The 122,462-nt window shown below is 38.3% G+C and overlaps 2 protein-coding genes across 12 annotated transcripts; one reads left to right on the plus strand and one right to left on the minus strand.

Annotated features, from left to right (window-relative positions):
- The first annotated feature begins 16,893 nt into the window (after nt 1–16,893).
- Nucleotides 16,894–26,348, plus strand: MOCS2 (molybdenum cofactor synthesis 2). Of its 11 annotated transcripts, none has more exons than XR_012495148.1 (8): nt 16,894–17,042; nt 18,061–18,182; nt 19,181–19,325; nt 21,173–21,263; nt 21,999–22,126; nt 22,719–22,869; nt 23,742–23,865; nt 25,766–26,348. XR_012495148.1 is itself a non-coding variant. In XM_019736236.2 (8 exons), the coding sequence occupies exons 5-8, from the start codon at nt 22,006–22,008 to the stop codon at nt 25,832–25,834; spliced, it is 465 nt and encodes a 154-aa protein (XP_019591795.1). In that variant the 5' UTR covers nt 17,364–17,386; nt 18,061–18,182; nt 19,181–19,202; nt 21,173–21,263; nt 21,999–22,005; the 3' UTR covers nt 25,835–26,348. The 11 variants fall into 11 exon arrangements, 10 of the variants coding, with proteins under 10 accessions (XP_074185048.1, XP_074185052.1, XP_074185051.1 ...); XM_019736236.2 differs by lacking the exon at nt 16,894–17,042 and adding an exon at nt 17,364–17,386 and having other exon boundaries at nt 19,181–19,202; XM_074328947.1 differs by lacking the exon at nt 21,173–21,263 and having other exon boundaries at nt 19,119–19,202.
- A 2,399-nt stretch (nt 26,349–28,747) lies between these two features.
- ITGA2 (integrin subunit alpha 2) lies at nt 28,748–120,138 on the minus strand. The gene is made up of 30 exons (XM_019736238.2): nt 119,932–120,138; nt 95,634–95,754; nt 81,788–81,897; nt 79,310–79,401; nt 76,011–76,125; nt 75,711–75,838; nt 73,205–73,353; nt 69,782–69,932; nt 69,340–69,505; nt 66,766–66,842; nt 64,861–64,999; nt 63,826–63,971; nt 62,003–62,146; nt 60,137–60,340; nt 59,286–59,422; nt 56,840–56,979; nt 53,452–53,603; nt 51,127–51,237; nt 50,485–50,567; nt 49,927–50,068; nt 48,731–48,820; nt 48,064–48,140; nt 47,894–47,977; nt 44,121–44,223; nt 42,575–42,685; nt 41,536–41,646; nt 39,602–39,715; nt 36,395–36,484; nt 33,832–33,948; nt 28,748–33,344 (listed from the first exon to the last, which is right to left on the minus strand). The coding sequence occupies exons 1-30, from the start codon at nt 119,987–119,989 to the stop codon at nt 33,264–33,266; spliced, it is 3,543 nt and encodes a 1,180-aa protein (XP_019591797.2). The 5' UTR covers nt 119,990–120,138; the 3' UTR covers nt 28,748–33,263.
- Between the last annotated feature and the right edge of the window lie 2,324 nt (nt 120,139–122,462).

The raw sequence follows: 122,462 nt of genomic DNA on the forward strand, positions 1-122,462 counted from the left end.
ATTTGGTTCATATGTCATTATTTTTCCTTGGGCAGGGGTTGAACGTAGGTGTTCAATCATTTCTTTTTTTTTCACATGAGTAGAAGAAATAGATTCTAAGTGTCTGAAATATGACGTACGTTGGCAGCAACAGAATTGTGAAGTGGTGAGATACATAGATAGTCAAAGAGCAGGGAATTATCTCACTGTAAAGAGACCATGAAAAGTTTAATCAGTTACAGGACAACCTAAATCAGATTTTGGTCAATTGCAAGAAATGAAGAAACTTTTTAGTCTCAAGTCCCATTTTGACTTTTGAGTTTTTGTGCTTTTATGCATTGTTTTTGTTACATTTAATGAGAATTGGGCACATAATTCTATATATTCTACAAGAAAAACTGGGCCCATAAAATATTCTAATTAAAAATTGTATTCTTTGTGGCCTTTTTCACATGTTTTCTTTGTATTATAACCTAATATGCTTGCTTAGAAAAACACATTTCATTGTTTTTGAGTCATTTCCCCATCTTGAATTTATTAAGCTTGAATTAAAATAAATTATTCTAAAAACAAAGCTCTGTTTTCTACACTGGAACTTGAAAAACTTTTGAAACTAAATAGAGTTAAAATTCAAAACATTAAGCAAATACAAGTCTTAAAAATTGTAAGGCTTTGCCCATCTCAGATATACACATTTATTACTGTAACATGGGAATCATTTTTGTCCCTCGGTCTTTTCCAGTTGAGGCTGTTTGATTAATGTGATGTTAAATGCCTAATATTAGGTAATGAATTAAGTTACTCATCCTGTGCCTAGCTCCTTCTTATCCACTTCTTGTAGCAAAGGGTGGCTGAGGATAACTCTGTGAAGGGAAATAAATATACTTACACATATTTACAGACAGACATATCCATGGCTTAAAGAGAGAAAATAAAAAACTGTGGGAGAAAATGTTTTAGTCATTTGCCTCTTATCTCCCCACATTTATAAATATGCCTTAACAGAAGACAATAAAATGCTTTGCAAATAAGGAAAGCCTACTAATACTCCCTAAAGACAGCTGTCACTACTAGATTTTGGTGACAGCCAGCTTTCTGAAGAGGTATATCTAAATCATGGACTTTTTTTAAAAAAAAGTTAAGAAATCCAGAAAAATCATAGGTCCTGATTACAGGTTCTGGCACAATCTCAGTAACAGTTTTTAGACATAATGTCCTCTCAGTTGTAAACTCACATATGGGTCCTTTACTGGCCAAGTTCAGAGCAAATTTCTTCATCCAATCCCAAAACCCTATCTACTCCTTTCTGATCTTTCAACAGTTTTCGAGGAGTCAGCCTTCCTTCTTTCCAGAAAGCAACCACCCATTCTTTCAACTTCATGTCACTAACATTACTCATCGCAGTGGAGGAATAGACAAGGGTAAAATTTTGGAAATAGCCCAAAGGTTCCAAATTTCTTTCAAACTTGTCTAAATAGTTCCCTAATCTATGACTGTCAATTTTCTCATGTTTTGGAAGTTTCCTTGCTTTGTTCATTCATTCATTCATTCATTCATTCATTCATTCATTCATTCATTCACTTCTTCATTCAACAAATATCTATCAAGCACCTACTATGGGCCAGGCACTGTTCTGGACTTTAGGGATAGACACATCAGGGGACCAAGCTATAATGGAGTTGAGATTCTAGTGAGAAGAGATGATTATAAACAAATAAACAAATATAATGGCATTCTAGTGAGAAGAGATGATTATAAACAAATAAATAAAAGCAATATACTAGTTAGTGATAAGTGACATGAGAAAAATAAGCAGTTGTGGAGAAGGAGAAAGCTGGTTGGGAGGGCTGCTCGTTGCATGGGGTGGTTAGTGAAGCCTGCTCTGATAATGTACACTGAGCAGGAAGTGAGGGGGTACACTATGCAGATATCTGGGAGAAGCGCCCTTTGGGCAGAGGAAACAGGAAGTATAAAGGTCCTGAGTGTGTTCAGGGAATGGCTGGGAGTTGGCGTAGCTGGAGCAGAATGGGCAAGGTGTGTGGGGTTGGAGGAAATGAATTAGATAAGACCGGTCTAGGGCAAGATCAGGGCCTTGTCGTCCATTTTAAGGGTTCTGGCATTTACTCCAAATAAGATGGGAAACCATGGAATAATTTTCAGCAGAGGAGTGATACGATCAGATTTAAGTCTTACAAGGATCACCTTGGCTGCTATGTTGAGAACAGACTGTAGAGGTCAAGGTCATAATCAGAGAGACCAGTTAGGAGACTATGACAATAATTCAAATGCTAGATGAGTTCTTGTCTTACAAATTTATATATTCAGCCCTGTCTGGGTTAGATGTTTAAGCAGGATGTTCACCTCATGGCCAGCATTTTCTCGGACTTATTCATAACCAACTGAGATCTCATTTCTGTACATGGACAAACATGTCCCCATCCACCCACACCCAAGTCAGCTTCTGGGACACTATTCAAAGGGAGGAAGACATTTGGCCTTTTGGCTTTCAAAGATTCTTCCTTTGGGCTTCAAATGTGTTTTTCGTTTTTGTTTTTTGTTTTTTTAAGGAGGGCACAGCTCACAGTGGCCCATGCGAGGATCGAACCGGCAGCATTGGTGTTATTAGCACTGCTCTCTAACCTACTGAGCAAAACAGCCATCCCAAGGGCTTCAAATGTTTTTGCAGGAACCCTGCATTTGTATCTTTCTTTTCTTCCAAGGTGTCTCTGACACCTCTAGGTTTGAAAAATTCTCTTCTATCCCTTTGTCCTTTTTATTTTATTTTTTTAAACTTTTTTTAAAACTATTCTTGGTCTTACCTGTGAGTTATATGTTACCAAAGCAGGTCTGGCTTTCCTTGGCAGTCAGCCTCCTCACCTGCGCTCAGTGGGGCCTGAAGTGAGTCTTTCTGTAGCTCATGTGTGCCATGAGGCAGGTGATGTCATCGCAGGGCACCAGTGCCTCATTCTTCAGCATTGGCAGAATTTGTTCTGCGTACTCTATCCCGCAGACCTCCTACTAAGTTTCTATTTCCAGTCTGAGAGATGCCTCTGGTCTAAGAACTCATTGTAGGAGCAATAATGATTGACAGGCCCTGAGCCTTCATTGCATTTTTCAATTCCGACCACCTTCTCCCATTACCTATGCCAGAGGTTGCTGGCAACTCACCAGTCATATCAGCTCACAGATGTTTCATTTGGCCCATACAGTACTATTGAACATTTTTGAATAATTTCCAACACTTAAAATGATGAGATTTATATAAAACCCTGAATTTTTCACTTCCCTTGAAAAATTGAAGAGTTGGCTAAACTGGGTATGCACGTTCCCATGGCAACGGTAAACTGGAGTTAAGCAGCAGCTGCTTCATCTGAGAGGCCTGGGCTCTGTGGGTCTCCACAGCTCCACCCAGTCTATTTCCCTAGTCATGTTCCCTGCTTGCTGGGTCCCTCTAGATATTTGAGTGCAAAACCCAGGGTTTCTACTCTCATTCTTTTGTATCCCAGGAGCCTTTCCAAAATTATTTAGAGGTCCTCAAAGCCCTTGAAGAATTTCTAAGGATGAGAGTAATCTTTTAAAATTACACCTTAAAATAAAAACAATACCACCTCCCAACATATAGAAAAAAATGAGACGTAACTTTCAAAAAAAAATAAAAAATTATTCCTTTCTTATAGCTTCTCAAGATAAGAATCTAAATTGATTTTGGCTAGTTGTCCAGCTTAATGCAACCGGGTAACCACTGGGTGTATACCTTGACCTTCCCGTTGGCCTAGCCCTTCCCATTGGCCTAGCCCTTCCCATCCACAATCTCTTCTAGCAAAGCCTCCTGAAATAGGATTTGTAGAAAGACCAACAATGCAGTACTACTGTGGACAGAGATACTGGTGCTGGATTTGCCATTGCCACTTCTGACCTAATGCCAAAGTCTCTCATGCCTCTTAGTCCATTTTCAGATACTATCTGCATGGTGAGAAAGGAATTCTTCAGTATCCCATTAGGGTTACCGAGCAGTGTCAAATCTGTGAGGTACAACTGTGTAAAGGTTTTATTTTTTTCCAGTCATTGCCTTCAACCATGCTTCAGTCATTCTCCATTTCTTGTCATTTCATACCATCTGGGATGGATCCCATAAATTTCCAGTCACTTTGAGCCATTAAAACTCAGTTATTTTAAAGTATCAATCTCAAATTTGGTTTAAATCCCTTCCCTCCTTTGTGATCTTTCTTGTGTGGCCCATGTAGGACTCTTTCTGAGAGCCATGTAGCACCCATCTGTTCCACCCTTCCCTGACCAGGAATTCCGGCTCTAACTCCACCTCTTTCACCTTCCATTTGTTTGTGCCACCACCCCACAGCTTCTTGTTACTGGACTCCTCTTGCCTGGAGTTCAGCACTGTGGGCAAGGCAGGTTGCCTACACCTGGTGCCTTTCTGCGGTACCCACTTGCCCACAGTCATCTTGCTCATCTTTGCCACCAATCCGTGGTAGAGGACACTGCACCTTCTCTCCCTCCTGGTGTCTTTCTTTGGGTGCTTTCTCTCCCACCCTGGTAGGTACAGGGACAACTCAGCCAGCTTACTGCTCAAACAGATATCTCCCAGGGTTCCGTCCATTCCACTAGGAATGTGAGTCTTGGAGGCCCCGGCCTCTGAGCTGTCCCCTTGGAGCCTCCCTATCACATGCCTCAGTGACAGGAGTATCCTCTGCTTCTCTCGGGAAGGGGAGTGAATCATCTCTTATCTAAACCGTACAGTTTCCCCGAGGACAACGAATCCATTGGCTCTCACCCTGTCCTCTCCTCAGTTTTCTGCCCATCAGACTGGGGGCGGAGGGACAGCCACATGTGGGAGGGTCCGTTCTGTAGTCTCTTTATAAGCCCTGAGGGAGGTGTCCAGTCCATCATTGGCTCTTCTTGTCAGAGTACAGGGACTTTGCGATTTCACATGTGTTGTTCTCTGTTCTGAGCCATGGTGCCAAGTCTGGGAAAGCCCTGCTCAATATCCTGCTACACTGTTGTAATTGATCTGGCTGAATCAGCTAGGGCATCGCCAGTTATGAGTGACAGAGAACTTGACCCAAAATGGCTCTGCCAGTGAGAAATTATATTGTCTCACTTAACTAAAATAGTCCAAGAGGGAAGATCTGGCTTCAGGCTGCATTGATTTCCTGGCTCAAATAGCGTCCCCTCGTTTCTAGCTTCACTCTGTTTTCTCTGGATGAGAAATTGGAGGTGGAAGAGTCTCAGGGTAGAGACCCACCCAGGGCTCACATCATCACATGTCAGCAAAAGTGAGTCTGCTTTCCCAGTTGCTCAAAGAAAAGTCCTGGAATGTGACTTGGTGTGCCCATCCTCGGCCCAGTGTTTGCAGATGGCTGATGCCACTCCAAAAGCCAGTTGAAGTTTGGAAATAACTTTTCTCCATCTCTTCTTCTTCCTATCATACCATCAAAGGAGGCCAAAGACGCCCCAGATCCACCCTTGTTCCAACATAATCTGAGGGCTCTAGATACATTCTAGGACCCATATCTAAGGTGTGAGCTGGCAATATGATGGAGCTATTTCTGGGTTCCAGAGGGACATAAAGAAAAGTGGTTAAAAGTTTGGACCCGGAAGGAGGACAGAACTGGATCCAGATCCAGGTCCCGCCAGAGCAAGGAAACTTGGGCAAGTACTTATCTTCTCTGACACTCAGTTTTCTCAGCTATAGAATGGAAGTGTTAATAATGCTGTCATTGGGATGTTAAGAGGATAAAGGGAAATGTGCCTGGTACAGTTATTACATAGCACCTGGCAGTCAGGTAATCAATAAATACTATTTTTATTGCTAAACACTTACTCCTTTGTGTACAGAGACCAATACTATGAAAAAATGTGCTAAATGTTGAAGGTCCACCTGAACTTCTTAGAAAGGACCAATTTGATGCTGTATCCCCAGGAGGTAAACAGATTTTCCTGCCGATTCTGAAGCTCATGCTAGAGTTAAACTAGCAGAGATTCACTCATGATTTCCTAAGAGGAACAATTGGAGGATGTCTCCAATTTGAGCCACCTATAAATTTAGCAACATCCCAGGATATTGCTGAGGCATAGATTTGTCTCCACAAAAAGGGGAAGTTGAAGCATTTTTGTTTTGTTATTTAAAGCAAAGCAGTCTTGCCCAATTTTCATATTTTGTAAGCAAATTGTAAAAACATTGATAACATGAAATATTGACTCCATGAATAAAATGCATTTTTAACATTTATTTTTTAAAACTTAAACAATACTGAACTTCAACATCAAAGGCTTCTTTTTCACATTAGCTAGGAACTGCTCTTTTGTGAAACCTAAGATGTTATTTTCTTGAGAGACAGTAACAATGAAGGTATACTATGTGAATTATTTGAAATGTTTGGTGTAACCACATACATATAAAATGTTTATATATTTAACAGCCCATTATTTCCAAAGTTTCCATTTATTCTGAAAATAAGGTATCAATTGGCGCCCTCTGGTGGAAGTGATTATTTTAGATTTTTGAAATGAAAATTACACAATATTGGGCCTATCTGTCCTAGATGTGTTTTTTCCAGACACTTTCGATGACTTCAAATAAGTCATGTAGTTTTTTTATGCATGACGTGCACGAGAAGACTTTAATATGTAGCATAATGATGGCCTTCCCAGATTTACATTTTAAGACTGTTTTCTCTTAAGTGGATCTTGATTTGTTATCTGATTCAACTGTTCTAACAACTTTAATCAGAGCTCATTATGTACGTTTATATTTCACCTCAAAGAGTTGAACCAAATAAGTGCACTGAAATACAAGTCAAAATACTTTCCAGAATCTTTAAACTTATGGTGTCTTCCCCAGTACTTTTGTCCTCCAGCATCTGCCCTGCCCACACTTACCCTGATGGCCCTTCTCCAGGGACAGGTCTTGGCTCAGCTCCTAAACCGGTTTTGACCAAGTGGGAAATCCTCTGCCAGCTTTATCCGCCATGGCCACCTCCATCTCCATGGCTGCTGGCCATCCTTGCTGTATGGAAGAATACGAGGTCAGACAATTAAGTTCACGAACTTGTTATAATGATGTTGCTAACCTTTTTTTTTTATATCAGAGGGATTATTCATTATGAATTTGTACCAAGTAGACAAATGGTTTACCAAGTTTACTATTTGGAAGTGCTGGAAAGGTTGCGTGAAAAAGTTAGATGACCTAAACTTTTCGCTAACAATTCATGGCTCTTGCATCACGACAATGCACCAGCTCACTCGGCACTGTCTGTGAGGGAGTTTTTAGCCAGTCAACAAATCACTATATTGGAACCCTCCCTGCTCACCTGATCTGCCCCCCAATGACTTCTTTCTCTACCTGAAGATAAAGGAAATATTGAAAGGAAGACAGTTTGATAACATTTCGGGCATCAAGGGTAGTACGACAACAGCTCTGATGGCCATTCCAGTAAAAGAGTTCCAAAATTGTTTTGAAGGGTGGACTAGGCACTGGTGTCGGTGCACAGCTTCCCAAGGGAGTACTTCGAAGGTGACCTCAGTGATATTCAGCAATGAGGTAGGTAGCACTTTTTCTAGGATGAGTTTGCGAATTTCATTGTCAGATCTCATATAAAGAAGAAAAGTCACACTGGTCCAAGGCTGACAGTGATTGTTGGGCTATAGAATTCTCTGGTATTCAAGGTATTCAAGGAGCAGGTGGCCACCTGCTTAGTGGGCACATGGCAGAGTGCATTCAAGTTCACTTACTTGGACTTGGTGATCTTTGTGGTCCCTCCCCACCCCGAGATTCTAAAGCTCTTCTCTTTACTCAGTGGCCAGCCCACTGAGTGAACTCATCCCTTCAGGTGCTCCTCTTCAGTCCCAAAATGACAATATGGATTTGACCCGACTCCTTGGAGCCCCGGGCTGTACATTCTTGTGGAATTACTCTATCCCATAAACCCTCAGAACCTTCAAGGGTGACTCAAAGTGCACGTTAGTCAGGACACTGGACCATAACAGAGACAGGAAGCCCTTTCACCATTATTTTGAAACAGTTATAAAGAATAAAGGAATATAAAAATTATCTCTAGTAGAAAACTGGGAGGCATAATGATGGGTGAGATGCCGATTCCGATGGGGAGACGGGCAATGTAGAGGGTGTAGGTGCACATTTTCGAGGGAGACCTGAAGCATCCTGGGTGAAGGACAACATGTGGCCTTGTGGCACCAAGGACCCAGATTCAAACCCTGACTCTGTTACTTAGCAGACGAATGATCCCAGGTAAATGTCTGGACTTCCTTCATCTGTAACACGATGATTATACTCAGCTTGCAGGGTTGTGGTAAGAATTAAATGACATTAAAAAATGCAAAGCACAGAGTGTGGTTTGCACAGAAGACACTCAAAAATGCTAGCTATTCTCCCTCAGGGGAAGGAACAATATAAAAGGTAGAGTCATGGTCAGAAAGGGACCTGAATGTTTAAGGCCCTACAGGCACGGAGAAAAAAATACTAAATAACTGTTTCTTGGGTATAATTAAGTTATGTTCATTGGTTATTCCTGATAGCCTTACGTTATAAATGAGGGGATTATGTCTGCATTGATTGGGCCACATTTTGACCTCTCAGCATTTGGAGTCACACGGGTAAGTGCTCTGAGCTAACTCAGAATTAAATATCTGTATGAGCAGAACACTAATTTGTACCTCCCTTGGCTTTTCATTAGGGACATCTCTGAACCCTGTTGGCAAAATCTTTTAGGAAACAACAGCTCCATGTCCCCCGTTCTTTACAGTGAGGGAGCATTGAGAATCTAGTACAGACCGTAGTTCAAAGTCAAACTATCAGATTGGTCAGGTCTGCAAACTGGGTGATCACAATTTATACGAGGGATAATTTCTGAAGACTCAGTAGCATTCAAAGGTTGAATAATTTAATACAAAGTATATTGGAGGATGGGATTTGTAATTATTAGCTGAAGTGGTGCCATCATGTGGCAAGAGCAAAAATAGCATGCACTCAGAGCCAGTTCTGAAAGTAGAAATTTTTGATTTTGATAATTGAACTAATTCATTTTAATTAATGTATTTAGATTTAAATTACTGTTATTTCAAATACTACACAAAATGAAACTTTGTTACTGTTTTTCAGTTGGATGAACTTCAAATACATGTAATTCAAATGTGCATAAAATGCAAAAGGCCTATAATTTAATTTTTGTGATCAGAACCTGACATAGACAACAAATAATAAAATAGACTCCTGGAGCTAAGTGAAATGTGAGGAAGTCGGGCCCTGGATAATCTTAAATAAGCATTAGATTGCTTTTCTCTGCCTAGAACTCTAGTAAATAGTTTGATTCCCTGAATAAAAACAGAGTGCTAAGAGAATTGGCCAGCATTAAAAATAGAAAGGCAAGGTTTCGTGATCAATATCAAAGGTTGACTGGATGCAAATTTAAATAAAAGGGAAGTAATTTCAACAGGATACATCCACAACGAGAGAGAGAGAGAGAGAGAGAGAGAGAGAGAGAGAATCTCTCAGTGGAGAAGTATCAGTGCATACCTGGAAGTAGAAGAACAGCCTGTGTGGACTGGTATCTAATGAGGCAGGGTAGAGGGAGTTGGAACATAGTTTAATGTTTAAGGAGGATACAGATAAGGAGATCTAGATTAGGCCTCATAAACCTGAAGCTGGAGAAGAAGCACAGTGGTGTGTGTGGAAATGAGAACACAGACCAAAAACAAGAGTTTTAAATTAAAATCTATACTGAGAAATGTTGACCATGAATTCCCAGCCACCACTCTCTCTGTATGCACCGAACTTCAGGCAACCAGACTCTTACGACCAAAATACAAACCAGAATGTCTCTCTCTGGCTTCTATTCCAAAATTATATGGAAAAAGCCTCTCCTTCTGGCTAAGGTAGAGTAATATGTTCCAGATTTACCTTTCCAATTGAAATAGCTAAAAATTGGACAAAATACTGTGTTTCCCCAAAAATAAGACCTAGTTCAACAATCAGCTCTAATACGTCTTTTGGAGCAAAATTAGTGTAAGACCCGGTTTTATTTTACTATAATATAAGACCTGGTCTTATATAATGTAATGTAATATAATATAATATAATACCGGATTTTATATTAATTTTTGCTCCAAAAGACACATTAGAGCTGATTGTCCAACTAGGTCTTGTTTTGGGGGAAACATGGTATGTCAAACACCATTCTTAGAACACTGAGAAAACCTTAAAAAAGACATCATGTACACAGGAACAAAGGTAATTTAACAGAAGAGACAATGAATACTAGAATGCCATGGAGAAACATCTTCAAAGTACCTAAAGAAAAAAATTGTCAATCTAGAACTATGCAGTTGGATGTAGTGCTTTATGTGTCAATTAGATCAAGTCAATTGTTGTAACCAATCTTCTATTTGCCTCCTGATTTTGTCTGCTTGTTTGTCTATCAGTTATTGATAGACATGTGTTGAGATCCCCTATTATGATTGTGGATTTGTCTACCTTTGCTTTTAGTTTGGTCAATATTTGCTTTACGTATTTTGAAATCATGTTATTTGGTATATACTAATTTAGGACTGTTATACCTTTCTCCTGAATTGACCTTTTCATTGTGATGTAATGTCCTTCTTTACATCTTATGATACTTCTTGTCTTAAAATCTATTTTCTTATTTCTTTTGGTTAGTGTTTTCACAGTGTATCTTTTTCCATTCTTTTCTTTTTGATCTGCCTGCTCTCTTCTTGAGCTCTCTTTCTCTGTGCCAGGCTTTGGAACATGCCCTCAAAGAAAAAGCTGGAATAAAGCTTTTTCAGCTTTATTATAGGCTCACCACATATGCTTTCCTTCTCTCAAGCACCTTAGCCCTGCTATCCAGTGCTTGCAGACAGTCGTTTGCTATGTCTTGCCAGCTATTTTATTCTTTGTGAGAAGGTAAGCCTGCATCCAGCTACTCCATCATGACCAGAACTGAAATTGTCTCATCTACTATAGCTTCCAACATTTTTCTATTGTTGTCTCTTCTATTTGTCTCAGTGGATTTAGGCCTTTTTGCTCCTTTAATCATAAAGTTTCAGAGATAGAAGAGGTAAACTTACGTGCTCAACCTGCCATGTTCAATCAGAATTCTTATCTATGATCTGCTGGAGTTTTTCCTGAACTTACATCGTTGCACAGTTGCTTGCCTTCCTTCCCATCCCTATTCATTCTCTCCCCCCCCCCCCCATTTCTAAACCAATGTTATCTGGAAACATTTTCTTAATAAATCACTTTTATATTACTTCTCATTTCAGGTTGTGCTTCTGGGGAACCAGGTCTAAGATCATTTATTATACTGTAATATTTACCTCTTAAGTTAAAATGCATGAATATTCCATAACTATAGTTTCCATGATTATTTAAACTTGGTTATATATTTAAATGGATTCAGTCCTTTTTACAATGGTTTACATTTCATTGTCTTTTTTTTTTTAATTTATTGGGGTGACAATTGTTAGTGAAATTACATAGATTTCAGGTGTACAATTCTGTATTACATCACTTATAAATCCCATTGTGTGTTCACCACCCAGAGTCAGTTCTCCTTCCATCACCATATATTTGATCCCCCTTACCCTCATCTCCCACCCTACATTTCATTTTCTGTTTGATTAAATTTTATTATGAGAAAGGTTTTGTAACATGGTATGTGTGTGTACTATATTTCTCACAATCTTTCATATTTGCCCGTTGTCTTTATAGTTGAGTAACAGTATGTCAGAATGTAAAGCATTTTAGGCTCAGTTTCTTTCCCTCAGCATTTTTGTAGACATTGACAAAATGTATGGATGCTGGATGGTTTTGTGAAGAAATCAAACAGTAGCTTGATTTTCTTCTACTTCTAATTAACTTTTTTTTCTTTCTGGATACCTGAAGAAATTTTATCCTTAAAATTCCATAAAGACCAAAAAATATTTTATTGTCCATTATGAGGTTTCAGGATTTTATTGGAATACACTGTGTGCTTTCACTCTGTAGTATAAATTCCTCTTTATTTGGGAAAATTATCGATTATGATTTAAAACTCATGTCATATTCACTTTGTTCAGATTTCTCATTCAGAGACACAGATTATGTTCTATGATCTTTGTACCCACTCTATATTTACTATGTTCTCTATAATTGTTTATCCTCTTCTCTTTCTGGGTTCATTGTAATTGTCTCTAGCATTTCCTCTAGACCTATAGTTCAATAAATAGCTACTAGCCAAACGTGGCTATTTAAATATTAATTCATTTAAAAACTTTTAATGTCAAATTCAGGCCCTTGATTGTACTGACCACATTTTAAGTGCTCAGTAGGCACTGTGGCTACTCTGTTGGATAGCACAGTTATAGAACATCCCAATCATTGTGACAGGTTCTCCTGGACAGTGCTGTTCTATGCCAATAATTGAGTTTCTGCTGCTTGTTGTATTTTTCCTCTTTCTTATATATTTATTGCTTTGTTCTATAGTGTTCATATGTTCATCCTCAATATTTCCTTATAACCTTTATTTCTATCTTGTAGTTTTATCATATCCTTGAAGTCTTATACAAATTTGTGTCCTTATAAATTCTCTCATAGTGCTAATCACTCTGGAGGAACGTTCCCTTTGTTAGGGGATTTGCTTTCTACAGCGGTGGTTTATTTTTTTTTTCATCTATCGTTTGCATACTACATTTTTTCATATTAGTTTTAATTTTTGCTGAAATGTATTTTCCCTTATTTGTTTATATATTTTTTCTGTTTGTTTCTCATTTTACTGATACTTAACATGGAAATATTTGTCTAGACCTATTTATGCTGATTTTAATGTGGTTGAATTCCTCTTTGAAAAAAATGCCCGTCTTTTTTTCCTTACTTTATGAGCACCACTGTAAAGATCAGCAAATATGGCTGACAATTTGGGACAATTTGGCCCATCTTCTATTTTTATAAATAATTTTATTGAAGTGGAGCCACACTTATTCATTTACATATTGTCACTAGCTGCTTTCATGGTGCAATAGCAGACTTGAGTAGCTGTGACAGATATCACGTGGCTTGGGATGTCTAAATATTTATTATCAGATCCTTTATGGAAAAGGTTCGCCCACAGCGCAGGTATGGAGATGGAAAAATTATCTGTAGCCTGAGGGCATGGGGTGGGTGCCAATATGGTTGAAAGGGATTTTTCTCAGCTAGGTTTATATGCATCCTCCATTGGTCGAACTTGTCTCTGTTCTCTCTTTCACTATTGTTTTAAATAACTGGGTTTACTTCATAATGCCCAGGATCTCTTCTTTATGTCCAGGGATAAACTTGAGCTTCAGATCATCCTCAACATCTAGTTAGATTTGGGCATCAGAAACTTTTGCCACTTTTAAGGAGAAGCAGCCCTGCATCAGCCATTTCTATTCCCAAATTGCTGACTGGTGTGTGAAAGGTGGGGTTGAGCACCTCTAAGACAAGGAGGATTTTTCCTGGGCTATCCAGCAAGGGCTTTGGGCTCAGCCTCTGCCTGCACCTGCAACTGCCTCAGATCAATTTTTTTTTAAATTTTTATTTCTGAAGTGGTGGGTTTTCTATTCCTATAAAGATTTGTGCTTCACCAACTCCCCTTTAGTAAGATTTTTCAGGCTTTTGTTTTCCTCAGGTCTCCCTCTTAGGAAATTGAGTATTAGGAAAGTGAATATTTGGAGCTTTCTAAATCCCACACCATTGCTCCTTAAAAGAGCTTTGTTTTTCATTGGATAACGACCCTTGTATGGTGCGTTTTTCTTTTGGTTTTAACCTATTTGTTGTCCCTATCATAGATTTTGCAAAAATAAAATTTTGAGATCTAGCTTTCCTCTGCCATGTAAAACTGGAAGACAGTATATTGGTTTCAGAATACGGCAATGAAGGGCATATTTGCAAAAAGTTACTTTCCACTTGTAAAGTGAAGAATTTGCAGTTGGAATAACTAACCACAAGGGGGCCTGCTTCTTTGAACTTCTTAGAATAAAGTAACAAGTATATGTAGTTTATGCTGGGTTTTTTTGTTTTTATTCAAGACGACCAATGAAAAAATTACACAAGAAGAATGTTATATTTTGTTAATAATTTCATTCAATCACAAAACCAACTCAATAATATTTTGTACACCTACAAGTTGCAAGGTACTACTAGGCTGTTTATTAGTAAACTCTCATGTCTTTACAAGCCACTTAGTATAGAAAGGTGTTTGAAATTCTGAGTGATCTCTTAAAGTGAGTAATTCCAGAAGGGTTTATGTTGAACTAGTCTTTCAAAAAATAACTACTGCATCTATTTTTTAATGAGAAATGCAAATACCACCAAAACATTTTAAAGATGTTAGTCAAATATCTATAGATCTCACACCACACTGTTCTAACATCCCCAGACAAAGATGTTTTCATTTTTCACAAATTCTGCTACAGTTAATAATAAAGGGGTACATGTGGACTGAGATTTGAAAATCGATGTCCTCTATATTTTTAACATAGCATGTGAGTATAGGCTTCAACTTGCTTAGGAAAGCTTACTTACTTAAAGTAAGTGCAGAAAGTATGCCAAGTAGAATTTCATGAAGAGTTCCTGATAATGGGCCAAAACATATGACCAGATATCTAGGACTAGATACTATTTAATAGCTGAAAATGATGGCAGAAAATACTTGGGCAAAATAAGGAATTTATTATCTCCCATAACTGAAAAGTCCATGGGGTAAGATCACGTTGGCTTCCTTTTCAGCCCTGTTTGTGTTTGGGATACTCAAAATGGCTCAGAGTAGATGCAGAATCCTGTCTTTGAAAGTGTGTTTGAGCGTGTGTGTGTGTGTGTGTGTGTGTGTGTGTGTCTTCCCACAGCAAGTATAATAGAATAAAATCCAAACTGGCTTTCAGGACTTCCCAGGATCTGGGTTCAGATTCCCTTTAATCTCTTCAAAATCATGTCACCAGCCTCTCTTCCTTTTTCTTATATTTCAGTCATACTGGCCTCCCTTTTATTCTTCAAAGATGCAGAGTCCTTTTCTACCCCAAAGCCAGGTTGCCTCTATCCAGAATGCTCCACCCCCAGCACTGCACAAGGCCGCCTCCTCTCATCCTTTAGGTCACAGCTCAGATCAAGCCAGTGTTCATTCCCTCCTGACCCTAAGGAATGTGCACCTGCTCCACCCTTACTCACAATAAGCACCTAATAAATATTTATAAAATACACAAGTTACTTTTAAAGGTCAAGCAACACAGAAATTTAAAAAGAGGAAAGCAAAAGTACTTTCTAAATCATCCACAATTCCACTAACCAGATACAGTAAATATTATCATTGTTATGAATGTCATTCCATCCCTCTTCTCTGGGCATTAAAGTTACATAATTTTTTAAAACTGTAATGACATTATTTTTATTTTTTAATTTATTGTTACTTGAATGTAACAACAAGATAACTGAAACTGAATTAGAAATCATCACATTTTTATTCACAAGACATAGTTGCCCCTAACAGCTCCTTCTAAATTAAGAAACCTTATGAAAAACATTGAGGCTTGAATCTATGTTTTGTAACTATATGTCCGATTTGGGGCAGTTTAAAAAAAAATATTCTGATACCGTTTACATTTTATTCGTATTCCATAGCCATAATCACACAATTGATGTTTTTGTTTTATATTTAAATGGATTATAATCTCACTTTTTTTTCCCCATTAACTTCTGTATTACTAAGTTTTTTAGTTTGATTACTCTCTTGACTGACTGGATTTTTGCCCAAGGAGATTTTTTAAGGATTCTTGGGTAATTGTATTTTTTGAGTTTTTGCAGGTTGAGGAGTGTCAGGCTTTGGCCTTTATGAGCACCAGCTTGGCTGTATGTAACATTTTGGGTCATGTTTTTGTTCTCAGCCTTTTAAATATTGCACACCGCCATTGCCTGGCATTGGATGTCATGGACAAGTCTAAGGCCATTGTCATCATTCCCATTTTTCTGTCTGAATATGAATATAATTCTTTATCCTTGATGTTTAGGAACTTTACCAGAATACATGTTGGAGTTAAGTCAGTTCCTGTTAATTTTTCTTGCCATGGGTTACTACCTGGTATCCTCAGCCTCATCTTCCACTACTTCCTTGCAGGCGGCACACTCGCCTTGCCAACTAGTTGCCCTTCTGTGACCTCATTACGTTGCTTTGTAGCCCTCTGGCTTGACACAGGCTAGTGAAATTCTCTCATCCCTACCCTCACTCCATCATTTGCTGCTACTCATTCTAGTAGATTTAGCTCAAGCGTCTGTCTCCTCAGTGAAGACTTCCCAGAACACACTTCTCAGGTGACCAGCCATTTTCCCTTCCGCCCCATGAAATGTTAACGTGTATCCTTTGTATGACATTTGGTACACGGAGTTACCATTAATAGGTTATGACTGTCTCGCAACTACTACTATGGGCTCCAAGGGAAGGGACGCTTAGTTTATATCCACAGAACGATGCAAGCAATTTAAAATAGAGTTCTTGTTGGTAAAAAGTTGGGAAGGTCGGGTGGATAGTATGCAAATTACAGGAAAAATGTAAATTTGATAAAATTTGAATGCTCTGATAAGTTGAATGCCCTAAGTCTTTAAAGAACAGTAATCATATACCGGATGGCAGGGTAGATTAAAAAAAAAAAAAGTGTTAAAGGGCAGCCTAAAGGAGTGGAAAAGCCTAACTTCCATAACGCAGGTAGCGAGTGTCTAGCAGAGCCTGGCGTCTGCTCTCCCACGCCTCTGCTTCTCGTCCGAGGTGACTGGCGTGCATGTCCCTCCCATTTCCCATTTAGTGACAACTTTAGCTCAGGGTTGCCACCGCAACCCACTCGCGAGTGAAATACTAAGCTTTCCGTGGAGCCGCCGCAGCTGGAGCCCAGCGGAGAAAACACCCGGGCGGAGCTAGTTCTGCGCATGCCCCTGCGGGCGGAAAGGCGGGGTCAGGTTGCGCCTGCGCGCTCGCTCGACCTAGGGTCCCCGCCCCCGCGGCCGGGGTACTGGTGCAGCGAGCTCCGGAGGGATGGTTCCGCGGTGCCAGGTAAAGGTGGGGAACCCTCCTGGACGTTTCTGTCCCACTGCCCACTCCTTCCCCGCCCAGCCTCAGGCCTGCTCAGCTGGACCCCGCGTCCCCCTACAGCCTCTTTAGCCCGTGCCTAACGTCCCGGGCCACTGTGGCCCCTCCTGGCTTTGGAGGCTTTGCTCTGGGAGCCCCAGCAGAGGTCAAGTCCACTTCCCGAATTCTTAGTGTTCGGGTGACGGCGTTAAATACTGGCTGGTTTCTGAAGGCACCCTCTCGACCTTTGTTTGCCCTTGGTTCTCAGATTATTCTTTTTGACGAAGACAAGTTTCAACTTAAAAAGATATGCACTTAACTGAAAATCGGTGCGTTTGTTTGTAAACCCTTGATTATTTGCAACTTCTGGTTATTTCGTAGAGAATAATTTCCACTGAGTGGCAAGTGGGTTACTTTTCTGGTCAGATCCCTTAGATACCAGGCTGACTGCATAGGTTTGTTTTAAGAAATACCAGTTTATCCTGTATTTCAAACCCACCTGCTTTAAGTGTCAGGGTTTGTTATGTAACTTAATCCTGGGCAGCTGGGTTCAGTGTAATGCAGACTAGATTCAAAGGTCATGTGACAACCGTGAAAGACGTGTTTTTAAGTTTCTTGTCATTTATTTTAATTTATTTTATTTGTGTCATTCACCTCTTGACTCAGACATTTGTTCACTGTTTCAGTGTTTATAAAAGGTGCTAGAGTTTTATGTCAACTAAAGACCGACTTCATGGTTTCTAAGAATATATTGTTAGGATTTTAGTTGTGGCACACTTACATTTGTAAAACTAAAAAGCATCCAGAAGCTTAGTCAGAATTGTGCTTAAAACATAAATATTTTCCAAAATTTGAACTTGTAGATATACTGAAATTTCGGTGGGTGATTTGTCTTTAACTTATAAATTTTGTTTTTGATTAAAGTGATACATTTAGAAAACTCAGCGTGGACTGTCAGAAAAGGACTATGGGTTGTTATTAAGGGCATTTTCTTTCCTTTCAGGTTGAAGTGTTGTATTTTGCAAAAAGCGCTGAAATAACAGGAATTCGTTCCGAGACCATTTCTGTGCCACAGGAAATAAAAGCATTGCAGCTGTGGAATGAGATAGAAACACGACATCCCAGGTAGTTAAAAGTTAGTAGAATGCATATAATTAACACTTTTTAATATTTCAAAAAAGTGTCAATTAAATGATAAAAGTGAAAAAACGTTCACATTGATTTCCTTAATGTTAGAAAGGGTCCATAGTTCTATTTGTCTGGAACTACAACTGAAACATAAATTCTAGTATTTAAAAATGCACAATTCCTTAAGGAAGGTTAAACATATTTTACTGAAAAACAATAAGCTGGGATACTCACAAAGGGACATGTTTATATTTGTTTTTGTGATTTACACAATACTGAAAATGTAGATTCTGCATTTCTATAACATTAAGTAAAATTGTTAAATTCTGTTAAAAATGTGTGCTTTAAACTTTTATGTTCCACCACTTCTTTAGAGAACACAAAATAGAAATTTCTGAGATTAAAAAAAGAAAGAGAGAAAACAAACCCTAGCTGCTACTGAATTTGAATTTGTGTAATACTTTTTTTCTGGTATTGAAAATCAGTCATTTTACTGCTGTTGTTCCTATCTCAAGTTCTTTTTGGAGCAAAGTATAAAAGTGGCTTATTTGAAGGTGTTTCAGGAATAGTAATAGTGTCACTTAAATCCCCATAGATGTTTAACTTGGAAATCCTAGTGCTGTATAAAAGATATTCCACAGTGTATTTTCGAAAGGAATACTAGTCCTTGATTTGATATCTTTTAAGTTGCTCTCATAGTGCCCTGATAATCAATGACACATGGTGGGGCCTCTGTCCCACTTTGTTGTCTTTAACCTTTTACCTCTAGGAGACACCTGGTGTTGTGAGCACTTGCGTACCTATTATATACTTAGTGTACCTATATACTTAGACAGAAGGCTCCTGGGATTAGGAAAATTTTTTGTTTTCTCTTTAAGTGACTTTGCAGGTGATGCTTTGTAAAGTAATATTTATGTATGTTTTTAATTGCAGCAGAAGAAATTTGAGGTCTAACACAGCATTGATAACTACTCATCATACTTTTTTCCCTTCAGATTGGCTGACGTCAGAAATCAGGTGATATTTGCGGTTCGTCAAGAATATGTCGAGCTTGGAGATCAGCTCCTCCTGCTTCAATCAGGAGACGAAATTGCCATTATCCCCCCCATTAGTGGAGGGTAGTGCTTTTGAGCCACTTGAGTATGTGAGAAATGTTTTTCTTAACCAATCATATGGAGAAGGAGCATACAGATGATAACTTGTGTATGGTTTACTTTAACTGTATACTCTTCATAAGTCTGTCTGCACCAGCTCTTTATTAAAGCAGCCATTGTTTATTGGTGCAGACAGACTTATAAATACCTGCCTATCATTTCTGCGTGGATTCTGTTATAAGCAGTTTAATGTCAATTTGATATGTTCATCCAATTCACTTAACATGATTTTTTTGAAATTTTATTCTGTGTCAGGCACAGTGCTGGATGCTGGAGCATTAATACCTGTATTTTGTAGGAGGGAAAATCCGAAACTCAGAGAAGTTACAAAACTTATCTATGATCACGTAGCTAATAAGTGACAGAGCTAGCATTTGAACTCAAATTATTGGATTCCCTGTGTACTTTTTCACAAATATGCTTACTAATACTGGATGATAGCTCATCTGGGCACAGAGAAATGTTGAAAAACTGCATAGTTGAAAAATAAAAAGATGACTGCGCCTAAAAAGAAAGCTTGCCGTTTTCCAGGTGTATAAATAAACAGCATCACTATTGCAGCTGTGTTGCAGGTGGCTGTAGAACCCATATCATCTCTCCATCTTTCCAAGCAACATAGTCCATATCTGAGTAGGATCACGTGTAGGAACGTTTCTCAGTATATTCTGGAGAGGCAGAATGAGGCTTAATTTTTTTGTCAACTGAAGAATAAGTAATATAGAAATTAGCAATCATGCATAATTAAAAACGCTTGATAAGTTAGGAATAAAAGAAAACTTTCTTAATTTGATAGGGTTTTGCTCTGCAATCAAGAGTAAATATCATACTTAATGGTAAAACTTTGGTTTCATTATAGAAAGGAGCAAGCCAAGGATTTTTTCCTGTACTCTTCTAGAGGGCAGTGCCGCAAAAAGTGAAGAGTAAATATTGCAAAGCAAATTACCCAGCCTGTTCACAGAGATTGGATCTTTCTTAGTCCTACTATTTGGAAATAATAGAATTCCTTGTTAGATATGTATCTCAATTTTATTTGGAAACTGGTGATTTTAGAAAAATGCTATTTTTCAGAGTTCAGAATTTATTCAGTAAACAATGGGCTGCCATTAAAGGGAAGGGTGTGTGTGTGTGTGTGTGTGTGCGCGCGCGCGAGCGAGTGAGAGAAAGAGAGAAGGAGGGAGGGAGGTGTGAGGAGAGAGACTGAGATTAGAGCTATTCTTTGGAAAGATTAGGAAGTTTATTCAATAGTATTGAGATTACTTGAGTGTGTTTGACAGGGTTTATAACATGTAGTTTTAGAATCTATACCCTTACAGAATCTAGTTGTGGGAACTTGGTGTGGTTTGAAGTTAATAGACTGTGTTTGGGCTGTGTATATCTTATTGCAAAAAAGAGAGGTAGAAGAAGGTCAGGTGGCATGTCCAGGAGATTGAAACATCCTGCAATCCAGTGGTATGTGAATAAATGTTCTTTTCTTTTCAGTAGGTGGAAAGCGATAGGGAAAAGAACATTGGATGTAGTAAGATTCCATGGTTGGAATCACCTTGAGTGAGTCCTTACCTCCTCTTAGCCTTCTTTCTCTTGTCTTCCAATGTGGATGAAGCCCCACAGGATTTATGATTATATCCAGACTCCTCATGGTCTGCAAGGTCCGACATATCTGCCCAGCCTCAGCTAATCTGTTCTCTCCTTTGCTCCCTGGGACCCTGGCCTCTGTAGTATCTGGAACATGATATGGTTTTTTCTTGTCCCGAGCCTTTGCATTTGCCATTCCCTCTGTCTCTGGCTGTGGGTCTGTCCCCTGTTTCTTTATAGGGCTGCCTTCTTATCTTTCAGGTCTCACCTCTAAATGTTACTTCTTGAGAGAGGCTTTGCAGGATCCTCTTATCCCCCACCCTCATGCTGTCTGAGAGCCCTACTTATTTCCGTAAGTTACCCCTACTTGTGATTCCTATTTATTGCTTTGTTTTTCACATTCCACTTTAAGCATCCTGAGTGCAGAAGCCAGGTCTTTTGTTCCCTTGTCTATGTGTAGTGTGTGGGTTTAGTCTCTGGCCCTTAGTGAGTGTACTAGTAAGTGCTCGATGAACAAATGGAGAAATGCATGGCAAAGGACTTCGTACAACCTCTGGTGAATAGGCCTGCGGTTCGTTTAATTTATTTCCTCAGTTACTTAACTGGGATTGTGCCCCGTTGTGAAATGAAACAAGTTCCCGTGGAGTCACCATCATATCTGCACTCCCTCACTCCTTTTTAGAATAAGGAAAAGGCAGTTCTAGGTGTGGTGCTTGGTAATATAGTGGTTAGAGGTGATGTGCGTGTAAATGGTGTCAATACCTGAATCATACTGTGATGGGATCTCCCAAGAGCAATTCCAGATTTTGAATAAATTGTCATATGAGGGAGGTAGATTACATTTTTAAGTGATCATGTTAATTCCTTTTGATCAGGTAAATTCCTTTTTGTATCATGCTTGATTCATTAGGGGTATTTAAATATATTGAGTTTTGCTGAAATTTTACTTGATTAATTTTATCATTCAGATCAAATCATACCTTCTAACACTTCTAAGGTAGAAAAAATATGAATTGAAATACAGTCTGTAAGTTGGGTATTTTGCCCTTAGTACCAATGTTAAGGTTTATTAATGTCTTATTTCTAGGAAAGATATGAATGAAGTTGAAGAGAAACCTAAAGATATCATAAAATTCACTGCTGAGAAACTTTCAGTAGATGAAGTCTCCCAGTTGGTGACTTCTCCACTCTGTGGTGCAATATCCCTGTTTGTAGGTGAGTTGTGACTTTCCCCAGCATCTATGGACGGCACAAGACAATAGAAATTGCAGGTGTTTCCCATGTTCATTGTTCACAAGGGACTACAAAATACTGTGCAGTAATCCAGAATTACCCATAGTGGTGGGTAGAAATTCTTTTTAGCTCTTGTTCTATTTTAGGAATTTTCAAATTAACATGTTAAAAGCATTTTAAAAAATAGGATGAAAGTTGTCATTAGCAGAGAGGTTTCTGTGTTTTACAAATACTGAGGGGAAAAACAGTGATGATAATAACTTAATGATAATCCTGGGAAAATAATGTTTTCCTTTTAAGTGTCAAATGCTGTTAGAAAAGGAAATATATCCTGGTTTCTTTATGAGTGTTTACCTTGCCTAATTAGTGCCATTTTGTTTTCTTATCTTTGTGATAATTATCTTTTGTTTTTTAATCAAGTTCTCATTTTAAAACATTTCAAAGTAATTTTTGGAAAAATTGATATGCGACCTGTCTATTAAAGAATAATCCTTTTTTTATTCTGTTAATGTGCAATTTCTATTGTAAGGGGAAACCTTATTTTAATTGCTTTTTGTTTGTTTGTTTGTTTTAGGGACTACAAGAAACAATTTTGAAGGGAAAAAAGTCATTAGCTTAGAATATGAAGCATATCTACCAATGGCAGAAAATGAAGTCAGAAAAATTTGTAGTGACCTTAGGCAGAAATGGCCAGTCAGACACATAGCGGTGTTCCATAGACTTGGGTATGATTTCCTTTGTCAATTTAAAGTTAAGCATAATTGTTTTCCACCTTTGAACTAATTTTGATTCTGGAGTCTTTCGTGTAGTCTGTCTTCCGGTGAGGGAGTGTGTATTATTCTGGCAGACATTGGAGACACCTCCCCACGCTTTTAAGGCTGCTTGTTAACGTTGTAACATTTGGAGAGTGCCAGATACTGTAACAGAGTCCACATGTGCCAAAGTCCTGGGCCCTGAGCCGAATAGCTTCTGCTAATGTGTGTTGAAATCCTTGAGCATTGTTTTGTAATCTTTTAAGAATTGTTTTGTAGTTTGGACTCTGTGGATATGATAGTCTATTAAGAAATTATTATTATTTGATGTAAATGCCTTTGAAGGTCATTAAATTAGTTTGCCTTTTTGTACCACTAAGGGATTGTGGTACACTAAGGGAGTTCAGGATTTCAAAAGAACCCCGCAATTGAAACAACAGTTATCACATTTTATTAATTGATGTTATCAATTCTATTTAATGTTTGTTGCTATTTACTATTTTAAATTCTATGTTATAGTCATTATTTGGTAACTTTGTTTCTCAACGCATTACCTGGCACTGTGTCTTGTTTGTTTGAATCAGATTATTTGTTGAATTAGTGAAAGGTCCTTTTCTTTTTGGTGCCCATCAAACAGGTTTGGTGGTGGATAGATGCTAACAAGTTAGCCACGGCCTTGGTACCCCTGCTGCTGAGTGCAACGGGGATGGATTCTGTTTTCTAAACTAAACTGAATGTTTAGTTATAAGTATGCTTCACTGGAATTTTTTTTTTTGAAGTGTAATAGATTCTTTAACATGTTGATTTAGAGAAGAGAATAACTTTTTTCCTTCATTTTGTTACAGCTTAGTTCCAGTGTCAGAAGCAAGCATTATCATTGCTGTGTCATCAGCCCACAGGGCTGCAGCCCTCGAAGCTGTGAGCTATGCCATCGATACTTTAAAAGCCAAGGTACCCATATGGAAAAAGGTAAGTTAAGAAAATAATCTAATTTTGCCTTTGGAGATGATTTTTCTGAGGCATTTTTGAAGGGTAGGGCATAAGAGTCCATACAGAGTTTGTATTCATGGGTCTTCCCTGACTTTTATAGAATCTTGTTTTCTTTATCTGTGAAAGAGTGTTTATATAATGTCTTTTTCCAAGGTTTGTAAGCATGAAAAAATCCATGCCCCAAAGAATACATGGCATGGAGTAGGCCTCAATAAGTGGTAACAATTAACATCCCTAGTCTGGATTGTTCCAGTATTTCATAGATGAGGCAGCTTCCCTTGGAGTAGAATTCCCTTGAATGGGAGGGTCTTTGCTTTGGAAAGTGGGAATAATGCATGGCTACTTCAGCAATGGCTGAAACAGAGATCCTTCAAGGCAAAAGAACCTTCTCCTAGAGCTCCTCCTTTTTTATGGAGAAGGGTGGGGTTTTGCCTCCTTGGAAAATATGCATAGTGAGTGAATTTAAGGACTGGAAATTCTACCTTGTTTTTTGTCAGTACATAAAGCCCATCAATACGTGCCAACAATTCTCTGGCTACATAGAGCATTCTGAGGAGAGGAAAAGACCCGACTCCCTCATTTCTCCCCTGATGTAGTAACATTGACAGTGGGATTGTTCTGTACTCTGAGGTGTGTAATGACTTAAGGGTCTAGAATTGCCCAGAGCTTTGATGCTGGTAGCAAAGCTGAGGAGCGAACGAATCTGCTCTGGATCTGAAGGCCAGAGCAGAGGACCAGAGGGTGAATGCTTCATAGGAGCTGTGGTCACTACTTCCTAGAGATGAGCTAACTGGACTCGGAACCAGGGCCTGTGAAATTTAGTGGCCATATTTTCTGACTAAAAACTGAAGCCCATTGTTATGAGGGAAAGCTGTGGGATTAGAGGACAGGATATGTGAAGCTCAGATATCTGGTTCCTTGCTGTGAACAAGGCTGCCACAATTTTGATAGACCAGGAGGAAAACCCCTAAAGAGGTAGAAGTTGGAGAGCATTCCAAAATGAGTTGTGAGCCTGGGTGGCGAGGTAGCTTTCTTACCAAGGAGGAAGAATGGATGGCCAGCCGACAGAAAGTAGATGAAAGGGTAGGCCCCCAAATTGAGGGAGCGGGCAAGAGGTGGGACATACTGTCCTTATTATCATTTGCGAACTAGTGGGACTTTCTTTGTGCTTTTCTATCTATAGAAGGTGGAAGGGGTGTACAGTGGTTCAGAGAGCAGTTGAATTTGGCTTCCTATCCCTACAGAAATAGAACTGACTAGAGAGTGAGAAGAGAAAATGTTATTTTCTTAGCACCCTCCCTTCCAAAAGTTATCTGAATTCTAGTCTGGTTCTAGTCTCAGTCTGTGCTTTGAGATTATCTGTGGTCCAACAAGGGGCGGGCAGGTAGGGAGGGCGCAGAGCAGTTGTCACCAGAGCACAGCTCAGACCTAGTTATTTAAGAACTCTGGGTGGTCACTTAGTTTCACAGCTAATGAAAATATCCCTTCTGCCTTTGGACAAGAATATTGAGAAATGTTGAAGATGTAAGTGTGTTTGGAAAGAAAAAGTTTAAAGACCTTACGTTTTCCCGGCACGACCTTGCCCAGGCTATCTCCCGTCCTTGTCCCAAATAGAATTCATTGTTTATTCTGTTCTGTGGTTGCACCTTGTCTTGTTAAGGCTTCGTTTGCTGTTTCTCCTACTGGATTGGCAGTCTTTACCTATAGAGAACATGTTTATTCATTTTTCTGCACTCAGTGCCCTTATATAAACTTTTATTGAATTGTTAAAAGAGGAACAGATTTAAATAGTTGTGATAGTGATTTGCTTCATTATTCAAATATATTTGCACTTATTAAAATGATTTATTTTGAATACCTATTATGGTTCTATTTTTAGGAAATGTATGAAGAATCATCGTCATCTTGGAAAAGAAACAAAGAATGCTTTTGGGCAACAAGTGATTAAATCACTTAGGTTTTTAGTCTGCATTTTAAGTTTGGTAACCTTATCTTTGAGTACATTTTGATTTTTTTCTCCGGAAGTTAAGATAGTTTACTGAAGCATGATTTCTTATGTTATACCGGTGAGAAAAGGAGGACGAAAAAAAGCAAAATAAGTGGGTGTCTAACACTGGAACTAGAGATAGAGGAAAGCCTTTAATGAAAAAAAAGGAAGAATAATTTAAACATGAAGAAAGATGCTTGTGGCAGACCTTTTATTGTATGCCTAAGTTCTAATTAAAACTCGACTCACTGAAGTATGGCCCCTCCTCACTGACTTTGTCTCAGCACCTGTCCCCCCGGACCCCTACCTGCATATCCTGTGATGTCACTGTTATTGGGCAAGCATTATGGGAATGTTGGCAGAACTGGAAAGTATAAAAAGTCATTATCGGACAGTCATGATATGATATATATTTTTTAGAATCGATATATTTAAAAAATAAGCCAAATAAAAACATGATTTAAAAAGTTTAAAAGCATTATTTTTGTGTTTTTTAAAATTCAGTGGTAATACCTAAAATAATGTATTTCATAATACAGAGATTTCTAGTATTTCAGAACTGTCATCTTACCATAATACTTACTGTGCTTTATTAGTTAATAGTGTTGTATCAATATACAAATCAGCATAAAATTGTTGTAAAACCAGGCAAACTGAGTAGCAACAAGGTTGGTTTGTTATACTGTTAGTTGATATTTAAAAATTTCTCCTGCACTCCCTTCCCTACTCCCATCCGGTGACCGCGTACGTAGTTACTGAGCATATTAAAAACCTCTCAGTGGGCACTCAGGCTGCTTCCATATCTTGGCTATTGTGAGTAATGCTGCTATGAATGTGGAGTTGCACATAGCTCTTCGAATTACTGTTTTCACATTATTTGGATAAATACACAGAAGTGGAATTGCTGGGTCATAAGGTAGTTTTATTTTTAATTTTTTGAGGAACTTCCATGTTGTTTTCCACAGTGATCGCACCAGTTTACATTCCCACCAACAGTGCACAAGGGAGGGTTCCCTTTTCTTCACATCCTCGCCAACACTTGTTATTTTTTTCTTTTTGGTGATAGCCATTCTGACAGGTATGAGGTAATAGCTCATTGCGGTTTTGATTTGCATTTCCCTGATGATTAGTGGTGTTGAGCATCTTTTTGTGTGTCTGTGGGCCATGTGTATGTCTTGGGTGAAGTGTCTGTTCAGGTTCTCTGCCCATTTTTTAATTGGATTGTTTGTTTTTTGTTGTTGAGTTGTATGAGTTCTTTATATGTTTTGGATATTAACCCCTTATTGGATGTATGATTTTATGCTAAGTGAAGTAAGAGAAAGACAAATACTGTATGATTTCACTAATATGTGGAATTAAAAAAACAACAACAAATGAATAAAACAAAGGAGAAACAGAGTCAGACGAAACAAACTGGTGGTTAACCAGAGAGAGGGACTGGGGGCAGGTGAAATAGGTGAAGGGGATTAAGAGGTACAAACTTCCAGGTATAAAATAAGTCACGGGGATGTAATGTACAGCATAGGGAATATATTTAATAATAAATAACTAATTTTAGTAAGTTTGTTCACAGATGGTAGTAAGTAGACTTAGATGGCAATGATTTGTGATGTAGTTACATAGCTCACCCAGCAGAGGGCGGTAGAGCCAGGGCTATAGTAGTAAGAGCAACCTGAGTCTTACTAGGTTTGTAGCCCGTTAACCTTATATTGCACAGAACCAAAAAGTTCAGTTTTTAGTTAGTAGCCGTTTTTAAGTTAGGTTGGGGTGGTCCTTAGATGAAAATTAGTCCCTGATTTTGAAAAAGATGATTTGTGTTTTTTAATTGGTATTTTAGTTTAAAATATTAAAGGGTTATGACAGAACGAGGGAGGTTTTAAAAATGCTGTTTGTAGTTTGTAAAAGGTGATGTAGAATAAGTAAAAGGAATTAATATGTTAAAAATGAGTAAATATAAAATTATGTTCCAATTTGGGACAAAATGGTAGCTTTAAATACAGGTCTTTAAGCAGAACTTCCCAACCTACCTATGACAAAACAAACGAAAACTAATGTTCTCTTTCTCCAAAGTTGTACTTTAACGTATGGTGCATGACAAACACACTAAGTGGTGGTGGTTCTTCAGTAAGCTGCCGTTATGACGTGGTTTACCAGAACTGAGATGGGCAGAATAGAGGAGCGTCTGAGAGATCACCTGATGCAGGAATGGGAGACATTTGTGCCTTGATGTTTTAAGTGGCAGCACAGACCACCCAACATTTGCAATAATGTGCCGTCTATACAGTGATGGCCAGTCTGTGAGCCCGATGCGTATTTTCTTTTATAATTTCAGCTCATTCTTTTATGCTTATTTAATCCTTATAATAAAAATATTTAAACTTCCTGCTTGCTACTAAAATTCAAAACCAAAACAAACAAAAAAAACACCACTATGCTGATGGCTATTTTTGCAGGTTGCAGCAGTTTGGCTGACTCTTTTTTTCTCTACTTTATTCCAATCAAGCACACGTTTATTTCAAGAGATAAGATGTGTGTCAGAGCAGTGCTTCTCAAACTTGAATGTAATATGAATTATTTGGGGATCTCCTTAAACGTCTATTAGAATTCAGTAGTTCTAAGTGGCATCTGAGATCTGCATTTTTAACAGGCTCCAGATGATGCAGTGCTGCCTGTCTGTGGACCAGTGTGCAGAGCAGGGCTTTACACCTAGGTCCTAAGCTATGAAGGCAGTTTCAGTTCCTACAAAACATCCTTGTGGTCACAGCTAGTCATGCAAGAGACTGGATACGTCCTCTCCTTATGGTGAGTCTTGAGTGTGTTGTGAATCACAGTGAGTTCTTAAGATAAATATAGTGAAATACATAAGCCATAATATTCTAAATCCAAAGTAAACAGCTTTATTTTCAAAACGATTTTAATGCTACTCAGTCATGTGGTATGAAAAGAGTGGTCTACAATTAAATAATACTTTTCTGTTTGATTCTCATACTTTAATATGAGAAAAGTTCTTAATTCATGTTGATTACTATTCCAATTTGATTTTTGTTTCTCAGAAATCAAATGAATTGCACAAGTCAATGTACAAACATGCACACATTCGTTTTCATATTTTTGTTGGAGAGAAAAAAGATTAAAAAAACACTAGTTAATCAAAAACAATGTACTTATTACATCTTAACAAAGATTTATACATTATGCATAAAGAAAATATCCAAGACAACTTGTCTTTAAAAAATATACAATTCTAACATTGTGCAATATATACATTTAAATTTTAACTTTATTTGCTAAAATATATCAGGTACATATGAAACCATGTCTATCTTTACATAATGGCTACATTTCCATTCTTTAAGGTTCAAAGTAGTTTAAATTTTTTTTTATTTCAAATTTTACCCCCCCGTTTACCTTTTACCTCTTAGATGTTTAGTCTTTCAAATTGATTAAAATAGGTATGTGTTACTGAACACAAAGGGCATAGTCCTAAAAGGTGAATTATTTTCTGTGTGTAAAATTGAAATAATGAAGATGGACCAGGGAGCTCAGTTTGAGGACTCCTGCTTTCTGCTGAATGATGTCTTAATCTATGGGCTTTTCCTACATTAAGTTATAGCTGTACATCAAAATAGATACACTATAAATTACAACTTTTGTAATAATCTTTAGTAATAATCACTTGTGTGATAAGTTGGTTTTAATTTTCTTTACCTTTCACAGTTAATAGATAACTTTTACTACTTTATATAACACTGCCAGCTAGAAAAAATTTCTGTCTAGTTAGAAGTTCCCATTTTGCTGCTAAAATGAGCAATGCATGATTTTAAATCTCAATGCTGTTTTTTCACAAACTATTTTACTCTGATACTACTTTATGAGGCTTGTGTGCCAGCCATGCATGAAGCAGCTCAGGTTTTATCATGTTCTGTAGATCTTGCCTACATACCATTTATGAAATGGAAACTTTAAGACAACGTCTTTAAGCCCCACACTGCATGGTTTCAAACCAAAAGTATGGCTGAATAGGAATACATAACTTTTTTTCAAACAGTGTATCAATAGTCACCTTTGCAGAAAAGTGCTTGAGAAATACTCTTATATTAAGAAATAGAGCCTCTGCTTCAAACCATTGATCTGATAGCAGAAGTTGCCTATTTCGGCCACTTGCTCTTAGTGCAGTGGTTCTCAATAGGAGTGATTTTGCCTTCCAAGAGGCCACATGCAATGTCTGGAGACATGTTTTGAGTAGGCCACCTGAGGAACATCACCCATTTCTCCTTCTGCACCTTCTTTTCTGTACTTCTGAACACAACGAGAGAGAGAGGGTGCTCCTGCCATCTGGTAGGTAGAGGCCAGGGATGCTGCTAAACAGCCAGCAATGCCCAGGACAGTCCCCACAAGAATGACCTGGCCCCACATGTCAGTGGCGCCAAGGTTGAGAAACGCTGCTCTAGTGTCATAAATAGTGCAGAGACAACTGGCTAATTTTTTAGTTTATAGTAATCCAAGTACTTCATGGAAACAGTGCCATCAAGGCAGATTTCCTAAGTCAAGTCACTGTGTGTATGTGACCTCAATGTAGTGCTTATCTAAGGGAGGTGAGGCGGAGCAGAATAAAAGCATGACATGCCATAATTCTTTGTATAGCACATTGAAGACCAGGTGTGTGTGTATATATGTATGCATATATACAGCAGTTGCGTGGCTTTACTAAATATTCTTTATCAACTTAATGACCAGTTTCTCCTCCATTTTTTAAATAAAATTTTTATTTAAAAGTGTTTGAATCCACACAGTTGTTAAAAGAATTGGGCTCAAGCACATCTTAACTAGAAAATACCCTGACAAGGCTAATTTTTTTCTTCTTTGTTTTGTCAAATACAAAATAACTCACTAGACTGTGTGCGTAGCTCTGGACAGCCGTCAAGGGCCAGGCCAGGAGGGCAGCCAGGGCCAGATGCACATGGCAAACGCCTGTTTTCCTGTGACTTCTTTTCAGTCAGATTCTTGGAGGATGGTCTATTCGTATAAGAAATCCAGATCCTATACTTTGCAAGGTAAGAGCATCGCTGTTGAGCTCCAGCCCAGTCTTCCCATTTCGTAATGATGACACTGACATTCATAGAGGCAGTGACTTGCCTTCAGCTTTAGTGTGCAGGTGTTAACACGGCATAGTGCCCGCTGCTTTCGCCTGTGCCCTTCTCCCAGTCCCAGCTCCTTGAGAAGGTTTGGGCTCAGAAGTACAGAAAAGAAGGTGCAGAAGGAGAAATGGGTGATGTCCTTCAGGTGGCCTACTCCCATAATGACAGGGTGCTTGTTAAATACAGGTTACTGGGTCTCACCCCAACCCGATCACATAAAACTCAGAATTGGGACCCAAGAATCTACCTCCTGCGCAAACTTGCCCAGGTGAAAGTCATCCTGGAAGTTTAAGTCCTCTGGAAAAAGACAAGCAGAGATGCACCTGCTAATTTGGTGGTTTCCAGAGTCTCTTTGAACCTCCCTGCAAATTCCTGAGACATTTAATTTACCTTGTTTATACTGCCTGAAATTCCAACAATTAGAAATTCACTGAGGTTTGTTTTTCTTACTTATTTAGCAGTAAACGAAAACAGCCCCCTGACTTTAGGGGGATTATACAGTAATTCATGCAAGTGTGTAAGTTAAACTGACGACTTTTCCTAGTCACCCCTAGTGAAGAGCAGCTTCCCTGAGGGAAAAGGAGAGCTGGACAAGGGCTACAGGAAGATGGACAACTCTGGACTGCTGGAGAGGAAGCGGGCTTCAGTGGGCTTCTAGAAGATGGGGCACCAGGAGGGGGAGAGTGGGTCAGTGTGGAAGGAGGGAAAATGCCAGAGGTACTCATCTTTCAAAAATTTACTAGGTTCCTGCCAGCCAGCTCGTCAAGTCAGCCAGCTGTGCATCAAGGAGAAAGGAAACTTGCTACTTCTTCCTCTGGCACAGGCTGGTAATTTCCTGCTTTGCCTTCCACTCCACCGCCACCCCTCCCTTTTTTTATTAATTTATTGGGTAACAGTGGTTAGTAAAGTTACATAGGTTTCAGGTGTACAATCCTGTAATATATCATCTATATATCACATTGTGTGTTCACTCCCAGAGTCAGTTCTCCTTCCATCACCATATATTTGACCCCGTTTACCCTCATCTACCACCCCCCTCCCCCCTTACCCTCTGGTAACCACTATTGTCTGTGTGTCTATGAGTTTTTGTTTGTCTTGTTCTTTTGTTGCTTTCGGTTTTATATACCACATATCAGTGAAATCATATAGCTCCTTACTTTTTCTGTCTGATTTATTTCACTTAGCATAATAACCTCAAGATCTATCCATGTTGTCGCAAATGGCACTACTGTATTTCCCCGAAAATAAGACCTAGCTGGACAGTCAGCTGTAGTGCGTCTTTTGGAACAAAAATTAATGTAAGACCTGGTCTTATATAAGACCTGGTCTTATAGTAAAATAAGACCGGATATTATATTTATTATATTATCATGTTGTATTATACCGAGTCTTATGTAAAATGAGACCAGGTCTTATATTAATTTTTGCTTCAAAAGATGCATTAGATCTGATTGTCTGGCTAGGTCTTATTTTCGGGGGAAACATGGTATACCACCCTGAATGCACCCGATCTCATCTGATCTCGGAAGCTAAGCAGGGTCGGGCCTGGTTAGTACTTGGATGGGAGACCACTTCTCCCTTTAACAGAGATTTCCTCTGCAGGAGGCATACTCTAGGCTCCCACCAGTTACTCAAGCAGGTTTTGATAAGTACATCATAGCAAGAAAGGGACTCTGAGGAGGCTGCTGTGGGCTGACAAGAGCAAATTTTACCTAGTTTATAAACAAAATTGTCAGATATTCTCTGTGGTAACTTTGGATGAGCAGCATAAGCTGAAGACCTGTGTTTTGTTTTTTTTTTTCACCATCAACATCAGTATACAAGCTAATGATGTATCTATACCAAGTACTTCCACTTTTGTTATTGCTGTTTAAAAACAATTATTTTACATGATTGGGTTTCCCTACTCCCAAAAATCTGAAAAGGGTTTTATTTTTCTGTAAGGCATCTCATGTTTGGAAGCATTTCACCTTTGACATAATGCACGTTACAATGTAAACTCTGGACCAGCCAACATAAAGGTCACTTTTTCCATATAAAATAAATCTTTTACCCTTTATACGCCTACCCCCTACCCCCCACAATTTCTTCTTTCCAAACTGACCTGCAGTTTTCTTAAAATAAAATATCAGGCTAGTTTACCTATTACATTATAAAACACTGGGATTTAGAAAGCAAAATCCATTCGCGCAAACAGCAAACCCGGGCTGTGATGCTGCCTGGTCCCAAGGCAGTGAGAACTGCTGGGTGGCTCAGCTGTTGAGTTCTGTGGTCTCATCAATCTCATCTGAATTTTTGGTCATTTTTTCATATTTTCTTTTGAAGAAGCCAAGCTGCAAGATGATGATGTAAAAATGTTACGATCTATGGCTTATTTCGTGTGGGGCCTTGGACCCCCTTTGCCGCCCACTTTCCCCAAAGCACCTCTGGGAATCGCTGGGGTTCTGGAGAGGGTGGTGTGCAGACTCCTGAACTCACTTGGTATAACCCTTCAGTGAGGAAATTAATGCCCACAGAGATGTACTGACTTGCATAAAGTTAAACTTTTCAGGGTCCACTTAATTGCAGCTGAATAAAACATTCAAGGGTCTGGATGAAAGGAAGGTTGGGGGCAAAAAAGCATAGAGACCAAGACCAAGGAGATAAAATCCTTACTGATTGTTTTCAAAGACATGGGTGAGATTTGCAAATAAACTTGCATCACCTTTTTTCTTATGATGGAGGAGGTGCCATATAAAACTTAAGGTTGCTGTTTAATCAGGAAATTCAAGACAGAAGTCTTTAGGAGCCCCTTATTTTTAAATAAGAAACTTTTCTTACCTTCCATAAAATTGCAACCAGAGCTAATAGCAGAATAATTCCAGCAATTACACTTCCTACTATAACTCCGGTTGGTACTTCAGCTTTCTCATGGGGTTTCATTATCGTGATGGGAATCTGCAAATGTATATACACAACAATTGAGTTAACTAATTTTAGCACCAAAAAAAAAAAAAGATGGGCTAATCAAATTCTAATTTCATAAATTATAGTCTACAGAGGTGATGTGACTTGCACACGATCATGTTCCTCAATTAAACATCGTGCAGTACAAGTTCTAGAGAAAATGTTCCTGCAAAGTACAGTCAAGGAATCAAGTTTTCTAGTTTCCTCCCTTTAACTGCATCAGTATTTAGCGTTTATGTTATCTCTGGCAGTCTCAGATGCATTCATTGTTTATGAAATAGCAGTTTCAATTTCTTACATACAATTTCATCGTCAAGTGAAAGCATTTGGAGCCCAGTCTTGGGGAGGGGAGTCAAAGGTCAAACAAATCAACAGCCCGAATCCCTTGTGATTAAACAACACCTTTGTACCGTTGCTGTGTCTTAACTCCCATTCAGGATTGCTTGATATGGATTGTCCTTGAGGCTACCTATGATTCTTTATATCCACTTTCTGGCAAGCTTTGTGACTAACAGAATGGCTGCCCTACGAGCTTTAATAGTAAAACCACATATTCTTTTTTTAATTGTAGAAAGAATCACAACCATTTCCTCCACCATGTATATTCTTAAAGACCTATATTTTGGAGCAAACCAAGGGGACAAAACATTATTTATTAGGTTGGTGCAAAAGTAATTGCGGTTTAAAAGAAAAATGCAAAAACTGCAGTTACTTTTGCACCAACCTAATGTTTGATTTAACACTGAATTACAGTGGCAGATAAATTGCTTTTTGTCACAGAACTTTTGAGTTGGGCTAAACTTGAATCTGGCCTTTTGGTGACTATATTTCTTCTCATTTGTAACTTCAAGAACTTAAAAAAGGCTTTATAAATTTAGGAATAAAGTTAAATTCATACAGTTCACTGCTTAATGGCATCTTGTCTCTACTTCTCTCCATTGCAGAACTTCCTAATCTGAGTTCATGGATCCACAGGGATCCATGAGTATAAAATTTTTAAATGGGCCTAGGAGTCAAATAAATTTAAGAATCAATTATTTACCTATAGGGATATGTCAATTTATTATTTGGATTCCAAACATTCAAAAAATTACCTAATATTTATTTAGATTCAAAAAATATTTTCATAGACACAATAAAGTAATAAATGTCCTGTTATTTATCAGTATTGTTCAGAGAAAACCAGGAAAAGAAAAATTTCCTAAAGGGTTCATTAAAATTGTTAATTTGTGTTTTTAGCTAATACATTTATTTAATGCTGCATTCTAAAAAAAACGCCAAAACTTCAGCAGAGGTCCAGGTATTGTCTGAACACTACGCTTTTCTAAAACAGACTTTTACAACATCTATAGTGCTTTTCTGCCAGGCTAAGTTCAGAGCACTTGAATTTGAAGACTACATTTCCTTTGGCTCTGTTTCTGATTTTCCACACCCCAGCCTCTGACATCTCTGAGGGTGTGGGCCTTCACAGAAGGTCCTAAGCCAGAGGCAGAAAAGCATCCTCTTTGTGTGGAATTGTTTTCCCTGGGACAAGAGTGGGACAGCAGCACTTGAGTTCTATCCTCGGCATTGAGCGAGGTCCAGAGTTCACAGGGCCACTGGCTTTTTCACCAAGTTCATAGGCTGTGAGGCCAGCTGCCAAGCGGGCCTTGGGGAAGAGTCTTACATTGCCTTCCAATTTATAACAAAAGCTTTGGGAGGAAAATGCTCAGGGCTCTGCCAACAGATTAGCCAGGCATGGAAATCCCGCTATATCTAAATACGGCATATTCTAACCAGAGTTTCAATGCAAAGGAAAGTTGTCCTGTGCCAGCCCTTGGAACACTGAGCCTTTGTTTTCTCTGCAAGTCCATTTCTTTGCAAAACTTTTTTTTTTTTTTTTTTTAATCAAGGGGAGCATTTATAGTGTTCTAGAATGTAAAATCTAATGAATGGACATTTCACACAGTGTCAGTGTCTAGCTATAAGGAATACTATGAAAAAATCCTCCAGTAAATGTCTTATTTATTAAGCATACTTCACTTCTCTTTAAAAAGTATTCCGTACTACAATACATGATTCAAATAAGCAAGACTTAGATTTTTATGGCGTAAGATCTAGACTGTTTTGTGGAAGCATGAGGAGAAAGAAAGAACTGGAGAAGGGAGCCACAGGCATGATGGAGCCCCTTTTGTTTTGCCTTTTATTGGATCATCACTCTTGATCCAGTTTTGCTAACATGGGAGGCGGGGTGGGGGGGGTGGGGGAGGAGCATGGAGGGGGGCAAGTAGATCACCGAACACCCTTGCCAAAAGCTCAATGTAATAAACATCAGATTTTTAGAGTTTCATTAAGATACCTGTGCACACGTTAGGTGAGAAGAACCACTATTCTAAGTTTTCAGAAATGGAATGCCTCCTAGACTCTACTGCCCGTGGGGGGGATGGGATGTGCTCACCGTGACCGCGTTTTCTTCGATCACATATATCTCAGGATTGTCGGTGTTGACTTCTGCAGAAGCTGTCAGCTGGACTGTCTGGAAAGTCGACTGGAACACAAGAATAAAGAATGTATTTTATCCTAGCAGAAGTCAATCTGTAAAACTTGGCATGACTATTACTTACTCGTATGAATTTCCTTACGGAAAACGACAGAGCTAATGCCAACGCTGAATACTCAAGAAGCTCCGTGTGCTGAAATCCGTGATATGTGACAGGACCACACATGAGAGGTGCCCAGGGAATTTAAAATGTGTGGATACTGGGCCCTGCCATAATAAATTAAACCAAATCTCGGGGGGGTGGGGGTCCAAACATCAGCAGGTTAAAACATCTATCTACGTGATTCGAACTTTGAAAACAGGGTTGAAAAACAAGGGTTTAGAAATGAAGTTTTTAATTAGGAAAGACCATAGTTAATTTTTAAAAACTTAATGAAGATTGCGACATGAGGGGAAATTGCAAACATGGTATTTTTATATATTTACCTGGATAAATCACATAATGCAATGGAAGATCATCTTAAAATGGAAAGAGAATATTTCTTCTGGGTACACGTGTAAAATAGTACTATTTAAAAGTACACTTGAGCTCGGCCATGCATGTCAGCAGCGTACACCCAGAACCTTTTTGTCATGCTATATAACTAGTAATAATTTCAGATTTTCTAATCTAAGCATTTCTATCAAAAAATACTGGACTTGGGACAGGCAGATGGAAAGGACATATATTTTATGCTGGTATTTCTAGTAACTGCCTAATACGAAAAAAACTTTACATGTATTCCTGGATCTATTGTAGAAAAATAATCTTTTTCAATGGAAACATTGATGTGTATATTTTTTATAATGCAAATATTGGGCCTGATGCTTACATTGAAATAGAATACAATACCCCGGTGTGAGAACTGCCTTCACACGCTCTGGCTACTAGGACGAAGCTTTTCTGGTTACTAGGGCTTATGATTCAGTGTACTCCATGAGCTAATTTGCTAAACGATATCTGGGAGCCAGAAAGAGAGAATGCATATCCAAAAAGTGAGCAATTTATTTCCATGGTTCAATCTGATTATTCTTAATTTTCTCAATATGGAAGATTACATCAGAAATTAACCCTGATCCCTGCTCTCAAACATTTATTATTGGGGGGACATTGCAAGTATTGATAATGGTTTACATTAAAAAAAATCTATTCAGTGAATGCTGGTTTCATTGTCGCTGTAGACTAAAGATGGAAGAATTTCCTTACAACAACTGGTATCTCTGCTCTCCCAAGTGACGTCGTGTGCACAGGTACACAGTATTCTGCAGGGTTAACAACCTTTGGTAGATATACTATGCACATCTGAGAGTAAAGTAACTAGCATTCAGCAGGGCTTTTCCTTACAACTGGCAGCCAACAATGCCATCAGTATGGAGGCCCAAGCAATCACCTCATGATAACATCAGTTGAAATGTTAAGTTGATTCGCACAGCAGCAGAAAGGCAGTGCATTACTGGGTCCTAATGTAGGAAATGAGATCCATATTTTAGACTGGATCTCCTCGGTGGTCTGAGACCATCCACTTTGCTGTTGAAATAGCTGAAAACAAGGTGGGGATAAACGCTTGACTTCTCACGAAGGAGAAAGATGTGCAGGACTTGATACCCTATAGTAACCCTTGGGTGTTTTTTCAGTTTCGAGCTCAGAACCATGTGGGAAACCGTAGTACTACATTCCCTTAGAATTTTGCTCCCAGAAATGAAACGGCTCCTTCTGAAAGCCTTGGGAAGGTACTTTTAAAACTCTTACAGTAAAATGATGTAGCTTTAAACAAACTAAAGAAAAACCCAATGTGTTTTGCAGAGTCGGCATGATTGCATTTTGATTTGCAACAGTCAGTTTTCCTTCCCAGCTGGCAAAGTTTGCTATGAAAACATTCGTTCCTCAAATCCAAGGAGCCAAGAACCACCAGTTGGTGAAACTGAGCACTGAACTGCAGAAGCTGGGAGGATTGTATCAGTAAGGGCGGGCATTGCATCTTACAGGATTTAGGAGTCCTGAAGGCTTGAAAGCCAATGCAGCTAATGAGAGAACAAAATAAAGCAAGAAGAAAACAACTTCTCACTCCTCCATCCCCCATTCTCTATTTCCCCCCATCTTTCACGATTCCTCTTTCTGTTCTGTCTATCCAAGAATATTGCTTATATTTTGGTTCCAGAGACAAGTTCTGAGGAAGCTTAGTTCTCTGTAACCTTATATAAAAACTGCATAGCACGGCATGGGGTTTGTTGGAGAGATCATGAAATGGTTAGGAAAGAGGTATTACCGTCCAGTTGGTAAGCACCTTGCAGACTGATTTACTAGGTAAAAACAAAAAACAAAAAAAAGAATCAGAGAGCCAAAGGCCCGAGAGGTTTTACTTATTTCTCTTCTGCTGCCTCAATCAGAGCCCGTGTTGGTGAAAGGAATAGCTAGCCACTGTGCAGTCATATGTAAGGAGCTCTGTCTATGCTTATATTTTTCATTCCAGACTAAAATTTTGGCTACCAAAAATCTCTGCTGAAAGCAGATACACTACTGTTACACCTGCCAAGTGGAAAAACGCTGACATTGTTTTGGCACTTTCTTCACTTTTCATGAGCTTGAGAGGACTTGAAAAGTTGTATGCACACTGAGCTTCCAGCAGAGAAAGGGTCCAACAGGAGAGCAGAGTGGTTACCTGGCTCTACTATAGGAAGGTGGATGCTTATGTTAGGTTCATCTGGGTGGTTTGAGAGCCAGGCAGACAATTAGCTGGGAGTTCAAGGAAGGAGACAGAGTCATGTGCATTTGGATGTGGGTGTGGTGGAGGAGTCGAAGTAAAAAATGTCAAGAGCATGGGGAGGGAGACAGAGCAGGTGGCCCCTCGTACCCCAAGGGCAGCAGAGGGGATCTTGATGGCATTCCCAGAGACTGATGTAGTGGGTTGGCGTGGAGTCTAAGCATCAGATGCTTTACAAGCACCCCAGGTGATCCTGAGGCACAGCCAAATTGGACAAGTTTTTCAAAGGGGTGGAAGCACGCTGCTTTCCAGGGTAAGATTGCTCTCAGTTATTTGGGCACTGCTGACAGCCAAAATACTAATTTTGTCGAAGGGTATGATTTCCTCGCTGTGGGTAAACCCAATAAATCAAGCTAATACTTACCGCTGCAAAAGTCCCGTTCCAAATTCTGGTGGACACATTAAAGAAGTACTCTCCTTTCACCTGAGGGTCTTTGAGCCAGCAGGTAACATTCCTGCACGAAGCAGTTTTGCAGTTCTTGGGGTAAACGGAAGAGAAGGAGGGTTAGTATGGGCTTTAAAAAATAAATGCTGAAATTTTACAAAGTTAGATAAGACCCAGTGCTGGGAAGGATCTAGGGAAATGGGCAGTCTCATGAACTCTTAGTAGTTAGAACTCTTCATCCAGAGGTTTCGGCATTGTGCCTCAAAATGTAAAAAGTGCACACCTTTGCCTCAGCCATTTCCGCTCTGTGTGGAAGGCCTCAGGAGATAGTCATAATGTGTGGAGAAAAGCTCACCAAGTCTGCTTATTGAACTACTATTGCTGACAGCGAAACACAAAACACTAAGTTACTTGTGTTTATCAACAATGTACTAGTTAAGTAAATCATTGAACACAAATATAAAAAATGCAGTACAATTTATTCATTAAACATAACTGATAAAGATGCTTTTCTTAGACTAAAAAGTAAAAAGCTGGACAGTAAAAGAATCCGTGGTTGCCAAGGTTTAGGGGGGATGATGAGTAAGTGGAGCACAGAGGATTTCAGGGCAGTGAAACTACGCTGCGTGGTACTGTCATTGTGGATCCGTGTCGTTATACATTTGCTCAAACACACAATGCACAGCATCAAGAGTCAGCCTAATGTAAACTAGACTGGGTGGTGGTGGTGTGTCCACGGAGGTTCCGCAGTTGAAACAAATGTACCACTGGTGTGTTGGGGGGTTGATAGAGGGGGAGGCTGTGCCTGTGTGGGGACAGGAGTAAATGGGAAATTTCTGGACTTTTCACTCAATTTTGCTAGGAACCTAAAACTGCTCTAAAAAATAGTCTATTTTGAAAAGTCTATGAGATGTTGGCCTAGGAAGAGCAGCATGGTCCGTTTATGTCGCAGCGTACGTTATCTATATTGATTAATGCTGAGAGGTGTGGACGTTGTTCATCAATATTGAATGTCAGTTCTAATCGAAAAAAATTAAAAAAGAGTGGTCAGCTGTTATATTTCTAGAGAACTTTAGTTTCTTTGTTGTGTCATGTTTTACGTTGTTCCCATTTAGCAATTGTCATTTTTACAAAATCAAAACATCTTCACAAAAATAAGGAAAATGCTGAGAGTTATATTTTGGCATACCCTGAGATGAGTTTCTACGGGGCATTTTCAAATATTAGATTTAAACCACACTTATACTGTAATTATACTGTAATTACTTAAAAAATATGTGTTTCATTCTCCTATTTTCCTGTTTCCCCCACCTTCATGAAATAAAACAATTTCAGAAAAAGGAAACCAACATTTCAGTGCTGTTCATTGGGGAGAACTGTGGGTTCACTGCTGGCTAAATGTTTAGTTTTTTAAATACTTAATAGGTGCCAAGCAAGCACCATGCTAGATGCTAGTTTCTTTCCCAAAGAAAGGGGCATAGCTCTGGAGCAAGGAGATAATCCATACTGAGAAACAGAAGGGTGCTTGGCGACGGAGATGTCCCAGCAGCTATACAAGACACCAGTGATTATGTGGGAGGGGCGGTAAGGAGCTTCATCTCCAAACCATATGCCCAGTTCCCTCACAGTTCTTTGCAGTGTTTCCAAAGTGCAGGCCACTAAAACAGCACCTTTACCTGGAGTGCTTTTGATTTCATGAAAACTGGGACGTGTATTTTATAATAATGGCATAAATAATAATGCCGATAGCCTAGATTTGAGCATGTATTTCGAAATCTTGATTCATACTGGCCATTAAAAACAAAATAAGGAAGTTCTGTGCTACGAGGTGGCGGGAGAAAAGGAGGTCCTTGATTTCCAGCTACAACAAACAGTCGCTGAAGGAAACTGTCACCCTGTTAACCTGCCCTCACCAGTTCTTTTATGTGCCGGAAGTTTTCACTTTTGAACGATACAGAGGAAGGCATAGATGTTTGTTCTATTTTCAGTGGATTTATTTCAGCATTACAACTGATGTCACCAGCCTGCAAAAAACGACATCAAGTCAGTCTCAGGAAGCAAAACAGTTTTATGATGTTCCTATGACCTGTTAGGAAATCCCATGGTCACATGTTGGGGTAGGGGAGAACTGCTAGGCTTCCTTCACTGTGTTGACCTGGCCACACTTCTGGTCATGACTGATATAAACTCGGAAGCATTCAGATGCTCCTGACATGACTGGAAGGGGTGGCACTCGTTCTTAGAGCCCATGTGGGATGAAGACAAATTTGCAGTAACGAGACTGTGAGTGATTCAATTCAGGGTTCTCTCCTGTGGAACGTTTTAGGATTTTGATTTCCTGTAGTCACCTATGCACATCCCAGCAACAACATGAGAACCAGCTAAGTAAGTGCTGAGCCAAAGTCAAGGGGCTTGGCAAGAACACTGCTCTTCAAATCAGGCTGCATGTTAGAACCACCTGGCGGCTTTTAAAGATAAAACACCGGGACTAGAGCCTTAGCCAGAGAGGTTTTGATTCAGCTGCCTGGGCATCACTCTTTACTTAAAAATAGCAGCCAGGGTTGAGTACTTACAGGCTGAAAGTCCAGGCTGACAGCTTGAAGACCAGCTTTTAATTGCAACGGTGTAGACCTATTTCCTGCCATGGGTTTAACCTCTCACTTCCCAGTCTGCTCTGTGAACAGGCTCTGACAAGATCAGATCTTCACCTGGGAAGGATGGGGCTTTTGGATCATTTCTGCCATTTGTAAATCCCTAGACTCAGACACTTGTTTTCTTACAACAATATCCTGCTTCTAATGGGAAACGGATGGCTAGTTAATCAGCACGTGGGATGCATAGGGGTCATCTTCTTGGTTTCCCACCTGTAGATTGACACACATGACCCCCTACCTCGTGGGGTGCCTCCATATTGAAAGTGCTCGTTTTTATAGGCAATTCGGTTGCCCTTACCTCACTGGTGTGTATCTCAGTCAGGTACATCAGTGGGTTCTTTTCTTTGGTGTACTGCGGGATGTGGATGACGACAGATGCCCTGCTTACTGGAATGCTTCCTGTTGTCACCTACATAGTACGGAAGAAAACATTCTGGTTACCACTACATCATGCACATGTTACAAAGAAAGTGACCAATAACCTCTGTCTTGATGAAGAGCAACTGTTAAGTGGTGGGCTTGAGTCAGTATTTGATAGTCACACTTGGGGTCCCTGTGTTTCCCTTCTTGGAAAAATCTCAACATTGACACTTTTAACTGGTAAGTAATTTGTGACTTAGGAGATGGTTACAAACATCCACCATCTGTGGCGTTGGGCTGCCAGGGCGTGAAGTCCGTCTCTGCCCCTGACTAGCAGTGTGGCTTGGGCAAGGTACTAGAGCAACCTGTGCTTCCGTTTTTCTCATCTGTAAAATAATCAGCTCAGTAGGTTGTACAGGTGTAGCATCTGTTCTCTTTGGCGGGGAGTCTGTTCCAAATGGCCAATCCTCATACCCTGCTGGTTGTTAAACATTTAAAATAACACCCATAGAAATAATAACCCTGCCAACATCATAAGTGATCTTGGATTAAATGAATCAACATAGGTAAAACCCTTGACACAAGGCTGACACTTACTACACTCTCTTTGACTGTTATTTGTTACTACTAGTTGACTAAATGTTTCATTAAAGAAGTAGTTGCCAAATACCATGCATATTTTATAAATTCCAGTATTTGGATCATAAATCAAGACCCTTAAAGATTTTTTTTTTTTAAATCACCAAATTGCAGGGTTGCAACCATGTAACAGACGAGTAGGAAATGTACAAACTGGGGGTGGTGGATGAATTCTTTCCCCCCCCCCCCACTTTCCAAAGTTTCTGTAATGTTATTATATTATAGATACTTTCGCAAATTAATTTCTCCTTATATAATAACAATCTTTACATTAACAATTGCTTATACTAATAGACAATAGAAAGTGATCTTAAAATATTTCTAGATACTACCTAGACTGCACAAAGTGCGTATTGGTATATAAATGGTAAACTTCTTAAATGGAAGTGGTCTCCAAGGAAAAACTGGCATACTAATGATATTCCAGAGACTTTTGTCCACAGTAATGAAATTAAATTAATGCTCTGTTGATTAATATTGAACATTTTCTTTCCAAATGTATCAATTATCCCTTACCCAGGACACATCACTATGCACATAGTCCAGATGTTTAATATCTGTGATCAATCTTAGTGATTCTCAAAGTAGGACAGTTAGACCAGCAGCATCACCTGGGAATTTACGAGATATGCACACTTCTAGGCTGACCCCAGAAACCGAATCAGAAACTGTGGGGATGGAGCCCAGTGACCTGCGTTTTAGCAAGTCCCCAGGTGATTCTACTGCACAAGTTGGGGAACCGCTTATGCATTTCAACTTCTTTTTACTTTCTTCTTCTCTTCCTGGCCCCATTTTCTTCCTTCCCCTTCCTCCTGATTTCCCATCCTTATGACAGGCTTACCAACCTTAATGGAGAAGATGAATTTGGGACCAATATCTTCAAAATTGTGTACGATAGAAGGAACATTCCCATCCGCGGAGACTTCATAAAAATTTATGTTGGTAAATCTGTTGGATGTTTATAAAGCCACACATTTTAGTTTCTGTTGTTCTTGAAACTGAATATTTCTTTTAAGTATCTTCTAGCTTATATTACAAGCAAAACAGTTTACATTTAGGTACAAAAACTCTAAATGAAAACAAATACTTATTTATGGGCTATGGTCCACTGTACAATTCTAAGGTGAAAACAAATTCCTTTAAAAGCGTTATTCCTTCATAATCTTTCTGCTGAGAATCTTTGTGTTATATCTTTATCAGTTGTGAAGTTTCTAAAGTAAGTACAAATATCTTACTTTAGAACTGATAGCGGAATTCTTCTTCCCACATTGGTGTTATATTGACTGGAGTGTTAATATACTGGACATTTAGTCCCTGCTATGGGATGAATGGATTTGTAAACCCGATGATTCTCCATGTGGTATGGCTGAAATACAATGCCAGGTCATTGGTTGGGCATTAGCTCTGGCAGAATTTATTACTGGATGCCTGTGAAACAGGACATTTCTTTACTGTTCCTTCTCCCTCTCTTTCTCTGGTTCCAAACCTACTCTAATGCTTTAGGTCTGAACTGTGTGGGTCAGTCTGTTTCCACCACTAGTGTAGAGACCCAGAGACACTGGGCTGATGTGACCTCTTGGCTTGGGATTGCCAAAGGGGTTTGCAAGTGAAGTGATGACCCCACCAGAGGAACCCCACAGAGCCATCAGGACTGGAATGGAACTGGATACCCTCCCCTCTATGGACTCATTTCTGGGGCTCTGAGATTAGATTTCAACCAGGGCAGCTTCTTTGGGGGTGAGGAGCAGAAGTCTGAGAAGCAATATTTATTTCCACCAGAAAAAAAATCTATCCTAATTATAGGATATTAACTCTTATTTGTTTAAAAAAAAATTGAACTGCACATTTTCTGAGAGTTTTCAAAATTTCTTTACTGAAAATCTTGCCTCTTTTTTATGCCTCATTAAAAAATACATATTTTCCTAATGCTCAAAAGGAAAATATGTCATAGGGAAACTTAAATAGATATATGTAGTATTTGTCAAGGTTACATATATGAGAGGAAACAAAGATCTGTTAGCTTTACATGGAAAATGGGAAAACTGACTAGGATTTGAAACAGAAAGCCTGGCTGTCTGTGCATGAATTACTCTCTTTGCCTTCTAGATCTTCATGTGAACCCCTGAGTACACCCCATTTCTAAGTTCATTAATATGTTCTACTTTTGCACTTTAAAGACATCTGACATTTCTCCATTTGTTACTTAAGTGTCCCGTAAGTTACTTAAGTGTTGGTCAATATATTTATAATAGCACTTAGCAATACTTGGGGGATCCTGTTTTAGAAATAATTATATTATCACCTATTTCCACCCATCATATTTATACTATATATATATAGTAGGAAATATATATATATAGCACATTTATATAGCAGGAAAGTGGTTGCTAACGATACACTCAATACACAATTGGGCAGGACTTTTTTTCAAAAGCTTACACAGATGTTTGTTAAAAAAATTTTTTTTAAATAGCATTCCTTGTGATGATTAAACAAAACAAAGTAAAAATGCAAAACAACAAAATATGTCCTTAATATTGAATTGGTTACATAAATTATTATCCATCCAGTAATAGGACACGTTAGATCTCTGTGTCCTGATACTAATTTTTCTAGGATTAAATAAACAGTAAGGTACAGAAAAGTTTTATCATTCCATTTGGGTAAATAAAGTGTGTGTGTGTGTGTGTGTGTGTGTGTGTGTGTGTGCATGTGTTATACATATATCCTTGCAGATAAACAGACCTGCATCTGGAGGGTATTCTGAAAACAGTTGAGTTAGTCATCTTTGTTGTGACTAAAGGAGGCGGGGAGGGATGATTTCATTTTCCATTGTGGATCTTTCTGTAATGTTTGGATTTTCTATTCATGTACATTTAATGTCTTTATTCTTTCTTTTTAAAAAACATGTAGAGGAATTATCTGGGTGGCAGGATTAAGAGCCACTTTAGCTTTATTCTTGATAATTCTCCATATTAATTTTTAAACTGTATCATACTTTTTAAAGAACATCTTATTTATTTTATTTTATTTTTTTAAAGAGGGCACAGCTCACAGTGACCCATGCAGGGATCGAACCGGCAACCTTGGTGTTACCAGCACCATGCTATAACCAACTGAGCTAAGTGGCCGCCCCAAAGAACATCTTTTTTAAAGAATGTCTTAAAGTCCAATTTACCATCACAAAAATACATAGCTAAGATGTTAGCTAGTAAAAGTGAAGTCCCACTTCAATCTTACATTTATTGCATGTTAAAATATCTGAAAAAAATTGGTCATGGTGGGAGAGTGGAGTCATAAAAAGGCTGTATTAAGAAAAAGCATTTAGGATGAGAAAGAATCAATATAGGTAGGAAGAAAAAAATTAAGGCAATGTGGTACTATCAATCTTGTCGGCTGCATTTGTCTTCACTGACTTATTTTAGCAACTGAGGGTCCTTTCAATCTGCAGTTACTGATGAATTTTTCAGGGATGGAAGACTTGGACTGTACTTGGTTTCTGCTTTTGCTATTTGCAACTCACTCGGTACAGAAGCATTCTTTTCATCCTTGCTCATGTGTCTCAGGCTCTAGCCATAATGACATTTTCCTTTTTGTTTTTGCTCATTGATCTATTGGATGAGCCCCATATTCCATGCTTTCATGGGCTGGGGTGATGTGGTGGGTGTCAGAGAAATCCGCTGTCACTGGATGCTTGGCAGCCCAGCTTCCTGGGAATACACGGCTGTGTGTTGTCCAGGGGTCATTCATCTGTGCTGGGAAGCTGCCTCCCTGCCTCACCAGCGAGAGAACTGCTTCCCAGGCATGGAGGGGCTGTCACGTGTGGCCTGGCATAGCATTGCTGTGCCCCAGTGTATCTGTGTTCATGAGACCACTTCTCAGTGGGAGTGAAGGTGGTGATGCCCACGTGTTAGCACCTGTGGCGAGTAGCACCTACTACTCACGTCTCAGGACACCTGTCTCTGAACATATCACTATAACTGGTGTCATCCAGTACCATTTTGGCCGGTGCGCTCAGGTTTACTTGCTTTGGGCAGGCAAGCAAAGGGAGTAAAGCATTTCTTCATGATCTCCTTTGGAAAATGCCTCATTTCCTCTTGGTTGCAAGAAAGTCCTAATCTGTTATGGCAGGAATTTTCTACCTAGAAACACACTTTTGGGGACTAGATTCAATATTTATGGTGGACCTACTATGTGCAGAGCACTGTGCTTGGCATTTCAATGTCCAGGAATGGGGCTATCACTTGAGATCGCATATGGACAGTAGGAAAGAGGCACAGAGAAGGAAGCAGTGCAACTCTGAGCGCTCTAAATGTTTCACTTTCACATCTTGGGAAGGTTGCAGCTCGTCTGAGGGCCTGCGGAGCAATTTCTCCTTGGCATGTGGCAGAAGGATTATTTCTCTGCCTTGCTCGTGGTGCTCTTGGTGAAAAGACCTATGGAGTTGCTCAAGTTCCCTAGGAAACCATTTGTCCCTAGACTTCTGTTTTAGTTGATAAGGGGGAAACATTTTAATTCAAATTCTCCAGGTAAGAATGAGCAAATAGAGGACTTGTTTAGTCATGAGCCAGATGTGTTACAAACCAGTGTGCTTTAGGTGTCCCACTGTTTCACCTACCTTGTTATATGAATTTCGGCATCATACAGCAGAGGAATTTTCAAGTTGACAAAATTATCTGCCTTGTTGTCTTCCTGGCTTTCACTATTGAAGCAAGCATTAGGAAATTATTTAAAGAGAAATATTATAAAAGCCACCCATCCGCCATTCATGACTCCATTATGTTTTACCTTAAGGCTTGGAAACTGACAGATGCCTGATTCTGAAGGTTTTGAAGATTAAAGTCGAAGTTAATAGTAAAAGTCACCTACACACAAAATTAAAAGTCATCACTCTATGATGTTTCATACCTAGGGGCCCACATGAAAAAAAAAATTTTCCCATAAAGCTAAACTCACTCCAGTTTGATTCTGAATTTTACATACCTTACGCTTTCAGATTTGTAGAACATCTATTTATTTGTCCACCTTGCTTTCGCATGCCACACATTTATATTTAGAAGGGCTTAACTTTCCACCAAACTATACAAGTCATCACATCACAGAATATATACTTGTCTGAATTTAAAAGCTTTGTGCTGCATGAAATTGGCTTACCAGGGGTTAACAAATGATATCTAGGGCTCTGTACCGCACTTTGACCAGTGTTGGTCAACGTATTCAGAAAAAATGAAATTTCCATATCGTATATGGTTTTTGGAATGAACTGCCTGGGGGAAATCCCATTTTTATTATTAACTTAAAACATTCAATTTTTAAAAAATTCCTCTAAACACGCAACCAGTTATTTTGTGATGCGTATCGAATGGTGATACCTCATAAAGGAGATGGTATGTTGGTGAATTAACACTAGTGCTGAGGAGGGGGTAGGGTGGGTTTGAGGAAATGCAAATTGTACCTGTTGTGTCCTTTTTAACGCAGGGTAGCCTACATCGCAGGTAACAGACTTCTGAGAAGTCACCTGGCATGTTACTTCTGTCCCATCAACCTGAACGAGACCAAGGAAACAGTGATCAATTAGTATGTAACGTGTGTGTGCCTGCTGAAGGATGTACCAACCACATGGACGTTTTAGCAGTGAGGTTGCTTCACACTGAAGTAATTTATTGTCCCTCAGGATTGGAAAATTGTGTATTGTCCTGGTGGCTAATATACTATTTTCGTTGCTAAGAAGGACACCCAACAAATCAAAGGAGTGCTCAAATACTCAAATTTCCCCCCAGAAGTAAATCACAGTTCCTATATTCCAGAAGCACAACATAACTGTAATCCAATAACCAGAAATGCTGTCCTTAATACATAACTTTCTCTTAATATTTTTGAAATTTATAGTTTCTCAAGAAGAAAACAGAATTCTACGTTGGTGCTTCTTTATATTTTAAATAATTTAAAGAATTTTTTTCAGTTTTCCGCTAGTTTTTTTTTCCTCTTTAACAAGTTATTTTGCACAGGAAAGTTAAACACTGAAGTCAGAATAGGCTGAGAACACTAAAGCTATTAAATTTACGTTGACTTTAAACTGGATGACAAACCATCTTAGAATTCTTTCATCAAGTAGGTAGCTAATTTAGAAAATCTCAGCTTTTCCCTCCTCTCCGTTTCTTTGCTGGTGCCCAAGGAGGGACCAGGGGCATTCGTGGTCAAGTGTGTTCCTGGTATAGTGATCAAGTCAATATGATGAACTGACCTCGCTGGAATGCGTCATCTTGGCAGCCGGAAGACTTGTGGCTGAGCTGCGGGACTCTAATTTCTCAGAGCAAGTGCCGCTCACAGCATCTGAGCGGCACCATGGCAGCCCCATCACACAGACGGCTAAGAGGAGTTATGCGAGTATCTGGCCACTGCTGCCAAGTCTCAGGGCAAAGGAAAAACTGACCCAAACTTTGAAGCAGAATTGGCCTAGATACAGGCAGCTAGGCTATGTTCTCAGGCGGTTTAACTAGTTGGGAGCCACAAAGTTAGGACTTATGCTGATCTTGGTTAAAGGGCTTTTTCAGACAACACAGAGGACAGGGAGGTTTGCGCATAAGGAAGAGGGTAATTGACAATGGGTAGGAAACACAACAGCAGTAGGCCCAGGGTGTCATCACATACCGGCATGGACCAGGAAGCAAAAAACAGGTTTTCTGAAAAATCAACAACAAGTCCAGTGTTGTATGCACTTTCCTTTTTGTTTTTCAGTGTTACTGAAAATGTTAACCTTTTGTTTTGGTTGCTGACAATAAAGGGTTTTCCTCTGTTCAAAAATGAGAAAAAGGGAAAAAAGTCAGTAAGGGGAAAAAAAGACCAGTATTCAAATACTTCACCCATTTTTAAAAAAATGAACTCTTCAGATTTACTTGGAATACTGAGAAAATTCCTTAATAATAAACTATCTTCATTGTAAAATGGTACAATAAATAAATACTGTTGGGTTCTCTTCTTTAATTACATTACAGGGAAAGGAACCATCCAAATACAAATGGTTTTATATTTCGTATTGTTTCACTCTTATATGGATGGTATACATTAAAATTTAGATTTTAAAGGTCTTTATTAGTTATGGGTATTTCTTTTGTAGAAAAAAAATCTCTATAAACATTCATTTGAATAACATAACCAAATGTGTCTTTTATTTCTGCATTTTACACTGAGCTTTAAAGTAAAACTTACTGAGCAGGTGGCAGCTGTTGCACATCTAGAACTAGGTCGGAGATGCAAACTCCATCATCACCACAGTCTTTATAGAAAGGAATCTACAAAAAAGGGAGAACAACCTCAGACATCTGCTCTTGAGTTAGAAAAGCAAATTGTGGAAGAATACCTATGATTCCATTTACATAAAGTTCAGAACCATGCCAAACTGAACAATGTTTTAGGGATATACACATGTTTAGCATTGATAAATGCAAAACTCCAGGTGCTGATGTCTGGGGGAACAAGAGGAATGTGGATCTCAGGGGGGCGGGGAGTGACACGGAACTTTATAGGTCTTCGTAACATTTTATTTGGGCGGTGAGCCCAAGGCATTTGCTTTATTGTTACTCATTTCTTCAACAAATACTTATTGAGCACCTATGGTGGGTCAACCAAGCACTGCTGATGGGGCTGGGAGTAGAGCAGTGAACTAGGAAGACAAAAATCTCAGCCTTAGTGGAGTTTATGTGCTGGCGAACTTGACACATAAGTAATTCTATTGCATTTAGAAAATTAACACGTTAAAGGCTAAGGTCCTAAGTATGTTTCAACCACTACTGCAGGGACGTGAAACTCTGTTAGTCGGTCTGAATTCTAGGAAGGGCAAACCGCACTTACACTGAAGACCTTGGCAGTCTCATCGTAGGCTTCGAGGGCAGGGCTGGTGCCAGGGTTTGCCAGGCTGATGTTCACACACAGGTCCAAGGCATTGACAACATCCGAGGGCTTCTAACTCATACACACATACACACAACACGCAGTTTATTAGGGCATGGCAGCTTCAAAACAAGAAAATGACCACAAAGGTGTTCACAGTTAAGAACACAGCCCATTCTCAATTATGTAGAATATCCTTGTTCTGAATTTTTAAGACCCTCGCTTCTTCCCTACTGTCCTAATTTTGCTCTTAGCCTGTCCACTACTAAGAAACTCAATGACATGGGTTCAGGAAATACTGGAAGCAGCAAATTCCCAGTTAAGCTCATTAGTAGTCTCATTATTTATACACCATTATAAATAGATGATATACCCAGTTTTAATGCTCCGAAGACCCTTATGTCAGCACCCGGCTCTTGGGTTGTTGGCTATGTCCTTTCAGTTCCTATTGCCAAGACTCCTTAGGGGTCCTGACCAAGTTTCCGGGAGGGAATACTAGGACCTTGATGGGAAGGTACTTGGGCTGGCTGCCAGGCAATGGACACGAGTCTCCCTTCTTTTGTCAGAACCTAACTTCGCTACAAAACCAGATAAAGGTGACGCCCACATGCAAAACCAGGTCCCCCAACTTCTGGCTCTAGCAGACTGAGAAGCTGCACTGCTCCTGCACAGAGAAGACGAGGCACATATCACTCAGCAGTCACTGAAGCTGACGCCACCCGGCTATAAGCACAACTCTTCCACTGTGTGTTTAGTATAGAATGGGAGGACGAGCAGCATTCCAGGAGTCATGGGCCACTTTGTTTTTGAAGCTTCCTGGCGAATGAAAAATGTAAAAATGCCAAAACGGGGTTGTACGTGTTATCTAGCAGGCCTCACAAACATCTTCCCAGGCCTTGTCAGGAAAGAACAATGCACAAATGAGGAACACTAAAAATTGAATTTGCCTTTTCCTGAGAAGTGATCTTTCGGTTATCACTTAGTTCATTCACAGGCAGGACTTACTATTGTCCTGAGCCCTTCTGGGGGGCCTGACTACTAGGATGGCTTCCCGACTCCACGGCAATGCTTCCTCAGTTGGCCAAAGGGTGGGCACATAGGATGGACTTCGGGATTGATATCAAATAGGGCGTGTTAACGGAAACATCTCTTAGCTGACCAAAATAACACACGCCGTCTAAAAACTTCACAAGTGCACATGAGAGTGAATAGGATCTACATACGAACAACGGCCTGGCTGTATTCAGGCCCCCACAATGGATTACACATTTAATTTGATTTACCACTTAGCTCAAGGATAGGAGAGAATGGAAATCAGCTTTTATTCCTTTAAATAATCTGTATAATTGGCCCTTAACGACAGAAAGAGTCCTGTCTTCACAAATAAGAAACCTTCAACTTGAACAATAAACAACTCAACTGATTTTAATTCATTTAAGCCTCCATTTAACTCTTATACTTAACATTTCTTGATATCTGGTCTCTGCACCGTCTATCTACATAAGAAATATCTGGGGGGTGCCTGCCCTTTAAACCTTCAAACCCTCAAATTTCTGGTGGTGGGGACCCAGACTATGCATTTTATAAAAGTTTCCTTGGCAATTCTTGCGCATCTTAAACTCTGAGAACCATATTCTAGAAGTTCTTAAACAGCTCTTTTAAAAATGGTTTCCTGAGTAAGTTATACTTTAAAATACCATTATGTGTTTTCTTAGGGAAATATTCATACAATTTACAAAATGAATTTCCTGTTGGAAGTTTTCTACTGAGAGCAATTTTCCTACTTGGGAGACTTTCAAAATCCATTTGAACTATAGTAATTATGGTATAAGATTAGAGCAAACAATTTTTATCTCATAACCTAACATCCTTCACTTATATTAATTTAAATCCAGTAGTGGAAAACACAATTGGAATTGTCCTTTTTAGTGGCTTAAAAATAAATAAATTTTTTCGATGATAGGAAAATGGCAAAATAAAATTTACTATCACCTAAAAGTTCTCTCTGTTAAACACTTAATAAAGCACTGTACCTTTGATTTCTTTAAGAATCTTATATATTTAGCCATTTTAGTTGTAATCCAAAATAAAAGTTAATGCTGCTAACTTATAATAAAATATGACTATATTAGCATAAAGGAAATATGCTTCCTGTTCATAGAACTAGAAAAGCATTTGATTAGAAGGACAAGCATATTCTAACTCCTAAGTTTCCATTTTAGATTTTCATCATTCATTAGCCTTTAAGAAGAAATGAGCGGAAAAGGGATGATCCTGAGGCCTCACCTGTATATGGATGATGAACTCAGAGCAACTCTGTGCTTGATTTACTATCATATTCTTCTGCAGGCACCTTTCATTATTTTCTTTAAATAACCCCCTGGAGGTTACTCTGGATGAATATAGGTCTGCATCAATTGTGATGTTATATATAATGGCTATGATAAAAATCATAAACAAATATTATTACAAAAAAAAATTTTTTAGGGCAAAAGCATCCCTGCTTTATTTTGTCTTATTGGAGAAAGTCTCTGACATCGAGAAAAGATAAAATGGTCTTTAAATTGATGGATTGTGAATCATGGGTAGCCCATGACATTTGTAATTCTAGCTCTGGTATGATGTATGTGACTGGATACAAAAAAATGTAATTTAAAGAAATGTGGCTTGAAGCAGTGGAAAGAAAAGTGAACTTGCCACTGGGAAATCTGAATGATGTTGGTCAAATTACTCCCTCAAACATCGTTTTCCAAACATCACCCATAACATGGTAATACAAAAGGAAAGGAACAGTTATTGAGTGCCTACAATTGAACACATTCTTCTATGTTACCTTTTACAAGTTCTACATTAAACCTGGAAAGTAGATATTATTACCCTAGTTTTCAGATAATAAACAAAATAAAAGAGGTAAAATAATTCACCTCAGTTCACACAGCTAGGGCATGGTCAGAAATAAAATTTGGGTAATTTTGAAATCAGACCCCATGTTTTTGCTGTTTCTATGCAGTTGGGAGGATAACTGTTATTTGAGGATTGGTTAAGCTATTCCAAGGGGACATGTGCAGTGCCTGGCATATTCTAGATGCTTACATGGAGAAAGGTGTGCAACATTGCAGTAATAAGTTCTTAATCAGACACACTTGGTTTGAATCCTAATTCTGTCATTTATGAACTGTACGACTTCATGCAATTTGTTAAACCTCTTTGGACCTCCGTTTTCTCATCTATAGAATTGAGGGAAATGGAAATGAAAAGCAAATGTGATAAAAACTGATGTCAGTACCCAATGTCCAAACGATCAGAATCTTCAACTACAGTCTGCTGACTGCATGTCCAAAACTGAGAGCGATCTGATACTATTCATAGCACCAACTGCATTATTTGGGGTTACTCTATCTTATTTTATTACCTTTCAATATTTTAAAGTTTGAATAGACTTCCGAAAACATTAATTCTACGTGTTACCTTTGAAATATCTGTTACTGGTATTGCATACTTTTTCTTGCTCATAGGAGTTTAACAATGATAGCTAAAATATAACAGAATCAAATAAACTAAAAATAAGTGGTAAAAACAATGTAGAGGAAAAATAATGATAGGGAGATGATCGTAGCTAGAACAAAGTTAGTACACATGATAATACTATGTCATTTTTTTCAAGCAGCTTGCTAAAAATGATAAATAGTCTCATAGGCAAAATACTAATTTTTATGTTGTTAATTTTTTTTTAAATTTATTTATTTTTTTAATTAGTTTCAGGTGCACAAGACAAAGCAAGACTTAGACGTTTATCATTTATATCCCTCACACTGTGTGAACTATGTTGTTAATTTTAAACTGGAATGAGCACCTAATGAAACAAATAATAAAGACCATATGCTTTATAATTTTACTTTTCAAAGTTGTGAAGATGGAATTCATGTCTTACATACTATGATTGCCAGCCAAGCAGTTAAGTAACAAACGATCATGACCGGCTGGTCTCTACGGACCTGAAGGCATCAAGGAAAAGGATTGAAAGAGAAAGGTGCCCGACAGCAGGACCCAGAGACCCTAGACAGTGGGTAGACGGGGAGGAAGTTCTCTGAAAGCAGAAATTCTCTTCCAAGTGTGTGGCAGCAGAAGGGAGTAAATACAGTCAAAAAGTGGAAGGAAGATACGTGAGACAAATCCATGCTACAGCATCAGGAGAGGTGACCAGCCAGCCATTTCAGCCAGCTAATGTATTTTCCAAATTAATCTTTCAGGCAGACTAGCCACTTAATATTTTTTCCCTTTATTGAGATATCATTGACATACAACATTGTTTATGTTTAAGGTATAAAGTATAATGATTTTATATATATATATACATATAATCTCAAAATGATTACCACAATAAGGTTAGGTAACACATCAGTCACCTCACAGTTACAACTGTTTTTGTTGTGAGAACTTCTTTTAAAATCTACTCTTGCAGCAACTTTCAAAATATGAAATAAACACAGTATTATCAACTATAGTCACCAAGCTGTACATTACATCTTGCCACTGAATGATTACACAGTTAATGGTTTTTGACTGAACGATCATGGCTCCTCAGATGGATGTGCTATAAGGCAGGTCTGTGAGATGGGCTAATCAGAATTGGGTCAGTGATTGAGCATCTGAAGGGAAAAAAGGCCAGATAGACAAGAAAAGTAGGAAAACATGGAAAGTGTGCCAAGATGTGAATCTAACTTCTGCTTTGTGTTCATAATCTATTTATTTCTTGGTATGAATTGTAACAAATAGCCTGCTTCTATATTTCTAGTCTTTAAGTTTGTATACCATTTAATGACATACATGCAGGAACTATAAGTTTCTGAAGTTTAGAATCAAAAGCTGATGCAGGGAGATTAGGACCCATGAAACAGCAGCAAATGAAAGAAGGTAGAGTTGAATCAAGTACTAAATCAACTGCTACATGTGGAGGGTGAGGACACAACTGGAGCAGGAGAAATGAAGGGGAGATGGAGTGCTTACAAAAGACTTGAGAGAGGACGCAGGACCTCACCCAAGCCCTGAAAGATGACCAAGCCCTGGACCAGGAGAGAGACGATGCCACTTCTTGTTGACATTTGCCCAGTTTTCCTCACTCTCACTTGCTGATACAACATGTCTCAGACTTTTACTCACTTCTCTGGATTATTTAGAAAATTGAAAACAGTGCACATAAATCATAAATTGTTTTATATTTTCTCATTATTTCATGCTTATTAATTCCTCAAGAATAGGAACAATATTTGGTACTTGTACTGAACACACGACTTAGATCATGGCAGAGCCAACATACAGAGCTCTCCTTTAATACAGGCTGTAGTCCAGCATAATCTATGTGCCCAAGGTTTTCAGTAAGAGACTTGTGGATAAGAGACACTTGAAGGCTAGAGTTGGGAGAGCCCTCGATTATGCCACAGAGATTACAACTTTCTGCAGAATAGCACCTTCTAGAGATGACAGAGGAAGATCTAAACAAACATTCCATACCTAATTAACCATTCTCAGGCACCTCAAATGTATGAGAATTTAAATGTCTGCAACTTAAGACCCTTGTTTGTTTTGGTCTACAAACTCCACATATAGGTTACATTCAGGACTAAAGCTCTATAAGCAAACCTGTCTCCATACAGATTATTTCAGGGCTACTCACCCACTTGATTGTTTTGCTTAGTAGGTCTAAACTTTGCACTGAAGCACAGTTTGAGGCTTATTTCAGCATTCTTGTTGAACAAAATGATTTTCTCTGGTGTGAATGAAGCATCTACAGATACATCAGCAATACTCTGTGACCTGAAAGACATAAATGGAAACAGAGTGACATACTGCTGAGTGCGCATATAACCTTTACATAGGGGACCCAGTGCCAGCATTATCCAGTTATTCTCTACTCTCCATCTAAGCACTTTAGCACTATTTCATATTTGAAAACTGTAAGATGGCAGGTAGAGATAATGTTCTTTTTGTGATTGTATTCGCATAATTCACACTTAATATTTTTTGTTTAATGAATGCACGCTTGAGCACAGGATGAGAATCAGTAACCTCTTTGCAGGTGAAGTACAAAGTCATGGTCTCTGTTGTGTTGCCATTCGAATGCAGTGATATTCACTCTTTTCATAAAGGTAGGGGAGAGAGTAGGTGGCAAGGTGGGGGTGGCAGGACTGAGGCGCGGCTGTGGGTGTTGTGAGGCGCTTGTTGCCTCAATGGCTGGCAATGAGTCACTGAAGTGTGGCTTAAGACGAGGACAGTGACAATTAGCCTGATGCCAGAATGTGGCTAAGGAATCCATCTCAGGCAGGGTGCTACAGACTTCTGACTCTAGTTTAGCCCTTTAGATATCTGAAGGGCTTTCCCATACACATGGCTCATTTGCTGCTACAATACTCCTGTGAAAGGGGGAGAACAAATATTATCTCCATTTTATTAATGAAACAGTCTGAGACACAAAGACATTTGGTAACTTGCCAGTTCGCTGAGTAATAGTTATTAGCAAGTGAGAGATTTGGAGCCCATGGTCTAATTTGTATACACCCTTAACTTCCTTACAAAAAAATCAAGTAGTAATGAATAATTAACCTGTTTTGAAAAGTACCACAAGAAGACAGAAAACATTTTCTTTTAATTTCAGGACTTGAGTCCATTGAAAAATTATTAAGATAGTTAATCATGAATCTATCAGGTCGCCTAATAAGCAGTCATAAAACATCTCATCACAAATGCAACACGTCCTCAAACTTACAGGATCTACAATGTCTAAGTGAATATTTTCTTTAAGTCAATCTCTTTGAGAAACTGAGCACCGATCCCAATAGAGGTAGAACTGATGTAAATTGTTTTGTAAACTTGTTTTTTAAAAACTAGTCTCAGGAAGTCACCAGAAAAACCAGTCTCAGCACCTTATAGGAATGTGACCACAAAATGGTCTTAACCTAGCTTGACTGAACCTTAATAAATTGATTTGATTTCATGTGTCTTAACTTTTTTGAAGAATCAAATCCACCTTTAAAGAAAAAAGTTTGGCCATTATTGACTATATTAAAGAGAGTGTTATAGCATAGTAGGGATATAGCCAACCAAGGAAAAAAGCTACCAAGATGGCTTCAGGGTGGTATTCACTGAAAGGTGGGATTTCTTATTGTTTAAAAATCAGTCATACAATTATGTTATCACACCTTGTATTTTTCTAATGGTAAGCTACTCTTAATTGATGTTAACTGATTTTATTCAATAAATATAGTTTCGTAATTTTTAAAGTCTTAAATATTATCCTTGAGTTGTATTTTTTCCACAGAGGGTTTCATTAAAATAATGCACTAAAAACAGTGCATTTCATCCTTTAAAAGCACAAGTGAGATACTTTAAATAGTATCATTAAACTTAAAAAGAAAACAGCATCGATATGTAGTGTTTTTCTATTCTTGATATATTTTACATTTAAAACACATTTTTCAACAGAAACAAATGAATGGCTGATCTATATTTTCTTGGGGACTCTTGATAAAATTCTCTCTTTCTGATTCTATTACCTCACCCATCCAATATATTTATTTTTGTCCTTGAATCATATGGTCCTTGAATCCCTTCTTGTTCCCCGCCACCCTCACCCCCTTGCTCGTCAACTCCTACTGAGGTCAATGAGAGGTCAGCTAAAGCTAAATAATGGCTTCTGGTTTATGACTAATAATTCTAAAAGATACCTTTTAACCACATGAGAAGTTGCACTTTACTTGTGTGGTCTGAGTGCTCAGTGTTTTTAGGGCATTCTCATGAGGCCTCCTTTCCGTGTGCTGAGGTAAGGCTATTTGGAGATAATATCTCAAAACTTCCTGGATACCATATAAGGACTTTGTCTTTTCAATGCACTTCTGCTCACCACGTAGAGCTGAGAAACTTAGTTCTAATGTTAGGCAAATATTTTTTTTCTCCCACCAAGGAAAACATATTCCTTCCCTTATGCAAACCATGCCATACAAGCATCCTAGAGTCTTATATAATGCGTGTGGCATTTCCACAATAACCAGCACAGCAACATGTTCTACTTAGCAGGTCAGTTTTCAGTTAGCTGATTTGTGTCTTTCTGGCTCTCACTGACTCACCAGAGCTGAATAACTTGTCCAAAGGCACCAATGGACACATCCGTGATGGAATCCCCATTTAAGTCTCCAAAGCCATCTAAGGATCTCCCGAAGTACTGGAGATGGCTCCTAAAGGCTCCATCGGATCCTAAGATTTTCTGAAAGAGCAAGTTTGACAAGAAATTATAGTGCACAATAACTGAAACAGAAAAAAGGCAGCTTCTATACGGTATTGTTAAATTCTCTACATAGCCATTTCCCAGGTAGCTTCATTCTTCATAAAATTCCACTGATATTTCAATCACATCTTATCTAATCTGTTTATCCTTCTTGCAGCCATATTTTCATCAAAGAAACAGCATTAATCTTAACATAAAATCACAAACCAGCACGAAGCAGTGAAAGATCAGTGAACCGGGAAGGAGTTGATGCAAATTCAGGTCCTGATTCCTCTCCTACCTCACTGGTCTTTACTCAAAAGTTGCCTTCTCAGCGAGGCCTTCTTGGTCACCTTTTCAAATACCTGACACCTCCCATTCCTGAAAATGTATTCCCTATTTTAGTTTTTAAAAAATTTCTTATCATGTATTACTATCTGGAACATTTTATTTTATTTATCATACTTTTCCTCTGTCTCTTACACAAGAATGTAAGATCCATGAAGAACAGAGTTCTGTCTGTCCTGTTCTTTACAGCATCCCCAATGAATATAACAGTCCTTGACACACAGTAGCAGCTCACTGAATATTTACTGATTGAGTGAACAAAGTTATAAAAGAAGAAGGATGGACTGGATGGTCCACGTGATAGTCTCTAGGTCCAACACGATGACACTCACATGTAAATACATCACCATGAAACTCATGGATTACCTGGGAATACTTTGTACGAATGATGCCCTTCTGACCATTGTAGATGTACACAGCTCCAGAGTTCTGATTTTCCAAAGGTGAACCAACTATCACATCATTAAAGCCATCCATGTTGATGTCTGAGAGAGCTGCAATTGCTGAACCAAACCGAGCATTTTCAACCCCCTTCGGGCCTTCAAGAAATTTGTGCCCATTCAAAATGCCCTTGCAAAAGGGATACAAAAATGGGGGATGATTAAAGCAAACTTTACAACTTTCATAATTAAAATTCAGAGCAAATGATGCCCAAACCAACTTGCAAATTGTTAAATATAGATAGGGTTGTAAACCTAGAATTCAAAATTTTCTAATTATGGTGAGAATTATAAATAAAAATTTTAGTAAGGCCATAGAGTGTCTGCTCATACACCAAGGTGAAATGAGGCAATTCTGTTTACTGTAGCTACACAACCTGTAGAAAAGTATCTATTCCTTTGTCTCTATTTTTCCTCAATATTAGTATTTTCACCTGTTTCTAAACCTTTTGATTTAAACATTTTTTTGGTGAAAATCTACTAATATCTTGAATAAAATTAAGGTAGAGACAAAATAAAATACAAAATCTTAATTTAGGCTTTTACTTAAAAATTACTGAACAGTGGCATAATTATAATGGTATAAGGAGTGAAAAATGAGATTGTTAATATCCCATTATAAGAAACACTAAATAGTTCTACCCAAAGAAATTTCCTTAAAAAGACACAATTGTTTTAGATTTTGAAGTTAAGAATGGAAATATTTCATGACTTCACAAGAAAGCAATGTTCCTCAACCATGAAACTGGGTGAGGTGTTGATTCTTTTTCCTCTATATAATCTTCTAGAAATCAATTTGTTACTAAGTTTGATAAAGTATTAGGAGATCTTCTTACTTTCAGCAATTAATGATAATTCAGAATAGTTGATAAGCAAGAAACATTTAAGAAATTGGGATTTGTTAAATTTTCAGACAAGTAGATATGCCCTTCCCTTATTGAATACTCAATTATACATTCTTTAAATGCTTTAGAATTGTTTTAATTGCTTCTGTTCAAGAAATTTTTACATTAATTTAAATAAATAAGGTAGGACAAAAATATCACAATAGTTAAACATAATATTTACTATATTAATATCAGCTTGTCATTTTCCATCCTTTCCCTTCTATAGTCATCTAATTTTCTATGTCACTATATTTATGTGCATGGATTTAGAGAGTTCAGTTTACAAGTTGGAAAAACTGTGTTTTCCATGTTAGAGTATGCTAAGTTTTATGTGCAAAGACTAGAAATTCCAAGAGTTGGATATATACCTAAATGTTACACAAAGCAATGGAATTTCCTGACAAACTAATGTAGAAAGCATCCAGGATTATATGGAGGTTTCCAAAGTGCCTGGTACAATTTGTCCTTTTCACTGTAAAATGTTAACAAGATAGTTTTGACCTGTTATTGTTATCCCTTGACAGCAAAGAATAATTGGATAAGAGACTTGGGAAATACACAAATGTGTGTATATGTGTGTGTGTATGTGTGTGTGTGTGTGTGTGTGTATGTGTGTTTATAAAATGATATGAATTTATAACAACTTATTTGAATAAGAGAACACATATTCAAAGACCTCTCATGGAAAATGGCACTATATATTAAGCTCTAGGTTATGCTTTTTAATGTGATTTTTAAAATTATAACTTAATGGTGAAATCCTCAAATTGATGAATATAAACCATACTATATATGAAAATTAGCATTATTAGTAAATTTTCTTTAATCTGCAAAAATGCAGGTTAGCTTTTCATTTGCCAATACTAAAGCAAATTAAACTAAGTCAGTGTAATAATTTTTTTTACCTTTGTGATAGTAAACAGGTAGACTCTTCCTTCCTCTTTCTTTAGGTCATTCATGTACATTGGGGCACCTACCAAGAGCACATCTGTAATGTTGTCTTTATCCACATCAACTGAACACAGCACACTACCAAAATAGGAGCCAATCTGGAGTAATAAAGCATATTAACTTTAGGATCCGTAGGGTTCATATGCTCCTACCGTTACACTGAACTTTTATTTATGCATTCAACAAACAAAAAGTGAGCGTTTACTACATACTTATAAAGTGCTAGGAACATAAAGACGGATAACATAGTCCCTTCTCGCAGCTTGTATCACCATCGAAGGCTCTTAAACCTTAGTGTGCATGAAAATCACCAAGAAAGTATCTTTAAAATACAGATTCCTAAGACCCATTTCCAGAGAGTCTGATGCAATGCCTAGGATGCTATCCAGAAAACAGTATTTTAAACAAACACTCCAGGTGTCTCTGATGCTGATGGGTTGAAGACAACACTTAAAAGAGAAACACTTAAAAGTTATATGGGGTGTATTATAGAGAAGGGGAAGGGGAAGAGGGAAGTGGAACAAATAATTGTGGGTCCATGGTAAAATATATTATTATAGAGGCAAGTACCAAATGCTGTGTTATTAGAGTACAAGGGAGTCAAGAAGAGTTAGAAAGATTAAGTATTATTTGAATTGCATCTTAAAAGATGACAGGGAGCTTTCTAGGTAAAGAGGAGTGGGAAAACATGAGTGATATACATGACCATGGCATGATCTGGGTCAGGACAGTAATTGCCAGATAGATAGGGACGCAAGGACTAGGTGGAGATAAAGTGAAATAAAGGAGGCTGGGAATCTGGGAATTTGAATGTTCGTCCCATTTAACTGATGTTCAACATATGCCTCTGTGAATACCTCTTAAGGATTTGACAATGAATAAGAAATGATTCCTTTTCAAAATAAAAGCACCCTTCTTTAACATATTAGAAGAAAGAAATGTATGTGACCATAGCTGGTTTTTGGTCAAGAAAGTCAAAGACTCAGGTCTTCTTACTCCTGGAAAATTCATGGAGACAATGGACTCAGACTTAATCCCAGAGAAGAGAAATCTGTAGATACTCAAGGAAGAAAAATTCCTCTTAGTTGTTGGAGATCCATGATGCTCCTTTCAAATATGTGCCAAGCCCATGTGTCAAAACTGCTTAGTAAGGAAATAGGAATCTATCAGCTGCCCTTAGCTCTAGTGGACCATGACTAGGAGTCATGATACCTTCTGACTACGAAACGGTCACACGTGAGAAAAAAATGGCAAAGAAGAGAGTTGCTTTACTTTCAGAGAGGTCAAAGCAATAGGACAGATTGACAGGCCCAGATGCAGTAGCTCAGCTATCCTGCTCCCTTCTTCTCATTGTCTCGCCTCCAAATCCTTGGCTCCTAGTAGGCGCTTGCCTACAAAGCCATGGTTAGGTGTCTGTCATCATGACTAAATAACGCCCATGCATCATTAATCTGGGGAATCAAAAATATGGAGTGGGAAGTAGCCAAACAATACAGGCTTTGAGGCCACCGGGGAATGGGTTTTAATGGCAGTTCAACCCCATGAAAACCAAGTGACCTTAGAAAGGTAGTTACTCTGTCAGTAACCTGTCAAAAGGAGATGGTAGTTCTCAGTATTTTTGTAAAGATTTAAGGAATATTAAAGTAAAGGCAAATTACAGAGCCAACCACAGGTTAGGCAGTCAATTAATGGTAGTTTTCATTTCTACCAGCTTCCCACTCCCCACCTGCCCTGGTTGTCCCTAAAATTAATTTTACCTGCTAAAAATGGACTTTACCTGGTCACCTCTGCGAGCCTGAATAACTGTGACATTGCCGTTCTTGTTGACACTATACAGCACTATCTGGCCAGTATAATTTGCCCGAGGAGCGCCAGCAACAAAGTGGATGCTTTTTCCAGTAGAAATTGCAGCCACAGAATAACCTAGAAAGAAGGAGTTACAGAGTAGGTACCACTGAATATCTCAGCCAGATAGGCCTGCAGAGTTAGTAGAGATGATTGCGGTCCTTTCTTGTTAGGTGTGAGGCACAGTTCCTGGTGTCCTGAGCATCTCATCACGGGCACGTCTTCCTTTTTCTAAGGTGAACTGCTTCTGCCTTTTGACTGTCCTGCGTAGGTGGACATCTATGTATAAAGGTAGACCCTAGAACCCTAGATTCTGGGTTGTTCCCATCAGCCACTCATGAACCTGGCATTCAACAAATATTTGTTTAATGAATAGTTAAATGAATTCAAAAGGCAATATTGCACAGTGGAAAGAACATAGTCATTAGAGTCAGACAGTTCCAGGTTCAAATTCTGGATTTACCACTTACTAAGTTGTTCACATTTTTAGGCAAGTCATTAACCTCATTGGCTTTCAAAGGTACAATGGGGATACTAATACTTCACTCAAAGAGTTGTTGGGAGGGTTTAAATGTTTACATCGATAGAATAGCCCATCCTATAGTAGTACTCAAAATCGGTAATTGCTTTTTGTAGGAACAAAAATACAAAGAACTCTAAATTAATATAAGACTACTACTAACTGTACTGGCTTTTAGGAACTATTTCCACTTTGGAGAAACACAATTATGTCCCAGGAATAACAACTGCTTGAACAGCCAGAAGAGATTAGTGAGAATAATATAGCATTTCATTAACTGGTTATGGGTGAAGGCCTGATTGGCAATGAGGCAACACAAATATGTGTCACAAATATAATAAATAGATGACAGTTTAAGGGATGTTTTGAACTGGTTCTGAGGTTCAACCAGGAGCTGGTTTAAAGGAGGAACTTAAATGTACTGAGCCAAAGGTTGCCATGCCTTACCTAAAAATGAACTGTGATTTCTATCTTGCAGAGTTTGGTCAAAGGCTTGTTTAGGAAAGATCAAATGTCCATGAGATGTCTGCTGAACAACAGTTCCACTCCAGTCGTAAGCTCCTACTGCACCCAGCATCAGAATATCCTAAGATAATTAAAAAATGAAGATCATTAAAAACAAACCACCTTAAAATCACAAAAATGCAGGGTAAGCAAACCATTGAAATAAATCACCTTGATTTAAGGAAAACAAAACTGAGCATGATGAAGTAAAATGATACAAATGTATATTGATATATCTCAGAACTGTTTTAATCTATTTGTGCCGGACAAGGCTTCCTGAGGGCTGTGCTACCTCAAGCTTTATTTAGTACCACACATTGTATAGATAAATCTTTGTAATAAGCTGTAGTCACGAGGAGCACATAGCCATCTTCAAATTTTCATTCAAAGGCACATATTTGCAAATGCTGAAGAGCTGTGAGCCTTTAGAAAGAAGTCAGAAAGGAGCCTCCAGTCACAGATTCCTAAGAAAAGTCTGGAATGAGGCAGGCTTGAGAAATAGGAAGTGCCGCTGACAGAGGAAGGAAGAGGTCCGGTGGCGCTGCTATCCCACCCATGTCAGACCCATTCTAATTTCAACTTTCTTCTTCATTCTTCTTGACTCTTCCTCAAATGTTCCTCTTTCAACTCTGTCCTATCCCAATTATTTCAAAACAGCACAGCTACCAAAGGCACTTGTAGTTGTGACATTCAATCTAATGTAAAGAAAACAGCCAAAGGTCAGCACTGGTTAGGGGGGAGGGCCAAGAAGATGACTGACTCTGGACTGACTCAGAGCCCAATCCGAATATTCAAAGCTATAAACCCTCGTAAAAGGCCGGGTTGGTCAGGATGGGATTTATTATTTTAAAATTTTTGATCGTAGATATTGGGAAACATGAATGATACGATTTTGGATTGAAAAGTATAAGCCATTAAAAAATAGCAAATAGGGAAATGGTATGTTTCATTTTGAGAATAACAGACCACGAAACTATGTGAATAATTGTCATAAATCTAGGACTCTGAATCTGGGGAGCAGCAAGGGGTTCAGAAAGTGTACGAAAACCTCAGGAAACTGTGTGCAAAATTCTCTGTGTGTAGATATTTTATTTTACTTTATTTTATTTTATTTTGAGGGAAAGACCTGTAACTTTTATGAACATCTCTAACAACTGGTGATCCAGAAAAAGTCAGCACCTTTAATTCTAGAGAGAAAACAAGCTGTGTCTGGTCCTTTGTTATGCTGCTCAAATCCTCTGAGTTCATATTTGTCCCTGAATATTTCTTAATGTCACCCAGCTCTTTGCCTTTTTACTACTCCGCTCATATCTTGAGTAGAGTTAGAATCAGAGGCCAGGGAGATGGATGCTTCTGAGAAAGAAGAGTGGACTTTGGCTGAGCTAAGAAAACGTCCCATCTCACAGCTTTCCTCATTCCTTCCTTTTTCAACTATTTTGTGTCTCTGCTCTTAGCAAGGAGATATTATGGCAACTCAGAATTCAACAATGACAGTGATGACAAGAGTCTGCGTTTTTACAAACTTTTCCAGTTATTAATTGATTCAAGGGAAATGCCTACAATAATACCTTGAATTAACACAGTGCCTGTTCCCTGGAGCGCTCAAAGGCTTTCTCGTATATTATCTTTTTGTTTTTTTTCCCATACAAAATCCCTGTGAAATGGGGAAGGGAAGGCATTATTAACTTTTGTTTTTTGGATTGCAAATCAGCAGCACGAAGAAACTAAGTGATTATGACTAGGAATCAGAACTGTTGATCACTAGATGGCTGTTTTTCCCATTTTATGTATAAGGCCACCATGCCCAGAATCATTAAGCCATGGCAGGAAGTTATGTGATATACACACATTTTGAGGGGTGTAATCTGCGCTGAATCCCACTTGTGACATTTCCATCTGGAACTTATCTCCTCCTTGAACAGTACCTGGAAATAGCAGTTTCAAAAATTATATCATTGTCATCAATTTTAAATCAAATTTTCAAACACACGCACACACGTGCCTACACACACAAACACACACTGTTCTAGTGTTTACTCAAAAATACAGAGCTGGTAAATTCTGAGAGTAAGAAACCACTAACAAAGTACTCTGCAGATATGGAAACACACAATATTTCCAAGGTATTGTTTGAAGTTGGAACTGTGGATGAAAAAGGAGCCACACACGAAACCTGACATGCTCAGGGGAAGCCTGCATGGCAGGCCCTACAAACTCAGAGACCACGAGTAACCACACAGGATGGTCTGAATATAAAAATTCCTAACTCAAAGCAGGTCATGGGGGTAGTCATGTCCCAGGCCTGCAGCTTCCTTGATAAAGGTCAAGCTTTACCTTAAATGAGCCTATTATCTTTTGGTATCTAAGATAACATACCTTTGAAATGTTAGAGTAATCTCCTTTTCCAGACCACTGAGGGCACACCCACTGAACCAGAGCAGGAGACCACAGTCCCCTTATTGTTATCTGTTCCCTAATACCATCTCTTTGTGCTGTAAATGTTAATTATTAATGATACTGTACCCACCAATGTAAAACAGGTATGTGTCTCTCTGTTTCACTTTTTATCCAATCCCAGAGATTTCCCAGCTTTGCCTTCTCCCACCCTCTTATTCTATCACCAATGGATTTCACACAACCCTCCTTACGACTCCTCCTTTGATTCTAATTGAAAAAATAACCTGCAAAACTACCATTCTCTGGAGAATTTTCTCAATCCATTGAGATTTTTGCCTCCCAGCAATTGTCAGTTTGGCTCAAATAAACAAAACAAATCTCCATAGGTTTGGATGTTTCTTACATCAACAGCATTTATCTTGATTATGTATTAATATATTTATTGATATATTTATGCAGTTCCTGATATCAAAGAACACTCAATATGTGGGATGACGTAAGATGAAAACTGAGGTGATGGACTTTAAAAAACAAATTATCATTACTAGCTAAGAAACTATGTGAATTTTTACCTTTTAAATATTGGTACTAATAAATGCACATATGTCTCAGATGCAATGGGAATAGTTCAGCAATTGATCTGTAGTGAAGGCTGTGCTAAACATATTTGGGTTAGGCTTCAGGAACCAGGATTCAAGATTGAGTAGGAATTTTACCAACTGGGAATTTTGTCCTCTCTCAACATAAATGCTTGCCTCTGACACTAGAACCATAAGACTCAATTAGTGTTCATTTTCCATACAGTGTGGTCAAAATACATAAGTCTCACTAATCTTTGCAAAAACAAAGCTAAATTCCTGGACTGCCACTCTAATATAGAGAAGACAAACTGTATCACACCACATGGTAACTTATTCAGAAGGTGTAATAACTTATGCAAGATGAGTTAAGATGATTTTTAATAAAGTAGAGCAGTGTTCCCCGAAAATCCATACTAGCAGATAATACATGAAATCATTTCCAGTTAGCTTTTAGACTGCATTACAATTGTTCATATTCATGCCACCACAACCAACCAAAATTATTACAATAGGTAGCCAAATAATTCTTTATTTTCTCAGGGCACATTAGACTTTGAGGATGATTTAAAGAACTTAGAAGCACCACAGGATGTTTAAGAACTAACATAACTTTTTGGATAGAAATTTCCAGTGGATAATCAGGAGATGAAGATATGACTGAGCAATGAATACTTAATTTATGCAATCCCCTTGGACCCAATTTCAGAAGCAGTTCATGATGCATATAGTAGGTGCTCAATAAAATATGCTCTTTATTGCTGAAAGTTATTTAGGTTAACCATCAGGATCCAGGATTTGGGTCATGTGGGATTTTGTACTCAGTATGTTTCAGTCCTCCATATAATGAGTAGATCTTCCAAGGCCATATAAGTAAATTACTGTAGAACTGGTAAATATAATGTTTCCTCAAAATCTGAACTACTAAAAATCTTCATTGTATTTTTCTAATTTTAAAGTATACATGTTTTTGTAAACAAATTCAAGAATTTCAGAAATTATATAACACAGTATAAAAAAAGGAAAACTTTTTATGATTATAGAACTACTAGTGCAAAAAGGTAAAACTATTTACGATTATAAGAGATATTACTAAATTGCCCCTCAAAATGTTATACAATTTATAATCTTATCAACAATGTATGAGCTTTTTTGCTTCTCCTTAATCTCTCCAAGATTAGACATTATTTGCTATCTTTTAGGTACCAAGTAAAGTTGATTTATTTTTTTAAATAATTACTGAAATTGAGGATATTTTCTTATGTTTATTGGTCATTGGTATTTTATCTTTTATAAAATACTTATTCATGTTCTTTGCCTATTTTTCTAACTGATTTATAAGAGTTCTTTTCATACAAGGCATACAAGTTAACATTAATAGAGAAAATAGGTGGTAATAAAATCAAGAATTCTTGAAAACAGTTTTGGAAAGAAGAAATTCTTTTACCTTCAATGCTGAAAATTTGTTCTCCTATTGTCCCAGCCTTTTCTAGTAGAGCTGCTTCATCAGACACATTGAAAAAGTATCTTTCTGTTGGAATACTGGCAATTGCTTTAATTTCTTTGATTAAATTTTTAGTATCAAGGGCGTTTCTGTTTAAGTACCCAAGAACCTTGAAAAGAGAGGGGAAAAAGGTCATTACTGCTATATTCCAATTATCTAATTAGCACTTTCTGGGCTATTTCTGAACACAGTAGGTCCTCTGGAGGATTAAATCCACATCCCCTTACTTGATGGTACTGAAAATCAGCAAGAAGCAGGGATAGAGTAAAAAATTTTTTTAATATAAAGCTTTGAGAGCCAACAAGAAAGGCAGTCTTAGGAAGTGATGATATAAAGAAACATTTACCCATCAACTGAGAGACAATTAAAAAGAAAATCCACTTACTGCTATGCCAAACCTCAGTATATTGTCATTGTTACATTGATCGATCACGGTTTTCAACATTGAACCATCATGTGATTCACCATCGGTTACAACCACCATTACTTTGGTAGCACCTGGTCGTCCACCAACAGATGCTGCATAAGCGAAATCTCTGTGGTAGATAAAATTAAAGATTCACTATCAAAAGATGAAGTTAATATGTGGACCTCTGATGAGAAATATAAATATGAAACTGATTTCTTTAAGCATAACCTATAGTGACTTAGACATTCTCTCCATGTCAGTTCTGTAGACATATTTAAGTACATTCTACTTATAGTTTGTAGAGAAACATAAAAATATAAGTCTTGCTTGGCAGTAAAAATAATTTCCATGGGTTCCATGGTGTGTGTATGTATTACTTGTATGTACATATTTATATCAGGAATCCTTAGACTTATGGATTACCTTTGATAAGAAACTTAAATCCACTAATACTATTTTTTCAGTTTTATTTTTATTATTAGTTTCAGGTGTACAAAACAACATAATGATTAGACATCTATTCCCCTCACAAAGTGATAAACCCCTCCCCATCTACTATCCCTCTAACATTATATATAATGGTTACTATACCATTTACTATATTCCCTGTGCTGTACTTTACATCTTGTGATGTAAACATATATATATATATTTAAAACTATAGTTGACATTCAGTACTATTCTATATCAGCTTCAGGTGTACAGTGCAGTGGTCAGACATCTACACAATCTATGAAGTAATCCCCCCGTAAGTCCAGTATCTATCTGGCACCCTACATAATCTATGCAACATTATTGATTATATTCCCCATCCTGTAAGTAAATCATAAATAAATACATTCATTAATACTAATCAATAGCTCAACGATATTCATTCCTGTTATAAATTTTACTCATTGAATTTGCATCATTTACTTTTTCAACACATTTTTTTTAATGTAATAAATGCACATGTTAAAAAAAAAATCAAAGCATTTGGAAACATATAAAACAAAAATTTGATACCAAGCCCCTATTCCAAAGGTACTCATTATTATCATTTTATGTTTCCTTCTAGAAAATGTTTTATGTAGGTGTATATCTTTACAAGAATGGAAGCATATTCTATATAGTTGCTTTTCATTTTGATAGAGATCTTTCCATACCAACACGTATGATGCCTTTGTGTTTTTTTTAACAATAGTATAATATGGCATTGTTTGGAGGCATCATAACTTATTTAACAAATTCCCCATTATTGGGTATTTAGGCCACTTTGAATTTTATAAGTAATTAATGTCCTTGTGTATATATCTTGGCATACATTTTCAAATGCATATGTATGATAAAATAACTGGAACAAAGGATATATATATATTTCTAGTTTTGATAGATAATGTCAAATTGACCTTCAAAAACTTCAAGGAATTTATATTACCATCAGTGTACAACAATACATTTCACCACTTCCTTTCCTTAACAGTGACGATTATTAAACTTTTTAATTCGGGGCATTCTGAGAAGTCACAAATAATATATATCTACAGTTTTAATATGCATTTTTTCATTATGAAGGGATAATGAGCACTTTATATGTTTATTAGCCATTTGAATTTCTTTTTCTATGAACTCGATACTTCTTTATCTTTGCCCATTTTTCTTTGTTATTTATCATTTTCTTAATGATTAGTAACATCTTTTGTCAATAAAGAAAATTATCCAGGCATATATACTGTAAATAATTTCAACTCATTAATCATCTTTTGAATTTTAGTGATATTACTTCTGTACAGAATTTTATATTTTGATATAATCAAACCCATTAACTTTTTCTGTGGGTCTTTTATATTTGACATGGTGTTTTAAAAGGACATCTTATCTTTTAGCCTTTTTCTTTTTAATCACCCAAGTTCTGTCATAGTCCTTCAAGACATATAGGGAGAGTCACCAGTTTATAGAAACACTAACTAAAATATACCCACAGAGAAAAGAAGGTGCAAATACAAGGAAATTCAGAAACAGAAATGACAGGATGTGGTGACTGATCAGATGCAAAACCTAAGGAGGCACAGAAAGAATACAGAAAGCCATCAAGTTTTTAGTCTCAATGGCTGGTGGAATAGGCAGTAGCATGAATCGAAATAACAAAGTCATGAGGAGGGGTAGGGAAAAGAATAAGGCCAGTTTAGGATGTATTGAATTTGAAAAGTGAGTCAACACTCAGTATCACCTGGGTCCCTGTGTGAATTTTGGGAGTGTTCAGAGCTGACATAGCAATGGGGTAATTGACACAGGACTGACACTGATACTGTGAAAATGGGTACAATGCCTAAGAGAAAAGGGCTATAATTAAAAGAGGGCTCTGTTTAGTGAAAGAAAAATAGGAAAAGGAGCCCGTGAAGAGGCAAAATTGTTGACAAAAATTGGAAGGGATTCTAGAAGTTTGTGGTGTCATGGCAACAGGAGCAGGAATAGCAGTGTGTGCTCATCATCACCGAATGTTCAAGAGACGCTAAAGAGGTGAGGCTTGAGGAGGACCACTGCGTTGCTGGGTGATTAAGGGGCCACGTTTACCTGGTGGCAGAGCCATGTGTTTCAAGAGGTGGAGGGAGGGAGTATAGACACTTCTTTCAAGTAATTAATGGAACGAAGGAATAAGAAGAAGGAAGGGATGAACAACACGATGAAAAAGGCAGGAAGTAGGTTTAAGGGAAGGTGTGCTGATTGTTGTCATATTTTTTTAATCTTCATTTAAAAAAAAAAATTTTTATTAGTCTCAGGTGTATGAAACAATGTAATAGTTAGACATTTATCATTTGTATCCCTCACAAAGTGATAACCCCCTTCCCCCAATAGGAGAGTGTTTAGCATTTTTGTAAAGGCATCTGATTCGAGCAGAGTGAAGGACAAGGTCAAAAAGAGAGAAACTGAGCTAAGAATTAGGAGAGTGCTATATAGTTGTAAAATCCACATTGCTCCAGATTGTAATGAGTATTATAAACCCATTCAATTGGATTCAGACTCCTAGGTCATTAACATTTAAGATTCTATGGCCATTCTTAATTAGCATGAAGTGCTCCATTAGCTCAAGTTGTTTGTAGCCATGATAAATATTAACAAATACTTCCAGATTGCTGTTTCCTACTGTTTTAACCTAAGGTCTTTTAAGTTCATTTATGTCATATAAAATCTTAAAAACTCATGCAATATTTCGTGAAAAAACTAGAAATCAAAGATTTTTAAATTACGTGTCCTACTGCCTTCTCAAAGTGTTTAAGTTACAGAATGTTTAAACTTTTCTTTATTATTTCTGATTTAAGTGTGGATACCAGGTATATTATTTTTCTTTGTCTTTTCTTTTTGTTATTTATAAGAACTTCTATTTTATCAAAATATTGGCCTGTTAGCTTCATAACTTACCTTGCGTACTGAATTGCTTTGAATGTATTTGTGAGGTCCCCACCATGTTGGCGTGTCAGGGATGTTGCTCTAATCATTTCAGCTTTTGTTTTATAAGTGTTCAGATTAAACACAACTCTTGGATTATTGGCGTACTGAATTAATCCCACCTGCAAGAGCAGAAGTTTATTAGAGTTGCCATTAAGTTATAAATCATCTTTATTTAACCAATAGAATGAAAATCAAAAGTGCATCTAGACTCTGACTTAAGGGAATCAATTTGGACTTTGTTCATAAGAAGTTATTTTTCTTCCAATGGAATGACTTTGTTAGAGGCTGTAAATGTACAGTAGCAGTACTTATTAATAAGCAAGATGAAGTACTATTGTGTATAATTTGGTTCTCAAGTGTTATAGCTGTAAATTTTTAAGCATTGTCCTATACTATTTTAATATGGATAAGTATTAGAATAAAGTTCATAAGAGGAAGATTAAAATGATATAATTTTCTAAATTAACAATGGATATAAACATGCAAAGAATTATAAGAAGTCATAGATTAAAGATTACATCTCATCAATTGAGGATAATTATAAAATAAACAAACAATTAGCGTTAACTACAAGAAAAAACAATGCAGTCAATTTGGATGTATTTATTGTGCTGCATTTCCTCTAACCACAGGAGGAAAGATGCTCTATATGCATGTGGGGCAAGAGTTTCTGGCCTTCTGAGAAAATGCCATTCTAGAGAATGATTTGAGAGAACTGAGAAACAGAACAACTTCTGAACAAGATATTCAGGCACATAATCCTAATCCTTCATATCAAGATGGTCAAACACTTCTGTTAATGACTTTGTCCTCAGCATTGATCACTTTCTATGCCTAGGATTTGGGGCTTCCAGAGCAGGAAGTGGCAATAAGAGATCAGTGGAAAAAGTGTCTCTGAAACACAGGTCAGCATATATGGAAGATGGAAGGGGCAAGGCCTGGATTTCTGAGTTTAATCAGCTACTTTTGCTAGGAAGGCAGTTAACCAGCCACTGGGTAGATGACAAAAATATGATAGTACTTGGTCCCTCCCTTTAGGATAAGTTGGAAGACTTGAGAGAGAAGAAAGGATCAAAAATAACTCTGAGGATTTCAAAGTCTAGAATGAGAGGAAGATGGTTGTAACTACCATGACACGGCCCTAGAACTTCTGTGTGGGAAAGGGGAAGGCTAATGAGAGGATTTAAAGAAATGTGGTATATTAAGACTTACAGAAAGGTCACATTTAGAAAGCAATAAGTGGACTAAGTAAAACCACCTCTAGAGATGAAGAAGATGCATTGGGATAGGATGACAAGAAGACGGGGGCTGTGCATTTCATACTAGAGACTATCAAAATAAGTCATGTTATGGGGGTAATTCATTTAGAGATAGAGAAAATAAACAGATGCAGAGGAAAACTTCTCTTATGAGCGGCTTTACCAGTGAAGTGATACTCTCCAGAAACCAGAGCTACACCTAGTCTTATTTAACAGAATTTTCTGGTGAAAACCCACACTGAAACCTCCAAAGTTTTGGCAGACATTAATGTCCTCGTGGTATTAAGAAGCAATTTCAATGGGAAAAAAGTATAACAAGATTATATAATGTTGTGTAGGAAAGCAGAAAAGCAAAGGTCAATATAGATAACAGCAAAGTATTTGGGGAAAAATGTTCCAACAATTGTTACTAGATGTTGAACACCGAAGAATCCTTTGCAACACAAGAAGATACACTGGCAACTCCGTGAACTGGTCCCTGTTGATACTGGTCCAATGTACTGCTACAATGCACTGACCCACGAAATAGCAGATCCAATGAGAAAGAAATAAAGAAAAACAACTCCAGAGCTTTAAAAATAAATGCTAGTTAGTTTTATAGAAGCATGAAGCTTCTGCTCCCGAGTTTTGGTTGCCTACCTCAAGAAGGCAGAAAAGTAAATTAAAGACTCCTTAAAATATAGAGAGCTATATTGATGAAAAGACCTGTCCTGTGTAGAAAAAAAAAAAAAAGGAAGTTAGGCTCGAATATGATAAAAGATGATGAAATAATAAATGGTAGAATTATACTATCTACAAACTTATGTACAAAAATCCCAGAATTCAATGATAATTGTTTTACCAGCAAGGAGTAAACAAAAGAAATTCATTACTAGTCCGAGTGGGTGTAAAGAAAAAAATACATACTGGACTGTAAAATTTACTGATAAATTCATGAGTTAGAAGAGGAAACAATAAAGAAGAGGATTAAAATGCTATATTCTGTGTCCAATGCCTGTGTCAGAAATAGAAATCTAAACTGAAAGACCAGCATTGGGCAAAGTCATACATGAATAACTCAATGTAGTACAAGTGTCAATTAACTTTCAAGATTACCATTATAGTCGTATGCAATTAATATGGGGATTTGACAAATGTGAAAATTAAGACCTCATATCTAACAATATTTTCTCAGAAAGAAAGCTGTGGGTTAATTTATGGATTATTGATGTCCATACCTGTGTCTTTGTGGGGCCTATATCCAGGCCTTGTACAAATTTTTTCAAAAAATTCTGTACTGCATCCCAGGGATAGATACTGTTTGATTCATCACATACAACCACAACATCTATGAAGGAAGGGCAGGCTACATAGAGGATGATAAGAGAAACAGATTTCCATAGGTAAGTCAGACTTCACGCCCGTATGAAAATGAGACTTAAAATAGAGTTGAGGGGTTGGGTGGCACTCATTGATAAATGTTTTCCCTTCTTTTAATGTAAGGCATTGCTCCCACCCTCTGCACATTCTTAACTTACTCTGCACTGCTGGGGAAAAGCTGGCCAAGTGTTGAAAATCAGGACTGATGTCGGAACAAACTCCAGTTGTGTAATATTGACTTCCACACTGCTGCGCCCACAAGGGACCACATGTCTTCAAAACCATGAGAACAATGAGAGACAAAACACGGGTGATGTTAGTCCTCTACCTTTCCATTTGTGAAACTCAAAAATCATTTCTGTTCTTTCACAAAATAGTAAGAATTGTTAATTCTTGAAACTAACAGGTAAAAAATTCCTTTGAGTGAAAGTGAGCCAGAGCCAGCAGAAGTGAGGGAGATGGCAGATATACAGTGCCCAGTGGCAGGTCTCTCCAGGGCAGAGGGGCACTGGGACCGTCAAGGGCAGGTGTCTGTGGAGGGAGGAGCCTATTGGGTCACCCACCAAGCCAGAGCAAAGGGGTGCTTTCCTTCCAGAGAACACCCAGAAGAAAGATGAGTGTGAAGTTCATTTCTTGTCTCTCAGTTACCTGGGTCTCAGGTGTTTCATCTGTAAAATGAGGATAATCATATCTTCTATCTTTTTTAAAGTTGTTGTGAAGATTAAATGGATTGATGGGTATAAAAGAGTTAGAACAGTGCTGGGTAAATAGGAAGTGGTATATAATTGTTAGCTAGCATCCTCTTATCCCTTCCAGGTATACTGCTGTGTTTCCCTGAAAATAAGACCTAACTGGAAAATAAGCCCTAGCATGATTTTCCAGGATGACATCCCCTGAACATAAGCCCTAATGTGTCTTTTGGAGCAAATATTAATATAAGACCCGATCTGGTTTTTGGGGAAACACGGTATTCAGTAGAAACCATAAACCCAAATGTGTTCGAGGACCAGGTAGGAAACCTACAAGGGTGCTTGGGGCCAGGTAGACACCAAGGTGCAGGAAGAGCCCATGTGTTATACTAAGGGACAGCTACTGCGGCTCCTGCCCACTGATTGGTGTGAAACAGGCTTGGTGCTGCCAGAGCTCCCAAGTTTTCAAGGAAAGTCAACGAGGACAAATTTTGTGTGAAAATCCTGTTTAAAAAACAACAACAACAACACTCTGTATGTTAAACAAATACAAATGAGGTCCATGAACTGCCAGTTTTTAACTTTGCTATAAAAGATTTCTTTGAGGACTTCAGAACACTTATTTCCAATCCCTGAAACCTTTAGTCATCCAGGCTGGCACTCTGTTTTCTTGCCCACATCATCTGTGCTTCAGTTCTTCATCTCTCCATTAACCCAATCCCAAGTCTCCCCTTTTCAGCAGCCCTTAAATGCCAAGGACTCTTGATTAAATCATGGCTAAAGCACACTGGAAATATTAGGTCAAATAATATTAAAATCATTAGATATAAAAGGGAAGAAAATGGGAAAGAGAAGTGAAGCCAAGATCTTAAACATCTACAAAGTTTGACATTATGTTGAGCTGTGGACCGGTTATTAAAATTGAACAGAAAAGAGTGGACTTGCAGAAAGCTATTGGAAAAATAAAAGGAAATTTATCTGACCCAGTTTAATTGTTGGTAGCTTAAAGGAGAAGAAAGCAGCTGTAGTCAGATTTCATGCTCGATGAACAAGGCTAGTTTTCCCCCCTATAAAACTGGTTCATTTTGCCAATTAGGGGGGAATCATAATTGATGCCTTTGGTAGTTTATCAAACAACAGATACAATTATTGATTCTTATATCTCCATCCCCAAGTTGTTTTTTTCTAATCACCATGAAAAATAATAACTCATGAAATATTCAAAAAATTATTCCTTTTGCTTTAAAAGCAATGGAAAACAGCATTAAGAAATTGAAATTAGAATATGCCAATTGTTAATGCCAAAACTACATTCCTGCTTAAAGCCCAGAACTTTAAGAAGGTTCAAAAAAATGTGATGATTGTCAGTCTTTTCCAAATAATTCTTAAGAGTATCTTAAGGTTTGATCTTTTAGGTATGTAAAGGAAGTTTTGGCTTTTTTCTTTCTTCTTTATTTTCCCCCCTCTCCTTCCCTGCTACCTTCCTCTCCCTCTCTGCTCCCTACTTTGTTAAATTAATCTCTTAAATTCTCATGCAATTTTATTTTACTCTATCTGAAGTTACAGGTTAAAAACTTTTGCAGTGCATTCTCTAATCCCTATATCTCAATATATTACTCTTTCTGAATTTATTCAACTTTAAAAACAAACAAGCAAATAAAAAAGATGAAAGTGATTCTATTATAAGGATTTTGGAATATTATAAACCATAAAAATTCATTGCAATATTCATTTATGCACTGATGGAATACATATTATAAGCAATACTTAATTTACTTAGTGGGCCGAAGTCTGTCTGAATACTAATATCTGTTAGTGAAAAGATGACTGATATTGTTCAAAATTGATTACATTTTAGAATAATCCAGTTATACTCATACACATAGACTTCTAGGTTAGCATGTCAATGGTATAGCTATAACTAATGAGATGGTAAAATAAGCTTTCTAAGACAATTTTAACATGGTGATACATCTAGGGTATGCTGGTGGAAATGTATATTAAAATTGGATTTTCATTTGCCGTTAAACTTTTTTTGATGTGCAAAGGTTTTAATTTTATTATATAGTCAAATCTTTTCAACAATTTCCTATATTATTTCTTCTGTTAGTTCTAAACTCAGAAATTCTTCCCTCAGAAAATTTCTACTTTCTTCTACTTTGATATATTAACTCTTTAATTCACTTGAAAGTATAGTTGGATATGCAAGTTATTAACCAACTAATTGTCCCACCTTGTTAAATAAGGCATTCTATTTCACTGATTTGTGATGTCTTTTGACAACATTCTAGAAACAAAGAGAAAGTAAACACTAACATAAAATAAGATGAGAGACCGAGCTATGCCTTCAATAATATCAGATTAGCCAAAGGTTAGAGGAAATGATTAAAAACTAAAATACTTTTTGGCTATGAATCCTACTTCCTGAATTAGTGGTAACCTATCTTGAATGTTCTTAGAGGAAGGAGAAATGAGACCTGGAATTCTGTTATCAACAAAACCAGGCACATTTTCCAAGGGCAAGGAATTGATGCCACTTTTTTTCCCCTTTTCCAAAACACTCTGTGGCGATGGTTTTTGCTGAATATCTTCAGAAGCCTACACATCAACAGAGTGCTATTTCATGTTGGATATCTACATAGCATGACTGACCAAAAAGCAAGCTCTAACATTTACACCTGAAGATTTGAATTGACAGGAGGGATGGTGAGAGACACCGACTTCATACTTTCTTGAGGGGAATGAGGATTTGAAAAGTAAACACTCACGAGAAATCCTCCGGTGCCCGCGTTCCTTGTGAGTGTCAAGCCAAGGCTCATGTTGGTTTTCATCTCAGTAACATTGGGAATGCTCGTGAAAGCTTTCAAAGGGAAAAAAAGTTTAAAGAGCGACTAAAGTTTCACCATATATTTAAAGTTGTTAAAAGAAACCTACGCACACTCATGTGTATATATAGCATGAGATTTAATGTAATTTCTCCAGGTGCTTGCATCAAATATAATGTATCGTCAGATATAACGAAATGAGAGGCCTCAGTGATCAGGGAGCTCCTGTAAACGTGTGAGACTGCAGATGTAAGATACTACTGTGTAGAGTGTGGAGAGGGCATGAAATATAGGCATTTAAATTTAAATTTTTGAAAAACAAAGTGTTGGCCAAACAAAACACCTCTGAGGATACCAGTTGGTCTCCAGATTGCCATCCTAGTTCCTTCCAAGGTCATGGTAACTATTTAAGGTTTCATTCTGGATCAGAAAAAAAATCTTTAAAGTATTATCAAGGAATGCCATATGGTAGAATCTGGCTCAAAGGTGAGTGAATTTTAAAAGGAAATAATGAGACTAATCATGGAGAATAACAAATGTTTCCAGCCTCCTCTCTCCCACTGAACCGGGGCATCACCCACTGTATCCATTGTTCAGCTACTGAACATTGCAATTCTCCTCAATAATGTCATTTACTCATGCTGTTTAATCTCTGCCAAGCCAACATTGCCACTTTCATTTACCCATGTCTCAAGTTGACTGTTGGAAAACTTTATCCTTCTTCTCAAGCCTCCAAACTCAACTCAGATCCCATCACTCTTTGAGTAACCTGTTTATACTGCAGAGAACATAATCACATTCAAAGGATAATCTCAGCTTCGCTCCTGTCTACCTAAAGTCCATTCTTAGAACTCTTACTTTTTCTCTTTCCTTTGTGTTTTAGAGAAGGGAGCATTTTTTTCTAGGACTTATTTTCTTAGGGACCAGTGATGTTAATTCCATCCAGTTAACTCTATTCTTTACTATGAGTCACTCTCTTTTTATCACCTCCTTCCACTCTCCCTACAAATAAGTCACCCCCTTTTTATTAGAAAATCTTCCCCTAACCCTGCTGCCCCATTGAACTATTTCCCCAATTCTTCTTCACTGCTCAACTTATGAAAAGTCTACTTTCACTCCTTATACTTGTTCACTACTCACCACTCCTAAATTCTCTGTAATCTATGTTCTTCTTTCAACACTGTTGGATTTATACTCTAGACAAGAAAGTTACAAAATATGATAATATGGAGCACAGAAAGAAAATAATAAAGCTTCTATGTGCATGTTTTTATTTTTTTAAATTTATTTTTATTTAGGAAGATAATATGTCAGTACATGTATATGTTAATAATTTTTTAAAATAGAATATTTACATTAGAGGTGAGTGTTCAAAGTTAGAGGGTATGAAACATTAGGGGTGATATAATAAAACTTTTGAGCACTCATCCCTAATGTATATATTTTTATTATTTTCACAGATTTTATACATGCATACATATTTATATCTGTATCATATATATCTATTATATGTGCATCATATATATTATGTATGTATCATATATATGTTATATATGTATGGTGAGTGTTCAAAATGTTTGGCAAGCACTCATTTAGACCACCCACAACCTCCTTAAATACAATGATGGTCTGCAATCAATCCTCATATTCTTCAACCTCTATCATTTGACACCACTAATATTCCTTGCACCTCACTAAAAATAGGTTTATTGAGCCAGAAATGGTGCTGGAAAGCAAGTATATGGAAACATGTAAGAAACACTCCCACCTTTGTTTGTAAGTCTTAATCACTGTTTCTGAATCTCTTTTCCCCTTGATTTCCGTAACACTGTATGTTCCTAATCCAGGCCTTAATTCTTCAGAATGCTAAGACTCCTCAGTGCTGGCTTTTTTGGATGATGATGATGATGATCAAATTAAGTAACTTTTTACTTGCATCACGAAATGCTGTGTGGAACTATGACTCATTTAGGTTTCCAGTCTTGTACCTTTAATAACTTTTTGCACTTAATAGAAAGCATCTGATGTGGATAATTAAAATAGCAATTACAAACAATTACAGATAATTCCCAATTGTGAATATATTTTATTAGCATGAAATCATTTGGTGTGGATAGCCTCAGATTTTTGTAAATAATCAACAAAATAATCCTAAACTCTGGCTGAAACTGGTTCATAGTCTGGGGAGGGGCAGATGGTACAGGAGGCTGCATATTTCCCAGGCACCTTATTAAATCAAGTCTTCAAACTGTTTTGGAAATTTTGATATAATTGGGCCCATATGACTAAAGAGATAAAGGCAAAAAAAGCGGTCTCTATTTCTTTAAGCTAGAGCTATCATTGGTTTTGTTATTTTTTTAATCGTGTATATAACAAATCAGATTGTATTTGTAAAATATCACAATGCTAATTACAACTTACTTTGCAAATTGAGTTTTTCACACGTAGGGGTAGACAGATCGACAGGACATTTATACACATCTCCCATTCGGTTCTCAGGAAAGCCACTCCAAGGTGAGCCAACTAGTAACCTAGAAATAGGAATTCTTTTTCATTAGATATAGCATGTTAGCTAATGTTTCTTAAAGATAAAATTAACCACAAGACTGAAAAAGAAAACCACATTTGATTTCAATTTTTAATGCATGAATAGTTCGTATTTGTTCAGCTAAAATTTGATCTTTTTCCTTCCCCTTTGCTGATCAGATCCTTGATGAATGTCTACAATACAGCTGTCTTGCCACAACTCCCAGGGAGGCCTCTTTAAAGCAGTGCTGTCCAACAGAAACATAATACAAGCCACAAATGTGAGCCACGTATGTAATTTTAAGTTTCCTAGTAGCTACATTAATAAAATAATAAAAAGCAACATGTGAAATTAAAGACTATACTTTATTTAACACAATAGATCCAAACTAACATGCAATCAATATAAAAATTATTAATGAGCTATTTGACATTACTTTTCTCCATTCCAAATCTTTGAAATTCAGTGTTTGCTTTATGCTTAGAGCACATATCAATATAAACAATAGTAACGTTTCAAGTGTGCAGTAGCCACAGATGGCTAGTGGCTGTCATATTGGTCAGCATAACTGTAAAGAAGGAAACGATATTAAAACCAAAAACAGAAACTAACATTTGTTAAGTGTTTCTATTCCCTAAGCACTTTCGTATATTACTTAGGGAACAAACAGATGAGTTAGCTAAGTGGCTTTATGTTTATTGTCTATATAAGAGGATCATTAGCAAAATTACAAAGCAACTGCACTACGGGGTTCTCCTTATGTGTATCATGTTTACAGCAATAATACAGGATATAGAGGTCAGAGATGGGTGCTCACATCCTCCCCTTCGTCAGTTTCACTTCCTTTTGAGCTTCCCCAACTAGAGACTATGGTTTTCCCTGTAGAACCTCTCTGGTCACAGAGAAATGGACAGGAGCCTGCAAAACAGTCTGATTTTTAGAAACTATAGCAGGTTAATTATTCAGCAGCATTCAGCTATTAAGGAAGAGTATCTGAGTCAACATTTTTTCTTTGTCAAAGTTGAGAAGTTTCATAGATTATCACAGATAGATAATCTATGAAACTTAAATTCTTTCATAGGCCTTCTGTATAAATATCCTATCATTATCAATTAAACAACACATGCCCAAGCTAAGTGCTACAGTGGATAAAAAAGAAGTCTAAGGCACACTTCTGTTAACTAAATCTAGTAAAATGTTTTAAATACATGACAACTAAAGTAATAATAATACAAATGAATGAAAACACATGAATAAGTTCCCCTCTGGAACAAATATTAAAATGGACAAAGAATACAAAAATGAATATCAAAGGATGAAGGTGGTAGTCGGCCTTCTTAGCAGAGAAAACAGCAAGAACAATCATGGAAAGAGGAAAATACGGATTATTTTGAGAGACAGTTAATGATTCAGTAATAAGTTTCTCCCCTTATTCATCTTATGTAATTATTCTCAAACTTATATTTTATAGAGCATTCTTGAATACTTTAATTCTGTTAACTTTGATTAAGGTTAGAGTTGAAAGAGTTTTGTCTTTTTATGAGCAAAAAATTTAGCATGATTTACCTATTAAAATATTACCCATAGATAGGGTTACAATAATACCAGGCATATACGTTAAGGTTTTGAAAAATACAGACACCTAAATGTGGGCTATTGGTAAGTCCCAATATTTGCCTTAATGAAGGGAGAGAATCAGTAGTAGGATTTGAAATGCATGTTTGAGCATATCTGATGGTCTTCACGACAACTTAGAGGAAATTCCTGACAACTCAGAGGAAACTGGGAAACTTTTGAAGACTGTACTGTGAAAACTGTCTTCCAGCTGCTTGTTTTTCTCTATCTGCACAAGTCCTTGGTCTTCATTCCATAGTGGGACTACACAGCATTACCTCGGATTTTTGTGTGTAGGACACATCTTAAAGTATAAGAAAGAAATAAGGAGATAATCTGGCTCTTGCTCACTTCACCAACTCTGTTTCTTTCCATGAACCTTCCTGAAACTCTGTATTTCAATCATACTGAACTCAGCTCCTGCACCAAATTAGAGTCTCTCTTGCTTCACACATGCTGTTCCCTGCCTGGCAAAGTTCTACTCATTAGTTAAGTCTCCCATTAGACACCACTTGCTCCAGGAGGTCCCAAGGCTCTTCTGAATCCAGACAAGGTGGCTTTCCTGAGTACCTCCATAGCCTCTGACTTTCCCTAACCCCGTTTTTATCCCATTACCCTGTAACTGCCTGCCTACTGACTAAATCCCCCCCTTGAGAAGAACTGTCCACGAGGGCTAGGAATTGCGCTGTAGCACGGAGTAACTACTTGTTGAAAGAATGAATGAAAAAACAAATAAACAAACAAATGAATGGATGATCCTACATTATTATTTAAGAGAACTTGGTTGAGAAAAAGTTAAGTAGAAAAATTTTAATTATGTTCTTACTGAGAATTTCTTTTTGTCCAAGTTAAGAAGAAAAAAAAAAGAGGTGAAAAAAACTTAACCAAGATGAGAGGAACAGAGAGGAAAGCATTATACTCTTACTGTTCTGTCAGCTATTCCTGATTCAATTTCCACATATCTCCTATGCATCAAACTTGTATTTAAGCAAAAGCTGACTGTGGAGTCTTTGTAGGGAACACAATAGCACTTTCTAGCAAGAAACTTTAGTAGGAAGTGTGTCTGTTTCTTGGCATGCTGGGGATTTCTATTAATTACAGCAAATCTTAACGACAGCAGGTAATGTGTGTGAGGCTTTCAAAACATTATCTAATTTAATGTGCAAAGTGAGCCTAAGATTATTTTATCTCCATTTTACAGATGGAACCACAGAGACAAAGAGAGATGAGCAACTTACTCGTGTCCACACCCTTAGTGAGAGCCAAATGTAACTGATTCTGAAGCCCAAGCTCATCACCCTAAGTCAATTCTCCTTTGTAGCTGCAAGAAGGCCTGGCACAGGGCCCAGACTGGGAAAACTATCTGAAAAGATGGGTTAGGTTCCAGAATCATCAAGGAATAGAAAGTGGAAACTGAGGGTCAGGCCACACCTACTGAGATGGGGGTGTGGCTTTGTGGTGTATAGAGGGGCTGCAGCCTGGAAGGACAAAGGTCATCCTGTAAAAGCACATCCACACTTTTGTGGAGGCTCTAGATACCCTGTTTACAACACAGGTAAGAACAAAGTATGTTCAGATAGTATCAAATGTGGTAATTTGAGTAACTTCTGTTGTGAACATTTCCCATCCATCCTCACCGCAGCCCAGAGAAACACACTAAAGAACAAAAATTAAGTGTTTCTCATCTAAAATTTAACCCTTTTTTCTCCCTCAGAGCTTCTGGCAATAAAGTTGCACCACTAGCTATCCATTTTCTTGGTGACAAAGCTCAAAAGGCTACTTGCTGTTTCCTATCGACTAAGCCTTCCCTGGACACTCACCCCCTCACCTCCTTCCACCTCTTCGAAGAAATCAGGATTGATAACCTCGCAGCTCAGGACATTTTCCTGATTCGGTTTCCACATATTTACCATGCATCACACTTGTGTTTATTTCAGCAAAAGCTGACTGTGAAGTCTGTGTCGGGAGCAAAACCTCCACCACCACTGTGAGGGCAGGCCCTCCTCCATTAATCAGACGGAAGGAGACAAAGGCAAGCGCCGCACAGTGAGTGACACTTAACAAGAAGGATGTGAAGGTCCTTGAAATTCTCTCAGAGAATACATATACATCTCTGCCAGGATTAGGCCACGTTAAACGCTTAACACAGACAACTGAAAACAGTGAAAACCAGACCATTCTGGTGACTGATGAAGAACAACAAGGTATCCTCGTTATATATGACACATTTTTTTAAATATCACGAACCACATGAATTAGTAGCCTACGGGCAATGCCAGTGACTACAAAGACTGTTTCTAAAACCACGGCCACCTCCTTGATTGGCAACGTTTCCAGTCTCCTCCCCACTTCTACCCAAAGGCCTCGGTGAAATCCTGCTTCCTGACAACTCATCCTGTAAGGAAAGGCGATGACGTCACCAGTGGCTACTCCAAGGGAACGGTGACATTCTTAAATTAATCAGACAAGAAGATGAGGGAGGCTGATGTATTTACCTATAAAATTTCAGGTAATCAGCTGTAGCAGGAAGAGACACGCCAGGAGAGAATGTTACAAAGGTAGGGAACAGGAAAAGTCAGTGGGTAAACCCTGTTGAAGTTTGGCAAAGCCTCTTTGAAGTAATGGATTTCACTTAATCACAGACAGACAAAAGAGCTGCATGAACAGTCGTGTGTGCTGAGTCTCTAAACAAAACAAAATCCCAAGATATAAACTTCTCTTTTCCTACAGTGAAACTGGGAATTCTTCCAAGACTACTTAAAATAACACTTACTGTTCAATTATCTTGTGGGAAAATAGTGATTATGTAGAGTTTCAAAACATAGCCAATTTGCCCACCTCCACTGGAATTCAAAATACTTTGTTACGTTAGTAAACAGTATTTATGGTGCTATAGGTAGTTTTAAACCCACAATTCAGGGGCTGTTATAAATATCTTCCTTTGGTCTGTGAGTCTCTCTAAACTCTCCAAGCAATTTTTCTAGGGGTTATTAACTGAGGTACTTAAAAATAGTAGGGAAAAACATGTTTTCTTTGATTTGACAAATGTTTATTGAGATCCTATGGGGCTGACATTCGCACAACTGCAGGGGGTACCATTCCCATATGAATGATGTGCCCTGGCCTTGTGCAGTATACAATCTATGAGGCTGTACATGGTGGCCAGACCTACTATGTGCCAGACTTGATTCAAGGCACTGGGTATTGGGGATACATTAGTGAACAAGTCAGTCAAAAATTTCTGGCCTTGTGGAGCTTATTCTACTAGGAAAGTATAGAGAATAAGTTTAATAAGTTAGTAAAATATAGGGTGATTTTGTGATCCATGTTTTGTGGAAAAACAAACAGGATTGAGTTAGGAGTGTGGGGTGGAAGGTGTTGGGTTTTTATTAGAATGGTTAGGGAATGTCTCACTGAGAAGGTGACATTTAAGCGAAGACTTGAAGGAAATAAAGGAATAAACCATAAGACTCTGGTACAAGAGTAGTCCAGGCTGTGGGAACGGTAAGTGCAAAAGCCCTGTGGCTGACCAGAGTGCAACAAACGGGGCGTGGGAGGAGATGGGTCAGATTAGTAATGGGGTCAGGTCACATAGAGACTTGTAGGAAATTGTAAGGACTCAGCTTTCCTCTGAGTGAAATGAAGAGGCCATTAGAGGGTTTGGGGCACGGTCGTGATGTGATCTGACATATGTTAGAAGGATTTTGAAGGCTGCTCTGTTGAGAATGACTGCATTGGGGCAAAAGTGATGCTAGGAGGCAAATGTAATAATTTAGGCAAGGGGTGATGGAACGCTCCTATGGGGATGGTAGAGAGGGAGGTGGTTACAGTGTCATTATTTTAGGTATATTCTGAAGGTAGGACCAGCAGTATTTCTTGTGAGGTTAGCTGTTTAATATAGAGTCAAGAATGACCTCAGAGTTTTTGGCTGAGAAACTGAAAGGAACTGAGTGGCCATCGCCAGGTAAGGGGAATACTGTCCGTAGAGCAAGGTTTTGAGGTAAGAGAAGCTCAGGGGTTCAGCATGAGGTATTTTAAGTTCGAGGTATCTATCAGACATCCAGGGGGATATTCCACTTGGGATTAGAAGCCAATTGTCTATAATACCCACATTTAATGTGAGAAATTTCGAACCCTATAATACATAAATATAAATATTATTCCTTATATTGTGTAGTTCCAGGCCACTGACAACACGAGGGGTCTGGTGAGTGCCATAGGGCTACCTGTTTCCTGCTTGTAACTAAAAAGAATTTATGATGCAAAGAATTCATCCGTGAAGAGTTTGTATCTCTGGGAAAGAGGAAGACAGGGAAAAAGAGGTCGTTTTTAGCTTTTGTTAGGAAATACTGTTATTATAATAGTTATACTCCTTGGCATATTTTGAAAGGCAATTTTTAGTATCTAGGCCTCATTATATTGCCTCAGACTTCTCTGGCTACCAGATGCCTTTCTCAGGTGGTGGAAGGGCTAAACCCTCAAGGTCTTTCAGTTACCCTGGATGCGTTGTTACCAAGCTCATTATGGCTAAAACATCTTAAGCATTACTGTTGTCTCATAAATTAGCCTTTGCACTGGAAGCAAATTAATCAATAAAAACTGATTCTGTTATGTTGACTCATCCAACATGCAGTTTTCCTGAAGTTAAAAATCAAAAGCTGAAACAATTCAATTTAAAGACTTGTGATGACATAAATTCTTGGGCCTCAGTGGGGAGAAAAGAAATGATTTTAAGATCACCACATTTTTATAAATTAAAGCCCGTGAGATAGTACCTTTCAGCTAGGTACTTTGGCAGATGGTCGTTTTATCAGTGATAAAAATTGGAAAATCAACACTTATAAACTGCTTCTCAGTTCATAAACACTTTTTATAGGCATCAACTCCTGTGATCCTCATAAATTCTCCATGAGGCCAAGTGTTATAACTGTTCCTGTAACTGGTAACAAGGCCCAGATCTGAGATTCTTTCTATCATATTCATTTGCTTACAACTCTTCTGGAGGAGAGGCACTCATTGTTTTCCAACCATATGGGCCATAAACAAATTAACAAATAGGTTTCACCTGTGCCATTTAGCATTCTCTAGCTCCCTCTTCAGATGGAGTTAGACGGAGGGAAAAGTTTCAGGCAACTAGCCACCAGGAAGGTGTGTATGTGTAAGTGCCATTCACTTTTATAAATGAACTTTATTCCACAAAGAGATAGTCAGGTGTTAACATAGGGGAAGGCTTAAAGTGATAAGACGACCGTGTGAGGCACAGAGGATTTTCACAGATCATTGAAGGTCTTCATGGATCCTTCATTGAAAGATCCTGGGGTAACAGATCTCTCCTATATGCAAGTCACAAAACATGGGTGTGTATGTGTGTTTGTAGGCATACACACAAGTTCATGTCCAGAGTGGGGAAGAAAAAAGCAAGTCAGAGCAGGGAATATTTAAAGTGTCCTTTTCACTATTGACTTTTATTTATGATAAATAACACAAACTATTAAAACATTTTAGCCATAAAGATTATTTTAACTTAGTGGGGAAAAAATAAACAACTATGGTGTGACAAATGTAGGTGAATTAACACTAGGGTAATGCATGGGATTCTAGAAGGTACTGGTTCCCTATTTATCTTGCCTCTACTACTTGCCTAGAGCAAGTCATTGTTGATAGGAGACATGCCAATTTGCATACCTATATTAATAGTGTTGAGAAATGGTTCAATTATATGGCAATCGCATAACAATCATTCATAAAAATATTGACAAATTTTTCAGACTTAAAATAAAAGGGAAAGAATAGATTAAAGTCAGATTTCTAATATCTTTACAGAATAAAGAAATTGGACTAAATTATAAGTTAGTGAAAATAACTAAAATGTAATGGAAGAACAAAATGGAATATATGTCCTGGATTTAAAATAAACACAAACCCTGTGAATTAATGAAGTGAGCATGTTAAATGTCACTGCCAGGACAACCTAATGGCAGGAGAATTTTATACTTAGAAAGAAGCATAAAGGATGATATTGGCTAATATTTTAAGGCTCTAATGATAGGGTTATTTTGGAAAAGGGATCAGAATAGCATTCATGGCCAAGAAGAAGAAATGGACGGAAGCCAATTCAATATGCATGGACGCTAACCCATGACAGATGAGAAATGGTTGAGGAGCAGTGGAGGGAGAGCTGTAGGGAGGAGCTAGTTATTAATCCTGATTTTCTTCCTATATATTTTTATACAGTGCTCATGAGAGCACCTCACATATGCACAGTGGTTTAGTTTTCGAAGTGCTTTACATTTATTGTCTCAAGGTGCTCAAAGCACACAGGTTTGGTCGTGATAGGACTCTCTGTGGGCCCCAGAGAGGTTGTGTGACTTTCTCGAAGTTGCCCAGCTCGTGGTGGTGAAGCTGAGGGTAAAACCCTTGCTCTTGCTCTTGGCTTACATGAGAATGACAAATCCTTCTCCATGAGACAATAAAAAGACAGATGCTAACTGTCACCCTGGTCCAGGAAACACTTTCCTGTAACAGAACTTCCAATAGAAAATATGGAAGGAAGTTTCTCTTACTTTATAAAGTTTATATGAAACGATATTTAAATATTATTTATAAATTCTGTTACTTTATAGTTTATATGAAACGATAGATAAATATAATTTATAAAATTATTTATAAAAATTATTTATCAATTGCAGTCTGCCACTCTCCTGAAAGATTTATAAAAATATGGTCATTTAGCACACTTTATCTCTGTTTTGCATTTCTCTACCCTAGATTTATTCCTAACTAGCTCTGTAATCTTAAGTAAACTACTTAACCTAAGTCTCAGTCCCCTCATTTGTAACAGGGACAATAATTTTACAAAGCTCTTAGAATTATTCTGAATAGTGTGTTTGGTGAAGAAAAGAATACTGAAAAAAAAACCAGGCGTTGTTATTACCGACATACCATAGGACATAATCTTTGATGTTTGTTATAAAATTGAATGTTTCTCCTTTATTATTTATCTAAAATTCTCTTACAGACATATCTCTTGCAATCTATTGTATTTACAGCACACATAGAACTTTATTAAGTTTTTTTCTTAACTAGAAAGTTAAAACTATAATACAAGCTCACATGTAGATGAAATTTTCTTGTTGGGCATGACACATGTTCATTGTATTTCTCCTATTTTCTTAAGGAATAAGCATGCACTAGTCGTCCCTGGAACAAGAACATATATTTCCACAGCTGGAAATACCCTCAGTTCCCAGACAGTCCTCATTACACAAGTGATTGCAATGTTCTAAGGTGTTTGAGTCATAAAATGAGCTCAGATTGTTCTTGGGGATAGGCCTTCAGAGTAGACAAACAGAACTAGTGTGTATAATTATAAGATTCCAGGAAATGATTTTAAACGTATCTCAATCCTTTGTGCAATTGTTTGTGATAAGAATTGCATCATCTACATTTGAACATCCTGTGTGTAAAATGAGGGAAGGCTCCCTGGCAGGATGACTGTCTGCCTACCAGGAAGGGAGAAGAGACCACAACTTTACTTATGGACAGAGGGGTAACTCTGGCGCTTTGCCTGGAGGTCATCTTGCTTTGAAAATTATCTAGCGCAATTGAGACTGTTAAAAAGGCTCTAGAATTCTCAAAGCCATATCACCACTATTTCTAGAGTAAATTCCTCAGTGTAATAAAAATATAATAAAACTAGTAAAAGATTTTGTTAAAATCTTGCAGATCTCAATATGAAATGTGCGTATAAATTCTTATAAACATGAGACATATGGAACAGCTAAAGTTGTACTTTAAAAACAGTGGAGTGTGATTTAAGGAAACTCAGACTAGAGCTGTGAGTTGTCAGAAGGAAGGAAAGGGCTGAGACATGGAGTTGGCGCTCAACAAGACAGATTGTAAAGAAAGTCAAAGTAAGCAGAGGAAAACGGTACCAAATCAGCAGCAGTAAGGGAGTAAAGAAAATAAAATTGTGTGTGCATGTGTGCGTGTGTGTGTATTATATATGTATCGTATATATAATATATATGACATATAATTATTATAATATATAACATATATATCCTATATATTATATAGAAAATATATGTGTGCATGTATTATATATAATATATATAATTATATATTATATATAAAACATGTTACATTATATATACCTATATAACATATATATGTGTGCATGTGTGTATTATATAAAATATATACGACTATATAACATATATTATATATGACATATATAATATATAATATACAATATACATTATATACATAACATATGTTATGTATATAATATATATATATAGTCTAAAGAAAAAAGATCCATAGTTTTTAAAAGAATTCATAGTAATACCACTTTCTGTGCCAAAGTTAACTTGATTAGTATCAGAAGGAAAGTTAATGTTTAAACAGTCCTTCCCACATCTGCTACTTCCATAACATCTGTGCAACTGTCATAAATTAGGAGTGGAGAACGGCACATTGCCAATTGTCAAAACAAATAGGCATTTCTGGATTTTAAACTTCATATTATTTTCCTTGAGCCCGAGAGTTGTGAAGGCTGCTTGTCCTAATTGCGGCCCATTCCAGCACTGGAGTGGGAAAACCCACTCACCTGGGTCCTGTCACGCTCTGCCCTCTGCGGCAAGACACCTTTGTAAAGAGAGAGCTCAGGAGGAAACCTTGTCCCTCTAATATCCCAGGCGTTGGGAAGAGAAAATAAGCTCTTAATAGTAAATTAATATAGCTAGTGACACTAAAAGAACACACACATGGCTAGCTACAAGGGGTTGGCAATTATTCTGTCTCCAGCAATATTCATGGCTGCCTACTCTGCATGTAAATCTTCCTCACCGATTACCCCACATGCCTTAAAGTCAAGGTCTGTTTTGTACTTTGCACCTCACATAGTTTCTAGCCTGCAGTGGATTAAAGATCATGTCCACGACTTGGCCTCTTCTGCTTCTCTGCTTTACAAGACCAGATCAGTGAAAGGACCCAGCCTGGCATCCAGGCCAGCTTTTGTTCTCTTTCCTTCCTGCTAACACCTCCATAGGGCTTAGCCCTTGAGGTCACACAGGTCCTCTCCCTTCTCTTCCTCTGGCGTGGTGGGGTGTGCTCATACCAGTGGATGGTTATATGAGCTGGAGGGAAGTAAGGCCTTGAAAAGCTAATAGTGCACCCTACTACAAAGCTCTGCACTGAAGTTAAAAGCACTAGCCCAGCCAATAAGAGAGTGGTACCTTGTTTCCTAAGAACCATTGTCCTATGTTTATACATCTTTCAGGAATGTCATGAGAAGGCCAAGGCAGGATTTAGAAATGTCTGGTGTTCTTGGTCTTGACATAACTCTATCAGCACCAGAATCTCACCACAGGGCTAATGCACTTGCCCTTTAACAATATTTTGTGTCCTTAGAAGGAATTCTGGAGAAAGAAAGAGGATATGGTTGCCTCACAGTTTCCCAGGCCTCTGCATACTAGGTTCCAGTCAACTTTTTGTTCCTTTTGGTCTTACTCAACTTCCAACCTGCAATGTAACCAATTGTTGAGTTGCCCTACAATCCTTGATAAGCTTATCGTTTCTAATACATCCATTACTGATGGTGATTCTTTCTCTTAGTTAGAGTTACACTAACTAAGAAAAACTGTTACTTAAAAAGAATAAGCTCAAGCTTACTGCTAGGTTGTCCTCAGCAAGGCCACGCTTATGAAGTAGACCATCAGAGTGGAGTGCGTCAGAAGGTCTTGTTCAGCTCATACTTAAATCAATCTACTATACTTCACTTTGTAGAGTTCCTTGGATGAATCATATGGAAATAAGACTTTCATTCAACAAATAGTTATTGAGCTTCTACTTGAAACCAGGTTCCACTCTGGGTTCTGAGGACACACAGTGAACAAAACAATATCCCTATCGTCAGAGACAGGGAAGAAGACAGGTCATGAGCATATAAACAAACAAAGATAATTTCAGATAGTGATAACTGCTATACGGAAAATAAATCAACACAAAAGGCTAGAGAGGGACTAGGAGGTGTGGTGAAGTGCTAAAGATGTGAACCATCCAGCCAAGTGAAGATCTTGGGAAGGCTGTTCCTTCCAGGAGTAAAGCATGTGCAGAATTTTCGAAGCAGGAATGAGTTTGGTGTGTTCAAGGGGCAGACAAATGACAGAATTCTTGGAGCACAGTGAACAAGGGTGACGGAGTAAAACAGGAGATAGGAGAGGCTGACTGAGACCAGACCATGAAGCATCCTTTAAGGAATTTTAACTTTTCTGCTTATAGTGGAAAGCCAGAGAGGGGTTTAATCTAGGGAGTGACATTATTTGCATCTGGTTTTAAAAAGTCCACACTGGCTGTGATGAGGAAAGTAAAGATGGGTAAGAAAAGCAGCAGGAGTTGAGACCTACAGCAGTGCCTGCAAGGCTCGTGTTGGCTTCAATCAGGGGACAGCAGAAAAGATGGTGAGAAATGGTCCATTGTCATTTATTTTGGTGGTATGGTCAATAGGACTGGCTAATGGAAGAGATATGGGGGAGGTGAGAAAAAAAGAGGAGTCAAGGATTTCTGGACTCATCAGCTGGTGCAGAAAGACAGATATTTGTTTACTGTTGGATAAGTAGGCATTAAAGTGGAGATGTATGATATGGTTGTTTGCAGTTAAGGAAAGATTCAGGGCTAGATATGTAAAATTGTGGGTCATTAGCAACTTCAACTGGCAGATTCCAACATTGAACTATACTGACTATAACATCTTTCTAGACTCCTTTACCATGATTTACAACTGTCAAAGCTTAATAAGATACTAGTTAGAGATGCACACTCAAATGATGACTTATATTCATTGGGTTTCCAACCAGACTGTTCTTATCCTTCCGGATGGCTGACAAACTGAAATATGCATTACTTCCCAAGTCTCCTCCCATTAGTTAATGAACTTTTCCAGTCTATTCACCTATGTCCCTTAAGACCCACCTCATGATTCACCTCGTTCAAGATGCCTTTGGAGAAACACTACCCTCTCGAGTGATAATTGTATTTCGTTTCCCCACCATAGACAGGCATACTCCAAAATGTAAATAACTTGGATTCTAAATGTTTCTTTCAATTCAATTTTTTTTAGAGCATCAAACATAAGTTCACACAGAAAAAAAGGTTATAAATTATAGTTCTTGTTTGATCAGCCAACAACAGCCTATTTAATCATTGGAAAGACCTCCACAGGACCCAAGATCCAAAGCTCCAGGTTGAGTCTGGAGCCTTCTGCTGCAACAGGGAAATGAGGTACCAATGGCAGGACCCCGTCCATCAACTGTGACAGAAGACAAGCTACAGCTCTGCTGCCTAACGACAACTTCAGAATCATCTGATTTTCCCTGAGGTTATTTTCATAACTATTATGGGAAAATTAAACTGGCAATGGGGTTATATATTTCCATATCCATGAAAGTGGTTTATAAATGTAACCATTTCACAGCATTAAATAACTGGGGACACTTATTGGCAAAAATACAACATGCTAAATGCACTAGAGAAAGGCACCTTTGTACATTTTGCATGGAAGCTTGTGAGGACCCCTTATCACACCAAGTAGGGAAGGCTGACTCAGAATGAAGCCAGCAGACAAAGCTCTCCTGAAGGGGAAAATTTAGGGAACAATTCTACCATCTAGAAATGGTGCAGAGAGAGCATCAGCTAGTTGAATGCTTACAAAGCTCAATGGATACACCAGATTATGGTATAAGAAATGGAGACAATTATCTATCTATCTATCTATCTATCTATCTATCTATCTATCTATCTATCTATCTAATATCTCTCTCTCTCTCTATCTCTCTCTCTCTATCTATCTATCTATCATCTATTAAATAGTCAAAACTAATATTATGAATTTGCTATGAGATATTTAGAGAAAATTTTCTGTCCAGGTTTTTTAAAGAGTACCATTACATCATCCCATTATCAATCTGAGAGTTATCAACTCTCAAAGAAAGATACCTTATTTAAGAATATTTGAGGCCTACCCATTAATAATATATTCATGCACCAATTTAAACAAGAAATTGCAGTCAAATATTAAACTTATTTGTATTTTTATTAAAATCATAAAGAAGAGAATATTCTTACCAGTTGCCATTCGGATTTATAAACTGCTGCACTGCATAGCCAAACTGTTCACTTTTAGGACCGGAAAATATCTTTGCTTCTGGGAGACCAACATTGTATGCCATACAACAATTTAAAATGCCTATTAAGAAAAATAAAAACATGGTCCATAATTACAATTGGTGAATATAAGTTTTTAATAGAATTCTCAAATGCCATTAAAAAAAACCAAAAACTTGTTTGACATAATAATTACTCTCCTTATCAGTTTACCAAGAAATAGCAGATACTGCTTTTTAGGTACTTCTGTGGGGCCCTGGCTCTATGCTAAGTACTTTATATGCATGACTCACTATCTCATTCATCCTCATAAGCAACCCTCAGAGATAGCTGCTAATATTATAATTGTTTTCCAGAGGCTTTTGAGGTTCCAGAGAGAAGTATCACAGGTGGAAAGTGATAAGGGTAAGGAAAGGATTTGAGCACAGGTAGCCTGATTCAAGAACTTGAATTCTTAAACAACATGTTACCACTGGGGATTCTTAAGTCACTTCAGTTCTAGTGTCCTTTCTAACACTAAGCCACCCAAGGGCAGGGTCTGAAGGTGATCTTCTATTTCTCCTGAATCTCCTTGAAGATCTTGACATGGACTCTATAGGAAATGTCTGTCGAAAAAACATGGCTGACTACAATAAAGGAGGTAGAAAAATCACAGCTCCTTGAAAAGTGTTATCATTGTCTTTCAGAAGAGATCTGTTTTTGAAGATGAAAATGTAAGGAAAGGTATCATATTTCTTATATTCCAGTGGGATCTGTCAAAAGTAGTTTTGCTTTTTGATACTTCTTTCTGAATGCTCAAGAAATAATCATTTTCTAAAACCTAAAAGACCAAGAAGGATCAAGTCTTGATAGACTTTTTTTGAAAAACCTTGTTTCTAATGGACAGGTAATGAGGGAAAAGAGTAAGGCTGATTAAGTCTCTCCCTGACACTGACAGCATTAATTCTGGCAGTCCTTCATTTGGAGAAAGAAGGTCGTGTGGATCTTTATGCTCTCTACTGAGATGGGAATACACTTCATGCTGTTTGCGATCAGTATTTATCTTTGCAGACACCGAAGCCAGACTTCTTAAGACCAACATCAAAGTTCCATTAATACATGTTTTCACAAAGGAATAGCCCACTTTCTGCGCAGCCCTGAAAGTGCATGGTATTCCATAAGTCTGTTATTTCAGGCACATTAAGGATGGGGGAAAGGGCTTGCTCTTCCCCTGTGTCTGCATACTTCTGGGAGCAGATTCTGGAGAGTGCTCCAAAGGAATAATGGAGTCAACGACGGTGCTTTGGGGACTTATAGTAGCTACTGCGCCTCTCTAGGTGCCCAAATCATTCCACCGTGGATTTGTTCACTCTAAAGGGTTCAGCTCATTATATTTTAGAAATGTGTGCTGCCAGGAAGAGAAGGAAAAATAATAATTTTGACATACTCTGTAGCAAAATCTACACAAGTCTATATTTGCAAGTTTTCTCCTTACATCTATTGTTCCTATGTACCACTACTCCATTTTTGCTTTTGAGGAAATAAAATGCAAAAGAAAATAACGCAGCAAATATGTTACCAATTATCTAACATACTAGTAAAAGCTTGGGGAGGTGATGTCAAACTGCTCCCACTTTTAAAATATCTAATGCTGGAAAGACCACATATAACTGTATTTATAATGACCTCATATTTTTCCCTATTAATTAGACCTTGGCAGATCATATAATGACATGAAATCATGATGGAGTTCATTTTATCATCTAGAAGTTAAATTTTACTATATATATATTTATATATATTTATATATATATATGATTATTATTACCAATTTAGAAATAAGCAAACTGGAGCTCATTTCTTCATGTAACAGTTACATTTTATCATATGTACGCATATGTGTACATATACTTATATGTATATGCTACATGTATATATGTATATACATATGTATAATATTTTATATACACACATATACAAAATATTCTTCAATGATCCAGATCATTCTATCTCTCTGCTTAAAATACCAATGTTTGGCCATTACACTGAGACTAAAACCCAGTGTCCTTACCATGCCCTTCATGATCTGACCCCTGTGTACCTGGTGACTTCACTTTCCACTACCCTCTTTGCTCAAGGTGTTCCAGCCCCACTGGCTTTCCTCCTGACCTTCGAACACATGTAGCTCATTCTGCTTACGGCCTTTGCATCTGCTTGGCCCACTGCTGACGTAATTCTTCCCTACTCGGCATTGATGACTTGGCACTTAGTCGTCATTTAGGCCTTTGCTCAAATAGGTCTCCACTCTCCTCGTAGAGCCCTCCCCTGACTCCTCTATCTAGCAGCAACACCCTATCCCACACTATACCACTTCTGCAGCACTGCTATCTGAAATGATCTTATGTACCTGCAGATTCTGTCTGTCTCTGCCTACAAAGAACCTCCTTGGGAGCGCAGACCTACTACTTTTTTTCACTCTCATTTTCTCAGCACCTGAGATAATATTTCTTGAATAAACTAAAATTTAATTAATATATGTTCTTTAATGACGATGTAGAATATAGAGAAAATTAGGGGAAGAAAGATTGCTGATAGTCATATCATTCTAATGCAAGTGCAGTTAATTTAAATATATTTCCTTCCAGTATTTTTTTCTTCTATTACTTAAACCACAATACTGGCAGTGCCAAAAATACATATATAAGTGGACACTTTGGTCAACGTTGCTCAAGCAGTAGTTCGCCGTAATCAGCAGTGTCTGGACGCTGATGGTAACCACTTTGAGCACCTCTTGTAACTGCAGAAGTCACATGTGACTTGCATTCATCTTTTGTTACCGGTATATATTGAGTATTACAGTTTTAATACAGTTTTCCTTTCTTAACATGTATATACATTTTTTTGGCACCCCCCGCATATAGTCCATTTTGTATACTATTTCTTAATGCTATGTCTGCCTGCCTATTTCAGAATCATCTTGACTCATTTGATTCCTAGGGCAACGCTGTAAAACAGAAAAATCTAGCTAATGTTACCGATGTACAAATAAGGGAACTGGAATTCATGGAGGTTAGATATTATTGTTGGTCAATGTCACACATTTGGTGGCTGATCTCTGAATCTTGTTCTAACTCATCTTCTCAACCGTATTTACTAAGATATCTATTTACAAATGGTTTGCTCATTTTCCTCACAAAACATTTCATTTTCCATCACTATTCCATTGATCCTAAATCTCCTTTCCTGCTACTTAAATACTTTCCTCAAGATAAAGCCAGAAGTCTCAGTTCACTACATTTATTTCTCTTCAAATATATAGTTACAACTCATATCTATGGCATGGTTTCACACTTATCCTATGATTGCTAATTAATGTAAATTTAATGGAAGTATTCCATCTAATTCAATGTCTACTTCTTGTTTGCAATCCCAAGGCTTATAGTAATATGTTCCTACATCTGTCCTCATAACTTAATTGGATCATGTGGAAAATAACAACCATATTGGGTTCATTGTGTTTCCTTCCCGCCTCAACCATGCCCACACGTCTACACACACTAATAAATGGATCGTTCAAAAAAATATTTATCCTGCTTCTTTGTACCAGGCATTTTTCTAAGCCCTGGGGATATAGGAATGGACAAACTGGATAAGATCCCTGCTGTCTTTGAGCTTCCATTCTGGTTATTTGAGTGAAAAACAAATAATTACATCATGACATGATGAGTATTAAATTTTAGAGAACTACAAAGAACCTTGAACCAAAGTTGAGAAAAGGGTGAATTTAAGTTTGATGCTTTTACAGAAGAGGTGGCAATGAATCTGGACCTTGGAGGACGAGCAGAATTCACCACGTAAAGAGGAAGGCAATTCCAGGCCCAAAGAGCATCCTGCTTAGTTAGCAGCCTGGGAATGTGCAACAGAAGTGTGGGAATGCACAGCAAGTCACAGACTGTTTCATTTTTTTCATACATTTCCAGTTCTATATATTAGATGTAGTGAGTTTCAAGGTGACTTTAGCTTTGCCCTGCCAGGGGCACATTTTCACCCAGAGTGTAAATCTTCCCTCCTCAGGTGAGTGCCTATGAATGCAATAATAGTAAAGCAAACAAAATGTTTATCAAAGATGACGTGCTATGCATTTGTTGACAGTAACCAAGCCCAAGTATTTCACTGCATCTAAATAAAACTTACCATTAATATAAGCATAGTATCTGCGAGAGGGTTAACTAATTTGCGCTCTGTCCACAACAGAAGAAAGTTAATGTTTCACCCTTGATTATAACCTGGCATGTCGCCATTTTAATATCCATAGGCAAACCAGATAGTTAAGCTCACATTGATTAATGCAGGCTTCTTTTTCCGTCCACTCATTTTAAAATTTAAAGGACCTCCTGCCCTGAAGTTCCTGCTCACCTATGAAATGGATTTTTGGGAAATCTTAATACTTTAAGAATTAGTTTCAGGGGTGAGCCCAGTAGCTCCGGCTGTTGGAGCTTCATGCTACTAATGCCGAAGGCTGCAGGTTTGATTCCCACATGGGCCAGTGGGCTCTCAACCACAAGGTTGCCAGTTCGATTCCACAAGTCCCGCAAGGGATGGTGGGCAGCACCCCCTGCAACTAAGATTGAACATGGCACCTTGAGCTGAGCTGCCGCTGAGCTCCAGGATGGCTCAGTTGGTTGGAGTGCGTCCTCTCGGCCACAAGGTTGCCAGTTCGACTCCTGCAAGGGATGGTGGGCTGTGCCCCCTGCAACTAACAATGGCAACTGGACCTGGGGCTGAACTGGGCCCAACATAACTACGATTGAAAGAACAACAACCTGACGTGGAAGAAATCCTGGAAGTACACACTGTTCCTCAATAAAGTCCTGTTCCCCTTCCCCAGTAAAATCTTAAAAAAGAAAAATAGTTTCAACTTTATTCTGAAACCCAATTTTAAGTTATAAGGTAATTTAAAAGAGAACTGTATGTTTGGGGATTAGATATAGTTAACCAAATTTATCTCTCAAAATGTATGTCATAGAGCTCAGAAAGGAACAAAATCTTTTGAAGACAAGAGTGGAAATAAACGTAGAAAACAAAACATGTCATTCTATATTAAAAAACAAAAAATTGGCAGGGGAGTTTATCGACTTCCACGATATCGTCAGAGCTTAATGACACAAATTTGTAGTAAAAGATAGCAGGAGGGTCTAATTTGTGTGGCCAATGCAAAATGTAAGCATATCTACGTATGTTGAAGGGCTGGTGGGGCAGGCTTTTAACAGAAGGGGCTCATTTGCCGAAAGGTTCAGGGAGAGCTAGGGGAAGAAATTCATGTTACGAGAAGAGCATCTAGGCCAAAAGGAAAAGGTAGATTTGAGAACAGAGGGGTGTTTTTTATTAGGATGCTCAGATTATGCTCTGGCCTAGTCCTGCAGATGAATACTGGCATTTTAGGGGGAAATGACTCTGTTAACAAAATGACCCAGTGAACAAAAATATAAGAACTCTTCCAGTTATAAAATAAATAGGTCATGGGGATGTAATGTACAGCATGGTGACTACAGTTAATAATACTGTATTGTATATTTGAAAGTTGCTAAGAGAGTAGTTCTCATCACAAGAAAAAGATTAGTAACTATGTATGGTGGTGGATGTTAACTAGACTTATTGTAGTGATCACTTCACGATATATACATACATCAAATTATTATGTTGTACACCTGAAACTAATATAATGTTATATGTCAATGACATCTCCATAAAAAACAAAATCCCAATTAATCATACACACACACACACACACACACACACACACACACACACACATACAGTTGATCATTGAACAGCAAGGGGATTATGGGCGCTGACCCTGTTCAGTTGAAAATCCTCATATAATTTAAGTTAGCCCTCTGCCTACATGGATACATACCCACAGATCAAAAATACTATTTTCCAACAATGGTTGATTGAATCCAGAAATGTGAAACCCGGAGATACGAAGGGATGACTGTATATTTATTGAAAAAAAATTAATTGTAAGTGGAGCCGTGCAGTTCAAACTCATGTGTTCAAGAGTCAACTATGTGTGTGTGTGTGTGTGTGTGTGTGTGTGTGTGTGTAAGAACTCTAAGGCCTGAATGTCCATAACAGTGCAAGCACAGGGTGTCATTGCTATAAGGATGTGGAGCACATTTCTCCCATGCCTGATGGGGACTGGTCCTTGGAAGCTACAGAGGTGTTGGTGGGATCAGGGGCATAGAACAGTGAGCTGGGCATCACAAGGGTAGCAGGAAGGTCCAGGAGTCACCATGACATAGGTGGAACACTCTTAGGTGACTGCAAAAGTTCCCAAGAGAACTGTGCTTGAGCGTCCAGGAGAAATGCTCTCATCTAAATCAGGTATTGGTGAGATTCCGGGTATGATCTGTTCCGGGGCAAAATTTCTCTCCATCTAGGTCTCTTTCTAGGTCTGTTAACCTAGAAAGCAAGTTATCTGCTTCTAAAACACAACGGTGTGACAGGAATGTCATAGACATTTCTATTTCAAAAGTGAGAAATTCGGAGGAATGAAGGGATCTCTGGTACCAAGAAAGTTTAACACAGCAGGTCAAATTCCATTAAGTCTCAACTCCTGAGAATAACCCTGTCGCTCCAGGCTCCGTCCTCTGAGCCTATAACAGCTCTATTGGCCTCTGCTTCTCTGTCCCCTTCAGTCCAAGATGGCAGCATTTCTGCTGAGATAACATTCCTAAAAACCTTGTAGGTCTGCTGTGTATGTCATGGGGACCCGCAGTATTAGACAAGGGAGTTCTCCACAGATCTTTCCTGGATAACTCTATCCCTATTCCTGGCCTCTGCTGAGATGGTTGAAAGGATCTATGAATCACACGACCAATCTGTGCAGCAAAACATTTTCCAGCAACACTTGGCCTTCTCTTCAGAGCACACTTTCCTAACTAGGAACATCAGCTTTTTTTTTTTTTAATGAAATTTGAATAGGCCTGAGAATTTCTGAAATCATTAAGTATTATTCTTTTTTGTTTAACAGTTCTTTCCTCAACTTATCTCTCTCATCTTGCATTTCACTACATTCAGCAAGGAGAAAAGCAGGATGCACCTTCAACATTTTGACTGGATATCTCCTCAGCTAAGTACCTAAGTTCATTGCTTGAAATTTCCACTTTCCTCATAATGGTAGGACACAATTAGGCTAAATTTTCTGCCACTACATAATAAGTAACACATTGCCTCCCGTTTCCAACAACACGGCCCTCAATTCCTCTGAGCATTCACAGAAGTGGCTTTGGCACTCATGTTTCTAGAATAATCTCCACAAAGCATCTACAAAGACCTTCTATCCAAGTAAAGTAATAGTCACAGATTTTGGGAACTAGAACATAGAAATCTCTTTTTGGGGTGGCACCATTCAATTCAATACAATCGATATGTGAAAAATATAAGATCCTGCCAGTTGTTTACCTGGGCCATTTCTGGGGGTGTGTGTTTGCAGTGAGCAGCCTTGAGGGGTGAGGTAACATCTCCCTTGAGGACAAAGAACAGGTTTGCCAAATTCTTGCTGTGAAACAACAGGTTCACCAAGCTCAGTGTTCCTCCCCTTTACTGCACCCTACTGCTTGTGCTGGCATCCACGTGGGCCCCTTCAAGTAGCCACCAAGGAACCTCATGGGGAAGTGCACGGGGAGCTGACAGAAACATGCTCATGCCTGTGCTGCTTGCTGTGCTCTAATAAAGTCTTTTTCTCTGACTCAGGAATCTCATGGCATCTAGCAGCATCCAGGAAATGGTAAGAGACTAATGTATTAGTTTGTACAAAGGGTAAAATCAAATACCAGGCCTGACAGAATAGAGAACAAAAGCTCTGCAGTCAGGAAGTTGGGGGGCTGAAGGACAATGAAAATGGATACTTCCTGAGAGTTTGGAAAAATCTTGGGAGGGCATTGTATTTTCCTGCTAGGGTGGAATAGGGATTTGAACAAATCTTATTTCAATTTTAAGAAGCAGAGAGACTCCAGCTGATATCTAGGTAATAATTTGCTGCTTCATGATTTGTAGCCACCTTTTTTTTTTATATAGTGTATGCATATATCATTTATTTGACAATTACTCTGTGTTCTTATCAAAGAAATATGTGCATTGTTTCCAATGTCAGAAATAAAACCATTAATATATTGTTAAGCCTAAGGGACTGTTACGGATGAATTGCATCCCTCCCAAATTCATATGTTGAAACCCTAACTCCTAATGTGACTATATTTCAAGCTAGGACCTTTCAGGCAGTAATTATGGTTATAAGAGGTCATAAAGGTGGGACCCTAATCTGACAGGACAAGTGTCCATAAAAGAAGAGGGAGAGTACCAATGACATGTCTGCCCAGGGAAAAGTCCACATGAGGACACAGCAAGAAGAAAGTCGTCTACAAGCCAGGAAGAGAGGTTTCACCAGAAACTAACCCTTGATGGCCCCTTGATCTTGGGACTTTTGGTTTCTAGAACTGTGAGAAAATAAATTTCTGTTGTTATAACCACCCAGCGTGTGGTACTTTCGGTAAGGCAGCCCCAGCAGATTAAGACATGGGAAAATCAGATTATACCAGAAAATTTCAGTTTACCCTTCTGAGTTTCAAAGACAATTCTGTCAATACATAGATGCACATATATAAATACAAGAGAGATATATATATTAATGCCAGTTCTATAATTTAAGGTTCATATGTTTTATGTGGAAAAAAAATCCAAGTTTTTTTATTTTTTATTTTTATTTTTTGGACACAGCGCATCAAGGCTTGGAGTACTGTGGCATTTAGGTGATTTTGAGGCCTTTCCACATGTGTTGACCTGGCAGGAAATAAACATCTGCAAAAGTTTACTGCAATTGCTCCTTAAGTCCATTTATTATAACTTAGTGCTTCCTACTAACAACTCAATGGAATCTCTTTTTTGAAATGGATTTTGGAGGTTGAGTTGCCATCTGGCAGGCTTACAGTCTCTCAGTGACCAAGAGGACTAAGAGAACTACTATGAATACCAGCTCCTCAACTCACTTTCTGTTGGAATAGTTTCTTCCTAAATTCCTTCTGTGTGAAAGCAGAAACTTCTCTCTCTCTCAATAGCAGTTTTCTGCATTTAGCAAGTCGGCTCCTGTTGAGTAACTTGCTCAGTCACAAGCTATGCCTCACATATCTTCAGGCCATGCATGGAAACAACAGGCATAACTGAAGTTAGTATTTCTTCTATTATCTCTCTGTTCACAGGCCACGTCTTTATAAAGTTTTGGGTGGGGTCTTCCCTGACATCCTAGCCTGCACACACCCTTCTTCTAACTCCCCTGATATTCATCATTTGCGTCTCTTGTTATGGTATACTACCTCCAAATGTTACTCAGCTATTCTCATGTGTAAGTTTTGACCTGATAGCAGCATCGTTACCCCTTCCTCCACCTGGCTGACCTCACTCCCTACCCTATCCCTTTAGCTCACTCAGCCGGACTCCTGGTTCTTCTTAAACACACTCTGACCTCAGGCTTCTTGTATTTGTTCCCTGTGCATGCAATAACTCGTTTCCCAGAGAGTGTCATGTTCATTCTCACTGCTTTCTTGTTTCGGTATCAAAAACATCAACCTATCAGAGCTACCTTTTCTTACTACCTGTGGTAGCCAGGGACTCCCAATGGTCTCCATCTCCTTTTATTCATGCCTTTGTGTGGTCCTCTTTTCTTGAGTGAGGGCAGGACCTATGATTTTGAACTACTAGAATTGAAGATTCAAAACATAGAATCAAGTGTCATAAGATATCACCTCTGCAATTACATTACATACTATTGTAACTTTCATCTTGTTAGCAGAGCTCTCTCTTGTTGGCTTTGATAAAGCAAAAGGGCCCACATGGCAAGAAACTGAGGGCAGCTTCCAGTTGAACGCCAGCAAGGAACTGAGGCACTCAGTCCAACATCCCAGGAGAAAGTTAATTCTCCCAGCAATCAAAGTGCGTAGAAGTGGATCCTTCCTTGGTTAAGCATTCGGATGAGACCTCAGCCCTGATCGACGCTTTGACTGCAGCTTGTGAGAGACCTTGAAGCAAAGGAACCCAGTGACGCCATGCCCAAGTTCCTGACCCCACAGAAATTGTGAGATAATAGATAAATATTATATTACCACTACATATGTGGTAATTTGTTATCTTACCACGTGTCTGGCATTCTCTGTCCCCCAAATTGGCTGTATTTTAATAGAGCGTCACTATCTCATATGTTATATATTGATTTTCATTTGTCTTCCTCCCTTATTAGAATCTGTAGGGGAAGATCTAAGTTTTGTAGAGAAAAGCTTCTACAATTTGTGGGAGAGTGGCTTTTTAAGGGAAAACATTACAAAATTGTGAAACAAATTCAGGTATAAAATGAAATACTCATTTAGAATGAGAAAAGCAGTTCTAGCAAGTTACTTATTCTTGAAAGCTGACAAATAAAAAAAATTAACATACATTTTATTGATTGCCTGGCACACTTCTGTTATACCTTTTTCCTACAGTTTTCGGCTTTGTATCTTTTGATCACATTTTCACTTGATAACTTTATAAAATTGTGTTCTCTAAAAATATTCAATTTTTAAATTGATTTTTAAAATTATTTATTATTTACAGTTAAGAAAAGTTCTTGTCATTTTCATAACTTCTTATTTGTAATGTCATGCAAGTATTTAGGATTGTTTATCACTATCATACAGGAGCTACAATATTGCAAGGCCTCTCAAGTTTTCTTTTATAGAGATTAATCCAGAAAGTCTTTGAATTGATGTTTATCAGCCAGTTTGTTGTTGATATTTTTGTTGAAGCATGTTATGTTAGGGCACAAAAAAGACAGTGATCTTAACTTTTGTATATTTAGAAAAAATATCAGGCCATGTGAACACATGGGAAGGGCCCTGCACAGTGAGGGTCCCTGAAGTTTAAACGTCACTTGTTTTATGGTAAATATGCTTTCGTCTCTAAGAGCATATTTTGTTCACTGCTATATTCCCCAGTACTTGGACCAGTGACTAGCACACAGTTGTGGATCAATACTAACCAATGGAATTAACATATAGACTGCAGATTGTTTCACTTTTCCACCTAAAAATAAGTTGTGCATATATTGGGAAATTAATAAAGACCAGTTTAGTTAATATATAAACACTCAGAATTCTGGACTGGTTCAAAGGAAGATGCTTGAATTCAGGCTATGAAAAGACATATAGATAGATGGATTAAAAGATAGATTAATAAATATGCATTAAAATATGCATGCAAATCTTATTTTTTATTTAGAATTTTAGAGAACATTTAACTTTGCTTTTTACCTAGCTATAGAAAAATCCTAAAAAGAAGACTGACTGCATTTTGGGGTGATGGGATGGAAAAAGTATACCAGTGCTAAAAGTAAAAGCATTTTTCTTAACTGAAAAATCTACATATTGGGCAAAACCAATAGCATATTAGAGTGCCTAAGGATAGTTCTGTGACCTTGGGCTAGTTCTTCATCCTATATAAGCCACTGCTTTCTCATCTGTGAAACAGACAGTATATACATGCTTACCTCATTGTGATCAGACAATGCACATAAAACTCTCAACCCAATGCCTAGCAATTGAAGACACTTAATAAAGACTGTTTTAGTTTCTGGGTTTTTGTTTTTTTTTTCTTTCTTTTTTTTACTATTAATATCATTATGTGTTACTGACAATAGCATATTTTTTGAGAAATTTTAAAAGGCATATCACTTGTAACATGAAAAACATATCCTGGATAAATGTCCACTTGTTTCTGAGAAGTGCTGTATAATGGATAGCAGGATGACATGTTGCTACATTTCGCTGAGGCATACTCAAAGTGCACCACAAAAGCCAAGCAAACATTATCAGTCCATGGATCCTCCAGGAAGCCACATAAGCAGGAAGTTGGGTTACTCAGACCCTGACTTTGAAACTAAGAAAATAGACTTCAAAACTCTAAAGTGTAGCTAATCATTACCCAGAATATGTATGACAACAGAAAATAGTCATAGGTCACATTAGATCATCTGAACACATACATAACCACAGGAAATCATTTTCAATAGCATGCTCTCCATGCTGAAAGTATAACAATGCAGAAATAATGTAGAGAGCTCTCCCCTCTTTTATAAAAAAACAGGCAACTAAACTTAGAAATTATAGGCCCTTTGGAAATGACCACATATTGTACACAGATTTAAGCTCTATAATATCTGGCGTATGGCTATAGTGCTTAACAAAAAAAGAAAGTAGTATAAAACCAAAAGCACAAAATGACCCTTACAACTAACTGCTTTTGGAAAATTGTAATATAGTAACATTCCCCTTGCATTCATTAAGAAAGAAAAGTGCCATTTTTCTTTAAAAGTCTTTGTTTTGAGTGTCAAATTTTATGTTAAGTAAGGACCTAGGTGTTATCATTCTTCTCCACAATTGATGTTAGAAATGGAAAGTACAGCTCCTGGAGGGGTTGCCTTGAATTCTCATGGAATTCTGCAATTCCCAGTGTCTAACACTCTACTGCCGTATGATAGGCATGCCATAAATGTCCCTTTAAAAAATGAATGATAAAAACAGATGACTATCAAGTTTATGGATTTAAAAAAAAATAACATTACATATACTTTTACTGTGTGCAAACTACTTTTGCATTCATAATCCCATTTGATTCTCCCAATGGCCCAGTAAGGCAGGCAATAGTTTGCTTGTGACTTATCCAAAGCCACCCAGAAAAATGGCATTTAATTTATTCTTCAGAGCTGGAGTTTTCCCATGACGTTATGAACATTAAATATGTTTAATATATGTTTGTTTAGTGTAGTGGTTCTCAAATGGGGACTATTTTGTCCCTTGGGGCATTTGGTAATGTCTGGACACATTCTTGTTTGTTACACTGTATGTGTAGGGGTGGCTACTGGCATCTAGTGGATGGAGCCCAGTGATGTCTCTCAACATCCTACAATGCACAGGACAGCTCCTGCAGCCACCTCCCTGACACCCTGTCTCCAGAAATAATGATCTGGCCCCAAATGTCAATAATGCCAACATTGAACAACTCTGATCTAAGCAATGCACAGTCTTGTAAGTACCAGTAAGTTGATTAAGTTACTGGGGTGCTTTTAAAACATGTCTGGGAATTACTTGACAGTCTTCCCATCAAGAGGCAGAGGAAATCTTCTCCCCAAGAATCTAGGTGGGACTTTGTGATTCCTTTGATGAACAGATGCAGTTGCATGATTTCTGAGTCTAGGTTAGACAAGGCCATGCAGGAGAAACACCTGATGAGACCTCATGAAAAGAAAGAACCTCCTCCACTCTGATGGTAACCACACAAGAGGCTCTGACCAGAACTGCCCAGCCAAACTATTCTCAAAGATCTACTTAAAAAACCATGAGAGATAACAAATGATGGTTACTATTTTAAACCACTAAGTTTTAGGGTGATTGGTTCCATGGCAATAGCTAATCAGAAAAATCTCCACATTTGGTTACTTAGAATCAAGTCTTCTGGCAAATATCTTCTCTCTTCCCCTAAAGGGTTCTAACCCATGGAAATATGGAAATTTTAACTATACTAGAAGATTGCCACTCCTTAAGTGAAAATGGACTATAGTCAGCCTGTGGGAAATAGGTGACAAAGGGAAGTTTGTCAAAGAGATTTTGAGAAGAAATTTGGAAGGGACATCTTGTAATGATGGCTAGCGCACTGCACGTTGGAGTCCTTGGCTTCTGTCCTTTCCAAAGCTGGTTATTATAAAAATGAGGTATTTACTAGATGATCCCTTGGGGTTGTTTCTAGGTCTAAATTCTAAAACATCCTAATGTACACATATTTTTTAAAAGATAGGAATTTTTTAAATTGCAACATAAAAAAATACCCCGATGAACAGAAATAATGAGAATTAAAATATGAAGCGCCACTTTACATCCATCAAATGACAAAAAGCTTAAAAACTACAAGTAAATTAAAATCTTCTCTTGGTGAAATTGATAAATTCACACATTACTGATGACTAAACTGTTCAATATGCAACAAGAGCTAAAAAATACATAATCTTTGACCCAGTAATGCCTCTTCTGGAAATCGTCCAAAGGAAGAAAAAAAAAAAGAAAAAGAAAAAGAAAAAGCTTCTTGTACAATGATATTTATAGTAACCTTATTTACAGTAGGAAGAAAAAACCCACAGGAAACAACCTAAATACCCAACAATGGGATAATAGTTAACCATGACATGGCCGGATGCATTAATGTAAACTTATAAATATAAAGCTCATGTGGAAAAGTATATCCAAAGGCATCAAGTGAAAACAAGTAAATCACTTATTTTCATATAAATGGTCAGTACATACATATGAAAAAAATCACATTTATACTTATATCAAAAAAAATATATAAATATTTTTCTGTTAAGATGAATATTTAGCATGTCATTTTTCTATTAAAATATTCAAAATTCTGTTTTATAAAGAAAAGCTTCTATAAATTGAAATTACTAATCAAGTTTAGTATTTCAATGGACATATTTACCTCATAATTATATGAATTCTAGTTTTAACATTTTTTTTTTTAACCAATCATTTTCTGGGCACTTACTATATGCTAGGTCGTGGGAATATAATGATAAATAAGATGCGAGGTGATCTTAAAGAGTCTTCATTAGAAGAGAGAGTCAAGCTGAAGATGCTATTTTATGAGAATAGAAAAGGGTTCAGAATAGGAAAAGGGGCAAAAGATGTCTGCACTGTCCTAATACTTCAGTTCCCCTTGTTACTTGTAAATAAAGTTATCCTAGTTAGACATTTCAAGACAAAGGAGAAACATTTCAAAAACAAACAAACTTTGTCAAAGTGAAAAAAATAATCTACTAAAGGACTATTTTAGCAAATTCAGAGAAACCTGCAAATAGAGAGGTTTTTCCATATACTAACTGGAAAGAACTAGGAAGTTTTCAGCTTGGCATTCATTCAAAAAGTGTGTCTTCAATCTGCGTTCCAGTAGCTGTCATACATGTCTCGTGCATTCATCATCATTCGACAAAATTCAACTTGGAGCAAGCGAAGAAGACATGTCTTCTCGGAGTTTGCAAACTGTACGAGTTAGAGCCGAGTAAACAGATGATTGAAATAGAAGGTGACAACTGCTATGAAAGGGTCGATGGGAGGAGGACACCTAGACTGGATTAAGGGTTGGGAAGACTTCCTGGGTGCTTGAGCCTCAAAGAAATTGAGACTTAAATGATGTGCAGGATAGGAATCAGAAGTTAAATTGTATTTCAGAGAGAGAACACGGACAAAGGGAAGAGATCATGAGACTGCACTCTTAAAAAGGGCTAAAGTCATATCTCACTTGAGCCATAGCAAAAAACAAATAAACAAATTAATTAATTAAATAATTAATAATAATAATAAAATGACCCTAATGTATTAAAGTCTGATTGTTTGGGGCCAAAATTAAATAGAGTAATAATAAAGAGATTTCTTAATTATTATGTGCTATGATCTGAATGCTTATGTCCCATGAAACTCATGTAGAAATCCTAACCCCCAAAGATGATGGTATTAGGAAGTGGGGCCTTTGGGAGGTGCTTAGCCTTCATCCTCGTGAATGGGATTAGTGCCTTATAAAAGAGGCTCCAGAGAGACCCCTAGCCCCTTCCACCATATGAGGGCATACAAAAAGGCACTGCCAGCTAGGAACCAGGAAGAGGGCTCTCACCAGCAGGCGACCATGCTGGCGCTTAGATCTTGGACTTCCCAGCCTCTGTAATTGTTGGAAATAGATTTCGGTTGGTTATAAATCACCCAGCCTATGGTAATTTGTTACAGCAGCTGGAATGGACTAAAACACTGTGACATTTACATAAATTATTTATTTAATCATCTTTCAATTTTGCATTAAGACTTTTTTTTTTAATTCGGGCTATTTATTACATTTTTACGCTGAAAGGAAAATAAAGGTCACATTAAAGTATCCTGATTGCCAAGGCTAAGTTTTTCCTTTTTCCCCCCTAGGGAACTATGTTAGTAAGTATACAGAAAACTATGTCAATTATTCTGAAATATTTATTTTTATGCGCTAGCATTCAAAATATGGTTCTGAAAAGGTTATACAGTCCAGAAGGTTCAGTGCTCATATTCTAACAAGCATCCAAGTAGCTATTTGATTAAAGGAATTGAGGGTATCTGGTAAACAATTTGGAATAGAGTTATCTGACTGAATGAACCAGAAGCCAGCTTGTATTCAGTCTGCATTTCTACATGGTATCCATGGAAATAAGGTCAGGCCCGCACAAAGACACACAAAGGCCACCTTCAAACGAATCAGGGAGAATGACAACTGCCAATGTTCAAGGCATCCATGGGCGCAATAGCTTTGCTCATGCTTTTCAAAACACAATGAAATAACCTCTCACACGGACAATACAGTGTCCGCCACTTTTTACTTCCACTGCTCTATTAATCTTATTTTTATACAGAAAGCTTTTCCGTGATCAGGAGTTACGTATGGCTTCTGTCATAAAAACTGTCTCTAGTCACTTTAAACTAAGAAAGAATTGTAGCCACCCTTTCAGAACATAGAATAATAATACAGAAATCTTCACTGACAAAACTGCACAATTTCTATGAATTGTGGGCAATAGAACAGACAACTCTCTCAAAGGAAAAACATATATTTGAAAATTGACTGTCCCAATACTCTATGGACCTGAAAATATTAGCTAAATATGCAGTTCGAATTTATACTTAGTATATGTCATTTATATGTACTATGAGAGTCAGCAGGTACAGACTGGATAAAACACTTGAATATAAGCACTTTGAACTAATTATAACTTTAACAAAATTAAGAATAGACATTTTTTTTCTAATTTACATGATTAATTAAAAATGTTTTAAGATGCTTTGAAAACACCACTGAGCTACACAGAATAAAAGGCTTTAATGTTTACAAACAACCTTTCAAAACCAACAGTAATTCCCTGCTGCATGGGACTGTGTCTTCTCAAAATACTACTTTGAGGCTCTTCATCATACTGGATAGAAATAAAGAATTAAAAGCTTAACTGGAGAAACATAAATCTACAGCTGTAAAAGAACCTTTTTTTTAGGAAATCTAACTAAAGCACTGATATTAACTCTACTACCAGAACTGGAATATTGTAATATATAATACACACCCTAAGAAGGGCACTAAACTTATTAATTACAAGTACTTTAGTGTGGTAAATATGTTCTAAAACAAACAAGTACACAACAGCTCTCTTATCAATCAAGCAGCCACATCAGCAGGTGGGAGGTGCCTATTTCCATAGCTCCTTCCCTCTTTGCATGCCTTGGTCAGCTAGCTTCCCCTTTCTCTCATCAGTTAACATGCCCTCCACTTCATAACCCAGAACCTACTTTGCCTTCCTTCATATGATCATCGGTGGCTTCTCATCTGTTGCCAGAGCTGTTGTTGTGGGTTGTCCACTTTCCCTCCTCTCCCTTTTCTCTGATAGTACCGTTCAGATAGACATCTGTGCTCCTCCTCTGCCCCCAGTTTCTCTTCTGTTAGGGACCCTGCCACATACAGATGCCTCAATGGAATTTGCAAAGATTATAAGTGTATTCTGCAGTTCCAAAAGTAACAGAAGTGAAAAAAAAATCTCTCATTATAGTAATTTCTATGCAAGTCTTTCTCATGTTCATTAAAAGCAGTTGCTTCCATCTCATCCCTCTAGTCACTCTCTCCTCTTTCTTACTGCCAAACTTGATGACACCATGTACATTTCCTCACCTGCCGTTTACTCCTCAGCCCAGTCCATCTGGTTTCTACCTTTTTTATTCCACGGAGACTGCGCTGGACAAGGCTGTCCGGCTTGCTTGACTTCTAGGAAGAAGTCGAACCTAGTGACCAACTCTTCCTTTTCAAAACATTTCTGTGCTGCCCCACTTCCCACGCTCTTCTTTCTGCTACTGTAGCTGCTCCTTCTCTCTCCCTTGGCATCCCTTCGAGGTAGTCCTTTGGGCACTGGCTTTGCCGAGTCTCGCTTTGCCTGACTCATCAATGCCATAGCTTCTGTACTCTCTAGATGCCTGTGACTCTTAAATCTCTATCCGCATCTTGCTCTCTCTCCTGTTGCTACAACCACTATAACTATCTACTAAGTAGATGTATACACCTGAAAGTCTCAAATTCAACCTGTCAGCATGAATGGATCATTGTTTTTGTCTAACTTGCCTTCCTTCAGCACCTCGTGCCAACAAATAGCACTCCATTGAGTTGTCCCCATCAGACACCTAGGCTTCAGTCATATGTTCTCCCTCTCATGCTGCTACCATAATAAATCAATCACCAAATCCTGTCCATTCTTCCTTAACATCTTTCAAATCTGTCCCCTGCTATCTTTCCCTACTGCCACTGTTGGAGTGCTTGCCACCATCATCTCTCAATTGGCACACTAAACTGAAAAAACCAGAACCAATGCTTTTCTAAGTGGTCTTGGTGCTTTCAGTCTGGTCTCTCCATTAAACCCACTAACCTCCCTGCCCCCAGAGTGATCTTCCTAAGGAGCCAATCTGATTATGTCACTCTCTTGCTTAAGGCCCTTCAAAACCTTCCCATTGTCCTCAGGATAAAATCCAGGCCCCTTACCATGGTTTACAAGGCCCTTCATGGTTGGGTGCTGACTAACCTCTCAGCCTTAACTCACTGTGAATAACGTGTTTTGGGCATAATGACCTTCTTCCTTCCCATTCAAGCATCTAAAACATATGACCCAGGAACTAGGAGACTAGGTCCTATTCCTGGGCATGTTACTCTCTATCTCATACCACCATGTTATCACTCACAGCCGTTTAAAAAGCAGAGAACTGGACTCTGAGCTCTTGGATGCCTTTCACAGCAGATCTGAATTGTAATGCTTCTTTTCTGCCCCCATGAAGATTTCTCTGGGGGCCTGATACTTAAAAATCACTGTGTCACAGTGATTTTTCTCCATCCTCTGAACTCAACATTTAGTTCTGTGCCACGCATTTAACAATAAATTATATGCTACCATATGACATCTATTATGTTGCAGAAAGGTTACATCTCTGTTATAAGCATAGACAATACACCAAAACAAAAACACATAATTAAATTTTAAATTACATGCAAGTTTTTTTTAAGACATCAAGAGGTATGATGGCTCTAAATTTCAATAATTCAGAAACTCAAAGACAATATAAAGGATCTGCTCTCTTTCTGTCTTTCTACTAAGCCAGTGTATTGGCTTTATCCTTATGCTAGCTAACATCATGGTTGCAAGATGCCTACACCTGCCCCAAGCTTCACATCTAGATATGACCATGTTTCTTAACCAGTGTCTCTCTTAGGAATGAACAATTCCTTCCCCACTGTCCCTGAGCAGATCTCCCTACATATCTCTTTGGCCAAAGTTGCATTACATGCCCACGTCTAATGCGACACTGGTGAGGGGTATGGGACCACCAGGACTGCCTCAGTCCTATCACACTTCGATGTCCCCTGGATCTCCTAGTTGTACAGAGAAGTGGGGTAACCCAGTAAGTGGACTTCCGTCAGAAAGGAGGATGGCACGGTCTGGAGCTGGTTAGGCCCCCTGCAGGGGCTGAGACAGTGTCCATCCATCATACTTGAACTTGTTTTTCAAATAAGAATATGACTTCTCTGGACCATGTTTCAAGTTTCCCATGGTTTCACATTGGGCCTAGCCCATGGCCTTACATAAAGCAGTTACTGCATACAAATATGATCAAATCTAGTTTTATGGAATGCACTGTAGCCAGATCAACAAAGTACCTATGGATCATCTAGGATTCACTTTCTTACAGAGCATCTATTGATGTCTCAGGATTTGTGGTATGAAGATTCTTCTCTTTAGAGAGCCATTCCTTTGTGTGTGTATGTCCAGGTATTTCATTAGTTAGAAATGAAAAACAAAACAAAACAAAAAAAACACCCCCACAAAACCCTCCACATCATTAACGTGATGATTAGAGTGACAGCCACCCATGGTTCTTTCTCTTTTATGCAGTACTGAATCTTTCACTAAGATCTCAAGTTAAGCAGGGCTGATAGTACAGACTAAAGCTTGGACTTCAGTGGTAACATTTACGTGTCAGGATGAGACTTTTGGTCCCAAATATTTTCCCCATGCTTCCTGAAATTCTTTATTTTTGACACACTGAATGAATGTGTGTCTTTATTTTGCTGAATATCTAAAATTCCATCATTAGAAGCTCATCTCTTCACATTAACAGACTTTTCCCTTTTAATATGCCCAAGGCTGTTAGCACATTAAGAGCAGTCATCACCCACGTTAGAGGGAATTCATTCAAAATGACTCATTCACTGACTCTTGGTGTTGAAATCTACCTGTCTTGGTGGTCATCTCACAACAAGGTGGTGCAGGCAACACTGGAATTTTAATTTGTTAGGAAAGAGGAGGTACAGTGCTAATATTTAAGCAGTTACTTCCAAACCTGTCTGTACATCAGACACATATGAGTAATTGTTTTTAAATACTAAAACCTGAGCTCTAATCCACGAATTTAAATCGGCTTGTGAACCAGTTATTTAAGACAGCAAAGCTTAGTGGAGGTTGCGCAATGGTAGCTGGAGAGCCATGGGGTTACTTTATCAGAGGGTGGCCTAAGGCTGTTGAGGGGCTGAGGATGAGGGCCGAGAGGGAGATTAGGTGGGTCCCAGCCATGAGAGGTTGCCTCAAACTTTCTTTTTTATTGTAAAAGAAAAACTTCCCTACTCTACAATTTTGCTTGGGGTTGTCTCTTGTAACACAGAACACAGAGCAATGGGATGAGAGAAAAGGGGGGAAAGCATCAGGCAGAGAAGTCAAAGGGAATAGTCTGGAAAATACGCTAACACTAAATGTGTGGTATAGTCAGGTGCAGTCAGAACACAGAGGGGTGTGCACAGATGTACATACATGACTTTGAGGGTGTGTGTATAGTGTGCATGCATAAGTGTATTGTGTGTGCTTGTAAGAGTGTACAGGAGGAGTGTGGCAGAGAAAAGGCTGAATAGGTAGGCTGCAGCCAGATGGCAAAGGACTTTTTCTGACATGCCAAGAAATTTATCCTCGTGAGATGGGGAGGCACCAAATGTTTGAAGCAAGGGAGTGATTGGATACAGATAAGTGTTTAGAAAAATAACATTGGTGACAATGAGGAGACTGGACTGGAGGGATAAGAGACAAAAACAGGAAAACTAATTTGAAAACTATAATAGCTCAGATACTAAAAAAAACAACAAAAAAACCCAAAACAAACAAACAAACAAAAACGCTTAAACTGGGTGGTAGCACAAGTTGCATGAGTTGGGAGGAGAATGGACAGAAGTTGGAGACTGGCCGTGAGGTTGAAAACAAGGAAAAGCTTCCTGGTGTCGTGTTTTCATGAGAATGCTGCCATTAAGCAACAATAGACAAGGTAAGAGAAAATTCTGGAGGACGAGTATTGACTTCAGTTGAGGACATGTTGAGTTTGATGTGATTATACAACATTCAGGTGAAATATTGGTAGTGGACGGAAACACTAACCCGGAAGTCAGGGAGAAGTCTGGTTGGAGATAGGACTTGAGCTGGAACTAGCTCAGTCAGAGTTGGTAGAATGAGGAGGAAGATGACCCAGGATGACACTCTGCAAACACCAACAAGGACTAGGCCAAACACAGGAGCCTGTGAAGGAGACTAAGAAAGAGCAGCCAGGAAGATAAGAGAAAAAACAGAGAGAACAGAAGCCAGAAGTGGAGGGTATTTCAGGAGGAAAGAGCTGCCAAATTACATGTTAAACGGAGGAATTGCTAACTATGAGAGAAATTAAAATATTTACAGCCTAAGGGGAAATGAGGGAGAAGATTTGAATTTATTCATTAAAGAGGGGGTGACTCTGGGGCAGGGTACCAGAGATAGTGAGAGAAGAAACCTAGAAACCAGGGGGAAGGACTACCCTTGGGTTGGCAACACAATAGAAAAATGTAAGTGAGGTTGTGCATTTAAAAATTACATTTCCCTGGCCTCTGCAGACCTGTTATTTAGTTTCTGGATTATCTAGGCCTCTTATGGTCTTTCTTTTCCATCCTCAACCGCTAATTACCATTTCAATGATTGCAAGCACTTAAACAAAGGAATGACCATTGAGAGGTAATGGAACTAAACTATGAGCACAACTTTTTTCTTAAAAACCCAAGAGAAGGTTTATGGAAAGTGAATTTGAATCTAAGTGTTAAAATGAGATTTGAGGTTTTTAAGTTTCTGCAGTGTTTGGCTTGTATGCTAGAGAGGATGCGAGATATATAAACACACACATCTCTCTAACATTTTAATTTGAGATATTTATATTACACAATTGTACATGCATACAACTTATAAATAACCATATATGTGTGTATAGTAATATGAATCCTCAAAAGCTTTATACACATAGGGTAATGCCACACAAAATTTCAGCTATCACTGACCTGACAGAAATATTGTAAATAACATAAATATCAATTATTTATGTTAATCTTGGATATTCATGGTACCAAAAAAATGATGCTGCTTCCCGAAGAACCTTGACTGACATCACAAATGGCAAAGCTTTCTTATGATCATCCTAAATGAAGAGGAAACCTGTTCCTTGAGTATGCAAATACATGGAGCAGGAGGAAGAAGTAACAATACAAAATATTTTTACATGTGTCATTTTAAATCACCTCTGCTTGCTCTCACTGAGTTGTCCTTATGAACTAACTCCAGGTTGAAATCTCTGTACTTGACTTCATGCCTTAAAGCAATACATTCCACTAAAGTATTTCTCACTGCTGTTTGAAAAACAAGCCTGAACACTTCGAAGAAAAGAAAATGATGTTATGTTTCCATAGCTTCTGTTAATAATGGGCAATTAAAAAGAGATGAAAAGCTTGGAATTAAATGTCTATTAGCTCTTGGGAAGGTTGTGGTATTCCAGGGCGATTTTCAATGTGAATCCAACTTTGTATGAAACCCCTAGGTTATGGTTGATGGCCCCTCAAATCACTCTTGGGGGCCCAGCAGAGAGTATCTGTGAAGCAACAGTGTTAGACAGAAAATCTAATGATGCCTACTGCTGCTAGGGGTGGGAATGGTGGGGCTATTTCTCTGTTCTCTGTGACCTGGAAAACATGCTACATGGTCATCTGGATTAGGTTTCTTCCACAATAAAGAATAGTGACTGGCTAAGTGCCTCAAAGGAGGACAGTTTAGGACACATTTATCTTCTTTGTAAAAACATTTGAAAATCAGAGACCATGTTTTTGTTTTGATGGCTGTTTAAACTACAAAATACAAATGCCACTCCCACTCACCAAGGAAACTAAGGTTCTTAAAGTAGCTACACGTGAGGCCCAGGGTAAGGTCTGGAGAAAGTCTTCTTGATGCCCAGTGGTGGCACAGCAGCTGGGCTCCCCAGCTTCATTCCCCCACTCAGCACAAAAGAAGTCAGGTGACGGGTGGGCCCCCCTCTCACCGTCCTGCAGCTGGAGCTGCTGCTCGGTTCTCTTGTTGTGGCGGCCAAGATCAAGAAAGTGGAAAGAACTTTTCCTGGCCTGAGTTTACATTCGTTGAACAGACGACGTTACAACAATAAGAGGAAGGCAGAAAGAAAGGAAGAGTTCCCCTCTGCCAAGTATTTAAGAGGCGCTAGGTTTTTCTATGTCCCCTATGGCAAGAAACATCAGTGCTGCATCCTGAAGAAAAGAGGGCGTTATTCACACCCTTGGACTGAACAAACAGCACCTGGGCCTCCTGCGCTTCTGCATAGCCATAGCCACCAGGCTCTGAGGAGGTGCAGGCTGCTGCCCAGAACCGGATTCCCGGGACCCACTGAACTGGTGCGGGTCTGGCACGGCACCTGCATAAGCCAGGCTGCAGGATTCCTGAACCCCGGGACACCCACTCGTCTCCACTCTCCACACATGTGTGCGGGTGCGTGTGTGCCTAAAACCAAAGCTCGCATTGAGGTGACTTTAAAGAGTGCTTAACAGATAGAGTGAGACATGCCTTAATGGGGACACCAAGGTGGGGGAGAGTGGGGTTGGGGAGTCTCTCTCCATCTGGCTCCGGATGGCTGAGAGCCAGGGTCCACGTGAACCAGAGCGGAGACGCCGGCTGCCTGCGTCCTGGTCCACCATAACCCCTCCCGCCTTCCCTCGGGACCCGCGCAGGTCTCCCCTGCAGCCAATGCGGAGCAAACTCCTCGCTTACCTTGACTGAGCACTAATACCAGTCGCAGCGGCGCGCCCCCTGTCCGTCTGGGCCGCATCTTGACACTGCCCTGGAGACTGGAGCTGCTCTGGGATTGCAGAGGAACCCTAGAACCCAGAGACTAAAGAAACCGTTCCGAGGGCTTCTCTCCTTCCCCGGGTGAGAGCAGGGACAAGTTGGCTGGCAGCTCCTGAGGCGCCAAGGCCCGCCCCCGCCCGCCCCTCGGCCTCGGCAACCGCCGGATCTGCCCCGGCCCCGCCCCGCCGAGCCTCAGCCCTGCAGCCCGTGGGCTACACCTGAGCTCCTTCACACCCACGGAAGCCGCACCTTAATCTTTCAAACCGAGCCCTGGAGGCCTGGAAGCCGTGGGAATGGGGACGGCGCGCCTGGCGATTGTCCCTGGACGGGACTTGCCCCGCACTTCCGACGGGCACTACCCAGCCCCTGACAGCCTGACGCCCGCCTGCGTGGAGAACCCTGGCCCTCCTGCAGCCCTTTGTGGCTCCCGGGTCCTGGCAGGGATGGGAGGGCCAGGGGAGCCGCGAGCCCTAAGCTACAGCTCTTAGGGGCTCCGCGGTGCGTGGCTTTCTCTGCCTTTTCCAAGTGGGTGGAGAAACGGACAAAAATAGGAGCAGAATGACCAGGTTAGAAACTAACTCATCAGGAAAGATCTGCTCACAAGTTATGATTATCCGAGGTGATATTTAAGCCAGACCTGCTGCAAGAGTGGTGTGTGTGTGTGTGTGTGTGTGTGTGTGTGTGTGTGTGTGATATAAATCCTCATTCATTCGTCTCCTCCAAGAGAATAAGGAGCTGATTTGTCTACTAAGTTTAAGCGATTTACAACAAGACGCCAACAGAGAAGAAAGCCCATTTATGAACTTGTGACTCTTCCTCTTTTTCTGTATTACACGGTGACCATTTCCCCCCATCATTTCAGTCTTATGTCTGGAAAGAGAACATTCTATAATCATATCTGAGATTTTTACGTACCAATCTAGGAAACAGGATATTCAGTTTTCTTTAAATCTGATTTTTCTACCCACAAATTCCCATTATATTGCTGAAACCAGAATTTGTTCAGTGACTACTTTTGTGAAGTAATCAAATGTTTCGATAAATTAAATCTAAGGAGTTATTAGTCTAATCATCATTATCACCATTCCAAATCTTTGTGGAGCTGGTACTGCAGTATAAGCAGAATAGAATGATTAGAATACTGTCACCAGAAAGCAAAGTGGTTCAAGGTGGGAAGGACTTAAATGGCAAAAATCAAAGCTCCCTTTACCATAGTTAGGGCTGGAGTCTTAAAGTTTTAAAGTATTAAATTGGGGGGTGGCAGGATGGCTCAGGGGGCCATTGCCCGTTCGATTCCCATGTGGGCCAGTGAGCTGCACCCTCCACAACTAGATTGAAGGACAGCGACTTGGAGCTGATGGGCCCTGGAGAAACACTGTTCCCCAATAAAACATTTTTAAAAAGTATTAAATTGGTATACATCAAATGCTACTGCTTATAATTATGACTATAAACTCAATACTTTTAAATTCAAAATGTATAGCCCCCGGTTCTTATCTGTTTTCTCTTCTGTCACTGACTAACTACTTACTAATCCTAACAACACTTGAAGGCCTTTTTTCCTGACCTGCCTATGGTACTCACCTGCTTACTAAGACTCCAGATATCACCTGTGATCTCTTAGGTGGCCGCTCACTAACCCTGACACCCAACCTTGACTCTCTTCATAGACTTCTTGTGGGAAACCAGCCAGGTTTCAGAGAGATGAATATCTGTCTGTTTCCTTTTGACTCACTGAAATGTGAGTAAGTGTTTGGAACAGACCCTTGTTTGGGAGACAGGGTAGTTCCCTTCACGTAAGGCAGGAATTTGTGCTTTGTCTTTGGGTGCTGAAAAGGAAAATGGACTCTTCTTGCTTTTGTGCTCAGAACTGGACAAATTAACATTTTGCTGGCATGAGGTACAGAATAAATCACAAGTTATATTTTTCCAGAGCAGGCAAAAATTTTAAATTTCAAGAAACAAAGAGCCAACTCCTGCTCCACGTTAATTTTAAGAGTGTAAAAGCTTCCTGAGACGAAACAGTGAGAACTCCTGCCTTAAAATTCCTAGCAACTATCCTATCTAGGTGTAATTGTGCTGGACTCCACATTCTGAGGAGGAAATAAGATTAAGGGAGGGCTTCTTAAACTCTTTGGTCTCAGGAGCCCTTTACACTCTTAAAACTGAGGATCCCATGGATGAATGTATTAAAATGTGACATATATATGTACATATATATATATATGTACATATATATATATATATATACATACACACACATATATATATATGTATATATATATATATATATACACACACATATACCAGGGGTGCCTAAAAAAATGTATACAAGTGGACACTTTGGTCAATGTTGCTCAAGCAGTAGTTCATTGTAATCAGAAGCGTCTGAATGCTGATGGTAACCACTTTGCACACCTATTGTAATTGCAGAAGTGAAACGTGACTTTTTT

Source organism: Rhinolophus sinicus, linkage group LG03 (assembly GCF_036562045.2).
Source record: "Rhinolophus sinicus isolate RSC01 linkage group LG03, ASM3656204v1, whole genome shotgun sequence".
Classification (NCBI taxonomy): domain Eukaryota; kingdom Metazoa; phylum Chordata; class Mammalia; order Chiroptera; family Rhinolophidae; genus Rhinolophus; species Rhinolophus sinicus.

Excerpts from the sequence above, each read along its gene's own strand:
- ITGA2 (XM_019736238.2), bottom strand. The coding sequence starts at position 119,989 with ATGCGGCCCAGACGGACAGGGGGCGCGCCGCTGCGACTGGTATTAGTG. Across the intron at positions 95,755-119,931 it reads GGTATTAGTGCTCAGTCAAG|GCATTTTAAATTGTTGTATG; the intron begins GTAAGCGAGGAG and ends TTTTCTTAATAG. Across the intron at positions 63,972-64,860 it reads AAATCACAGTTCATTTTTAG|GTTATTCTGTGGCTGCAATT; the intron begins GTAAGGCATGGC and ends CCTTCTTTCTAG.
- MOCS2 (XM_074328947.1), top strand. Across the intron at positions 19,203-21,998 it reads TGGCTGACGTCAGAAATCAG|GAAAGATATGAATGAAGTTG; the intron begins GTGATATTTGCG and ends TCTTATTTCTAG. Across the intron at positions 23,866-25,765 it reads AGGTACCCATATGGAAAAAG|GAAATGTATGAAGAATCATC; the intron begins GTAAGTTAAGAA and ends TTCTATTTTTAG.